Consider the following 142272-nt stretch of genomic DNA (forward strand, 5'->3'; position numbering starts at 1 on the left):
CTTTTACTCAATGGTTTGTATTCATGCTTAAATAGTCCCATCTTTGGCCATTTGGAGACATTTCAACTTGATTCTTCAGTCTTGGACATAAGCTTATTAAGTGATTTTAGGAAAAGGACAAAGAGACCAGTTTCTTGAACTCCAGTTTATTCACCAGCAGTATGCTGACTGTTCTGATGGGAAAGTCTCACCAGAAAATATTTTCAAGTATAAGTTTCTTCTCTGTGTTTGTATAGTTATAAATTATACTCAAGTCCTATGATTCAGTCCTCGATGTACCTAATAAAACTCCACCAAATTGAAATGTTACATGATATCAACATGAAACAACAATGTTTTCAAAATGGCAGGCTTTTAGGAGGTCACTGAATATAGCTCTCTCAGCCAACACCGAGAGCAGAGGGAAGAAATTCGGCCATGGCCTGGAGCCCTGCCTCTGCCTGCCCAGTGAGAAGCCAGGCGAGGTGAAAAGAGATGAGGTTGCTGCTCTCCAGCACTGGAGCTTGGATCTCAAGGCCTAGTTTCCAGCCAAGAGTTTGGCATGCACACAGCTGAGATTTCTAAAGTGTTCTGGCCCCCAACCAGGTCCTTAAAACACCCAGCCATCTGGCAAGCAGACCGAAGTTGGGAGCCGATTCAGGTGTGAGGAGGAAAGCTGGCTGCAGAGACAAGAAAATCATGTGTCTTCTCTCAGAGAAGGAAACATTTGCAACTAGAAAAGTTCAACTCCCTAAGAAGGGATTCTGTTCAGTTAGAAAAGAACTGAAACTGGGTGCTGGTGGCTCATGCCCGTAACCCAACCTTTTCAGGAGGCTGAGATGTGACAGTTGTGGTTTAAAGCCAACCTTGACAGAAAAATCCATCTGGATCCTCAGATCTCAGGCTCGGGAGCAGTCGGGATCATTGGTGTGCATCACCAGTACCCTGCTAAGTATCTATCATTTGTTCTCCAAAACAACCCAAACTCATATATTTTGAAATGATGGTCACAATTCTCTCTCTCTCTCTCTCTCTCTCTCTCTCTCTCTCTCTCTCTCTCTCTCTCTCTCTCTCGTTTTAAAGTAAATGTAAATGCAAAAAAAAAAAACCCCATTGTTCTAAATTTGTAAACTGAAACATGTAAACTTTGTTTATTTTCCTTTTGGGTGACAGCAACCTTTTTTTTTTTTTTTTGCCAGTCCTGGGCCTTGGACTCAGGGCCTGAGCACTGTCCCTGGCTTCTTTTTGCTCAAGACTAGCACTCTGCCACTTGAGCCACAGTGCCACTTCTGGCCATTTTCTGTATATGTGGTGCTGGGGAATCGAACCCAGGGCTTCAAGTATACGAGGCAAGCGCTCTTGCCACTAGGCCATATCCCCAGCCCACAGCAACCTTAAAAGCTGGAGGAACTGTAGTAAGATAATCTTTATGATAAAGTAGCAAATTCTAAATAGCTCACCATTACCTAAAATTCTGAATACCTGACATATCCAGTCCTGTGGCAACTGTAAGAATGAATGAATGAATGGACATTTGAAGGAAGCTATGTGGGTTGTTGCAAAAAATGTAAAGTCTGTATTTTGATGGGGTAGACTTTGCTCTTGCTTGGCTTGCATGTTTACTTAGTACTCTACCACTTGAGCCTAGCTTTTTGCTGCTTACTTTGGAGATGGGAACGCAAGGACTTTTCTACCATAGTGAGCTAGATCTGCAATTCTCCAGATCTCAACTTCCTGAGCAGTTAGGATTACAGGTAATGAGCCACCAGAACCCAGCTCCCATTCGTTCTTAAATCAAATCTCCCATCAAATCTCAGATTTAAAGATGTCTACATTTTACGCTCTCTCAATATGCTCTACTCCTGCCATAACTTGATTCACAACCAGGAATCAATAATGGTTTATGTAAATTTAAATAGACATCTGGGCCAGACATGGTGATGCCTATCTGTAGTCCCAGCACTCAGGAGGAGTTTGAAGCAGGATGAGCAAGGCCAGTTTGAGCTACACAGTGAGTTCCAAGCCAATCAGGTTACATAATGAGTGGGAGAATACTATCCCCAGTTTCTAATGGGGCTTTGTCCAAGGTTGCACAGTGGTGCTTTGCTCCATTAGTACAGTCTGAATGAATGCACTGCATCTGTCTGCTCCAGTCTGGCTGCTTCTAACCAAATTCCTATTTCCATGATGGCTGCAGCAAGAGAAGACTAAAATTTAGAGAATGGAGCATTGGCCCCAAGCATCCCTGCTCAGGACTGATATGCATGACTTCTGGGAACACTTCATGGGTCAAAGCAAGTCACGAGGTCACCTAACTCCAGAAGGATGATCCAGAGAGGGAAATACTGCAAATTCTGTCAGAGAATAGGAATTTCGATTCCACCCTCCTGTCTAGGAAGCAGATCTGAACATTAACATTGAGAGAGGGAGAAGCACTCATTATTCTGGTGACTTGAGTTTTTAATCTCCCACAACAAGCACTTTGCTGAAGCATATTTTTTGTCTGAAACTTTGATTGTCATGTTCCCTACTGGTTCCTGTGCATTCTTTCCTTGGCAGTTCTGATCCAAGGGATTTACCAGAAAGATCCCTGTGAAATGAGCTTTAGGCCAATAGCAGAACGTGCTTACGCACACGGGCTGTGCATCTGGTCATGGCCGCCACCAGAGCAAGCAGATTTCGTTCCTTTGTTCCACAAGAGTCACAACTGTACCGTGGCACTCTTCATTCGTCAGGAAAAACAGAAGCTCTTGGAGCTTTGTGGAATGGAACTTTTCCTCAGTGAGTGATCACACAGTAACTTTGCATCTGTTACCTATCACGCCTCTGTGTGTGTGTGTGTGTGTGTGTGTGTGTGTGTGCACGCACACATGCATGCATCAATACTGCAGCTTGAACTCAGGGCCTGTATGCTGTCCCTTAGCATTTTTGCTCAAGGCTAACACTCTGCCATTTGAGCCATACCTCCACTTCCAGCTTTTTTCTTGTGCCAGTCCTGGGGCTTGAACTCAAGGTCTGGATGCTGTTCCTGGGTTTCTTTTGCTCAAGGCTAGCAATCTACCACTTGAGCTACAGTTCCATTTCTGGCTTTTTTTTTTTTTTTGATAGTTTATTGAAGATAAGATTCTCACAAACTTTATTGCCCTGGCTGGCTTTGAACTGTTGGGTCTGCCCAGGAGAACAACCCTTTATCCCTTCCTCTTCCTGAACAATAGCACATGGCCTAACTGGTAATCCCCTGTCACTCACCTGACTGTGGGTCAGCCAAGGACCCCAGATTCTGAGGTCACTTCCTCATCTGCGGAGGTAGCTTCTGGAACCTCCCCGGTCACCCCTCCTTCAGATAGTGAGAGGTTTCTGAGGCTCTGAGATCACTTCTGCATCCACTGGGATCACACCTCCTCCCTGCCTTTCCCTACATAGTCCTTCTCAACCACAAGTTCCTCTCTTCCTCTCCTCTTCTTTTCTTCTCTCTCTGCATGCCGCCATCTTGTGCTGGCCAGTAGTTTGTTCTCCCTCCAATTAGCTCTTTTCTGCCCGAACCACATGATGGTCTCCTTTGGCAAACCTTACATGAACCACAATCCCCAGATGTCAGCCTCCTGAGTGGCTAGAATTACAGGTATGAGCCACTGTATCTGGCTAAGATAAGTTCTTTTTGACTTTTGATGTTTGCTCTCTCCTGTGGGGACAGCTTTTACATGTCCAAGCCTGCTTAAACAATGCTAAAATCCTCTGGTGCCATTTTCTCTTATAAAGTAACTCCACCAATGGCAGTAATTTAAAGTCTATTGATTCACTTGGTATCCTTGCAAAAGTGGTGTTTAATGACCCAATAAAAGCTAGTTAACTTTGCTTTGGACTTGTATCCACTCCTAGCTTATCTGATTCTTATTTATCCATTAAACATTACCAACAATAAAAATGAAATGAAAGCAGGGTGTTTTGATTTCTCACAGACCTAAAAGTCTTATTTTCTTCTCAGAAATCCTAAAAACAAACAACAAAAAGAACCAGGATGCTACCTTATTGAGAAAGACCCTATTCACCTTGACCATGAGTCAAAACAAGAAAGGAAAAATCCTCAGATTGAGAATTTATTTGCCAACAAATTCTACAGGAGTCTAGCATTCAGGTTGTTCAAAACTAAAAGCAGAAAAGAGAGCAATGATTTTACAATGGATTCTCAGCCACTTGGGAGGCTGGTACTCTTTTGGCTGTTAATATTTTATTTTTTTAGAATATTATTTTCTTCTAAATGGATCTTGTATGCTCCACTAAACAACATTAGTCTTTGTGCTAAACATTTATATTACTCGAACACTTTAGTTAGGTTTTTTAAACTTTTAGATTATAAATGCAAGTCACACATGCCAGCGAAAGAAAGAAGCCAGGCGTGAGTGGCTCACGCTGTAACCCTAGCTACCCAGGAGGCTGAGATCTGAGGATTGAGGTTCGAAGCCAGCCCAGGCAGGAAAGTCTGTGAAACTCTTATCTCCAATTTACTGTCCAAAATCCAAAGTGGAGCTGTGGCTCAAGTGGTAGGGCACTAGCCTTGCACAGAAAAAGGTAAGGGACAGTGCCCATGGCCTGAGTTTAAGCCCATAACCACGCACATGTGCACATGAGCATGCACACGTGCACATACACACCAGAAAAGAAAATCCAGCAATATAACACCACAGAAAGTTCATAGAAATATTCCTAATTCCTTTCATTATAACACAAATGATTTGTATTGCTCTTTTTTTTTTTTTTTAAGATGGTGGCTTTGCTATGTTGTCAGGCTAGCCTAGGACTCTTGGGTTCAAGTGATCTTCCTCCCATCTCAGCCTCTGAGAACTCTGGTACTACAGAAAGGACCACTATATCTGGCTCTGATCACTTTTTAAGTATTCTTAGTTTTTTGTTTGTTTGTTTTGGATGCATATTATTCAGTCAGACAGTTAGTCAACAAACATTTTTTTTTTTTGTCAGTCATGGGGCTTGAATCCAGGGCCTGGGCGCTGTCACTAAGCTTTTTGCTCAAGGCTAGCATTCTACCACTTTGAGCCACAGTGCCACTTCTGGTTTTCTGGCAACTAATTGGACGTGAGTCTCATGGACTTTCCTGCCCAGGTTGGCTTAGAACCATAATCCTCAGATCTCAGCCTCGTGAGTAGCTAGGATTACTTAGAGGCCTGAGCCACCAGCACCCAGAAACAAATATTTATTGAGTGCCTACTCTGTACCAAAGTTTTAGAAGTACAGCCATGAGAAACAGGACCTTATACAAATAAAGATATAATTACGAGTGCAGATGTAATTACGTTGGTGATAAGTGATATGAAGGAAAATGAAATAATCTGCTAAAATAGAGAATGATAGAGTTCTGGACTTAAAATAAGAGTGCTGGCCAAATAGAATGCCTAATGCCTATAATCCTAGCTACTTGGAAGACAGAGATCTGCAGGATCATTGTTCAAGACCACCTGGAGCAAACAGTTTGTGAGACTTCGTATCTACAGCACAGTAGTTAGCACCTGTCACCCAAGCTATGTGGAAAGCTTACATAGGAGGATGACAGTTCAGGCCCTAGCTCAGATAGAACTATGAGACACTATTAGGCAAACAATGAAAGCAAAAGAGGGCTGGAGGCCTTTGTTTTCTCTCTTAATGATGGTTAGTCTGAGTGGAGATGGAATCCAACAATGTGATTTCAATTTGCATTTCCTTCATGGCTAAGGACGTTAACTATTCATGTATTTATACTTCTTTTTTGAGAACTCTGTTTTGTTTTGTTTTTTGCCAGTCCTGGGGCTTGAACTCGGGGCTTGAGCACTGTCCCTGGCTTTTTGCTCAAGGCTAGCACTCTGCCACTTGAGCCACAGCGCCACTTCCGGCTTTTTTCTATATATATGGTGCTGAGGAATCGACCCAGGATCTCATGTATACGAGGCGAGCACTTTACCACTAGGCCACATTCTCAGCCCTTCGTTTAATTCATTTCCTCATTTATTAATTGGATGGTTTTTCTTTCGGTGCTTAACTTTTTTGAGCTCTTAATATTGTCTGGATTTCAACCCTTTAATGAATTGCTTGCAAAGATCTTTTCTCATTCTGGAGGCTGTGTTTTCATTCTAGTAATTGTTTCCTTTGCTGTACAGATGTTTTTCAATGGGATGCAATCTCCTTTGGCAATTCCTGTTATTTCCTGAGCAATTGTAGTTCTATTCAGAAAATTACTGCCCATGCCTATACCTTCAAGGGTCTTCTCTACGTTTTTCTATAGTTGTTTCAGAGTTTCAGATCTTACATTCAAGTATTTGATTCATTTTGAGCTGGTTTTTGGAGAGGATGAGAGATAGGCATCTACTTTCTGTCTTCTAATGTGGACATTCAGTTTCCCAGAAGCATTTACTTGTCTTTTCTCTAACCAATGTTTCTATCTTCTTTGCTAAAAATCAGTTGGCTGGATATATGTGGGCTTCTTTCTGGGCCCTCCATTCCATTGGTCACCCCCAGTTCTTTTCCAAGTAGATTTTGTTTACCATACTCCTCAAATCCCTGAGCCAGACCCCTGTTCAGTTTTCAGTCTCTGTGCTATGCTTAGTGGCACCTGGGCTAGGGAGGACACTGCTCTGTCTAGGTTTTTACAAATGTCTTACTCAAGTTCAAACCTCCAGCTTGTGAATCAATTGTGTCTCCTTTGTGACCTGGTAAGCAAATATTAGGCTTTGGGGTGAAAGGGAGGTCTGTAATGTGAAACAACTTCTTGTTGTCTTTTTTCTCCCATTGCTGTAAATAGCTTTTAATGGTCAAATCCCAGATTTGTACTTTTTTTCCCTAATTACTAAAAACCATTCTTTCACCTGGTTTTATTTTAACATTTGGAAAGAGAATAAATGTTGTCCCTTTAAAAAAATCATATGATCTTTGTTTTTGTTTGTGAGCTATTTACTGTGTTCGTTGATCTTCAGTATATATGTGTTAAGCCCATTTGATCTAAAGTGTTTAATTCTGAAATTTCTTCGTTGGTTTTTTTATTTGTTTGTATAACCTATTAGTGTGAGTGGGGTATTGAAGTTTCCTACTAGTACTGTGTTGAGATCTAGCTGTGCTTTTATGTCTAGAGTATATTCATAAATTTGAGTGTGCCAATATTTTGTGCATATATATTTATAACTTTTATGTCCGCTAGATGGATGGTTTTCTTTATCAGTATGAAATGGCCTTCTTTGTCTCTTTTAACTAATTCACGGTTGAAATCTGTCTTATCAAATATGAGTATAGCTATTCCTACCCGTTTTCAGGTTCCATTTGCTTGGAATCTATTTTCCATCCTTTTACCTTAAGTTTGTGTTTGTCTTTGCCAGTGAGCTGTATTTCTTGTGGGCAACAAATGCTGAGGTCTTGTTTATAATTCCCAGATAGATATCTTCTGCATAGATTTAATACTTTGCAAATCACTCCTGAGGTTACGTGAAGCCATGATCCTACCTTGAGATATAAAATGCTCAGTTCCTACATTGCTACATGATTCTCCTCTGCTTAATTTTCACCACAGCAAGATATTCCATTACATGCACCTGCCCTAACTAGTGAATTACTTTCTGGCATTTCAGGGACTGTCTTGGACATTCACTCTCCTTCATTCCTCACTTCACTGTGCTGCTGCCATTTTTTGTGAGGATTACAAATTCAAATACTATGTGAATTTAATATTGCCATATCTCTCCAAAGTTGTTTGTTATATGTAATATGACAACATCAACATGTGGTCCACTAGACTAAATATATTTTTAAAATATATTAAACTTTAATGCAAACATATACAAAAATAGGTAATATGATCCTATTCATCATGTGCCTTTAGTAATTATCAACCCATAGATAGTCTTGTGCCTTTGTCCTATGCTCATTTCCATCACATTGTTTGGAATCAAATACCAAATAATGTATCATTTTCTAGTACATAGATTAAGTACATGTTGTTTTTTTATATATATATATAAAGAGCAAGTTAATGTCTACCTTTAAAAGGAGACCATGTCTGTCAGAAACATTGTTCGCATTTGTTCTGAAGTGTGATCTGGAACATCAAGAAGTTGGTTAATAAATACCTGAAACTATGATCGAGTTAACAGGGCAAAGCCAGGCAGCTGGTCATTCCTGCCTGGCAACTCTGGCCACCCAAGTTACACTGGGTATCTCCACTGTCATTTCTCCTCAGATTCAGTGGCACCTGGACTTGTGTTAATTCTGCCCCCATATGGCTATCAGAGCCATGGCTCCTCTCCATTTCCCTTGCTGGGATCCTAAGGTCTTCTGTCTGGTCCTGCCTGCAATAGCTCCTCGCTGGTTTCTTGCTCTCTTGCTAAGATTCCTATATATTTCCACAGTGTGCTTTACAGTCAACATCCTGAAGCATGGTTTCATGCAGATCAGGCGGGCATCTCCTCAAGTTCTCTGGCTTCCCCTGCTCTCCCAGATGGATTTGCATTTTTCTTGGCCAACCATGTTTCTCTTGAGCGCTTCCCTGTGCCCAGAGAGACCTTCCCTTGTGGGATATTCCTCCTGGGCCCACTCCTGATTAATCCTCCCTCACATCCGAATCTCCACTTATCCTTTAAGGTAAATTATATGCTTCCCTTAGAAGTTTTCCAAAGGCTACCACAGCTAAGGTTTTCATTCTCACTGAGGAAAGTTGCTCTAACCCTCTCTGTGTCCCCGAAATTGAACTTCTCATTTCTGTTATAACTACGTCTTTCTTGTCTTATCTCCATCCGTGAACATAGGACTGGATTCTCTTGGTTCTCTGAACTATACTCATGGCATCAGCATGGAGTGATGGTTTTTGTGTTTTTACTTTTGTTTTGTGCCAATGCTGGGGCTTGAACTCAGAGCCTGAGTACTGCCCCTGAGCTTCTTTTGCTCAAGGCTAGCACTTTACTTCTTAAGTCACAGATCCACTTCCAGCTCTTTTGGTAGCCTATTGGAGATAAGAGTCCCATGGACTTCTCTCCCCAGGCTGGCTTCAAATCTCAATCCTCAGATCTCAGCCTTCTGAGAGGCTAGGCTGATGGGTGTGAACCACCAGCTCCAGGCTTGGAGTGATGTTTCATGGCATTATTGGTTGTAAATGACAGAAACCAACTCTGACAGGTTTGTAGTAGAAAAGGGAAAAACACGAAAAGACTCTTCTGAGCTCACAGAATCACCCAGAGAACCAAGCTTTGTTCACAGCTAAGGCTACCAGGAAGTGGCCTGGAATTGCTCCCTGGAGCTGTTTCCCTGGGGTCACTATAGAGCACTGGCCCCTCCACAGCCCACTGTACAGCACAGGTTCATCATTTACCATGCAGTGTGACATAAGATGTCCTCTGCAGAAGACTAACAGCAAACACTGAACACACTGTCTGTTGAGAAGATGCCCAGGGGGTCAAAGTAGTCACCATATGTATTCAGAGCAAGTGTTATAGAAAAAAGGCTTATCATAGCCGGGTGCCAGTGTCTCATGCCTATAATCCCAGCTACTGAAGAGGCTCAGATCTGAGGAGCAAGTTTGGAAGCCAACTCCAGAGACAAGAGTCAGGGAGGAAATACTTCCGTTCTTTAAATGACTAGATCGGGGCACAGACGTGGGAAATGAGCCGTGGATGTTCTGGGCCCATGCTTGAATTTAGGTCTGACTGCTGCCTAGGCCTGTCGATCAAATCAAAGCCACAGTGTGTGGGACCCTCCTGTGGTGGGCTGAGGAGAGATTTCTGAATCTCACACTTGATAGAATAATGTTGGTGACCCTGGAAAAATGATGTATTTGAACACTTGAATGTGGCACCCAGAAGACAGAGGGTTAATTAGTGAGTTTGGTAAAGAAGTTGAGCTAGTCAATACAAACTGCTCTTCCCATCCCTTTTACTATAAAGAAATGAATGACAGAATGGTGGCTTGCGGAATAAACAAGAAAAAGGGGAGGGGTGGGCTGTGGCTGCAACTGCGCAAGATTATGACCTAGAAATTACAAATAAACTTTCATAAAATGAGAGGGAGAAAGAAGTTAGATGTGATGCAGAGAAAAACATACATTTACACACTTTATGGGGCTATGGAGCCAACTGTTCTGAGTGCAAATTTTGGCTCTGTTTCTAACCATATTTAGTCTTGCTAAGTTTCCAAATCTACGAAATAGGTTGTGACTCCTAGGCATTCACTCGTCCTTGCTGACAGGTGAGAGTTTTTCCTATCTTCTACCTTACTCAAAACTAGGGATGCCAGATAAAATACATGTGACACAGGACATACTAAAACATTATCCATGTTTATCTGGAATTGGAGTTAATTGCTCATCTTATCTTTGTTTTCCCTAAATCTCCATGTCCTACTACCCCAAATAAAATGCCTGGTTTCCAATGTGCCATGATTACAATGGCTAGAGTGAAGGGGAAAATGGGTGGGTGGTGCTGCCCCCTGCCGGTGGAATGTGGCAACATCCACCATCCCAACAGGTGGAACCAGCAGTGCAAGTCGTGAGACACTGTGGATAGGTAGAGTTTTATCATTTTACTATTTGTTTAGACTAAACTTGTTACTATTTCAATCTAATATCTTTTTCACTGATGCCTATGTATTTCTTCCTGACTACACTTTAATTAGCAGACTTAGTAAAACGTCACTGCACATCCAGAACTTATAATTTCCTATTGGATTCCTCCCTTTCATTCTTTTTCTTCCTTCCTTCCTTCTTTTGCCCCTTCCTTCCATTCTTTCCTTCCTTCCTTCTTCTTTCTTTTCTTCTTTTGTGTGCCAGTACTGTGGCTTGAACTTGGGGCGTGCTCTGCCACTTGAGCTCCAGCTCCACTTCTGGCCTTCTGGTGCTTACTTACAGGTAAGAGTCTCTTAGACTTTTCTGTTTGGGTTGCCTTTGAACTGTGATTCTCAGATATTAGTCTCCTGAGTAGCTAGGATGTTAAGTATGATCTACCAGCACCTAGCTAATCTTTGTAGACAGAATAGTACAATGAACCCCTAAATCCCCATTAACTGCTTCTCTGATACCATTTGAAACTTGATCCCCTTCTCCCCACATTAGTTGGAAGCAATCCCCATGTATCTTTGCATACACCTTTTAGTAAAAAGAATAATCTTTTATTATTACAAGCAGCTATAAATCAACAGATAATTGTGTGTGTGTGTGTGTGTGTGTGTGTGTGTGTGTGTGTGTGTGTGTTTGGCATTGAACTCCTCACACTTTGGCTTCAACATCCATTCAGGCTCATACCCCTGATTCGTTGATTTACAGAATTATCATTTTTTATTTCCCTTTCCAGGCTTCCCTTTTCCTGGTTTCTTTGCTGCTGCGCCTTTTTTGTCTTTTGGAGAGGCCTTTCCTTTCTTTCGCAGTTTTAGTAGTTCTTCGAATCTCCCTATGCCTCTGAACACCATGACCCCACGCCACCATGCCTGAATCTGAAAACAAGATCAACACAAGCTTATCATCCTCTCAGATCACCATGACTAGGGTTTACATATGGCCTGGCCTTTCTGAACCATCAGGCTGAAGTTTGGTTCTGGATGTAATGGAGTTGAGAAGAAGCGGGACCTTTAAGAGGAGCTTGGGTCACAAGAGCCACACTTTCGAGAATGGGTTGGTTTTCTCCCAGAGTGAGTTCTGGTTCTCAGTGGGGCTGGGTTTATTATCACAAGGGACAGTCATTCTAAACAAAGCTGTCTCTGCTATTTAATCTCTCTTTTGTACATGCGCCCAACATTCTCAACAGATGCCATTGCTGTATTCTTTGACTTCCCAACCTCCAAGAACAGAAGTCAAAGTCAATTCTTATTCTTCTGATTCACTCAACCTCAGGTCTTCTGTGATGGGAACCAAAAATGGACAAAGATAATGATAATCTGGAGGCTGAGAAACCTCTCTGTTCAGGTCTGTGGTCTTATGGGATGTGGAGAATGGGATATGACACCACTTCCAAGCTTTATTTGATTTTCTTCTTCTTTTCTTTCTTTTTCTTTTTCTTTTCTTTTCTGTCAGTGTGGGGCTTGAACTCTGGGCCTGGGCGCTGTCCCTGAGCTCTTCCAATCAAGACTAGCCCTCTACCACTTGAGCCAGAGCGTCCCTTCTGGTTTTCAAGTGGTTAATTAGAGGTAAGAGTCTCATAGACTTTCCTGCCTGGGTTGGCTTTGAACTGAGATCCTCAGATCTCAGCCTCCCGAGTAGCTAGTATTACAGGCTTGAGCCAATGGAGCCTGGCATCTTTATTGACTTTCTATCTTTCTCAGTCAGCCAGTCACTCATTCAAGCAAAAAGGAAAAACAACAACAAAACCAAGACTTTTAATCCTCTGTGAGCCAGATACTGTCGTAGACATTTGGAAAATAGCAATGGAATGCTCACATCCCTGACTTTGGTGTTGGGCACTGGCTTGCAGCTTTAAGAGGCGGTCCTAGCCAGCGGCCTCTTCTCCAGCCCTGGGGCCACGTGGCTGCTAGCCCCGCCTGCCTTCTCTGGTCCGGAACCGGAAAGGCGGTGAAGGCGGCTCTAACCAGCCCTGCCTCCCACCTCAGACCCCGTGTGTGCCAAGATAGTGGTGGGCGATCAACCCAACGGTCCTGTGGGCCGTGACGTCCGCCCTTAGAGGAAGTCCCATGACGTCACCCTTGATGGACAGCCTAACCAGCCTATCACAGTGCCTAGCTAGCCGCTCCAAATCCCTCTCCTTCCTGCCGTCATTACTGCTTTATAAACGCAACCCCAGAATAAATCCTCGGATGTTGCTTCGACTTCTCCCCTGAATCGTCTGCATGTCCTGTGTCCTGCCTTAAACATAAGGGGGGCTCAGGGTGGGCGGTTTCGCGACTCTACCTCTTCTCGGCTCTACCCCCTGGGATACGCTCAGCGCTTCTCCTGCCGGCGGGAGAAGCGCCCGGAGCCGAGTGTCCCCGACACTGTGGAATGCACAACCAGTGGGAAGAGAAAAGACAATGAACGACAAATACGTAAGTGTGGCCTAGAGGATGGTGACAGAGCCGTGAAGAAGGGCAGTGTGTAGAGAGGGCATGAGGGACATGGAGGGCATGCCTCCTGCTTTCCCTACAGCATGGATGCTCAGGTCATCTTGAAGCCACTTCCCACATGTTCCTTAGCTCCTCTCCTGTCCACCAACACAGGAACAGCTCTGCCATTTGCACAAGCTCCAGTGGCTCCCTGTTTCTTCCAGAATAAAAACTTTGAATAAAACTTAAAAAAAAAAAAAAAAGAAATAAAAGCCAGGCACTGGTGCCTCACGCTTGTAATCCTAGCTACTCAGGAGGCTGAGATCTGAGGATCATGGTTCGAAGCCAGCCAGGGCAGGAAACTTGGATAGACTCTTCTCTCCAATAAACTACTCAGAAAAGCCAGAAGTGGCGCTGTGGCTAAGTGGTAAAGTGCTACCCTTGAGCAAAAAGAAGCTCAGAGGCAGAACCTAGGCTCAGAGTTCAAGCCCCAGGACTGGAAAAACAGACAAACAAGCAAATAACAGCAACAACAACAACAAAAACAGTATAAAAGCCATACTATGGCTCCATGTGGCTCTGTGATTCTCCTATTACCCTGACCTCCTGGATCTCTTTTTATTTTAGTCCAGGGGCTTTAACTCAGGGCCTGTGTGCTTTCCCTGAGCTTTTTTGTTCAGGGAAAGTCTAGTGCTTTACCACTTGGGCCACAGCTCTGTTTCCTGTTTTTGTTGGTTCATTGGAGATAAGAATTTCATGGACTCTCCTGCCCGGGCTGGCTTCCAGCTTCAATCCTCTGATCTCAGCCTCCTGAGGAGCTAGAATCAGCCACCCTGTGTGCCACCCATGCCCTCTTGGATCTCTTAATCCCTCTCTACCTTGCTCACACTGCTCCAGCTCTGTGAGCCTCCCACTTCCTAGGGAAGCACTTTACCACATGAGCTATGCCCTCTGCCCTTTTGTGGGCTTCTTTTCTGATTTTTTTTTAAAGCGCATAAAAATAATAACATAGGGCCACAATGTAAGACTATTTAGCCTTGGAGATAAAATAAAAAGTGAATGAGATTTTCATGTCAAGAAGAACATGCATGGGCTGGGAATATGGCCTAGTGGCAAGAGTGCTTGCCTCCTACACATGAAGCTCTGGGTTCGATTCCCCAGCACCACATATATGGAAAATGGCCAGAAGGGGCGCTGTGGCTCAGGTGGCAGAGTGCTAGCCTTGAGCGGGAAGGTGCTCAGGCCCTGAGTCCAAGGCCCAGGACTGGCCAAAAAAAAAAAAAAAAGAAGAAGAAGAACATGCATCAGCTGATTGCTGTGACTCATGCCTATAATCCTAGCTACTCAGGAAGCTGAGATCTGAAGATCCTGATTTGAAGCCAGCTCAGGCAGGAAAGTCTGTCAGACTCTTGTCTCCAATTAACCACAGAAACAGTTGAAAGTGGATCTGGCTAAAGTGGTAAAGCACCAGTGTTGAGTGAAGAAAAGAAAAGAGAAACGGCTAAGGGATAACACTCAGACACTGAGCTCATGCTCCAGGACTGGCACACAACCAAAGGGCATGTGTACATGTGTATAAACACAGTCCCAAAGATCATTTGGTGGGTACAAGGACCTTTCCCAAAGCGACTGGGGATGCATTCACAAGGATCTGTGCTTTTACCTTGATTGCCATTATCTTCCTGGCTTTCTTCTCCTTCAGGTACTTCCAGATGCTCTCAATGCCTCCAGCGCACACATCCTGTGGGGGGTCTTCCATGGGGTTCTCCGTCAGGGTCAGAACCTTAAGATTTACCAGGTTGTCAAAATCTTCTGGAATCTGTGTGAGCAAGTTGTCCTCCAGCAGCAGCTCTCTCAAATCTGGACAGAGTTTTATTTTAAATGGTGAATTTAGCTTAGGAACAAACATTATCAGTGAAATTTCCCTCTGTATAACTAACTAATGTAAGCAGATAAATAGGTGCATGGATCGGTGGACAGATGTGCAGATAAAGAATGATTTAGGGACTGGGCATTGTGGTACATTCCTATAATCCCAGCTACTTGGGAGGGAAAGGCAGGGGTCCTATGTCAAGGACATCCTAGCCAAATTACTGTGAGACAATACCTCAAACAAAACAAAATAAAACAAAAAAACTAAAAGCTAACTAAAAGCAAAGAACTGGGAGCATGGCTCAAGTGGTAGAGTGTTTTGCCTAACAAGATGACTTCAGTTCCCAGTACTACCCCCTCCCCCCAAAAGAGCCAACATCCAGTAGCTCATGCCTGTAAACCTAGCCACTTAAGAGGCTGAGAGAATAAGGTGTGGTGTCTGAGGCCAGTGCAGACAGAACAGTTCGTGAGACCCTTTCTTAATGCATAACTAGATGCAGTGGCATGCATGTGTTATCCCAAGCTACAAGGAAGGCTGGGATCAGGAGGATTGTGGTGCGAGGCCAGCCCAGGCAGAACACTCCTCAAGATTCTGCCTCAGTGGAGGGATGGAAGCTGGGTGCTAAGGCAAGTACCTCTGATCCCAGTCATGACAGGAAGTCTAAAATAGGCCTATGGAGGCTCAGGTGGTAAGCTTGAAAGCTGGGCAGGAAGTGAGACTCTGTTCTAAAAGTAATAAAGCAAAAATGGAGTAGAGACATGGCTCAGCTGCATCATGTCAGCCCAGCAAGCTCAAGACTGATTTCAAGGAAGGAAGGAGGAAGGGAGGGAGGGAGGGAAGAAGGGAGGGAGGGAGGGAAGAAGGGAGGGAGGGAGGGAAGTTGATTTAACCTATTGGAAAAGGTTTGTGTGGTTACATAGAAATCATATGTGATTTTCTAAGTCAGTCATGTAGCTCCAGAAGTCCCTTTGCTGATTTTTTTTTCTTTCCTTTTAGTCCAGTGACTTAGTAAGCCGGATGAAAATTTCCTTCTGAACTCCAATGCCAACTACTAGTGAACAGTATGCATGCAGCAATCCATTGCTGGGGATGGACATAATGCAAGTAGAGATATATGCTGAAATTCTTAGCGATTATGACTTAATTCTCTTTTTCATTTAAATTTCAGCAGACCTTTACAAGATTGGAGCGAGGCACCCAGCCTCCTTCCAGGGCTCAGCCTCTCCAAATCTTAGGACTGGTCTTTGGGAATTTATGGAAGCCATTCATTGAGGGAAATTCCACGAGGCTATAGATACACTGTTTCCTCACCTTGTGCTTGGCAAAGGCTATATGGGATCTGTTTGAGCAAATTGTGCCGGCAGTCAAGAACTTCTAGATGAGGCAATGACCCCAAGGATATGGGAAGGTACTCGAGGTAATTGTTCTCTATGTACAGCTCTTTAAGACTCTGAAACAAAACAAGTATAGCACAGTGAACCTTATCTTCACTCACAACTGGAATCAGAGTGATCATCCATCATCTGTTGAGATATAGGAAAAACATTTAAAAGGCCAACATCAAGCCTATCACCCTAGCCACTCAAGAGGCTGAGATCTAAGGATCATGGTTCAAAGTCAGTCCAGAAAATCTGTGAGACTTTTATCCCTAAGTAACCAGCAAAAAGCCAGAAATGGAGGTATGACTTACATGGTACAGTGCTCACCCTGAGTGAAAGAGCAAAGGGACAGCACCTAGGCCCTGAGTTCAAGCCATAGTACTGACATGAATGTATGCATATATGCACGCGCACAAACACACAGAGCTAACATCAAGAAATCTCCTTTTTAGTAAAACCATTTAGACTTTAGTTTCTTTTCGTGCATTGAAAAGAGAAAATGGGAACTTTTACTGGAACTTTATGGAGAAATAATTTAGGTAATTTTAGCATAACTATCATTTGTCCCTTTCATTATCTGAGTATCTCTAGTAATTAATACCAAATTACAACTGCTACAATGATCAAGTCAACATCAGCTAAGAGAATGTGACCATAACACGCAGACTAAGGAATTGAATGTATTCACCCAAACTATTTTTCAACTTTATTTTGCAAAAATTTAACATTTGTGTTTTACCCTGTGATTGTGGTATGACATGTTCAAGGAGCAAAATGACAAAAATGTTCTATGAACATAGAGGGAGGACTGGAGAATTCCAAGTGGAATTGCTAAGTCATGGTGGGCAGTATTACCTGTGTTGTCCCTGTCAGTACTCAGTTCCATGGTTGAGAATTATGTAGTATCTATCACCTACTTTATTAAGTTATTATTGATTATCAGTAGTAGTAACAGAAACATGAAAAAATGCAATTATTAAAGAATGCATAAATCAATTGGGCACGGTGGCTCATGCCTATAATCCCAGTTATTCAGGGTGCTGAGATCAGGAGGTTCCCAGCTTGAAGGCAGCCTGATCAAAAAGTTTAAGAGATTCTATCTCAATCAAGAAAAAGCTGGATACAATAGTATGTATCTCGACTGTTAAGAATGGGTGACGGAGAGACAGTAGAGACCAGGTCTGTGAAACCAAAAACTGCTTGTCAAATGGTATTTCCCACAGGATTGGAGCAGCGACCCAACAGTATGTAACTAAAACCAAACAACTTCTCAACATATCAAGGTCAAAAATTGACCTCTCAGTGGAAAACAATAGCCCAAAAGCTATGTATGTATGCTCATATAAGACTACTGTCGACATATTGTCTAATACTGACATTACATTTAAAGCCCTAGGCGAATTTTCTTGGGCTTGGCCACGTGGATACTGTATATGTTCTTGATACATTGTGTATTGTATATATGTCTACCTGACCTAGGGAAGGGAAAGAAAAACAGGGTGTAAGATATCACAAGAAATGTACACACTGACCTACTATATAACTGTACCCTTTTTGCACAACAACTTGTCAAAAAATTTGTGTTCAATAAATAAATTTAATTTAAAAAAACAATAGTATGTATCTGTCAACTCAGCTACATGGGAAGCATAAAGTTTTTTTCCAGACCAGCCTGGACTATAATTCATACTATGAATACATACATAATTCATACTATGAATTATAGTCCAGGCTTGCCTGGGAAAAGAAAAGACCCTATCCTAAAAAATAACCAAAGCACAAATAGCTGGGGGCATAGCTCAAGGAGTTAGAGCACATGTATAGCAAGCGATGGGCCCTGAGTTCAATCCTCAGTACTGTCAAGAGAAAAAAAATACACTGAGATACATGAAGACATGCTTGGCTGAGTGCCAGTGGCTCATGACCTTAATCCTAGCTACTTAGGAGGCTGAAATCTGAGGATCATGGTTCAAAACCAGCCCTGGTAGAAAAGTTTGTGAGATTTTTATCTCCAATTAATCAGCAAAAAGCTGGAAGTGGAAGTATGGCTCAAGTAGTAGAGTGCCAGGCTTTAACAAAAAAAGGCCCTGAGTCCAAGCCTCAATGAGAGAGAGAGAGAGAGAGAGAGAGAGAGAGAGAGAGAGAGAGAGAGAGAGAGAGAGAGAGAGAGAGAGGAGAGAGGCTAGTAAAGCTGCTGTGCATAAAGTTACTTTGTGGCTTGCCACAGTAACATGGACCCATCACCAACATAAACCTAGAGCAACAAGATTCCCTGTCACCATGCACGGAAGGAGTCACACTGGCTCTCAGCCGTGTCCGTCGTATGATACCTTAACTCAAACCAGTACCATTTCCAAGGGGCTACTTAAAATTGAAAATGAAATGGGAAGAGGCATGGCTCCATGTCCATAAAAAGAAAGATACCAAGCCAGACACAAGATGCTCAGGCCTCTCATCCTAGCTACTCAGGAGGCTGAGATCTGAAGATCACAATTCAAAACCAGAAATGGGGTTGTAGCTCAAGTGGTAGGGTGCTATAGCCTTAGCACAAAAACTCAGGGACGGTGCCCAAGGCCTGAGTTTAAGCCCCAGGATGAACACACACACACACACACACACACACACACACACACACACACACACACACACAGAGAGAGAGAGAGAGAGAGAGAGAAATATACCAAAACACAGGGAGTAAAGAAGTATGGCATGATCTCTCCATCTGTAATCCATAATAAGGTGTTCAGTGCTAGCACAAAGCCTCAACATGTTCAAATAACTGTGTGAAGTGGAAAACGAAGTGTGGACCATTCCACACCCAGCCTGCCCACCCCCCCCCCCACACCCTTCGGTTCTCTTAGTAGCAGCCAACTTCAGGGTGCATCTGTGCTGTTCATCACAGAGGCTTACCTGCAGTTTCCCAACTTGTTCTGGCAAATAGGTGAGCTTGTTTCCCTGGTCTTGTCCGATGTATAATTTCTCTAGAGACACCAAAGAAAACACTTCCTCTGGAAAGGCAACAAACTCATTTCCTGTGAGTCCAAGTACCTTCAGTTTTGAAAGCAGGCCCAACTCTGAAGGTAACTAGAAGCATTCCAAACAGAGAGAGTTCAGGTTGAGATCTCTTTCCACAATCAGGAAAGACATAGGTGGGCTGTGGGGTTTGACTGGATTGCTACAGCAGAAGTAGACCGCTGAGCAGTGCGCATGTCTGCATGTGTAATGTGCAGGTCTGCATTCTGGAGCGCCTCCAGTTTTTCATTGCCACTCTGATTTCATTGTTATGCACAATTTGTTCTTTTGCTTACCAGTACTAGGACTTGAACTCAGGGCCTCGTACTTTTTAGTTATTTTTTCTTCACTCGTGGCAGGTGCTTGACTACTTGAGTCACACCTCTACTTTTTTTCCTATTTATTTGGAGATAAAAGTCTCATGGATTTGTCTGCCCCGGCTGGCTCCAAGCTGTGACTCTTAAACCTCAGCCTCTTTAGTAGCTGGGATTACAGATATGAACCACCAGCACCCAGCTCTTGGTTTCTTTGTACCAGTACTGAGGCTTGAACTCAGGGCCTGGACCCTGTCCCTTAGCTTTTTCAGCCAGGGCTGGCGCTCTACCACTAAAGCCACTGCTTCATGATTCTCAACAATGCAGCAGGGACCCATCTCATCTTGGGGCTCTGACCACGTGGGGGCGCGCTACCCTGGCAACTGTAGCTGTTTTTGTAGTTCAGGTTGTCTTAAATGGAACGTAATAGGACTAAGATGCAGGGGTCAGACAACCCTCTGGTTACTGAAGGCCGGTCTGGAGGTGTTCTCTGTTGGGAATCCAGCCCCTAAGCCTGCTGGGAACCCGGGTTACTGAAGGCCTGTCTGGAGGTGGTGTCTGTTGGGAATCCAGCCCCTAAGCCTGCTGAGAACCCTGGCTCTATTCTTTGCAGGCTGTGCAGATTTGAAAACATTTCATGGTGAGCTTATTGTCTGCCATTATTCTCATTGAGGACCGAAGTCTTTGAAAGGATTGACCTACAAAGCTCACACAAAACACTTACCTGTGACTGGCACATAACTGTTCTACATAAATGTTAGCTACTAGTTGTGATTGCTATTGGGACCTGGGGGAAAGAAAATAATATAAGTTGGGCACTGATGGCTCATGCCTGTAATCTCAGCTATACAGGTGACTGCGCTCTGAGAATTGCAGTTTAAAGCCAGCCCAGGCAGCCAAGTCCACGAAACTCTTCAGTTAACTGCCCCAAAGCCAGAGGTGGAGCTGTGGCTCAAGGGTAGAACATGGGCCTTGAGCTAAGGGCCAGTGCCCAGGGCCTGAGTACATGCCCAGGACCAGCATTGAGAAAGAGGGGGAGCGGGGGAGAAAGGAAGGGGAAGGGATGGCGAAGGCAGGGGAAAGTAAAGGAAGCAAAGAAAGACAGAAGCAGGGCACTGGTAGCTGAGATCTGAGGATTGGGGTTCGAAGCCAGCGCAGGCAGGAAAGTCCAATGGACTCTTATCTCCAGCTAAACACCCAGAAGAGCTGGAAGTGGAGCTGTGGCTCAAGCGGTAGAGCGCCACCCCTGAGTGTAAAAGCTCAGGGGCAGCCCCCAGGACCTGCACAACTAAGGCAGGCGTGGGAAGAGGCCAGAGGCCAGGGGAGAGGGCCGGTACCTGTAGCAGGTTGTTGTCGTCCAGCGCCAGGATCTCCAGGCTCCTGAGCGCGCAGAGCTGGGAGGGCAGGTGCTCCAGGTGGTTCTGGCTGAGGTCCAGGAGGCTCAGGCTCACCAGCCTGCGGATGGAGCGGCGCAGCGAGCGCAGCCCCGAGCTGCGCAGGTAGAGCAGGTGCAGCGCGGGCCACTTGCAGACCTGGCGGGGCAACTTCTCCAGCCGGTTCCCACTCAAGCCCACCTCGGTCATCTCCACGAGCTCCTCCAGGTTGTGCGGGAGGGAGTGGAGGAGGTTGTAGGACAGATCGAGCACGGCCATGCGGCCGCACAGGTGCAGCGACTCGGGCAGGCTGGACAGGTGGTTGTGGGCCAGGTAGAGCTTGTGCAGGTGCTTGAGGGTCCCCACCTCCTCCGGGAGCGCCGTGAGCTGGTTCTCGTCCAGGTCGATGACCTCCAGGTTGCGGAGCGCACAGAGCTCGGGAGGGAAGACCTTGAACTGGTTCTGCTTCAGGTAGATCTCCTTCAGCTTGGTCTGGTTCACGATTTCCTTGGGCAGAGATTCCAGGTGGTTGCTGGACAGCCCGAAGAGCTCGAGGTGATGGAGGGCTTTGCACAGGGGGACGGGGATGTCCCTGAGGCCGGTGTGGTAGAGGCGCAGCTCGCGCAGGGTGCGCAGGTAGGACAGGACCCCCAGGGAGGACAGCAGCAGCGGGTTGGAGCTCAGGTCCAGGCCCTCCAGGCTGCTGAGCTTCCCCAGCTCGGGACACAGGCTCCTCACCTGGTTGTTGTTCAGGTAGAGGACCCGGACATTCTTCAGATGCTGGATGTCTGCGGGGATCTCTTCGATCTGGTTCTCTTCCAAATGGATCTCTTCCAGTTCTCTCAGCGTCAGGATCTCCCAGGGAAAGCGAGTCAAGCTCTGCCGGGAGGCATCGATGAAGAAGGTCCTGTCTGTGATCTGCAGGGGGTCACTCCCGCTCCTGGTGGGGACTCTCGGGGAAAGCCCTTCCGGTGTTACCCTGTCCTTGGACATGATTTGGAGGGAAAGTTGAAATGTTCAAAATCTGAAATGCCGTGGAAACTAAAAGGAAGGAAACATTTAAATCCTCCTGCCACCAGTGTGTTCCTTTAAAAAGAAAGAAAAGATTTAAAAATAGAATGGATTCAATTATTGACATTAATTCTGCAACATAAAACTTACGCTTCAGGAGGGTCCTCTCTCTCCTGTTAAGTCTCCCCACGTGTGTATATGAGCGAGAGAAAGATCGGCTACTTTCAGTTTTTTTAATGGCCTATTTTGTATGGGCACGGGTGGCTCACGCCACCAGTAATCCTAGCTACTCAGGGGGCTGAGATCTGAGGATTGTGGTTCAAAGCCAGCCCAGGCAGAAAAGTCTATGAGACTTTTTTTTTTTAAATACTGTTGTGGTACCTGGCACCATTTAAAAAAAAATTAGCTTCCCAATCATCATCTGGAAAGAAAACATTCTTGAGTAACATCATTAAAAACAGCTCTGATAAAGCACAGTCACTACTACGTATCATAAAGCAGGTACAAGGTATTTTATATTCATAGAGACTCTTACTCCAATTAAGCACCAAAAAAAGCTGGAAGTGGAGCTGTGACTCAAGTGGTAGAGCACTAACTTGAACAAAAAGTTAAGAGACGGGCTGGGAATATAGCCTAGTGGCAAGAGTGCTTGCCTCCTACACATGAAGCTCTCGGTTCGATTCCCCAGCACCACATATATGGAAAACGGCCAGAAGGGGCACTGTGGCTCAGGTGGCAGAGTGCTAGCCTTGAGCGGGAAGAAGCCAGGGACAGTGCTCAGGCTCTGAGTCTAAGGCCCAGGACTGGCCAAAAAAAAAAAGTTAAGAGACTGTGCCTCTTGAGTAGCTAGAATTACAGGTGTGAGACACCAGTGCCTGGCTTGAGTTTCCTTTTTTATTATCTTTAAGTAAAGGGTTTCAAAAGGGTTTCAGTATGACAAAATCAGTTTATGACTATAGTGTTACCCTGAAAGGATCTTTCAAACATCAACCTTCCTGTCTGTAGGGGAAATGTGCTCATGGAAATTAGCTTTATATGTGGGTGGGACAGTGTCTTTTGATCATTCTGTTTTAATATAACAAGCTAAAGTTCCAGGTAGGCTCTATTCTTGTTCTGTTATATTGCAGGAGATCACTGCTGTAGGTGATGTCTCTTTTGTTAAGGAAGCTCCTTTTTAGACACTCCCTAAAACTAGCCTGGTTCTTGTTACCTTGGCTCAGTGTCATCCCCCAACCCCAGGGACAACCTCAATTCTCTCTCTCTCTCTCTCTCTCTCTCTCTCTCTCTCTCTCTCTCTCTCTCTCTCTCTCCCCTCTCTCTTTTTCTCTTGGTAGAGTGCCAGCCATGAGAGAAAAAAGCCAAGTGAGAGTGTACAGTCTGAGTTCAAATCCAGGTAGGCACACACAAAGAAAAGAAAGAACTGGGATGCTAGGGGAGAGGTATACATAATTATTAATCAGTCTCAATTTACAACTGTGTCCTCATGGTCTTTGAGATAGATGGCAACAATAGGTGAAACAGTGGGATTGGTCAGGTGGGGCCTTTATTACAGCCAGTCATTGCTACTGGCAGGTGGTCATTTCCTGGATTCCAAGATGGTGAGAAGCCACTACAGGAGCCAATGGCTCAGGGCCAGGGCAAAGGATCCCTTTCAGGTTCCTTTGGAGGCTGGTATGTCAAGCTTTTATTCTGCTCTCAGCTAATTTGTGGGCCCAAGGAAAGGTGCCTTGGGCCCACAAAAGGTCCTCAAGACAAAAGCTTTTAAGTATCTGTTGCAGTTTTGTTTTTCACTTCTGAACTGTGTTTATAAATGACAATTGGCAGTTTGACATGCGCAATGGGGATATGTGAAAAGAACTTAAAATGCCTCACCACGAGGTGGCCCAGAGCCATGTGCTCTTTTGCACTGTCTACTTTTTTGCAAGCCACAAGTTAAACTTTAGACCTAGCCTCCTACCTTCACATACTTGTAAAACACCTAGGAAACCTGAGACATGAAATCCTCAAAGAAGAAAGTTTGGTGAGACCGGATCTTCAAGATTGTGTGTGTGTGTGTGTGTGTGTGTGTGTATGAGAGAGAGAGAGAAAGAGAGAGAGAGAGAGAGAGAGAGAGAGAGAGAGAGAGAGAGAGAGAGAGAGAGAGCCCTCTTATACTTGGTTCCAAGTGGAAAGGTTAAAATGGGCTGTTTTGACCCGAGCTGTCTTTTGCCTGTTACCATGTCATTAGAATCTATTTCGTGTGTGTGTGTGTGCCCATTCCACACCCTGGACTTGCTCACTCACGGCTGGCACTCTACCACTCGAGCCATGCCTCCAGCTACTGCTGGTTGGAGATGGAGAGTCTTTCAGGCACTTCTGTGTAGCTTGGCTTGCAAACCCTACCCTCCAGATCTCAGCCTCTTGAGCAGCTAGACGTACAGGCGTGGGCCTCTGGTTCCGGGCCTTTTAAAGTTGTTTTTTGTTTGTCTGTTTGTTTTTAAGAAAAGGATCAAGTTGGTTTGAGCCACACAAGTTCTCCATTAGTATAACATAAATTGCTTTACTTTGAGAATATTTTGGAGGACGTATTTGTGTTGGACCCCATGGATCTACTAGCCCCGATCGCTGCTGCCCACTTTCCGTAGTTGGTGCACTCTGCAGCAAGCACCGAGCAGGTCACCCCCTCCAGGACGCCCTCCCCGACGCCCTGTCCCTCGCAGACGCTTTAAGCTTCCGTGGTCCCCGGCCAGCTGGGTCCCCGAAGGCTGGGCGCGCTTTGGAGGGGGCGAGGGCCGGGCCGAGGGTCGTTTCTGTGGTCCGAGCTCCACCCCGGCCCGCTCCACCCCTCGGGACTTCGCCCTCGGCGGTCCCTGGACCGGGCGGCGCGGGAGGCCACCTAGGCCCAGCGCGGCTCGCCGCACCGACCTCGGGATCCACGAGGACGCCGCCGGGGATGGGGCGGCAGGCTGCTCTTCCCCGCCCTGCCTTCCCCCTCCCCACGCCGCCGCCCCACCCTCCCCAAGCCCCGCTCCTCCCTCCTGAAGCCCTTCCCATCTGGCGGCTTAGCCAGTGCGCGCGCCGGGCCCCGCCTCCGCCCCGCCCTACCTGCGGCCTGCCCACGGCTCCGGCGGCGCACGCGCGGTCGTCATGGCAGCACCGTCTTTTCCCCGCCCCGCTTTGAGCGGAGGGCGCCGTGGGCGGCGCACGCGCGGTCGTCACGGCAGCAGCGCGGCCCCGCCCCCGCCTCCTCCAGCCTCCTCCAGGTTTGTGGGCGGTGCACCGGCGGTCTCCATGGCAGCGCCGTATTCCCCTCCCCCTGTTGAACGTAGGGCGCGTCGAGCTGCGCGAATGCGGTCGCTATGGCAGCGCCGTGGCGGCCGCTGCAGCCGTCGGGAGGAGCGACGCCACCAGCATGCCGAGGAGCGGGAAGAAGAAGGAGGGCAAGTCCCGGTCTCCCACCCGCACCCAGGCCTTCGCCCACGCCTCGGCCTTGACAGGCCAGCCCGGTAAGGAGGAGGGCGCCTCCTGGCTCCGAGGACACCCGTGGGGGCGCCGGGGGCGCTCTGCCCGGCCCGGGCCTTGGGGAGGGAGAATTTGGGGGCGCCTCCTCCAAACGGGAAGCCCGGTGGGGTTCGCCTTGCGTGGGGTCGACGGTGGGAGTGCCTGCCGCGTTGACCTCAGGGTCTGGGGGAAGATGGGGCTGATCTCAGAACCTGGGCTCTATTAGACCCTTAGTTGTAAATTTATTTTCATCTTGTTTTGCAGATCTGTTTAGCACACTCTTGAATCCCAGTACTTCAGAGAAGTCACATGCACAAAGAGACATACACAAAAGTTAGAGAACAGAGATGGTAGCCCATGCCTCTTAGAAAAATAACACCGTGACTTTCTACCCCAGAAAACCCGGGCCCTGTAGGAAATGTTTGCAAACAGGACTGTTAAGGAGACATGCAAGTATAACAGAGAAAGGACATCTCAACTCCTGCTTTGTGTCTCATTTTTAAGAACTGACAAGGGAAAAGTAAGCTTTAGGAAGAGGAAATGGAAGTTGGTGCAGTGCTTTAATGAGCCACAGCCCTCAGTTGTTTAAAAAAGATGCCTGGGGTAGTGTACAGGGTACCAAAGAAGTCTATAGAACCAGGGCATTTTTTTTTCCAGATCCTTCTGGACTTAGATTGTTGGATAAAATTTGGTTTATTTGGAGCTAGTTTGAGAACGCTTGAGTCATTGTAACCCATTGTGGCACAGTGGGTTTCAATTTGGAGTCAGTTTTATTTGCATATGACCCCTTTAAAAAATGACCAGCTGAGAGCTGGTGACTCATACCTGTAATGCTAGCTATTCGGGAGGCTGAGGATTGTGGTTCAAAGCCAGCCAGGGGCAGAAAAGTCCCTGTGAAACTCGTTATCTCCAGTAAACTACTCAAAAAAGCTGGAAGTGGCACTGTGGCACAAGTGCTAGAGCACTGTCCTTGAGGCACAAAGAGGCCCAGGGACAGTGCCCAGGCCCCCAGTTCAAGCCCTAGGACCAGCAAAAAAAAAAAAAAAAAAAAAAAGTTCGATGATCTACACAAAACATTTTTAGTTTATTTCACAATTAATGATCTGCACATCATTTTCCTTAGCCAATCAGGCTTTGCCCATAATAGAGGTTACTTTTTCTTTGGTGTCATTGAGTGGAGCCAGGGTTAGCCCACCCTTTGTGGGTATAGCCCTTATTTTCAAAGTGGCATTTTTATTCTCCCATTTTAATTCTCTCTCCTTCTGCCCTTATCTGTCTCTTCTTTTCCTCACCATCTTCACCCCCCCCACATGTCTTTGATAGCAGTGTAGTCATTGAAATCAAACTTCTTCAATAATTGGCATATTATGATAGATGCACTTATTTTCCAATGCTTCAGGATCTGCATCTGGTCTCAAGGAAGAGTACTTTCGTCTGTGTGTGGAAAGGTTTCAGGAGGTTAACCCTTTCATAGAGCACATACTCCAGGAAGTGGATGAAGAAAGGAAGAAGGGGTAAGGAAGGCAAATATTTGATGACTGTGAAAATCCTGACAAGTCAGTGACTTTAGAGACATGAAAGTGGGTTGGTAATAAACTTTGTGTGTGTGTGTGTACTGGTAACTGGGGTTTAAACTCAGGCCTTCCTTAGCTTTTTCCATTCAAGGTTGGCACTCTACCACTTGAGCTACTCTCCATTTTTAGCTTTTTGCAGGTTCATTCGTGATAAAGAGTCTCATAGGCTTTTCTACCAGGGTTGGTTGGGTTTTTTTTTGTTTTTATTTTTACGGTCGTGCAGCTTGAACTCTTGGCCTGGGTGCTGTCCCTTAGCTCTTCAGCTCCACAGTGCCAGTTCTGGGTTTTTGTTGGTTAACTGGAGATACGAGTTTCACAGACTTTACTGCCCAGGCTGGTTTTGAACCATGATCCTCAGATCTCAGTTTCCTGAGTAGCTAGAATAATAGAAATGAGACACCAGTGCCTAGCTTGGACATCTCCATCGTTAGATGGACTTAGAGGTGGTGGAGGAAGAGCCTTAAAGCAGGCACCCTCAAGTCTTCATTCAATGCCTGGGAGCTGTGTGAACTTAGCCAGATCATCAGTTCCAACGTTTCTATGTATAGAATGGGGATTCTTTGTGCGCGTCTATGAGAGATTAAATTGTACAGACTGTTAAAGTCAAATGTCCAGTAGTTTTTATCTGGTGTAAATATATGATGTACTTGTATGTCTGCTCCATACTTGGTTCCAGTAAACATTATTTATTCATGAAGAAAATAATACTTACCTCACTGGATTTCTTTGAATTTTAACATCTTTGTTTTTGTTTATTTGCTGTATTTTAATAATATAAAGAATGGAAAGAGGAATCACATTAAACATTGCTGGTAACAATCGCTTAGTCCAAGTACAGAGAATAACTGGTGAAGATTTTTGTGTCCTTTCCAAAATTCTGAGGAATCATTCGTGTATTAGTGGTATGTGTGATTAAGAATCACTACTCTCCCCCTCCTGCCTCCCCCCTGCTTTCTGTTACCTTGCTTCCATTCTGCAAGGAACATCACTCTGCCTCGTGTCCTCTAGGTGTGGATGCTAGATATAACTGCCTCGGTGATACCGGTGCGTACTATGTTGCAAAACTGCTGCAGGTAAGATTTTCCTACATCATATTCTTATTTCCATGTACAGGAAACACACACACACTCTATGCTAAGTGTTGAGGGTCCAGAACTCTGGGCTATATTTCTAACACTTGGAGTACAGGGAGCCCCGCTTGGGGTTGGTCTCGGCAGAGCTGGCACTTAGAACCACTCAGTCATCTTCTTCAGATTTGTACGCTATGATGACACATATAAAGCATGACCACACTTAGAACTTGCTCAAACTGAGGACAGTGTTTACCTTTCACTTGCATTGCAGTTGCATTGTGTAAATGAGATGTTCTTTTTCCTTCAGGTCAGTTGCCTTTGCTGGAATTGAGTTTTCCTGAGTTATAAAGATTATCTTTGGATGTCATTGTCAACACCCAAATACATAAAACACGTGTAATTTATGGATTTCCATAAATACCTATGTAATAGCTTCTTTCTGCTCCTCATTACAGAAACAGCCATCTCTCGTTTACTTAAACCTTATGTTTAATGATATCCAATCTGATGGTGGAGAATTGATTGCTAAAGCCCTACAAGTAAGCATGTATATGCCTCTAACAGTTTCTTTTGGAATTTTAGTTTCTTGTTGGTTGCTTTTTTGTTTTTTCATTTTTTGTTGGTACCAGGGCTTGAACTCAGAGCCTGGGTGCTGTTTGTTGGCTCTTTCCTCTCAGGGCTGGTGCTCTACCACTTGAGCCACAGCTCCACTTCCAGTTTTTTGATAGTTAATTGTAGATAAGGGTCTCGTGGACTTTCCCATGAGGGCTGGCTTTAAACCACGGTCTTTAGAGCTCAGCCTCCCAGGTAACCGGTGCGTGTGCCAGCCACCAAGGGGGGACATCAGTTTAACAAAACGTGAAGTTTTTTTTTTTTTTTCTGCAGTACTTTCAGTTGTTTTCTGTTGTTCTGTATGTATCTTTCTGCCCACCCTATGCTATCTTTTTTTTTTTTTTCAAGTAAAAAGATGGACTTATTGGGGAAGTAAAAAGGATACTGACCGGCCAGGGTCACGGCCCATAGCCTGGGGAAGGGAGAGGAGAAAGATAAGGGGGGATGGAAGGTAGAGAGAAAAAGAGAGAGAGAGAAAGAGAGGGAGGAGAGAGAAAAGGGATAGGAATGGGAATGGGAATGCTTGCTTAGTGGCAACAGCACAAGATACTGTCAAAGATGATAAAGAAATGTTTTTGAACTCGCTGTAAGCAATGGTCACATGACACTGTAAAAAATGCTATTGAGTGGCTGGGAATATGGCCTAGAGGCAAGAGTGCTTGCCTCGTATACACATGAAGCCCTGGGGTTTGATTCCTCAGCACCTCATATATAGAAAACGGTCAGAAATGGCGCTGTGGCTCAAGTGGTAGAGTGCTTGAGCAAAGAGAAGCCAGGGACAGTGCTCAGGCCCTGAGTCCAAGCCCCAGGACTGGCAAAAAAATAAAAATGCTATTGAACTGTTATACTTTAAAAGGGTTAATTATATGTTACATGAATTTCATCTTAATTTTTTAGAAAATAGACTTACAGAGTTTCCAATGGAAGGAAAGTTAATTCATGTTTGCTCTCGTCACTGGTTGTTGCTTGGGTGACTATTTCTTGGTCATTATTTATGGATTTTAAAAAATCTACAATGAGAAATTCAGTGGGCCTTTTTTTTTTTTTTTTTTTTTGCCAGTCCTGTGGCTTAGACTCAGGGCCTGAGCACTCTCTCTGGCTTCTTTTTTGCTCAAGGATAGCACTCTCATACTTGAGTCACAGCGTCACTTCCGGCTTTTTCTATATATGTGGTGCTGAGGAATCGAACCCAGGGCTTCAGGTATACGAGGCAAGCACTTTACCACTAGGCCATATTCCCAGCACGAGAAATTCAGTGTTACTTTCAAGGAATATATCCTGTTCTGCCTCCAATGAAAAAATACAAATCTGCACATAGTAATGTTATCTTCTAACTCATTCAGTGTAGAAAATTCTATAGATTAAGATGTAAATTGCTGGGCACCGATGGCTCAGCACACTGAGATCTGAGGATCACAGATCGAAGCCAGACCTGGCAGAAAACTCTGTGAGACTCGTATCTCCAAAAAAAAACTACTCAGATAAAGCCAGAAGTAGTGCTGTGGCTCAAGTGGTAGAGCACTATCCTTGAACAAAAGAAACTCAGGGACATCACCCAGGCCCAGAGTTCTTCAAGCCTTAGGACAGGCCAAAAAAAAGAAAAGAAAATATTTTGTTTTGATTCCTTTTCAGAAAAATAAAACTCTGAAATATCTGCGAATGACTGGAAACAAGATTGAGAATAAAGGTGGAATGTTTTTTGCTACAATGCTTCAAATTAACTCATCCTTAGAGAAATTAGACCTGGGTGACTGTGATCTTGTGAGTAAATTTATTATGAGAAAATCACCCAGACATTGGGTTATCCAACCCCCTTCCCCCCACCAGGAAATCAGCATAGAGAACCAACTGTTCAAGAAACCATCAGCATAGAGAACTAACTGTTCAAGAGACTGCCTAAGGGCTGGAGTTGGAGTCCTGGCCTAAATGTTAGAGAACTCTCTGCTAACTGTGAGGCCCTGAGTTCAAGTCCCAGTACCACCCACAGATAAAGAGACAGAGCAAACACACACACACACACACACACACACACGTTTTATTAATGGTTAATCTTGTCCCAAATGTCAGAAAGTGTGTATTTTTTTCATTTCACATAATAGTATAGACTGTTAACAAAATCAGATTATGGTAAATACCATACAAAAATATGCAGCATGTTATTTCTAATGTATCCATAGTTCATCTCAACCTTTATGGGGTGTTTTTTTTTTTTTTTTTAAGAAAAAAGGTTAAAACTAAAATGATACTAAAATGTAGCTCTGAGCCTACATTTGGTCAGATGAGAAATATATTTACATGTCTTGAAAGAGATACATTAACATTGAGATGTTTTAAGAACTGAAAAGTTACACACAAAGCAGAAAGTAGAACTGTGGTTCAAGTGGTAGATTGTTGACCCTGAGCAAAAAAGCTCAGGGATAGCACCCACGCCCTGAGTTCAATTCCCAGGACTGACACACAATCACACACACACACACTGAAAGGCCCGCGTGTTAGCAGTGAGTGGAGAATATGTTGAGGTAGAAGCAGTGAGTCTCCTTGAGACCATATCCAGCAAGGTTGTATGGTTGTATGGGGCATGAACCACAGGGAGATTCATACCTGAGAAGAGTCCTGTGGAATATGAATCACAGCAAGGCTTTGAGCTGTGACATGATCTGATTGGTGCGTTTAAAAGATCCTTCCAGTTTCTCAGTGGGGATTGGAGGGTGGCGAGGAGAAGCCATCTGACCCCTAAGACAGTCACTGCAGTCATCTAGGTGAGAGATAACTCGGGTTTGGGCAGGAAGTAACAAATTTGAGACATCTTTTGGAGGCAGGATGTATAAGACTTAGGAATAACTGCAGAGGGTAAGAGGCTAAGGAAGGATGAGTAAGAAGCCATTTTCTTGCATAACAGCTGAGTGTGTTTCATGCACACGTGACATGATTGGGTCTTGTAGTTGGAGGGAGGGGAAGGCCTGTGAGAGCTTGAGAGGGGGGATTAGCCACCCTTTCTCACCACACACTTAACATACTTTATGGGTCTAAGAGAATGTTTGCACACAAAGATATGTGTGATGAAGTACCCGAGGCCTTGCTGAGTTCCACGTACACACGTGTGTGTGTGTGCATGTGTATATCTTGAGGTCTGCATCATACAGGAAGAACCTTGAAGAAAGCACCTAGGGAATGATCATGGGAAAGGTGAACATGGATGCTGTAGGTTTCAGGACAGGGAGAGACGAAGGAACAGAATGTCATTTGTGAATATAACCAAAGGGCAAGAAACAGCTGGACATATTACAACCATTTTATCAGAAGTTTGGGTAATTATCTGGAGCTGTTTATACAATGTGGCTCGGTGGTAGAGTGCTTGCCTAACATGCATGAAGCCTTGGGTTCAATTCCTCAGTACCACACATTAACAGAAAAGCCAGAAGTGGTGCTGTGGCTCAAGTGGTAGAGTGCTAGTCTTGAGCAAAAGAAGCTCAGGGACAGTGCCCAGGCCCTGAGTTCAAGCCCTAGGACTGGTGCGCACGCACACACACAAGATTATATATTATCTGTTTCCCTAATGAATTTACTTGTTTTTAGGGAATGCAAAGCGTGATCGCATTTGCTACAGTCCTAATTCAAAACCAAACAATTAAAGGAATAAATCTAAACCGACCTATAATGTCCAGTGAACAGGTATGTATTCTGAGTGACAGCAGTCACTATATAATGTAACTGAAACTAAGGTCTTACAGAAGTCTGATGCATTTAGAAATTTCCTTGTATCTTGTACACTACTAATTGGAAATTAAAACTTTTATTCAAATGAAAATTATACGAACTCTTCCTCAGATTTTCGTATTTTGAGTCAGGTTTTTTTCTGTATACCCCCGGTTGGCCTCAGGCTCATGGTCCTCCTACCTCAGCCTCTTTAGTGCTGGAATTACAGGTGTGTACTACAATGTCTTGCTTGTTAATTTTTTTGTTTTGATTTTCTTAATTAAAAAAAATTTTTTTTGCCAGTCCTGGGGCTTGAACTCGGGGCCTGAGCACTGTCCCTGGCTACTTTTTGCTCAAGGCTAGCACTCTGCCACTTGAGCCACAGCACCACTTCTGGCTTTTTCTATATATACGGTGCTGAGGAATCGAACCCAGGGCTTCGTGTATACGAGACAAGCACTTTACCACTGGGCCATATTCCCAGCCCCTTGCTTGTTAATTTTGATAAGACTTTGATCACCAGACATGCACTCATACGTTGCTTATTTAAGCAAGAAGCACATATCTTTTCTCATGAAACTCAAATTCTGAATGAGTAAACATGTCAAAAGTTAAAAGTACTCATGCTTAATGTTTTAGAGGTCATGCTGTAAGATTCCCATGTCTGTTGTCTTCCTGTTCTGTTCATGTGAGCGGTGTCATCATTGAACTCATAAGTGAGCACAGCAAAATGTGTGTGAACAGCATTGGGAGGTCTGAATGTGATTCCATGGAAGTGCTGGCTGGAGACAAAGATCATGAGAAATACGGTTGATTCTTGCAAGGCTTTTGTTCAACATCCTATTGGGTTGCATCTGTCCACTGTAAACACTTAAGAAATAAACTCATTCTATTTCTGGTCTAACGATAATTTACTACAAGGAAAAGTAAAAAATGCCCAGAGTGCTTTCTATAATTAAGTGAACATTAAAAGTTCAATGTTCAAATGAACTTTGAACTTGTTTTTAAAGTTTAGAGTACTTTAAATCATTTTAAATGAATGGCCTCCTTGTTCTCCCTTAGTATAACAGAATTAACCATACTTTAAAAAATTATTTTTCAAGCCAGGTGTTGGTGGCCCATGCTTGTTATCCTGGCTACTCAGGAGGCTGAGGTCTGAGGACTACAGTTCAAAGCCAGCCCCAGCAGGAAAGTCTGTAAGACTTTTATCTCCAGTTAACGGTCAGAAAACTGGAAGTTGCACAAAAGCTCAGGCTCGAGTTCAAGCCCCATGACTGACAAAACCAGACTACACCAAAAATTTTTTTTTCATATTCAGAAGTGCTTTGTATTCTTTCCCTATATAGGTATCTTCCTTTGAATTACCTTTGTGCTTCTACTAAGTTTTTAGAGTTTTAAACCATATGTTTGTAAAGATAACCTTAATTTGCCCAAGAAAATCACCTGAATCCTCAAATAGAAACATACTTAATAAACCCTCAAGATGCTGAGCTCCAGTGGTTTCATAAACAAACAGATCTTTAAAAGATACCAGCAAAATGCCTGGCCCAAAGTAAGCACTTGGTGAATTTCTTCATTCATGGTTTATTTCACTCAGTAAATACCTGAGTGGAACCCCAGATTAGACAACACTCTAGATGCTGGAGATAGTTATGCAAGTGGCCAGCGGTGGTCTGAAGGACTGCAGTGGCTGGGGCGCAGTCAGCTGGTGTACGAGTGAGTCAGGGCTCACGGCACCGTGGGAGCCAAAGGAAGGACCCTGAAGTCAGAGCCCTGAGGCAGGAGGCAGCAAGGAGGGGTCTCAAGTTGAAGACATGACACACTTGAAGGCTTAACAACAACAAAAATCTGGATTATCTTCCTGCAGGAACAAACGTTTAAATATATGAAATCACATTAGAAGCACAATCTATCCCTCTTGGAAATACTATTAACCTCCAATCTGAGAGCATTAAAACCCCAGTGCTAGTACAGGTCTAGGCCTGGTGTTTCTAGTGGCCAGGTAGGCTCCAACCTGCTTGCTAGTCTCCAAGGCAGCCATGCGGTCCCCACATTAAAACCTACTGCATGCAAGGCTTTAGTACTCATCACTGTCGGGTCACTGGGTAGCACGATCAGAGGCTATAAGATGTTGGCTCTCACCTGCGATTTCTTGTTGACACTCTCTGAGGTGCCTGAAACAGTGTCAATGCTAGGTGCCACTCTGGGTAAATTAAGCCACAAATTCAGTAAGGTGGCTTTCTTTTTCAAGCTTAGCCTAAAAATGCAGCCATGGCACACAAGTGTACCCGTCCTCTGTGCCAAGCCAGAGGCACAGTGATAGTGCACCCTCTAGTGGTCAGTTTGTGTTTTTAGATGCCAGACGCCCAGCTACTAAGTCATTTCATTTTACAAGTGTCTGCTACATATTAGTAAAAAGGTAAACGATAATTTTGGGGGCTTGGCATGGTGGATAATCGTAGCACCTGGGAGACTAAGGCAGGAGGATTCAAAGTTCAAGGTCATCCTAGACTACATAGCAAGATCTCTTTAGCAAAAAAGAAAAAGTTAATCTAAATACCAGCATGTATTTGGGATAGACATGTAATGCTTCAAAACTATAACTTAGGGGCTGGGAGTATGGCCTAGTGGCAAGAGTGCTTGCCTCCTACACAGGAATCTCTCAGTTCGATTCCCCAGCACCACATATATGGAAAACGGCCTGAGGGGGCGCTGTGGCTCAGGTGGCAGAGTGCTAGCCTTGAGCAAGAAGAGGCCAGGGACAGTGCTCAGGCTCTGAGTCCAGGGCCCAGGACTGGCCAAAACAAACAAACAAAACTATAACTTAGAACCACGATTATATACTTCTAGGAAGAGTCTACAGTCCATGTAGGACACATGTTGAAAGAAAACAACTGCCTTATTGAGCTGCACATGTGTAAGCACGGAATGAAAAATGACGGCATACAGCAGTTGTGCGAGGCCTTGTACCTGAACAGCAGCCTCCGCTACCTTGATGTCAGCTGGTAAGTGATCATTTTGCACACTAGGAATTTGGGAATTAGGTTGTGACAATAATTTACGTAAATGTCAGAGTACATAGGATGCTTTTGTTAGACACTATTTTCATGATAATGAAACCACTGCTGCCAACCTTTTATCCTAAGCTTGCATATTAATTCAGTGTATACTATATTATAGCTCTTAAAGGGTGATTGAACAGTTAATTTAGTTATGCCAGCAAGAATGAAGGCTGTATTTTATGGTGAATTTTCATCAGCTCTCTTGGAAGTTGAAGTTACTAAAATTGAAAGTACTATTACAGGTTTTCAAGCATCTTATTGCTGCTATAAACAAAAGGACAGTACTCTTTTACAATATTACCAAATATTTTCCTTCTCCAGCAATAAGATAACTCGTGACGGAATGGTATATCTGGCTGCTGTACTGAAAAGCAATACTACCCTGGAAGTAATCGATCTTTCTTTTAACAGAATAGAAAGTGCAGGAGCAAATTATCTCAGCGAAACTCTTACTTCACACAACAGGAGTCTTAAAGCGTTAGTATGCTTTTATATTTAATCAAGATCTTACACTTTTAGAATATCTACCACAATCTCTTTTAATTACGAAATGTGAAAATCTATTTTCTAAACCATATTAAGTTATGCAAAATACTTGTTTTTTTCAAGTGTAAAACCTAGAATTAAAACTTAAAGTTAGGCCAGTGGCTTATGCCTATAACCATAGCTACTTAGGAGGTTGAGAGCTGGAGGATCTTGGGTTCAAATCCAGATCTGGCAGAAAAGTTCAAAGGACTCCAATTTTAAACTAACCAGCAAAAAGCATGGGTGAAGTGGCTCAAATAGTAGAACACTGGCTGAGCTCAAGCCCATTTCTGCCCAAAACAAAAACAAACAAAAATAGACTAATTTTACTTGTTAAAATTCATGAAAATTTTCTTATTGTTTATATTATTTATCCAGTATTCTAGCAGAAAAGCCATAAGCATTCAACATGACAAAGACACTGTAATTACCCAAACATTTACAAAGCAACTTAAAATAAAAAGACTGTCTACTTTCAAAATGTAGGTGGCTCTCCTACATACATGAAGCATTTAGGGAGAAAAAAAGTTTCTTGGGTTTTAGAATTATATGGTCAATATTCAGCTCTCCTAGATACATGCAGCAGTTAATGAGAAAACTAAATTTCTTGGGCTTTAGAATTTATGTAGTCAATATTTTGATCATCACGTTAAAATGTTTAGAATAATGCTAAGAATTATGTAAGAAAGGGATGGCATAAATGTTGCTGTTGACTTGTGTGTTCTTTGTGAACTTGATTTCCAGCGTTATTACTTTTGGTTTTCCTATAGACTGTCAGTAGTCAGCAACCAGATAGATGGAAAAGGACTTATTGCACTTTCAAACTCAATGAAAATAAATCCCATATTAAGTAATATTTACATCTGGGGAAACAAATTTGATGAGGCTACATGTTTGGTAAGTTTTCTTCAATAAAAGCTTTTCCTTGGATGCCTTTATTGCTTCAGACATTTACAAGGGACCTTAGACATTGTGACATTATAGGGAAGTACTACAGTTGTTGGTTTTTTGTTGGTTTTTTTTTTTTTTTTTTTGCCAGTCCTGGGCCTTGGACTTGGCCTGAGCACTGTCCCTGGCTTCTTTTTGCTCAAGGCTAGCACTCTGCCAACTTGAGCCACAGCGCCAGTTCTGGCCTTTTCTATATATGTGGTGCTAAGGACTCGAACCTAGGGCTTCATGTATATGTGGCAAGCACCCTTGCCACTAGGCCATATTCCCAGCCCACTACAGTTTTTTTTTAAAACATAAATCCTAAAAATCAGCTACAAAAAAAAGTTTTATGGTTGAAATAGTAAAATATTATATACTGGCATTAAAGATCACTGAGTTACAGAGTTCCAGTTCCTCTAAGGTAAACCCTAAAAAACACCACCACCAACAACAGCAGCAACAACAACAAAAACGGCTGGGAATGTGGCTTGGTGGTAGAGTGCTTGCCTAGCATACATGAAGCCCTGGGTTTGATTCCTCAACACCACATACACAGAAAAGCCAGAAGTGGCGCTGTGGCTCAAGTGGTAGAGTGCTAGCCTTGAGCAAAAAGAAGCCAGGGACAGTGCCTAGACCCTGAGTTCAAGTTCCAGGACTGGCAACCCCCCCCCACCCCCACCACCACCACCATAAAACAAGCCAGACACTGGTGGCTCACACCTGTAATCCTAGCTACTCAGGAGTCTGAGATGTGAGGACTGTGGTTCAATGCCAGCCCGGGCAGGAAAGGCCATGAGACTTATCTCCAGTTAACCACAAGAAAACCAGAAGGGGCAGTGTGGCTCAAAGTGGTAGTGTGCTAGCTTTGAGAAGAAGGGCTCAGGGACAATGCCCAGGCTGTGAGTTCAAGCCCCATGACTAACAAGCAAGAAAAAAAAAAAAAAAACCCCAAAAACTACTGATTGGTGTAGCAAAATCTCCAACTGTTTCCTCAGAATTATGTGAAGACAGGAACTAGAAACATATAGTACAAACTGTTAAAAACATTTGGTATGTTGCTCACATAAATCCTGAGAGTCACTGATAGTACAAAACAAATAAAAGCATAGTAACAGTCTTCATTCAGAAAGAATAAAGAAAAAAATATACGTTAAAATACTAATAATTTGTCAAAGGACTTACCAGAATCTCACTGAGAGTAGGATAATAAAGCACATACGACTGTCTAGGAAACACAATTTTAGAACATCCATATGCTTTAGTCATTGTATATTCTAGAAACTAAATAAACTTGAAACTAGTGCTAATTACAAGCTAAACAGCCAACTAAAATTTTAAATCTTTCAGTGTTTCAATTTCTGCCTTGTTTTATAGAATGGCAACCTGAACATGACAGTGCTATGCTTGTTCACCATTCTCAGACAGACACCAAGGCTCTGACAGATACACACATTCTAAAGTGAAGAATAACTAATAGGTCAACATCTACTGCTGTGAGATTTTCTTAACCTAAATTTGTAGATTCGTTTCAAGGGGTTCACAAACTCCATACAACCCTATGTCCAAACATGGGGCTCTGGTGTGTGTGTGTGTGAGTGAGTCCTACTTATTCATCAGCTGTTATTTTGAGACAGGGTCTCATTGTGTGTGTGTGTGTGTGTGTGTGTGTGTGTGTGTGTGTGTGTGTGTGTGTGTGTGTGTGTGTCCGTGTGTGTGTCCTACTTATTCATCAGCTGTTATTTTGAGACAGGGTCTCATTTTATTTTGCCCAGGCTGGCCTCTTGCCTCAGCCTCTGCATTTCTGGGATGGCAGCATACGCAGCCAAGACAGGTTCTATGGTATTTTGAGAGCATAGGAACAGTCCTGCTCTTTTGTCCACGACCACCTGTCTTAAGAGCACTTGTGGGACTTTAGACTTTTGATCATCAGACTTATGATGCATAAAGTTGATGGCACAAAGAATGAACTCTAGGAGCCACCAAATGACAAAACATGCCTTATACACAGAAACTTGAAGTTGTGCAGCTGGACACTGGTTGCTCAAGCCTATAATCCTAGCTACTCAGGAAGCTGAGATCTGAGGATTACAGTTTGAAGCCATGAGACTCTTGTCTCCCATTAACCTTAAAAAGAAGAAAAAAGAAAAGCTGGCAGTGGAGCTGTCACCCTAGGGCCCTAGCCTTGAGAACAAAACAAAACAAAAAGTGGCTGGGACATCACTCAGGCCTTGAGTTGAAGCCCCAGAACCAGCACCAAAACAAGCAACAACCAAAACAGCACAGCTAAGTGGAATGTTTGCATTTGTTTAAGCATATACATTAAAAATTGTATTCTTAATCATAGTTTTTTCCTAAAACAACTAGGCATTTTCAGAGTTAATTGAGGCGGGCCGTCTGAATGCAGACAACACAGATGTGGAGCCATTCACGGTGGATGGGCATGTGTACCTGGCAGAAGTGTCCAATGGCCTGAAGAAGCATTATTACTGGACGCCAACTTACGGAGATGCTCCTGGCCCTTCAACTAATGCAGGTTTTGCTCTTGTTCCAGTGGGTGAACATCTATGAAAAATAAACTCTCAAACAGTTTTCATGCATTAGCATTTTATATTTTTCCACAAATACAATTTACTTTTATCAAAAGTGTAAAACTTTGTTTAGATGTCTATCTTCAAATGCTGTAACTTTAAACAATTTTCACAAGGTAAATACTAAAATTTTAACCTCAAAGAAACCAAGGAACATAGTAATTTTTTAATACTGAAAATATAGTGACATAGCATACAAGGCCTCTACAGATGTCCTAATGGAAGGTTGTTATGAAGTGGTAGAGAGGTTTCAGATAGCACATTTCCAGCGAATTTTAGGGGAGTTCAAGTTTAGAAGGTGAAAATTCATTGAATATAACCCATTTAGGTGTAACAGGTGTAACAATTGCACAAAAAGAGGCTAATAAAACCCTCTTCTCATAGACAGCTGTTACCTGGCTCCTAATATTAGAGTAGCTTTGCTTGGTTTTGGACTTTATATAATCAAATAACCTTTTCTTGTGCCTGGCTCCTTTTTATGGCATTAGTGTTATTAATGTAGCAGTCAGTAGTACTCCATCCTGTTCTGAGTAGGAGTCTAGGATTCTGGAAGAAGATGCCTTTCAGGCTTACAGATGCCCTAATCCTTAGCAGTGCAGGGCACTGAATTACTGTAGGCTGTGAGTGGAACCCACACTTCTCATATTCCTGCAAGGGGAGATTCAGAAGACAGCTGAAGGGGAAGTGACTATGCTTCCTGGAGCCTGTAGTGGGATGGCACATGGTAAATCTGCAGTCTGATTTACACTGGGCTGCTGGAGACACAGGCGCAGGTGCTAGAGCCTTAGAGAACAAGGGTGAGGTCAGCTAAGCCAAGAACTACTTGGCTCTGCCAGGCTGGGAAAGACCTGATCACACACCTAAAAAGCCACTATATTTGACAACAGAGAATGGGAGATTCGAAGACCCAATCTATCCTGATGTCATGATGTCAGACACCATTTTAGAGACAAAAGATAGAAATAACTATTTCCCTAAAAGATTAAGCATTACCTAAAGATATCAATTGTATGTTCTTTGTATTTGTTTAACTGGCTACAACTAGAAATTAAATTTTCTAGCTTACCAGAGTAAAACTTCAAAATACACCTTCCTCTATTTTGTGAGGGTGATGGAGGATGAATTACTACATACAACTTACACACACACACACACACACACACACACACACACACACACACACACGTATGAAAATAGAATTGAAACTGACTAAAGAAAAAACATTTCCACTAGGGATAGTGGCTCACACTAGTAACCCTAGCCACTCAGGAGGTGGAGATGAGGAGTAATGGGTTTCAAGAAACTATCTAAACCAATAAAAACAGCATGGTAGTTTACATTGGTTATCAGAGCTACTTGGGAAGCATAAATAGGATTGCAGTCCAACTGAGCCCAGGCTTAAATGCAAGACTATTTGAAAAATAAATTAGAATGATGAAAAGGTAGTCACTGATCAAGATGCATGTGTACACAAATGGGCATGTTAAATTGAAACCCCTTTGAGCAGCTATTCAGACATAATAAAACTGAAGCAAAAGGGCTGAGGTGTGATCCAAGTGGTGGAATGTCTGCCTAGCAAAAGTTGTAGGTTGATTCAATCCCCAGTACTGCCAGAAAGAAAAAAGCTCCATTTCTTCTGTACATATAAATTACATTGTATAAATACATAACATTCTTCCAGTGTCTTCAAAACAATCATACTTTAAGAAGCCCCCCTGCCCTCCTTAAGCAGGTGCTGGGGCTCACACCTATCTATAATCCTACTCAGGAGGCATTGGCTGTGTAATCCTTGCTCTTCAATAGTAACCTACAGTTGAGTGCCGAGGGCTCACGCCTGTAATCCTAGCTACCCAGGAGGCTGAGATCTGAGGATTGTGGTTCGAAGTCAGGCCTGGCTGGAAAGTTCATGAGGTTCTTTTCTCCAATTAACCACCTAAAAACCAAAAAAGTGGGGCTATGGTTTGAAGTGCTAGAATGCTAGTCTTGAGTAGAAAAGCTCAGGGACAGCATCCAGGCCCTGAGTTCAAGCCCCAGGACCAAAAAAGTCTTTAATCTGTGGTTTACATTGAAATCGTCAACAGAGCTTCTCCAGCATGTACATACCCTGGAGACTGGTTCAGGAAGTTTGGTGGAAGATGGGTCTGGACATTTATTTCTTAAAACTAGAATCTGATAAGTAGCAAGATGCTAGAATTATTAGTTTATTCTTAAAAATTACTACATGTTCTGGGCACTAGTGGCTCATGCCTGTGTAATCCTAGCTACTCAGGAGCCTGGGATATGAGGATTAGGGTTCAAAGCCAGGCTGGGCAGCAAAGTCCAAAAGATTCTTATCTCCCATTAACTACCAAAAAAGGCCTGTCCCTGGACATATTGCTCAGGGACGGGACAGGCACACACAGATCTCTTTTGTGATTATAGGCATGTGCCATCACTCCTATGTAGCAGTATTAAAATGGTTTTTTTTTTTTGACTGAAGATGCCTGGATTAAGATGTAACTTTCCATTTTGATACGTGTGTGTGTGTGTGTGTGTGTGTGTGTGTGTGTGTGTGTGTGTGTGTGGGCCTTGGTCTCAGGGCCTGGGCATGTTCTTAAGCCTTTGTGCTCAAAGCTAACACTCTGTACCACTTGAGCCACAGTGCCAGCTTTTTTTGGGTAGCTTATTGGAGATAAGAGTTTGCTGGGGACATTTCTGCCCTGGCCAGCTTCAAACCACAATCTTGGGATCTCAGACTCCTGAGTAGCTAGGATTACAGGTGTGGCTCATTTTGACAGACTTGAAAAAAAAAAAGTTTAGTCTATTAGTTTTAATTTCTTTACATTCCAATAGAAACCTTTGGAATTTAAGCCAGGGTAAATTAGCTGAACATTTAAAAAACTTTATTTAAACCCAGTATCTTAACTAAATACACATGCATAGCTTTCTTAGCTATGCAATTTTGTTAAGTCTGTATTACACCAAAGTAGTAGTATTTCAAACTCTCTTCAACTATACTGGAGGCAACTTATTGCGAAAGCACTGTGTATGTTGGCTGGGGTGGCTCACGTGGCAGAGCACCAGCTGTGAGCAGGAAAATACTGTGTGCTGAGAAATGGTGAAAGATCTGTCCAGTCTACAAAATTAATGTTTGTTTCATCTAACTGGCTTCTATGACTTGGATCCCAAATTATCATCAAAGAAATTATCATCATTATCATTATCATTAAATTATCATTAAAGAAATACACCAATAAACACATTAAGTTTATTATAGATGTAGTTTAAAACTCAAAAATAAATAAGCCACAACTAACGCATTGTATAAATGTCACCATGATGTCTGATCAGCATTATGAAAACTGTGTGAAACAAAGTAATCAATGACTAAAGATGAAGCAGTGAAATAAATTAGTATGTGGGAAGAGTAGGGGTAAATATCAGGATACTGTTAAATTTTCTGTGTTCACTTGGAAGGAAAAGGACCATTGTGAAACTATGACAACTAAAAGTTGTGATTTAGTTACAAAATTTAAAAACCCAAAGCTTATAAAAAAAAACTCAGGTATAAAATATTTAATAATTCACAATGTTAAAAATTAGGCTAGTTTCTTAACTCCTTTTTCTTTTTTGTTTCCCAGGTCCCCAGCATGCTGGACAAGTTTTCTGACTATGCAACATAATGTATTAAATTTAGGAGACAAGTGATTTCTAGTATGCATTTTGTATTTAGAAAACTTCTCTTAGAATTTAGTATTTATTTTTAAAAGTGCATAATAGATATGATAGGCTTATCAAAATTTTTCAAAACTTGGTATACATTCCTCATTTCCAATAATCTACAAACCTAATAAAATATAAACTGAATCAAATTTTGAAACTGTCTTTGGACTAGATAAAAACACCAAGTATCTATTTTAAAAATATAGTCTCAAATAACTAAAATAAAAAATACTGACCCAACTGACCACTGTTTTTCTCCAGAATACCTAATTCTAAATAAGCAAAACTTTATTTATACAGTTTTCTAGTTTCAAGGGAAGCATTTCTTTTAGTTTCATTTAGAAAAGTTACTTCTAAATGAATATACTGGTAAGAGAAATAGCAGTATTCTTTTCAGTACCTAAATTTCCACTGAAGTATGTTAAATTTTGTCCCCAGAGTTTATGAACTGGCCTATGGGACTCACAGGCAGCAACACAGATGGAGAAAAAAAAAATCCCATAGAATCATACATAGAGTCTACTTCAGCAACTGAAGAGCAATTCTAAAATGCAAAGCAAAAACCCAGTTAAGGCAGCTTTAAAGGAGAATAAAAGTTATTCACCCGAAATAGTGCTACCACAGTGTAATTCATTCCTTAAAAAACTGTATGTCTAGCCTTAAGAGCCAAAAATCAAAACCAGCACTGCAGTTATGATGCAGCCTCAGCTGTTGTTACTTCAGTGAATGAAAAAATAATTATCATAACTCAAATGAACAACATTTAATATGAATAGGAATATATTTTTTATCAGAGATGTTTATATATACTACCAGACATGTGTTAGCAATTCCCAGTTGCTCTCAAAGTCAATACAACTGTTGTAGAAAAATCAACTGTGGCTCTGAATACCCATTCACAGCGGACCTCAGCAATGTATCTGATGTAGGAGACTGATTATCAGAGACAGGAAGAAGCATGTGCTGGTCCTCAGTCCCAAGTGGAAGAGCCAATGGTAGAGTCATATCAAAAGGCTTCACATCTATCGTTTCTGACATAGGACTTTTTTGTATGGAATCTTGTTCACTCAAAGTATGATCCTCAACACTGGAATCTAAACTTTTATCTGCACCTGCAATGGAAGGGGAAAAATGTTATACTATCTTTAAAAATAAAGTATCTAAACAGACTAATCTACTGACAGGTCTCTGAAATTACATTCCAACGTCCACACCTTAGTGTAAGCTGTTCCTTTTACTGATATGCCTAGGGTAGTCTGAGTCTCAAGGACAGATTCAAGCACCACGTCTATCATAAAAATTAGGTCAATTATTCCAAACCAGAGTGAGCTTTTTCTTATGTACTTTAGCACATTCTTGTCAAGTTTCATATTCTGCTCTGTGGTACCATTGCTATTAAATACTAAATTCCTCAACTGGAATATAAATATTTTCCTAAGTTCTTCAAAGTACTCAACAGATCAAATGAATACTATTTGTTCATTGGAGATATACATACATACATATCTATATATACATACATATACACATATTTATTTTTGTGCCAGTCCTGAGGCTTGACCTCAGGGTCTGGGCACTGTCCTTGAGCTCTTTTTGCTCAAGGCTAGCACTCTACCACTTGAGCCACAGCGCCACTTCTGGCTTTTCTTGTGTATGTATGTGGTACTGAGGAATCAAACCTACGGCTTCATGCATGCTAGGCAAGCACTCTACCACTAGGCCAAACTCCTGGCCTTCACTGGATATTTTAATAAATAGCTATCAGTATTCTGTGAGTTCAAGTTCAGAGAAGTATGGAACTTTTCATCTATCGTCAAGGGTGAGAAATTCTGTACTGGAAGAAATTATCAAAACAACTGAAGATGAACTTTTTTTTGCCAGTCCCAAGGCCTGAGCTCAAGGCCGGGCACTGTCTTTGAGCTTCTTTTGCTCAAGGCCAGTGCTTTACCTCTTGAGCCACAGCACCACTTCTGGCTTTTCCTATTTGTGTGGTACTGAGGAATTGAACCCCAAGCTTCATGCATGCCAGGCAAGCACTCTACCACTAAGCCACATTCTCAGCCCAAAAGATGAACTTTTTTTTATGACCAGTTCCGGGGCTTGAACTCAGGGCCTGAGCACTGTCCCTGGCTTCTCTTTGCTCAAAGCTAGCACTCTGCCACTTGAGCCACAGCGCCATTTCTGGCTTTTTTCTATATATGTGGTGCTGAGGAATCGAACCTAGGGCTTCATGTATATGAGGCAAGCACTCTTGCCACGAGGCCAGCCCAAAAGATGAACATTTATCTTCAGTTTCCATTAGCTTTATTTGTTTCTGTCACTCCAAAGTGTTGACATGATTTCACTATACTTATTACATTGTATACATGCATAGAAATGTTCCAGTGAAATCCTCCCTTTTATACCAATACATGCTAATAAAAACAAAAGCAGAAAAGGAAAAAATAAACCACACATTTGCTTTCATAAAATCCTAATTCTCAAAGCCGGGCATCAATGTTTCACATGTGTAATCCTGGCTACTCAGGAGGCTGAGCTTTGAGGATTATGGTTCAAAGCTAGCATGGGTAGGAAAGTCTATGAGATATTTTTCTCCAACTAACTATCAAAAAGTTGGAATTGGTGCTGTGGCTTCAAGTGGTAGAGTGCTAGCCTTGAGTGCAAAAGCTCGGGGACAGTACCCAGGCCCTGAATTCAAGCCCCAGGACTCACAAGTGTGTGTGTGTGTGTGTGTGTGTGTGTGTGTGTGTGTATTTGTAATTCTCAGTTTTCATCCCAGATTACTCTTAGTTCAACTAGTCAAGAATATGTAGTCAAAGTAAAACCTGTAAGGACGAGGATGCATAGTTCAACCCTCCTGCCTCTGCTTACTGAGGAATGAGATTACCTGTGTGCACCACTACATTTGTTACAAGTGATATTTTAGATTTTTTTGGCCAGTCCTGGGGCTTGAACTCAGGGCCTGGGCACTGTCCCTGAGCTTCTTTTGCTCAAGGCTAGCGCTCTACCACTTGAGCCACAGAGCTACTTCAAGCTTTTTCTGTGTTATGTGATGCCGAGGAATCGAGCCCAGGGCTTCATGAGGCATGCCAGGCAAGCACTCTACCACTAAGCCACACTCTTAGCCCCACAGCGATGTTTTAAAAGAAGGGCTTATTTAAATCAGAAACTGAAAGAAATCGAGAAAAGCCAAGAAATCAAGAGAGAACTTTAGTGCAAATTATGAAGTCACATATTTGTGCATGTCCAGTTTGAAAACAAGATACATGCCAGGTGCTGGTGGCTCACACCTATAATCCTAGCTACTCAGTAGGTTGAAATCTGAGGATCATGGTTCAAAGCCAGCCCAGGCAGGAAAGTCCATGAGACACTTATCTCCAATTAACTAACAGGAAACTGGAACTGGCACTGTGGCTCAAAGTGGTAGAGCGCTAGCCTTGAGCAAAAGAGCTCAGTGACAGTGCTCAGGCCCTGAGTTCAAGCACCACAACTGACAAAAAATAAAACAGACACAGAATGTAATTTGCTAGAATTTTACACTTCAACTTACGGTTCACATGGCATGAATATGATAGCAGTATACTTAAAAAATACATAAAAATTTACCAGAATGGACCTTTGTTTTATGTTTCTTTAAATTTTTAATATCTGTGTAAGAATTGCCACACAACTCGCAGATGAATGGTCTTTCTCCTGAAAAACAAGTTAAAAAGTTTAAAACTTAATTTTAAAAACTGTTGGCCAAGGCAAAAAAAATCAGTGTTTATGAACATAAAGCAAAAGTTATATTATTTAAATTTGGTTTCAAACTCACATTTTCATTACTTGGTTATTAATAAACACAGTGGAATGAGAAGACCTGTTTACATAGGTGCATGTTCCTCTATAGAAAGCATATCCCAATTTCAGGGAAAATGTTCATTTTCATGTTTTGAAATTTACAAACTATAAAATAACCTACTCTTATTTCTATCAGATACGTACTGGGTATCAAATATATGCCAGACCCTGGCTAGGAACTAGAAAAAATACTAAGTTTAGCTTCTGCTTTTATATAGCTTACAAATGAGAAAATCCTTAAAAAATGACGTTACAATATAAAAATTTTTTGAATTATGAACTGCTCTGGCTAGGGATATAGTTAAAGTAATAAAGCATTTGCCTAAAATGCATGAGGCTCTGGTTTTGACCTCCCAGCACTGGAAAAAAAAACAACTGCTGAAGAACCAAGGAACATGTAAATAAGAAGGTTAATAAGGAAAGTTGATGTTGGGCCAGGTGCTGACAGCTCACACCTGTCATCCTAGCTACTCAGGAGGCTGAGATCTGAGGACCATGTTTAAAGCCAGCCTGGGCAGGAAAGTCAATGAGACTCTTATCTCCAATTAGCCACCAGAAAACCAGAAGTGGCATTGTGGCTCAAAGTGGCAGAACACTAGCCTTGAGTGGAAAAGCTCAGGGACAGCGCCTAGGCCCCGAGTTCAAGCCCCACAACAAACAAGGAACAACAACAAAAAGAAAAGTTGATGTCATCTTACTATTATATCTTCCTTTCCATTTCATTCTTTTCCCTCTGTAGCACTAGGATTTGAACTCATGGTTTCATGAATTTTATCATCTGAGCCATGCCCTCAACTTTTCTGCTTTAACTTTTCGATAAGGTCTTGCATTTTTGCCTGGGGCCAGCCTATCACTGCAATCATTCTGCATAGGCTTCCCTTGAAGCTGGGACCACAAGAATGAGTTGTCATATCCAGCTTGTTGATTGAGAAGGAGTCTTGCTAACCTTTTGGCCAGTTAGACCTTAAACCTTATCATCCTGATCTCTCCCAACCAAGTAACTGGCATTATAGGCAAGAGTCCTGATACCCAACTATTCCTTTTCATTTCTTGATATAGTTCTAGTTTGACCTAAATTGTTTAAAAAAATTGTTTATTTTTTTAAGAAAATCTACACAATTCTTGACCAAATGTAACTTGCACTCAAAATAAAAAAACACAACAAAATAAGGAAATAAAAAGTTGATATCACACATTAAAATACTATTATATATAAATTATGACTAGATACCATATAGTCCATTATGGTTTCAAAGCCAAGGTTTACATAAAAGAAAATGAAGAGAGAACAAAAAATAATACGTTCTCCCTAAACACAGACCTGTATGGGATCGAAAGTGTTTGTTGAGCTCTCCTGAGGAAATAAAACTTTTCCCACAAATACCACATATGTATGGTTTTTCACCTAGATGGAAAATAAAAGATAGCCAAGTGGTGTACTATACCGATATAATATCATACAGATAATCTAAAGTAAGCTATTTAAATATATATTTAAATTGAAAACTCTACTGTATTTTATAGGTAGTCTCAAGTGATCCACCTTAAATGAATGAGTATACTATTTATAACTGGAAACTTCTCATAAACTAAATTCCTGAAAAAGTCTCTTCTAAGTAGAGGTAAACTGGGCAATGAGTTTTTATATGACTAAGACCACATTAAATTCATCAACCCATTATTTCAAATCTTAAAAAAATATTATTATTGTAAAGGTGATATACAGAGGAATTGCAGTTACATAGTCAGGTTATGAATATATTTCTTTTTGGACAATGTCACCCCTTTTCTCACTCTCTCCCAGTTGTTCCCTCCTATCCCCACCCACAATCTTTCAAATCCTGCTCTCTGCTGTATTATTAAAGGAGAAAATGATCATTTAAGGAAGATTATTAATTGTAAAAGCCTACTCTACCAGAAAAGAAAAAAGAACATTCTTTGACCATTATAGTTTGCTTCAAATCTCACCATTACATCTAAGTTACAAACCTTTGGAAGTCTGTGTAGGAAAAGTCATAATAAATTACAAAGTCATCATCTACCCTTTAACTTCACTCTACTATTATATCCAAGGAAATAAATTGTCAAGAGGCTAAGGTTTTTTAAAGTCCTAAATCAAGTCTTAATTGCAATTTATACAGTAGCAAAATTATCTCACTAATTTTAATGTATACAAGTTACTCAATAAGATTTTTTTACCTACCTTGTATTCTAGAAAACAAGTCAGTTTTTACATCTAATATTTATGTGAAAACCATAGACAGCTTTAAAATGTACAAACATATTTAGATCTACCTTTTGTCAAGATCCAGTTCGTTTTTTATTTACAACTTTCCTTGCTTCAATCAGCTTCTCCATGGTAAACTCTTACCTGTGTGTTTTCGAGAATGAGTGATAAGAGAACTAGAGACAGCAAATGCCTTCCCACAGGTGTCACAAACATAAGGTTTTTCTCCAGTATGCCTGCGGACATGATAGGTCAGTGTGCTGGCTTGGGCAAATCTCTGTCCACATCTGTCACAAACATATGGCTTCTCTCCACTATGTTTCCTATCAGTAAACACACACACAAGGTCACAGTCTGGTAAGCAAAACAATTTGGAGGTTAATCTACAGAAAGCATTGTTCATAGCATTTTATTAAACCACATCTTTTTAGGTTAAAATAAGATGAATAGTTGTTTCTATTAAAACACTGCTCAAAATAAATGTTTTATAGCCGGGCGCTGGTGGCTCACACCCGTAATCCTAGCTAATCAGGAGGCTGAGACCTAAGGATTGAGGTTCAAAGCCAGGTTGGGCACGAAAGTCTCTGAGACTCTTCTCTCCAATAAGCAACCAGAAAACCAGAAGTGGCTCTGTGGCTCAAGTGGTAGAGCACTAGACTTGAGCTGAAGAGCTCAGGGACAGAGCCCAGGCCTAGAGTTCAAGCCCCACGACCAACCAAAATAAATTAAGTGCGTAAGTAATGTTTCATTATCAAACCATTAGTTCTAGTGGGGACGAGTCCTGTAATCCTAAGAGGCCAAGATCTGAGGATTGCCAGCCCAAGTAGGGAAGTCTGTGAGATTCTTATTTACCATTAAAAAGCCAGAAATAGAGCTGTGGCTCAAGTGACAGAGCAGACTTGAGAGAAAAAGCTAAGGGACAGTGCTTGAGTTCAAGCCCCAGTACTGGTACCAAAAAATTCTGAGATCAGTTAAAGTTTTGCCACCATCTTTGAGCACCTGATACTGCAGTTGCTGTTGTTAGTCTATTCACTCTCATGTGTCAAAAACTCCTTCCTCAAACTTCTAGCACTTTCTCTCAGGTGACATTCTGCTTCCTATTTCTCTTAGAAAGTTTGAAGTAATTGGTAACTACCACCTGCTCCCACTGGCAGCAGACTTTCACATAGTTTCGCAAGCATGTGGGGTTGTGGGGTTATAAAGAGTCACCCAGACATCAAGGTAAGGCCAATAGGGCAGGCAGTATTGGAGTTCCAGACAGTAGATGTGAAGTTATAGATTTGATGTCTGTCCTGCTGGGTTTCCATCATTGGTCCAGTCCTACCTTGATATTCTCCTATTCCTCTCATTCCATTTTAAATGAAAATGCTTAGCTTAGCCCGTGCCACTGTACCATTGAAGCACGTAAATTATTTATTTTTACATGTATTCACAATTAGTGCGTGTTCAGTTTTAGAAGAGACTTTGGACTTGGATTTTTTGAGTAGTACTGAAACTGTTCAGATGGGGGTGGTGGTGGGGGTGGGGATGGGCTTTGCATTTTGCATTGTAAGATGAACATGACCTTTGAGGCCAGAGACATTGTAGTTTGTATCTGAAATGTCTCACCCCACAGGCTCAGGTGGAGGACAAAGTCTCACAGAGATGAGGCTTTGGGGAAGTGATTGGAGCCAAAGATAGATCTCTTTAATGGGTTAATCCTCCGAATGCCTACCTGGATGAATATGACTAAGGAACCCAGAGCTCTGCCTGGGATGCCCAGCATTCTCTTCTCAAAGCAAGTAAGTTTACATTTTTCCACAGTAAGCCTGTGATGGGTGAGATCCATCCAATTCCTGAGGTGCCCTCAGGAGATCTTTCCCTATTGTCCCTATAGAAAGTACTTCTTCCTTTTCTTTAATGTGTGTGTGTGTGTGTGTGTGTGTGTGTGTGTGTGTGTGTGTGTGTGTGACTATGGTTTGAATGCATGACCTTGCATTTGCTAGGAAGGTGCTTTACCTCTGAATCACACACTCATCTATGGATGGGTTCAAAATCAGATGGGCTATTAGGAAGTGGGATCTAGTTGAATGGATGAAGTCTTTGAGGCTGTTCCCTGGGAGGCTGTCCTGTTGTGGGCCTTTTTTCCCTCTCTACCTCTCTCTACGGCTGCCATAATGCGAGCAGCTCTGCTCTACTAGGCCCTCGCTGCCATGACGCTCTGCCTCACAAGAGGTCCAGAAACAGCAAAGCCAACTGACCAACTGACTGACACCTGTGAAGGTGTGAGCCAACATAAATGTTTCTTACTTCCAGTTTATTTGCTCAGGTAATTAGACATAGTGACAGACAGCTGAGCCATGAGGACATAAAGGACATGTTGATCATTGCACTGCTAAAATCATACTCTTCAACTTAAAACTGCTCTACCCACAAACCTCCACCTCAGGAGACAGTAATTCTGTGTTTTCAAATTCTTCAGGCCCTAAACCTTGAAATCACTTTTGATTCTTTCAATGTACTTACTGACAAGCAATCTGTCAGTAAATTCAGTTAGTTCTACCTCTCCAATGTATCCAGAATCTGTCTATTACTTACCATCTAGGTCGGAACCATCAGGCCACTCTCACTTGGGTTCTATCCATTGATTTCTAACTGGTCACCCTGCTTCCACCCTTACAATTCAAAAGTATTTTACTAATATAGCAGTCAGAATGATTGGCTTAAAATGCAAACGAGATCATATCACTTATTTCTCCATCTCAACAGGAAAAGGTTCACAACTGCCAACCAAAAAAACCTTGTACCACGCAAGCACCGTATCACCATTCTCACTTATTTTCTAGTTTTCCCTGTTTCTTACTTATTCCCCTCCAACTGCAATGGCTTGCAGTTCCCTAAATGTGCTAGTTATTCAGCATGGTAGAGCTACAATTAGAACTCTATTATCCTGAATTCAGATACAGTAACAAGTTCATAAGACTATGATAATTAACAAACTTAAAGGTCAGATGGCTCATTTTTGTTTACCTTGCATGAATCTTGAGATTGCTAGAAGTTGCAAACTGCAAATTGCAAACATCACATTGATAGGGCTTTTCTTCCCCATGGTGCATACGACTGTGGAAGACAAGCTGGCATTTCTGAGCAAATCCTTTATCACACAACTCACATTTATATGGCCGCTCACCTAAACAAACAAGAAAAATTCTGTTTTAATTGCTAAAGGCAAATAGGTTTTCAAAAGTGGTCATCAATAGTACCAGTTTGGATATTCAGAAAATGCTAACTGCTAAGAACAATAGCAACCAAGATCTCTTTCCAGACTATTTGAAAATATTAATAGATTAAAGAGAAGTTGTTTCTCAACTCATAATAGTAAAAGGTGACCAACAAGAGAAAAATGTATTGCATCTAAAAACACATAGCTCTTATGTATACCAATGGGTGTTCAAACTTTGTCACCAAAAAAGGACACGCAAAATAAAACTACAGAAGCTGAGAAAAGAAGTTATGCGTAATTCAGAAACCAACAGTCTAGGAAGCATATAAAGAAATGTTAGGGGGCTGAGGATATGGCCTAGTGGCAAGAGTGCCTGCTTCATATACATGAGGCCCTGGGTTCGATTCCCCAGCACCACATATACAGAAAATGGCCAGAAGTGGCGCTGTGGTTCAAGTGGCAGAGTGCTAGCCTTGAGCAAAAAGAAGCCAGGGACAGTGCTCAGGCCCTGAGTCCAAGCCCCAGGACTGGCCAAAAAAAAAAAAAAAAAGAAATGTTAGTACTACCAAAAATCATCCTGAGTTGTAGTTATATTTATCTTACAACTGCAATGTGTTAAATACTTAGAAAGCTTAAGCATATTTTGGGAGAAAATATAAGCTATAAAGAAGCAATGCAGGGGCTGGGAATATGGCCTAGTGGCAAGAGTGCTTGCCTCCTACACATGAAGCTCTCGGTTCGATTCCCCAGCACCACATATATGGAAAACCTGTGGCTCAGGTGGCAGAGTGCTAGCCTTGAGCAGGAAGAAGCCAGGGAAGGTGCTCAGGCCCTGAGTCCAAGGCCCAGGACTGGCCAAAAAAAAAAAAAAAAAAAGAAGCAATGCATTGGGATTTGCATGTCAATTAACAATACTGTAGCCATTAATATTTGGTTTGTAATCACAAAGTTTCAAGTGTCTAATACTGAAATATTTTTATGAATAAAAGAATGGCAAACGTTGGTCATAAGTAGTCAACGTTGTATGCTACCAAACTCTCTATTAAAAACAACAACAGGGGGCTGGGAATATGGCCTAGTGGCAAGAGTGCTTGCCTAGTACACATGAAGCCCAAGGTTCAATTCCCCAGGACCACATATACAGAAAATAGCCAGAAGTGGTGCTGTGGCTCAAGTAGCAGAATGTTAGCCTTGAGCAAAAAGAAGCCAGGGACAGTGCTCAGGCCCTGAGTTAAAGCCCCAAGACTGGCAAAAAAAAAGAAAGAAAGAAAGTAAAAACAACAACAGTAGTTTAAAGCTTGGCACAGGTGGCTCAAACCTGTCATATTAGCTACTTAGCAAACTGAGATCTGAGGATCACAGTTTGAAGCCAGACTTGGGCAGGAAAGTCCATGAGACTCTTATTTCCAATTAACCACCTCCAGAAGTAGAGCTATGGCTCAAAGTCATAGAACATAAGTCTACAGCAAAAACCTCAATGCCCAGGCCCTGAGTTCAGGCCCCATGACAAACAAAAAAATAAAAACAAGCATTATAGGCTGGGGTTATACCTCAGTGGTAGAGTGCAATATCATATTTCAAGTCCTAGGTTAAGTCCCCAGAACAAAACAATGAAACTATTCTAGTCAGAGTATAAAATAATCACATTTTCCCCACAAGCCAGTCTTACCTGTATGAGTTCTTACATGCGTTTTCAGCTGGTTACACTGTGTAAATGCTTTTCCACACAAGTGGCAGACATAAGGCTTCACTCCTTTGTGTATTCTCATGTGCCTTCTCAAGCTGCTGGCTTCTGAGAATATTTTCCCACATGTGTTACACATTGGCTTGGCCTTGGAGTACCTCTGGTCCAGCTCTTCTCCAGAGTTCTCCACCTCATAAGGACTCCTGACACTGGCTATGTTAGACAGAGAATGTTCTTTCAGAGCACAATTTGGCTGTGATTTTCCACGTTTCCGTTTCACTGTAGGAGTCTGCACAGCATCTTGCGCAGGTGAAGTATTTTCCACAACTGAGGTCAATTCGAGTTCTGAATGATCATTTCTTTGGGCAACTTGTTCAACTACAGATGTGGACAATTTATTTGCATCTAAGGATTGAGCAGATGTGTTCTCTAAAATGTCACCAGAATATTGCAGTGTTTTATTCTGCCCTGTTTTCTGAGAATTGAAAGCCTTTTTCTTCTTTTTAGTTTGTGATGACTTCTTTGCTAAAGCCCCTTGTTTAGGATTTGCTTGACCTAAATCTTCAGACACTTCTGATTTCTCCCGATTGTTATAATCTCGAAGAGTAAGAAGACAAGACTGTTGGTTCAATTCAATGTTTCCAGTAATACTGGACATCTCTGTAGAAGAGGGACTAGCAATAAAAGCAAAATCTTCCATCTTTATTTTACATTTAGTGACCACCTCTTCCACTTTGAGATAGTCAGCAGCCTGATGAATTTCTTTCACATTCCAACTGTAAGGAAACAAGGCTAAATGACAATATTCTGATCAAAGAAAAACTGCTTTTGATAACAGAGTTGAAAATATAATTCCATCTATTTTAGAGACCTAATGAAGCAGGATAAACAAGTTGTAACTTAAAACAACAAAGGTACAAAAACTTAATTCTGTCAGAATTAAAGTTGAGACAAAGATCCCCAATTTTACAGAACCTAAAAATATGAAAAATGTCAATCCGTAGCAGTAATTACCTATTTCAGAAAAATATGTTACATTTTCTGGCTGTTTTAAAAAGAAACTGAACACAAAAATAGTTGTTAACAACTCACTGTTTCCTCTCATTTTCCTGAGGCCTCTTCAGACAGCAACCAATTTTTCTAGATAGGCAACAGGAAGAGTCTAATGAAAATTCTTTCCTAGCATTTCCCTTTCTACCCTGGGAGGGAGGTTTGAACTGTGCTTCTCAGACTATACTATGCATGTGAACCATTTCAAATCCAGTGAGTGTGTGACAGGGATGGAGATTCTGTCTTTGAACGCATGCTCTACTGAGGCCTGTGCCCTGGGGCTGTGGATCATGGTTAGGGACAGGAGGTTTTAGAATGTGTGAAACTTTCTCCCCCTTTCTATCATTTCTTGGTGATATTCAACCTAAATTGGCTGCAAAGTTTGCCCTTTTAGAGAATACAGAAAGACAATCCATGTTGTTCAAAAATTTGGGGAACAGGCATGACTGACTCACTTCTGTTATCCTGGGGATCACTGTTACCAGAGTTTGAGCTTATGTTGGGAAATAATGAGACCCTATCTCAACAAGTAAACTAAGTATGGTGGTTTATCCCAGCTACACAAGGAGTATAAACAGGAGGATCATGGTCCAGAATGACTCTAGAAAAAAGTTCCAGACCCTTTCTGAAGAATAACCAAAGTAAAAGTGCCAAGGAGTGACTCAAAGGGTGCAGTGCCTGCCTAGCAGGCTTGAGGTTCTGAGTTTAAACACCAGTATCACTACAAACAAAAATGAAAAAAAAAACTGTACAAATAAATGGATATGTGAAACTAAAACCCCCTTCTATACCTATATGATTTTTTTTTTTTTTTTTTTTGCCAGTCGTGGAGCTTGAACTCCGGGCCTGGCTTCTTTTTGCTCAAGGCTAGCACTCTACCACCTGAGCCATAGTACCACTTCTGGCCTTTCCTATTTATGTGGTACTGAGGAATTGAACCCAGGGCTTCATGTATATGAGACAAGCACTCTACCACTAGACCATATTCCCAGCCCCCATATGATTTAAGTTAAAATTTGTGATGAAATTTTTAAAAATAGCTGGCTAGCATCATGAACCTATAAGATTTTGAAAAGCGGGGCTGGGGATATGGCCTAGTGGCAAGAGTGCTTGCCTCCCATACATGAAGCCCTAGGTTCGATTCCCCAGCACCACGTATACAGAAAATGGCCAGAAGTGGCGCTGTGGCTCAAGTGGCAGAGTGCTAGCCTTGAGCAAAAAGAAGCCAGGGACAGTGCTCAGGCCTTGAGTCCAAGGCCCAGGACTGGCCAAAAAAAAAGATTTTGAAAAGCATCCTGAAGTATCTACAATTTTCTACCCATGTTGACTTCTTTCCTCCAGTGCCGTGTATATGGTTCCTTATTTAACCTAGTATGATAGCTTTTAAGAAACTCTTCATTACAACCATTTTCCAGCTCATTATAGATCAAGTAGATTCACAGGCTAATTGATTAACCAATAACCAGCTTACAAAGTTTTATTTTCTTGTGAAAACCTATCCAAAGTCCTTAACCAAATCACACATTAACTTTTAGTATATAATGTATCTTAGTAATTCTCCTAAATAAGAAATATTACTTAAAACATTATTTTTATTGGCCTTTGACTATCATTTTTAAAATAAACCATGAATCTCAATCTTCATAGTAAATTTAATTCTGTATTTGCAAAAAAATTGCACAAATGCCCCCAATACATATTAAAAACAATCTTATTTACCTTATACAAATTTTTTCTTACATGCATACAGCATTTTCTAAAAACATTTTATCCTTATGCATATGTTGATTTTGTTACATTAGGTTATTTTAAAACACAGTAAATGAGACACATCCAGAGTAAACATCAAATTTATGCTTTTACTTAACTAAAACAGATCTGTTAGCTTCAAATTATATCTGTACTTTGTGTTCTATTAAATAAGCCACCAGACAGATAACAAGATTAGGTAGCCTTAACCCAGTGCTGAGGGCTCACACCTATAACCAATCCTACTCAGGAGGCTGAGATCTGAGGACCCCAGATTGAAGCCAGCCCAGGCATGAAAGTCCATGAGACTCTTATCTCCAATTAACCACCAGAAAACTAGAAGAAGTAGTACTGTGGCTCAAATTGGTAGAGTACTAGCTTTAAGCAAAAGAGCTCAGGAACAGTGCCCAGGCCCTGAGTTCAAGCCCCACAACCGACCAAAAAAAGAAAAAAGATTAGGTAGTTTTTAAGACCACCAAGACCAACCAAGCATTAAATCATACTGATTGTTCAATTCTGAAAGAGTAATAACATAACTATTTACACACACACTATAATCTCAATAACAGTTAAGAGAACGAATCAGCATTTCTTTACTTCAATAGTTGATCTGTTTTCATCTTTTGAAGGTCATTTCATTACTCATTGCAAAGTATATGCTAAACTCCATAATGGATTAGTTCCAGTAATATAAAGAACATGCCTGTGAAATCTATTATAACCCTCATTTTACATGCCAGTGAACTTAGTGGGGGCTGTAGCTCAGTGATAGAGCACTTGACTAGCAGGCACTGAGCTGCATCCCTAGTACCATATAAATACACACAAAACTCAAGGTTCTAGAAAAATTTAACCTTCAAGATCACAAAGTTTTGACCTTGAGCCAATTTACTATTTTATTATTCTGCTTGTTTTGTTAATTACTAGATTAGTCTGCTAATTTGGTAGAAGCCTTCTAACTCTCCCGGGTATACCTGACAACTAACTACTCAGCTCGCCAGGAAAAAAATGCACCAAAAAAAGTTTGAACAAGATACCAGGCTCTCCTTCACATTGGTTCTTCGTATGACAGTGCAAAGAAAGATGCTCTGTTGTGGACTGAATCAGTAAGAAAGAGAAACCATCAAATTCAAAGTCAACCAAAATTCACTGGTCTGAGACTATTTTCTATTACAGAGGCACCTGCATAATGAACTATTTAGCATATTTGAAGTACTTATGAGTTCAATCTATCACAGTGCTTTGTTTCTTTAATCACCTTACACAGACTGACTCACTTAAAGATATCATTGTATCAAAATTTTAATGTAATTCCAAAACATTTCTTTTCTTTCTTTCTTTTTTTTTTTTTTTGGCCAGTCCTGGGGCATGAACTCAGGGCCTGAGCACTGTCCCTGGCTTCTTTTTGCTCAAGGCTAGCACTCTACCACTTGAGCCACAGCACCACTTCCAGCTTTTCCTGTATATGCAGTGCTGAGGAATTGAACCTAGGGCTTCATGCATGCTAGGCAAGCACTCTACCAGTGAACCACATTCCCAGCCCTTCCTTTTTTACAGGTACCGAGAATCAAAAACTCAGGGCCTTTCATGAAATGTGCTACTACTTGAGCCATGCCCAGAGCCAAACATTTCCTTTTATAAGGCCTGAGAATTATCCTGATTGTAGCTTTGTAAAGAAGTGCATTCTCATAATCAGCCACAATACAAAAGGGGAGGAACTGGCTTAATGTGTACATGCATATATTTATAGAGATCTACTGTAAAACCATGACTATACAACAAAATGTTAATTGTGGCTATCCGCGAGTAGGACATCAAGATTTTTTTTTTAATCCTTTCACTTTTTCTCTAAGAAATACCCAAGAAGAGACTAAACAAAGGAAACTACTGTTACTTTCAAGTTGAGGTTTCATGTACATCCTTATTTAATCTTTACAATAACACCAAGGTAATTATTACCATCTGGGTTTTTGTGGGTTTTGTTTTATTGTGTGTGCAGTTACTGGGGCTTGAATTCAGGGCCTGGGCACTGTGCTTTAGCTTTCTCAGTCAAAGCTGACACTTTTCCACTTGAGCCACAGCCCTATTTTTGAGCCCTATTTTGAGGGTTGTTTCTTTTTTGTCCCCTGCTCAGGTTGCCTTCAAATCCCAATACCCAAATCTTAGGCTCTTGAATAACTAGGATTATAGGTGTGATCCATCCATTTCTAGTTTCTCTTTTTGTTTGTTTTCTTTTTAACAAATTGTGAAACTGAGGCCTAAGGAGGCTTAAAGAAACAGTGAGTAGCAGGCAAGATTTAATTCTAGGCCCACTTCCCTAAGAGATGGAGGAAAGAGAGGCATAAATGGTTCCATTTCTCTTTAATCATCTATCTTTACATTTTCTCTTGCAAGCAGGAATGTGTTACCATTAATCTAGCTATATGATTCATTATGTAGGGAAGATACAGTATGGCATTATCAAGCTCTTTAGAACTGACTTGTTAAGGTGTTAACAGCGACAAACGTGAAGAAGCAAAATAGGATCCCTGAGTTAACAAGCATTAGGTAACAGTGGTTATCAATGGGTGGCAGAATTTCCCTTTTATTTTTTCTACTTTTCTCTATTAGCTAGGTAAACAAACACTGTCATTTATTTTGAAATGAAGTTACTCTTCAGATCAAAATCAGGAAGAGTCCTGCAAACAGCTGTTTATGGCTAGCAATGCAAGCAACCTTTTAGGAGCCTAAAGGGTCTTCCTTCTTTCACCATCTTCATTCTAACCACTTTACAAGTAGGAAATGGGGCTACTGGTGTGGCTCAAGTGGTAAAATGATTGCCTAATAAGCCTGAGTTCACACTCCAGCATTAATACAGCCAGGAAGGGGGGGGGTAGAGAGAGGGAAAGGAAAGAGAGAGACAGAGAGCAAGAGAGCGCGTGCGAGAGTGTTAGAGAGTGTACTGGAGGAATACAACAATCAAAACATAATGGCAAACTGGAATTTTCTCAAAACTGTTATCAAAGGCTCTGATTTAGCAAATAAATATGTCAGAATTCTTACCATGTACAATGTTTACATCTCTTCATTCCAAATCAGTGATAGTTGTTTATTAAAACAATGTGTAAGTATTTGAAGACTGGGTGCAGAGACTGAATTAAAAAAAATACAATTCTACTCTTGCTCTAAGGACTATAGACTAACTTCTATGATTGAACAAAAAAAAAGCATACTGTACCTGTCAAGATTTAAAGTTCCTGTGTATATAAACTCCAATAGTTTCTGAAATCCATCAGCCTTCACCTGACTTTGATCAAGAAAAACATTGTTCTCAGAAGTGCTTCTGTAGATTGCACCAAAATACTCACTAAAGGAGGCAAGGACATTCCTGTGTGCTTTAAACTGGAATTCTCCAATCACCACAGTACAGTCACAAAGAAAACCAGCTTCCCGCTGCTTGTTTAGTCTCTCTAGAAGATGCTCACAGTGGTGGGAGTACTGCATTTTGATATTAGAATGAAAGTTTACTCTTGACCTAAAAGACATAAAGAAACAGCACATCAGAAGTTTTCATCAAATATTCATCTAAGCAATTGGGGCATAGGAGGTGGTAGGCAGCAAAGGAACAAAAAAATTACATGAAGAATAGTTAGCTCTCATTCTGTCCTCTCTGAAAATCTTCATCAAATACACATGGTTTAAAAAATGCAAGTGCCTCTCCTCTCTGTTTCACCATGGACACTAATACCATCCTTAGGACACATCAATAAATGATGGTGAATAAAAACAATTCTGTGACATGCAAAAAGGGTGGAATTTACAACATTTTTATTGTTATTATAAAGGTGACATGCAAAAGAGTTACTGTTACATAAATCAGGTAACGAGTACATTTCTTTTTGGACAATGTCACCCTTTCCCTCCCTCTTCCCAGTTTTTCCCTTCTATTCCCCACCCACAAATTGCAGTTCATTTGCAGAAGTGTCTAGTGAGTACTACTGCTGCATTTGTTCACCCTTCTTTGTCCCTCCATTACCCTCCTAAAGACCGATAAACTAACAAGACAAACAGAAAACAAAAACAGCAACGAAGAAAAAAAAAGCCTTGTTCAATTCCTGAAGTTCATTTCAATAAATATCATTTTATATGACTTAGATGCACATAAGAGCATTAAGGATGGACATTTTTTTCTGTTTTGTTTTGCCAGTCTTGGGGCTTGGATTCAAAGCCTGAGCACTGTCCCTGGCTTCTTTTTGCTCAAGGCTAGCACTCTACCACTTGAGCCACAGCACCACTTTTGGCTTTTTCTGTTTATGTGGTGCTAAGGACTCGAACCCAGGGCTATGTACATGCTAGGCAAGCACTCTACCACTAAGCCACATTCCCAGCCTCAGGGTGGACATTTTTAAGGTGAACCCTCAAACTTTCAAGATCAGTAGGCAATGTACATAATGGAAGATGGGGTAGGGAACAACAAACCAGTAAAAAGATGCCTCCTTGGGACAGATAGGGGTGAGAACACAGTATTAATTTTTTTAAATTACTCTCAAATCACCAATAAAACAGTTTCTGCAAAGCACAGGTGATTGCGGGGAAGAGCAAATGTGGGTGCTGGGCCTGGGTTGCCAAAGGTTCTGTGATGTGCCTGGTGGAGGCCATAACTTCCTCCGGAGCAGTTGCCTGGAGGCAGCACGCTCGCCCTCAATACAGGGCCAGAGGTCACACCCCCTTCTCCCTAGTCCCCAGCCCAGAGGAGGCCACCGTCCTCCCTAATCATCTGCCCAGAGTAGACTTCACCCCATCCCGGTTACCAGCTCAGAACGGGCCAAACCACCTCCCTTGTCACCAAGTCAGAGGAAACCACACTCCTCCTTCACCACCTAGGTCACACCCCCAACCCTAATCACCCGCCCTAAGGAGGCCAAACCTGATCCCTTCATCTTAGCTGAAAAAAAGACGATACACACTCCCTGTCACCTGCCCAGAGGCCATACCCCCTCCCTTGTCACCTGCCCGGAGGCCACACACCCCCTACCCAGGCTCTCCACGCGAGGCTGCCAACAGAGGGCGACCACCGAAGCCAGGCCCTCCCGGCTGCTTCCAGCGGCCCTGCCCTCCTCCCAGCTCGCCTCCCGCGAATTCTCACGGCAGAGGTTGTGGCCAGGGGCCATCGCCGGGACTACCTCACCCCAGCTCTCCGCTGGCACCGCGACCTGCCGTCGAACTCCAAGAAGCCGGCGCTCGGACGGCCCGGGATCTGGAGAAGGCAAAAACGGGGGCCAGGGGTGATGTGAGCACTCACCGGTAGCCGCCCAGAGGAACCAGTTCTTTCACTCTCTCTCCGCCATCTTGGCAGGACGTCACCGCGACACGCTCCGCCTCTCCCTTCTGCCTCCCGGCGACGTCACGTCCGGTTCCGGTTTCATGGCGGCTTAGGCGACTCCGGCGCCCTCGGAGGCCCAGGCTACCATCACAGCCGCGCGTCTCCAGCATGCCACAGTCCCGTCGGAACGGCGGGCGTCAGAAGTGCAAGAAGTCAGGGCTCGTTGGCCGCACCGCGCCCATCTCCCTCATGCTGAGCGCTCCGGTCCGCCCGAATTCTCCGGTCCGGCCGCCCCGCCGGCTTCTTCGGAAGCCGCGCTGGGCGGGTGCATGCTGGGACTTGTAGTTCCTGGTCTTGTCCTGTCTTCCTCCCCAGCTCTAGGCCCCTCCCCCTGGAAGCTGCTGCTTTGTGCACTCTGGCTTTCGGCCATGGGGATTGTAGCAGCTGAGACCGATCGCCTCTTCCCCGTTTTCGTACCCCAAAGCTCATAGGACTCTCTGGGTTTTGTGTGCGCCAGCCAACCGTACCTCACCTTCCAGGATGCCCTTACCTGGTGATAGAAGTCTCAGACGCACGGAAGCGAAGCGGAGCCGTGGGGCAGACTGCACATGCGCAGCGCGAGAGGAAGGTGGGCTCCCACACCGGAAAAGGTTTCCTGCCCCTGATCACTTAATTCGATTACCTGCTTCCACTGTAGGCTTCGTGCGGGGAGGGTAAGTCAGCATACACAAAGTTGTTAGGAACAATGTCTTGTTGGTAGGTTCAGGTAGCTTTCTCCTTAGTGGTGGTGGACATTGCAAATCTCAGAAAACCACCATTTGAGCTTTTTTTTTTTTTCTTCTTTTTTTCAAAAGTTAGGTGTGCTTGGCGCCGGAGGCGCGCGCCAGCCGTCCTAGCTACTCGGGAGGCTGAGATCTGAGTGAGGATCGCGGCCCCAGAGCCAGCAAGTTTTTAAGTGTCTGGGAATGTGGAGAGGGAAAGCGAATGACGGAGGACAAAGAATATACAAGTACATGATGTCTGTATGAGAAGAGCCGAAGAAATCTCACACTGAGTGACAGAATAACAGCCTCTGTTAGGGAGTACCAGCGGGAGTGGAAGGGCTCAAAATTGAGGGTCAGTGTGGTTAAAGTACTTTGAGTATGTGAAAGTAAAACAATGAAACTTGTTGAAGTTATTCCGAGAAGGGGTGTGTGTGTGGAGGGAGAATAGTTACGGGGGTGTTGGAAGAGTTTCAGAAGGGCACATTGCACGTATGGAAATGTCACAATTGAAACCTCCCGTTGTATAATAAAACTTAAGAAAAATGTGTCTTCACCTTAAGGAATTTACTCATGCCTTCACTCTGATGAATAGTCTCAACCTGAATTAGTCCTTTGTCTTAAGATTTTTCCCTACCAGAATGTTTTTTTTTGCTGTCAATAAATCAATTTCTGTACGAGTCATATTTGTAAATAAAAGCACACCCGTTGCGTTGTTAAGAAAACATAAAGCTGGTTCTCATTATTTCTTCGTTATAAAATCGCCTTGCTTTCCCTCCCTCCCCCATGATATATTCAGAAATATTTGTGAATTTAACATACAAAGAATACAACTTTGCATCTGATGTTCAGGGGGAAAAATTAATAACTTGGGGGAAATTAAGTGGCCCAGTACATTACTCTAGTTGCGAGCCTAATTCATTTTTTTTTTTAACACGCGGCATTTCTGATTGGCAATTCTATGAAGTACACATCTGGTTAACCTACAGACTAAAGGTTGACATTTCTCATATTGTCAAGGTCATGCTTGAAAATGAACGGAGTACCCAATAGTCAACCTTACAGGCAGAAGGAAAACAGAGCTGTTTCCGCCCGGTTTCGAACCGGGGACCTTTCGCGTGTTAGGCGAACGTGATAACCACTACACTACGGAAACTGAGCTGTCCCTGCCTGGTCTAGAACTCCTTGATATAGGAATGACGCCCTTGTACTTTCCACGAAAGGCGAACTATTATCCATGTGATCTTTACTAATGGAGTGGTAGTGATGCAGAACCAAAAAGAGAAAATTATTTAAACGGTGTATCAAACTACTTCAAAAGCTTGAATTTGCCTACAGCGCTTGCAGGCGCCCAATACCAAATGCCCAAGCTCTTATTCAGCCGGGAAGAAGAAGAAGAAGGAGGAGAAGGGGAAAAAGAAAAAATAAAAATCCAAGGGCTCAGCCTCTGGTGGAAGGACGCGAGAATTACTTCTCAATCTCCTCTCGGAACGCCCACATGCCTGCTTCCAAACGCCTCAGAGGTGAGCGAATCGTATTCTGAAGAGGAGCACTTTGACAATGCACTGTTTTACCCCCCTGGATCTAAACTTCCCATGAACATTACTTTTCCTGTAAAGAAGCAGACACATCCTTATGCGCAAAAAAAAAAAAAAAAAAAAAGTGAAGATCAGCTCCCGAGGACAAAGGAAAAATCAAATCCTAAGCGACTAACATCTCGTTTTAATTGAATATATTTACAGAACATATATATATATATATATATATTCACCTATTTTCTTTAAGTACATAGATCTGTCTCAAGGAAGAAATGGAAAGCACTGCCCTAGGGGCACACAGACGCGGCAGAGGCCTTGGAACTCCTTCGCAGCTCTCCCACTCGGAGCGGAGCCTTTCAGAAGGCGGGGGGCGGGGGGCGGGGGCCTGCCGTCCCCTTCCTTCCCGCGCGCCTCCGGGTTTCCCGCGGGGCCCCGAGCTCCCACCTGTTGCGAGGTGTTGGGGGGGGGGGAGGGGGACGTGCTCGGGAAGGGTTCGACGCGCGTGCCCGTTAGCTTTTCCGGGTACTGGGGTGCAGGGGGCGGGGGTGGCGCAGCCCCACGCACCGTAACCGCGGGGCACACGTGCAGAAGCCCACGGCAACTGTCTGGGGACCCCCGCCCCCATCCTCACTCCCCCCCCCTACCGCAGCCCCACCCCCCGGGGTCCCCGCCAGCCGGGCCCCGCCCGCTCCTTTGTGACGCGGCGTTCCGAGCTTTAGGGCCCCGCACAGCCCGGAGGAGGCGCGGCCGGGCGAGCGTGCGCGGCGGGGAGGCAGCGGCATGAGCTGCTACCAGCTCCCGGTGGTGATCGACAACGGCTCGGGGATGATCAAGGCGGGCCTGGCGGGGACGCGGGAGCCCCAGTTCCTGTACCCGAACATAGTCGGCCGCACCAAGGGCCCGAAGGGGGTGGAGGGGGCCCCGGAGCTGTGCGTGGGCGACCAGGCTCAGGAACGGCGGGGCGCGCTGTCCATCAGGTGCCCCCTCCGCGCCGGCGGGGGCGGGGGCGGGGGGCGACCGTGGGATCCCGGGACCCAGAGCCCGGGGGCGGGGGGGGGGGCGGGGGGCCGGACCGCGGGGCCCCGGGACCTAGAGCCCGGGGGCGGGGGCGGGATCGGCGGGACGCACGGTCCAGCAGCTGTCTCGTCCGCGCCGGCGGGGTGAGGGGCGGGGCCCTAGGACCTAGGGATATAGGGACGCCAGATCCTAGGGTTGGGGGGCGGGGGCGGGACTCGGGCACTGAGCGACCTTGGGACCTGGGGACGGGTCGGGGAGAGCGCGATGACCAGACAAGGTCAGGATGTGTGGCCGAGAAGCCTCAGCCAGTTCCCCTTAATTGAAAACTGCGCCCCAGGCCACCGATCGCCTCGGGTACCCAACGTAGATAAGGCTGAACTGTGGAGGTTCACTTAGGAATGCTTTTTCAGTCTTGAGTTTCCTCTTCAGTTATTTGACATTACAACCACAAATAGCAGCTCGCGGGGGGGGGGGGGGTGGACGGGGGGACGGGGGGGGGGGGGGACGGGGCTCAAGCCCTAGCTACTCAGGAGGCTGAGATTTGAGGATCCCGGTTCCAAGCCAGCCCCTAGCATAAAAGTCCATGCGACACTGATCTCCAGTTAACCAAGAAAAATCTGGAATTGGAGCTGTGGCTCAAATGGTAGAACACCAACCTTGCGTGAAAAGCTAAAAGACAGTGTGCCCCAGGCCCCGAGTGCAAGCCCCCGTTACCTCCACACAAAAATGAAATAGTGTACAATGTGGGATCCCCCAAATGTTGTAAAGGGGAGAAAAAGTGGGAAGGACTGATTATAGAGAAAGGTAGCCGTGCTCGTGTTTGCTGCATTATTGCTCATAAAGGGACTGTTGGAAACTGGTTTCACTAGGATTTGAAGACAGTAGAAACTGGAACACTTACTGCCCCTATTTCTCTCCATCCAGCTACCCAGTGGAGCGCGGACTCATTACTTCCTGGGGGGACATGGAGGTCATGTGGAAGCACGTCTTTGACTACAGCCTCAAGTTAAAGCCTGGTGATGGCCCAGTCTTGATGACTGAGCCTGCACTAAACCCACTAGCCAATAGGCAACGGATCTGTGAAGTGTTTTTTGAGCATCTGGGTGTTCCTGCCTTCTATATATCCATCCAAGCTGTGCTGGCTCTCTTTGCTTCTGGCTTCACTAGTGGCTTGGTGCTGAATTCGGGGGCTGGGGTTACCCAGTCTGTGCCTGTCTTTGAGGGTTACTGTCTACCTCATGGTGTCCAGCAGCTAAATCTAGCAGGTGCTGATTTCACCAACTATCTCATGATGTTATTGAAGAACCACGGCATCATGCTGCTGAATGCTTCAGACAGAAAGATCGTTGCCAACATTAAGGAGACCTGTTGTTATGTGGCTTTGAACTACGAGGAGGAAGTGGCCAAGCAATCGAATGTTTTGGAGAAAGAGTACACACTACCGGATGGGAAGGTCCTCAAGCTCAAGGATGAGCTCTTTCGGTGTCCCGAAGTCCTCTTTTCCCCATGTCTCATGAACCTTGATGTTCCTGGCATCGACAAAATGTGCTTCAGCAGCATAATGAAATGTGATACGGATCTGAGGCATTCCTTCTTCTCCAATATTATCCTTGCTGGAGGATCCACCTGTTTCCCTGGTTTAGAAAAGCGGCTGGTTAAGGATATAGCAAAGGTGGCACCGGCTAATACTTCGGTGCAGGTTACGGCGCCCCCGGAAAGGCAGCTCTCAGTGTGGATGGGAGGTTCCATTCTTGCATCCCTCTCCGCCTTCCAGGACATGTGGATCACCGCTGAAGAATTCAATGAAGTTGGACCCAATATAGTACACCAAAGATGCTTCTGAAATACAGATAAAATGCTTCAAAGAAAAATGTTTGGAGTATTTGTGGCAACACTTTGGATAGTATGGGTTTCTGGAAGAACGGAAATTATTTCTGTTATTATTATGATGTATATATACTTTTAATTTTTGGTGCCAGTCCTGGGGCTTGAACTCAGGGTTTTGGGCACTATCTCTGGGCTTTATGTGCTCAAGGATAGTGTTCTACGACTTGTGCCACAGCACCATTTTCAGCTTTTTTGTGGTTGATTAGAGATGAGTCTTACCAGCTTTCCTGCTGAGGTTGGCTTTGAACCACAATTCTCAGATCTCACCCTCCTGAACAGCTGGGATTATAGGCATAAGCCACCGACACTTAGCTCTGTTACATTTTATAATGGGAGAAATAATAATGATGATATTAATACTGGACCAACAGTGATTATTTGTTGAATTAAAACTAAGTTAAGCTGGGTGCTAGTGGTTCATGTCTGAAATCCTAGCTACTCAGATGGCTGAGATATGAGATTGAGGGTCAAAGCCACCCTGGCAGGAAAGTCTGTGAGATTCTTGTCTCCAATTTACCACCAGAAAACCAGAAGTGGTGCTGTGGCTTAAGCAGCAGAGCACTAGCCTTGAACTGAAGAGCTCAGGGACAGCACAAAGGCCCGCAAGCCCCACAACTGACCAGAAAACAAAAACAAGTTAAATGCTATCGGAAACCCTACTCTTGACCTTGGAAAGCTTAAATTTCACTAGGAAAGAGAGCATTTTGTGATACAATAGTTTCTGTGCTAAATGAGTGAAAAGATTTAAGGCTGAGGCGGTTTCTAAGAAGGTTGCTGTTGTAAGGAAAGACTTCATCAGAAGTGTATCATAAAGGATGAGGTGACCCTAGAATAGGTGGGGGAAATAAAGAGGGCAGAATATCCGCATAAGCACAATGGAATGATCAAGGGCTTGGGGATACGCATGAATAAAACATATTGAAGGGATTTGTGTGTATGGGGGGAGCGCATGCGTGCATGTGTGCTAATGCTCGAGCTTGAACTCAGGGCCTGGTGACTGTCCCTAAGCTTTTTTGGTCAAGGCTAGCACAGATCCATTTCTGGCTTTTGGTTGGTTAATTGGAGATGAGCTGCCTGGGCTGGCTTTGACCATTTGATCCTTAGATCTCAGCCTCCTGTGTAGCTAAGATTACAGGTGTGAGTAGCTGGTGCCTACCTAGGGATTTATTTGGGGTGGGGGTTAACTTTTAGTGGTAGTAGGATTTGAACTTTGGCCTTAATCTTGCTAGGCAAGGCACTCTACATTCTGAGCTTCAAGGCATGTTTAATAGACTGCTTCATAATTTGTCAAGGTGATGTACAGAGGGGGTTACAATTACATATGTAAGGTAGTGAGTACATTTCTTGTCAAACTTGTTAGCTCCTCCTTCATTTTTCTCCCTTATCCCCTCCCTCCACTCAGACTGTTTCCTATTAAAGAGCTCAGGGTATGGGGCATGGCTCAAGTGGTAGAGTTTTCCTGCATAGGAAACCTAAGGCACTGAGTAGTTCAATCTCTGGTACTTCATAAATACATATACATCTATATGTATATATGTGGATAGATGGACAGATTTGGAGGGAGTGCCTGAGAGAGAACAGAGGAAGAGCTGAAAGCAGGAAGGTAAATTAAGACCAAAGTGTGAAAGGTTTAAGTGTTAGATGTTCTATAGGTGCGTGTGTGGGACAACTATAGATTTAAAAGCAAAAGACAGCTAAGCACCAGTGGCTCATGCCTATAACCCAAGCTACTCAGGAGGCTGGGATCTGAGGAATGCAGGTGGAAACCAGCCCAGGTAGGAAAGTTTGTGAGATTTTCATCTCCAATTAACCACCAAAAAGCTGGAAGTGGAGCTTAAAGAGGAGGCTGGGGGTTGAGAGAGATAACTGTATCTAAACTAAACTTCAGCATCGCAGAGACATACACAAGTTTTATTCCCATTTTAAAACTTAGATTGAGATTTAAAGAGGTAAAGAGATTTAAGTTTAAAGGGATTCCAAAAACAGCTTTCTTGGCTATTCATGTACACAATCCTTAATACTGGTCTCTTCATCTTTATTCTTCTCCCAAGGACCATAGGATCCCAAGGATCCTTTTCAGATGAATCTGGGGAAAGAGAAAGAAGTGATAGGTTGGAGGTGGCTCAGTTGGTAGAGCCCCAGCCAATGAATGAAAAGTGTCAGTGAGTTTGAGAATAGCAACAAATCTGCAGAGTTAACCCAATTGACCAGGAGTAAAGCTGTTCAAGATCAGCTGATGTTTCCATGTGAAACTGCACTATTAATGCACCATTAATGGTGAACTATTCCTGCTTTTATCAAGATGCAGATTAAAACAAAGTCATAATTGAAAAGCCCTTTCTTGGGCTGAGAGTATGGCTCAAATGGCATAGGACCTTCCCTACAAGGCCCTGAGTTCAAATTTCTACTACCACCTAAAAAAAAAAGTACCCTTTCCAAATGAAAGGGAGATTTAGTTCTTTTTTTGTTGTTGTTGTTGCTGCTAGTCTTGGGACTTGAACTCTGGACCTGTATGCTGCCCCTGAGTTTCTTTGCAAGTGGCCACAGTTCTACATTCAGCTTTTTCTGCATAGTTTATTGGAGACGAGTCTCATGGACTTTCCTGCCCAGGCTGGCTTTAAACTGTGATCCTCAGATCTCAGCCTCCTGAGTAGTTTCAATCACAGGTGTGAGTTACCAGTGCCTGGATAGATTCAGTTCTTATTATTAAAATTTTACATAAAATTTATAGTTTACATTATTTACCATTTATATTACGTTACATTCATTTACATTATTATTTATATAAAATTGATCCCCCAAATACAGAAAACATTCAGACAGAAGACAGAAACTTCAGAAGAATTCTGAGTGACTCTAACATTTTTTGGCATGTCCAGCATCCATGAGCTGGCTGTCAGAGTGGCGGAAAGACCATGGGTCCCTGAAAACATTTCAGGGGTGCCTGCCCTGTGGGGATTTCTGTCCCCTGGCAGCCAAGCCACCAAGGCCATTCTCTAGTGACTTTAAGTAACCAAGATGTCCTAAAAGGAGCAAAAATTAAGCAGACAAAACAAGAAGCAGACAACACCAAAGGACAGATCCACAGATACTTCAGACACTTAACACTCATGGCCTCTCAGGGAAGTCCCAAGTGGTTTCTCAAGGAAGTCTCAGGAGGCTTGGGCAACGTCTTGTCCCTGCCTCAGACTTGGGAAGTATTAGTGCGTCTAGCCCTCCACTGAGTCTCCTAGATGCAGGCCTGCCCAGACCAGATGGCTTCACAAAGAAGCCCCAGGAAGCACGGGAAGTGTCTTCTCTGAGCCTTAGACTCACCCCTGGATGTTTTGCAAATGACTCCTATCCATGTTAGTCCTTGGGAAACAGAACTCGAGGGAAGCTCTCCTCTGAGGGTCAAGACACTCACCTACGAGGGGGTTTCCCAGGGGCCAAGGCCCAATCTGTCCAGATGGAAAATCTTACTGGTCACAGCCTTGTGCTCAGGCTCTAGGCTCTGCTTGCCACTATTGAGGGTGGAGACTCTTCAACCAGATTCTTGTAGGCAACAATCACAGGGCAGCTGAAGGTATCCAAGTAAGTGTCTGGGGCCTGGCTGACCTCCTAGGGGCTGTCCACCTAGATTTTCTTGGCCCCCTTGGGCAAAACAACCTTCACTGTCTACTTGTTCATCAAACAGTGTTCAGCTGCTCAGCCCCCACCACAGACTTCAGCTCCAGCTCCACCTGTGCGTCAAGCTTCTGCATTTCACTCACCCTGTCACACAGGTCAGAGCCCTCACTCAGGCTTCAGCCTGGCCTCCAAATAATAGCCTAAGGTTGAGAAAATCCACTGAGGCACAGTTAGAAGGGACAAAGGAGTTTTATTAGTTGGTCTTCGACTGCCTTGCTGCAGGCTACCCTGGAGCTAGGAGCACCTGCAGCCTCCAATGGGTGAGTTTTTCTCCCTCTTCACAGGCTTCTCTGCATGCCTCTTGGCTTTCCTCAGGCCTCTGCTCTCCACACGCCTCTGGGCTAGCTGCTCTCTGCAGGCCTCTTCTCCACAGGCCTCTTGACACTTCGCAGGCCTCTGTTCTTCACAGGCTGCAGGCCTCTCAGCTCTCCACAGATCTCTCAGCTCTCCCCAGGCCCGGACTCTGCAGGCCCGGTCCTGGGCCTCTCCTGTCCTTAGGCCCAGGCTCTCAGCAGGCCTGGGCCCTGCTCAGCTCCACCTGGCACCTCTTCCCGCCTTCCTTCCTCTGTGTCTCTCTCCTTCTCTTCGAAACCAGTCCCCCTCTCATGTTGCTCCCTGTCCTCCAGCGAGAGGGCGGGTGGTGACCTCAGCACAGGGTGGATCCCCCTTTCTCACCGGCCCCCTCAGTGGGGGTGGAGGGTGGCATGGTGGCAGCGTGGGGTGGGACTTCCCACTTCTCAGGTTATCCCAGAAGGAGGGAATGAAGTTTAAAGACATGCCCTCTTTTCTGGCCCATCCTCACAACTCCCCCCTCCCCCAGTCTGCCCTCTTTCAGGAAAGGGAATGAGCCCACTGGGCTCAAGAACCTACGGGCTACTTCGGCCCATTCACACCCCCCAAAAGTAATGTCTTAGTGTCTTCTGTAGGGTGACTTTGCAGGGCAGTGGCCAAGAAAGACCAGTAAGTCCTAACCCGGTGATTGAAAGGTCAAAGAGTCTGTAGATTAGTAAATCGTACATCTATAGCATCTCAGCTGATTAAAGTAGGTTGCTTAGAGTTCTATAATGTGATCATTAAGAAATGTGAAAAATTTAATGTGGTGCTGGTGGCTCACACCCGTAATCCTACCTCCTCAGGAGGCTGAGATCTGAGGATCGTGGTTCAAAGCCAGCTGGGCCAGGAAAGTCTGTGAGATTCTTATCTCCAATTAACCACCAGAAAACTGGAAGTGGCGCTGTGGCTCAAAGTGGTGGAGCGCTAGCCTTGAGCTGAAGCACTCAAGGACTGCGCCCAGACTTGGAGTTCAAACCTCACGACTGACTGAGAAAAGAAGAAGAAGAAGAAAAGAAAAACGAAAATGTGAAAAAAAAATGCTGGACACTGGTGGCTCATTAGGTCATGCCTATAATCCCAGCTACCCAGGAGTCTGAGATATAATATGATAGTCACAGTCTAGGCAGGAAGGTCCATGAGACTCCAGTCAACCCCCAAAAGGCCTGAAGTGGAGCTGTAGCTCAGGTGGTAGAGCACCAGCTTTGAGGGAAAAAAGCTAAAGCCCTGAGTTGATGCCCCAGAATTCACACACACACACACACACACACACACACACACACACGAGAAAAGAAGGAAAAAAAGAAACCACTTTGAAGTCCAGATTTCCGGGTTTTCTCATTTCTTTAAGGAGAAACAGTTTCTACTCATCGAGGTTTTGTTGGAAAGAACAGCAGAAATGTAAAGAATATAAAGTTCTAGCAGTTATTTTCGTCAGTACGGTCTCTTCATTCTTGAGGAAGTAATTTAAACCTTTTCACTCAAGATCCCTTCTGAAGACTGCTGAAGTTCCTTGGCTCCAGACATTTACGTTTGGTTACTGCTCCATCTAGTGGTACTAAAGCTCCAGACTTACAAACTGCAGTGACATGAGTTCTTGAGGAAGGATGGCTTTTGTCAGGTTGTATCTCTGTATGTATGTATTTTTGCTGGTCCTGGTCCTTGAACTCTAGGACTGCGTGCTGTCCCTAAACAACTTTTCCACAAGATTAGCACTCTACCACGTGAGCCACAGCAGCACTTCTGGCTTTTTTTGGTGATTAATTGTGGATAAAAGTTACATGGACTTTCTGGCCCAGGCTAGCTTAGAACTCTGATCATCAGATCAGATCTAATCATCCTGACTAGGATTACAGACGTGAGCCAGTGGTGGCTGGCTATGTTTATATTAGCATATATTAGCTTTACAAGGACAATTTCATGCAACATATCCATATATATATATATATATATTATGTAGTCCTGATAGAACTCACCCCACTCCCTTTAAACAATTTAAACAGGTTTTACAGTTCCTTCCTTCCTTCCTTCCTTCCTTCCTTCCTTCCTTCCTTCCTTCCTTTCCTCCTTCCCTTCCTCCCTCCCTCCCTCTCTCTCTTTCTCTCTTACTTTCTCCCTCCCTCCCTCCCTCCCTCCCTCCCCTTCCTTCCTTCTTTCCTTCCTTCCTTCCTTCCTTCCTTCCTTCCTTCCTTCCTTCCTTCCTTCCTTCCTTCCTTCCTTCCTTCCTTCCTTCCTTCCTTCCTTCCTTCCTTCCTTCCTTCCTTCCTTCCTTCCTTCCTTTCTTTCTTCGCCTGTCCCAGGCTTAAATTCAGGGTCTTGGTGCTGTCCTTTAGCTGTTTCCCTTATGGCTGATGTTCTACCAATTGGAAATAAGAGTCACATGGACTTTCCTATCCAGATTGGTTTGGAACCATGATCCTCAGATTACAGACTCCTGAGTTGCAAGGATTACAAGCATGAGCCACTGGTGCTTGGCCACTGTTCTATTTTCATGGCGCAAATCAACTATCACCATATTCATCCTCACTAATTTTCTTCCTTAGCTCTTCTCTCACCTATAGCTCCTAAACAAAGCTTATTTTACTTTCCCGTTACTCATATTTACTCATTTAAAAGAGTAGTGGTTTAATAAATGTATGATTTTATTTTTGAGAATGTCTTACTCTATCTAGTCCAGGCTAGCCTAGAACTCTCAATCTTGTTGCCTCACTTCAGAGTGCTAGTTTACAGGCATTCACCTGCAATAAGTTTAAAATTAATCCACGGTTATTATCTAGTTCTTACATTTGATATCCTACCTTTTAATATCTATTAAAACTGCCAAGAGAAGCTGAGTCCGGTGGCTAAAGCCTGTATCCTAGCTACTCAGGAAGCCTGAGATCTGAGGAACATGGTTTGAAGCCAGCTGGAGCAGGAGAATCTGTGAGAGACTACTCTCCAGATGTGGCACTGTGGTTAGAGCACTAACTATGAGTGAAAAAAGCCCAGGGACAGCACCTAAACCCCAAATTCAACAAAACAAAACAACTCTGCAAAAGGAATAGTTTTAAAAACAATTATTACATGATTTAAAACTCATTCTGAAGGTAAGGTAGAAGGAAAGGAGCATAGTTAGAGGAAGTTTGAAAATAATGATATTAGTCCCCATTTATTTTCATTTACCTATGCTGAATCTCAAATAATAAACGAGAATATGACACATTACAATCTTTTTTAAATTAAATTTTATCGTGAAGGTGATGTATAGAGTGGTTACAGTTACATACCTAAGGCAGTGAGTACATTACTTGTCAAACTTGTTATCCACTCCCTCATTTTCTCCCACTTTCCATCCCCATAATCCCCTCTTTGTTGTGTAGTTAATTTCCAACATATTGTCTTGTGAACATCACTGTTGTATTGGTTTGCCCTTTATCCTTTGGTTCACCATTTTGATGTTCTCCTTCCCTTCCCTAATTCAGATAAACGTATATACAATACACAGGGTACCAAAATCAAATACAGTGACAATGGGATAAACCATAGGAAAGAAAAATGAAAGAAAAAAATACTTTCACATAGTACATTAAAAATAACAACAATGAAAAACCTCTTGTTTCTATATCTTGACGTTCATTTTACTTAGCATCATCTTATATGATCATATGTACATAGCTATTGAACTATTGTGATCCTATGCTAGGACTATCCTAGACATACCAATTATTACCAGTGAGGGAAACCATGGAATCTATATCTCTTTGGGTCTGGTTCACTTCACTTAATATGATTTTTTCCAAGTCTTTCCATTTCCTTATGAATGGGTGATTTCATTCTTTCTGATAGAAGCATAGAATTCCATTGTGTATATATACCACATTTTCTTGATCAATTCATCTACTGAGGGGCATCAAGGTTGGTTCCATATTTTAGTTATGGCAAATAATGCTGCAGTGAACATGGTTGTGCTAGGAGCTTTAGTATGGCTTGGTTTGTGTTCCTTTGGGTTGCTGGGTCATTGGGAAGCATTATGTTTAGTCTTTTGAGGAACCTCCACACTGCTTTCCAGAGTAGCTGAACAAGTTTACACTCTCACCAACAGTGTAGTAGCATTCCCTTTTGGCCACATCCTGGCCAGCATCTCTTGTTATTAGTTATCTTGATAATGGCCATTCTAACTGGGGGTGAGGTAAAATCTCAATGTTGTTTTGATTTGCATTTCTTTTATGGCCAGAGATGTTGAGCATTTGTTTATGTGTCTATTGGCCATTCTTATTTCCTCTTCAGAGAAGTCTCTAAGTCTTTAGCTGAGGCAGTTGTTTCTTTGAGGATTTGTTTTGGGGGGATTTAATTTTGGAATTCTAAGTATATTTTAGATATGAGGCCCTTGTCTGTTGTATGGCCAGTGAAGATTTTCTCCCAATCTGTGGGCTTTCTATTTATCTTGCCAGCTATGTCCTTTGCCATGCAGAAGCTCTGTAGTTTGATGCAGTCCTATTTGTCCAACCTGCCTTTGATTTGTTGTGTTTCTGGGTCTTTATTAAGAAAGTTCTGAACTGAGCCAAGGAGCCCTAGTGTCTCTCCTAGTCCTTCCTGTAATGTTTTCAGGGTATCTGCTTTGATCTTGAATTCTTTGATCCATTTGGAATTGATTCTGGTGTATATATTAAGGACCTAATTTCAGTTTTCTATAGGTGTTTAACCAGTTTTGCCAGCACCATTTGTTGAAGAGGTTGTCTTTCTTCTATCCTATTTTTTTTGGCTCTATTATCAAATATTAGGTGGCCATAGGTCTGTGGGTTCATTTCTGGGTCTTCAGTTATATTCCATTGGTCCTCAGGCCTGTTCTTGTGCCAGTGGCAAGCTTTATTATTATTACTATAGGTTTGTGATAGAATTTGAAGTTTGGTATTGATATTCCTCCAGCACTATTCTTCCTGTTAAGGATTATTTTTACTATTCAGAGTCTTTTATTGTTCCATATGAATTTTTGTATTACTTCCTCTATTTCATTAAAGAATGATGTTAGTATATTGATGGGTATTGCATTGAATTTGTAGCTAGCCTTTGGCAGTACTGCCATTTCCATGATGTTAATCCTCCCAATCTAGGAGCATGGGAGATTTTTCCACTTCCTTAGTTGTGCTTCAATTTCCTTTTTCAGGTTTTTAAAGTTTTCATCATAGAGGTCTTTCACTTCTTTGGTTAACTTTATTCTTAAATTTTTTGAGGCTATTACAAAAGGAGTTGCTTTCTGATTTCAGCCTCACTCTTCTCATTGTTGGTATACAGAAAAGCCATTGATTTTTTTTCCAGTCCTGGGGCTTGAACTCAGGGCCTGGGCACTGTCCTTGATCTCTTTTTGCTCAAGGTTAGCACTCTACCACTTGAGCCACAGTGCCACTTCCAGCTTTTTCTAAATATGTGGTACAGGGAATTGAACCCAGGGCTTTGTACATTCTAGGCAAGCACTCTACCACTAGGCCAAACTCCTGGCCAAGCCATTAACTTTTGAGGTTTTTTTTTATACCCTGCTACTTTGCCAAATTTTCAGATCAGTTTGTGTAACTTGGGAGTGTAGTCTATGGGGTTCTTTAAATACAGGATTATGTCATCTGCAAAGAGAGAGAGTTTTACTTCATCTTTCCCTGTTTGGATTCCTTTTATTTTTGTATCTAGCCTCATTGCTCTAGCAAGTAATTCTAATACAATATTGAAGAGGAGTGGAGAGAGTGGACATCCTTGTCTCATTCCTGATTTTAGAGGAAATGGCTTTAACTTTTCACCATTAAGTATAATGCTAGCTATAGGTTTGTCATACACAGCCTTTATTATATTGAGGGATGTTCCATGGATTCCTAGTTTCTCCAGAGCTTTCATCATAAATGACTGTTGGATCTTGCCAAATGCTTTTTCTGCATCTAGGAAGATGATCACGTGGTTCTTGACCTTGCGCCTACTGATGTGATTTGCATCTCTGGAATGAATCCTATTTGATCATAGTGTATAATTTTTTTTTGATGAGTTGTTGAAGTCAATTGGCCAGAAGTTTGTTGAGAAGTTTTGCATAAAAGTTTGAATTTCCCTTCAATGCGTTACAGTCCTGGGGTCTTTGTGAACCTCCTCACATACTAGTTTGGAGGGTGGTCTGTTTTCCATGTCATGCAGGAGGGAGGTGGATGTTTTCTGTAGCTTGGAGTTGCTTCCAGGGAGCTTGAGTGTGGGTGGGGTTGTGGCCTCCCTGGAATCAGTGGCTTTTCCCAGAAGGGCTAGCTCCTGAGACACTCTTGGCCCAGCCCAGAGCTGCTCTCTGCTTTTGCAGCCTATGCAGTTTTTTTTTTTTGTTTGTTTGTTTTTGTTTTTTAACTCCTGGCTAAACTGCAGTTCTGCAGAGAGGCAGGGCTGGCTCTGGCTGTGTTTACCTGAGGCAGAAAGCTGTCCTGCTCTGGGAGGAGTTCAACCCACCTGGGTGGGGCCCCCTTCCCCTGGGCAGAGCTGACTTTCACTGCTCAGGTTCCTTTGCTCTGTTGAAAAATGGCACTGCTGTCACTGCTTCTCAGGCCCAAGTTATCTGCTAGCTGCTCTGGCATAGTCTGTGCCAGTGTCAAAGATGGTGATGTTCTCAGGTGCTAAATGCTGTTCTGTGAGCAGGAGGGAGAATGCCTTTGGTGGGGTACTCATGCTTTCCCTTGGTTTTTCAAGCCGGCCAGGATCTTCCTCTGTCTGTAGCCAGCAGGATGTTGGTTTCTGCTCTTAGTCATCTGATGCACACTGGAATTGAGCTGGAAGCTGCTTACACTCTGGGTTTTGCCTGCTGTGGTGGCCACCACTGCCGCTACTGTCAGCGGGTACTCAAAGTTCTCTTCTTAAGCAGGCTATCTAAATATTTCCTCTCTGGTCAAAATCTCTGTACTATTGTGGCTCACTTGGTGTGACTCTAGCTGTGGGCTTTTTGCTGGAACACTAAAACTGGGTTCTTGGCAAGACCTCAGCCCCAGCTGTACCTCTGCCATCTTCCTCCGATTTTCCCAACATGTTACACTCTTGAAAGAAGCTTTAGATTTAAGAGTAATGAGAAATGTGGGCTTTGTTTTATCTTTCTCTTAACTTTCATTGCATCTAAGTTAGAAAAAACCCATACTTAATCCCTAATTTCCTGGCAGAGACATGCCATGGTAAGGCAGTACTTAAGTCCACTTCAACTGCCTTCTGCCATCTTCATTACAGAGATTGGCCTTGGGTTTAAAAAGGAGAATTGATATACTTAAAAACAGCTTTCCAACCTGGGTACAATAACTATAATCGTAGCCTGAAGTGGTACTGTGCCTTGAGTGGCAGAGTACTAGCCTCGAGCAAAATAGGCTCAGGGACAGTGCCCAGGCACTGAGTTCAAGCTACAGGATCCCAGCTTTCTGATTGGTGGGTCTCCTTTCCTACAAAATTACACAACCAAAGATTTAGTGCCCTGTCCTTATTTCCTCATTCTTTTATTGTTCCTACTTCCCTGTCCTTTTGTAGCATCTCTGCCCCCATTTCCTTGTTTGGCAAGTTTTGGCTTATCAGCTTATCCTCCATCTGCACATTGTATAGACCACAATTCCCTGACTGCTTACTTTTCTTTCTTGTAGCCTTCCCACTGAATAAAGTACTTATTTTCTAAGGTTCTAGGTTGACTTTCTTTTGACTTTGAGAATGACAGTGACATTCAGTTTAGCCATGCTGGTTCTACAACTCAAGAAAATACTAGACTGGTTTGGAGACACATGCCTATAATCCTAGCACTGGGGAAAATGAGGCAGGAAGTTTATAAGTTTAAGTTCAGCACTTGCTTCTTACTTTCCCTGCAAAATAAAATCCATATTAGCTTAAGTCTAGACTTGTGAGATGATACAGGTATACTGTGTGTACACACACACACACACACACACACACACCTATACAAAACATAGAAGAGCAATGGTTTTTCCTGCTATCCTCCAGCCTCAGTCTGCTGAGTGGTGATGGGATTACCTTTGTGTTCAGTGATATAAAGAACGTTTGTTGGTCGTGGGGCTTGAACTCAGGGCCTGGGCACTGTCCCTGAGCTATTTTACTCAAGGCCAGCACTCTACCACTTCTGGTTTTCTGGTGGTTAATAGGAAGTAAGGGTCTGATGGACTTTCCTGCCAGGGCTAGCTTGGAACTGCACTCTTCATATCTTAACCTCCTAACTAGCTAGGATTACAGGCATGAACTACTGGCACCCAGCAGCATTGGGGGGGGGGGCGCAGAGCCTTAGCATTCTCAATAGGCTTTCTTGCTCACAGTTGGTGCACTACCACTTGAACAATACCTCCAGTGTGGTACTTTGTTAGGCAATGGAGTCTAATAGACTTTTTACCCTGGCTGGCTTCAAACATTGGTAATTCCAGGTCTCAGCTTCCTGAGTAGCTAGAATTATTGGCATGAGCCAACACCTGTACCCAGTTTAAAGCAGTACTTTGTGTTAGAAATAAAGACATCAAAAGTATCCAAGGCTTAGATCAAAGTTTACAAATTTGATTGACTCCCTAGGAGAGAAAAGAAGGAATCATAACTACAAAAAGAGTTTATATACAGAGATTGTCCCTTTAGAATGGGCAGCCACCTTGTGGGAATGGAAACCTAAGATTGCCAATATTGCAAGGAGAGATAAAAATCTGGTTTGTTTGTTTATTTTGGACTGAGAAAAGACCCCATGACTTCCAAGCTACAACTCTCAGGCCTAAAAACTTCCTTTTTATTCATGCTGAGTGCTAATGGCTCATGCCTGTAATTCTAGCTACACTGGAGGCTGAGATCTGAGAGTTGTGGTTTGAAGCCAGACTACGCAGGAAAACCTATGAGACATCTGTCTTCAATTAGCCACCAAAAAAGCTAGAAGTCGAATTGTGGCTTAAGTGATAGAGTGCTAGACTTGAGCACAAAAGTTCAGGGGCAGTACCCAGGTGCTGAGTTCAAGCCCCAGGCCTGGCTCTCTCTCTCTCTCTTTTCTCCTTTTTTTTCTATTTTTCTAGTTGCAAACAACCTATTTCAACTATATTTTTCTCTTTGTTAGCTCATCCTCAATCCCCCATACTTGTTTAAAAATGTTTAGAGATAATTTAAAAGAACATTTAAATATTACGAGTACAATATTATGAGGCTACATTTTGTTCTGGATTCCTGGGAATTAGCTTCCAAACTCTGGGATTTCTGGAGTGGTAGTACTATGATTCCTATTCATGATGCACCTCTTGGACTTGGACTAATGGCTTTCGCTAATGAGTAGTTTGGGATGGGGCTTGGTCATAAAGTTGAGCTGTGTTTAGAGAACTGGAATGGAGGAGTGGATAGAGGCTTAGTCACATGGCCAATAATTCAATTGATCATGCCAATAGGGAACCCCTAATAAAACTATGGACATACTGAATCTTGGATGAACTTCCCTGGATGGCAATGTCTGTGTATTGTTGCATGATAATGTACTGGTGAGAGGTAAGGAGAGGAATAGTGGGAACAGCCTTGGAGGCCCTCCCTGGCCACACCTATATATTGTTCCCTTTGACTAGTTCAGATTTGAATGTTTTTGTTATACTAAAACTCTAATTATAGTCACAGCATTTACCTGAGTCCTATAAATAAATAAATAATTCAAATTATTTATTTATTTATTTATTGTCATGAGGCTTGAACTCTGGGCCTGGGCACTGTCCCTGAGCACTTCAGCTCAAGGCTAGTGCTCTACCACATAAAGCCACAGGACCACTTCCGGTTTTCTGATGGTTAATGGGAGATAAGAATCTCATGGACTTTCCTACCCTGGCTGGCTTTGAACTGTGATCTTCAGATCTCAGCCTCCTGAGCAGTTAGGATTACAGGCGTGAACCACCAGTGCCCAGCGGTCCTATAGGACTATAGTTTATAAATTACTACAGTGAACTTTCAAACCTAAGGAATGGGAACCAATAGAGTGAGGGCCCTTTAAGTTGTCACGGGTGTCTGAAGTAACAATCATCTTGTGAAATATTTTTCGTATAACCGATAAAAGTTGAGCCTAGTTCAGGTTGTTAGTACCTAAAAATCATTTCAGTGAATAAAAAAATCTCTGTGTGTGTGTGTGTGTGTGTGTGTGTGTGTGTGTGTGTGTGTGTGTGTGTGTTCCAGTCCTAGGGCTTCAACTCAGGAGGAACGAGGTGCTGTCTCTGAGCTTTTTTGCTCAGAGCTAACACTCTACCCTGGAGCCACACTTAGGACTTTTTGGTAGTTAATTAGCAAAAGAATTTCATGGATTTTCCTGATCAGGGTGACTTCCAACAGTGATCTTCATATCTTAGCCTTCTAGGTAGCTAGGATTTCAGGCACAAACCACTGGCACCCAGCAATCAACAAACCCTTTGAGACAAAATTTGACCCTGTACAGTAAGTAGGTTAAACTTTTTTTATTTGCCAGTCCTGGGGCTTGAACTCAAGGCCTGGGCACTGTCCCTGAGCTTCTTTTGCTCAACGCTAGCACTCTACCACTTGACCCACAAAACCATTACTGCCTTTTCTGTTTATGTGGTACTGACAAATTGAACCCAGTGCTTCATGCATGCTAGACAAGCACTCTGCCACTAAGCCACATTCCCAGCCCCGTAGGTTAACTTTTTATGTATTTGCTGGTCCTGGAGGTTGAACTCAGGGCTGGGGTGCTGTCCCTTAATGTTTTTGCTCAAGGCTGGAGCTCTACCAATTGGCCTACAGCTCCACTTCCAGCTTTTTGCTGGTTAATTGGAGATAAGCATTTCATAGACTTTACTAACTAGACTGGCTTTGAACCTTGATCCTCAGATCTCAGCCTTTGAATAGCTAGGATTACAGACAGTAGGCACATTTCCAGACATGCATTCAAATGTAGTTCAATCAAACTCATTCCCTCTGACATTCTCCCTTACCTCTGTCCTTGCTTCTAAAATAATTTCAAAGGCTTCATTGTTTTATTTCCATATTGCAAATAAGCAACTACCATACCCATTCTCATTCACCTCCTCTGATCACTCTTCTCACAGCGATACTCCACTGATACTCCCCAACAGAGCCTGTTGTTTTTATCTCCCGTCCTTCATTTTTGTAGTGTGTTCTAGTTTCACTAAGGGGTTTCACCCTGACATTTCAGATATGTGTGTATGGTTAGCCAAAGGAGACCATTATGTGGCTCAGGCAGGAAAGTGTTTACTTGGGAGACCAAATTGCCCATCTGTACAAGAGAGAAGAGAACAAAAAGAGGGAGGGGACTGTAGGCGAGAGGGGTTATATAGGGAAAGGAGGGAGGTGTGGCCACTGCTGATGCAGAAGTGATCTCAGAACCTGGGGAGTCTCTCACTGTCCAAAGGCATGAAAGGGTGATTCAGGAAGTAACCTCAACAGATCAGAAAGTGACCTTAGAGTCTGGGGTCCTTTGCTGACTCACAGTCAGGTGATTGACAGGTAATTACTGGTTTCAGGAAGATGGTTTCTGGTAAGGCTGCATGCTCTCTTTCTAGAAGAGGAGGAGGGATTGGGGGAGAGTATTCTCCAGGGAAGATCTACCAATGCATATATTAATTTTACTCAGGGAAATGGTTTCCTCTTTCTCCATCTCAAACCCACAATCAGTGGCTTTCAATGAGGTTCTTTATGCCAGCTTTATTTTGAAGTGACTCATGCTATCTTTTTCCCTCTCCCCTCTCTTCCTAGTTAGAATTGGTACAGATTTTTCTGCAGTTACTCCTGGTGAGTAGAGACCACACCATCTTTTGGCTCAGCAGCTGGCAGTGACCACTGGGGTTACAGCCCTGTGGAAAGCAATGCCTGCCTAGTGTTGCGTGATGAAGCTCAGCAGCAGACAGTGCCTGTGGTGTTGCAGCTCCACCGCAAGCATTGCAGCTCCGCTGCCTGCATTGAGTCAGCCTCCTTGGGCTCATATCATCGCTATTTGAGAAAGTCCACAACAATGGAGGATGAGTGTAAAGAACTTCATTTGGGTGAGAAGTACAGTATTCTATCCTCTTTGTCAGGTAGCTGTCTCTGTGTCTCTGTCTCCATCTCTGAAGTGCTCTCTGTGTCTGTGTGACTAGAGTTTCTTATACCTTGGGTTGTGCTCTGACTGTGTTTTGGAAGGTAATACTTTATTGGTCAGGTCCTAATCAGGTTCCTTCTCAAATCCTCTCCCCAGGGTCACAAGGAAGTTATCAAAGCTAGAAGGAACCTGGTGGTGACTCACATCTGTAGTCCTAGCTACTCAGGAGGCTGAGGTCTGAGGATCGAGGTTCAAAGCCCAGGCAGAAAAGTTCATGAGACTCTTAGCTCCAATTACCCACCAGAAATCCAGAAGTGGCTCTGTGGCTCAAAGTGGTAGAGTGCTAGCCTACCACTAGGACAGCGCCCAGGCCATGAGTTCAAGCATCATGACACACACATACAAAACAAAAACAACAAACATACAAAAAACTCAAACCAACCAAAAAACCCAGAAGGATCAAGGAAGGGACAGAGACAAAATGGTCTGAAACAATGTCTCTTGGATTTACTTTCAGTCCGTTATATACCAAGATGCTGTTCTAGGGGCCTACATCCTAGCTAATTTTCTCTTCAAAATCATGAACTCTGTGCGTGCGTGCGTGCGTGCGTGCGTGTGTGTGTGTGTGTGTGTGTGTGTGTGATACGGTACTGGGCTTGAACTCAGGGTCTGGGTGCTGTCCCTTAGCTTGCTTGCTCAAGGCTCTACTACTTGTGGCTCTACCATATCTCCTCTTCTGGGTTTTTAGTGATTAATTGGAGGTAAGAGTTTCATGGACTTTTCTGCCTGGGCTGACCTTGAACTTTGATCCTCAAATCTCAGTAGCTAGGACTACAGGAGTGAGCCTAGCGGATTTTAGGAAGTGGTTTTGATTTGTGTTGAGCACATAGATATGTGGAAAGGGGGAGGTGATAATGATTTGTGAGCTCTTATGTGACACTAATTATGGGCATCGATGTTGTTCTAGATGCTCTCTATAAAACGCAGGATACTGTGTTTTATTTTGGGGGTTGTAGCTATTACTTTCATGACACTTATGGGTGTTGTATGGCTGTCTAGATTAGACGGATTAAAAGGTATAATTATAAAAAGCAATTTAAAGAAATTCAGTAAAATGTGGAAATGAAGAAATATACATGCTGGATTTTTTGTGTGCTTAATTTTTGAATAAGGGCCTGGTAGCAATATGATAAAAATTCTGTTTAGACAGTTGTATGCACCAAGCAATTTCTTTTTAAATGCAAGTAGCTGGCTAATGTGAACCAGATGACTTATTTTCAACTTAGAATAAAAACTGAAAGTCACAGTTGAACTGTAATGGCACTAAAGAGTTCAACTTGACCTCAGATGCCAGATGATAATCATCTTTAAGTGTACAAACAAGGAAGCATAGCTATCAAAGAATGAGAAATACATTTGCTTGGAGACCATTTATTGCTTTAACAAGAGGTGAAAGCTTGCCAAAAATGTATGAACACCTAACCCAGGGCTATTGTTAGGCTTAACAGATTCAAAGAGAGGGAAGGAGACGATATAAAAGAATCTTTGAGGTTGTGGGTATTTATCATCATACCTAATAATCTTTTCTAGAACCCCTGTCCACAGAAGACAAAGAAATTGATTTATTTTCATGGCATCTTCTGAGACAAGGCAACCACTATTATCTTCTTTTTACAAATGTAACCCTGGGAGGTAAAATCACTTGAGGAAGTTCAGTAACCTGCCCAGGAATTAAACCCACAAGTTTAAGAGTTCAACGCCTATTTTAGCTTATAGAAAACTAAGAAATGAAAGAAATAAAGACTCTCATCCTTTTTCATTCTTTTTCTAAGTTAAAGAATAAGTAATGGGGGCTGGGGATATAGCCTAGTGGCAAGAGTGCCTGCCTCGGATACATGAGGCCCTAGGTTCAATTCCCCAGCACCATATATACAGAAAACGGCCAGAAGCAGCGCTGTGGCTCAAGTGGCAGAGTGCTAGCCTTGAGCGGGAAGAAGCCAGGGACAGTGCTCAGGCCCTGAGTCCAAGGCCCAGGACTGGCCAAAAAAAAAAAAAAAAAAAGAATAAGTAATGGGGCTAGTAAGGTGGCTTAGTGGTACAGTGCTTGCCTAGCTGGCATGAAGCTGTGAGTTCGATTCTTCAGTACCACATAAAAAACAGAAAAAGCTGGAAGTGGCGCTGTGGCTCAAGTGGTAGAGTGCTATCCTTGAGCAAAAGAAGCTCAGACAGTGCCCTGGCCCTGAGTTCAAGCCCCAGGACAGCACACACACACACACACACACACACACACACACACACGGATAAAGAATGGCCAATTAGTTCTTTTGTCTATTTGGGTGAAAAAAAATGATTTTTTTTTGTTTTTGTTTTTGCCAGTTGTGTGGCTTGAACTCAGGGCCCAGGCTGCTTTTGCTCAAGGCTAGAGCTATACCACTTGGAGCCACAGCACCACATCTTTCTGTTTATGTGGTAATGAGGAATTGAACCCATGCCTCATGCATGCTAGTCAAGTACTCTACCACTAAGCCACATTCCCAGCTCAATTGGTTAATAATAACAAAAAAAAAAAAGCCAGCTTTTTTGTTGTTGTGTTGGTCTGGAGATCAAATCCAACTTCAATAACTATAGTTTCATTACATACTGGAATTAATCAAGTATTTGCAAAGTTGTGATGTTTGTTTAACAAACACTGCAACATGTATTGTTCATGTTGCTGAAAATTCAAGTGACATATTCTTTATTTTTAAACGTGTCTCTGGAGGGAAATATCATATAAACAGGTGATATAGAACAATTCTATGTTATTTAAATTTAGCTAAATCCTTTGTCTTAAATATATTTTGTCCTGATCTATTTTTATAAAAGTTTTACATTTTTTATTGTTATTATAAAGGTGTTGTACAAAGGAGTTACTTACATAAGCCAGGTGCATTTCTTTTTGGTCAGTGTCACTCTTTCCCTCATTCTCTCCCATTTTTTCCTTTCCCTTCCTGCCCACCAGTTGTATAGCCCCTCCCCGCCCACCCAGCACCACTTCTGGTTTTCTTGTAGTTAATTGGAGATAAAAGTCTCATGGACTTTCCTGCCCAGGCTGGCTTTGAACCATGATCCTCAGATCTCAGCCTCCTGAGTAGCTAGAACTATAGGCGTGAACCATCTACACCCAGGTGTATAACCTATTTAATATTTCAGTCTTTCTGAGTCCTTCTGTGACTGACCTAATGGACACATTATTTCTTTTATCTTCTTCTTTCCCCATTCTCTTTTCCACCCTGATTTCATTGCCAATACTTTTTTTTTTTTTTTCTAATTGGCCAGTCCTGGGCCTGGGCCTTGGACTCAGGGCCTGAGCACTGTCCCTGGCTTCTTCCCGCTCAAGGCTAGCACTCTGCCACTTGAGCCACAGCGCCGCTTCTGGCCGTTTTCTGTATATGTGGTGCTGGGGAATCGAACCTAGGGCCTCGTGTATCCGAGGCAGGCACTCTTGCCACTAGGCTATATCCCCAGCCCGCCAATACTTTTTGGTTTTGTCATATTGAGTTTATTTCTTAGATTGTGATTTTTAAGTCACCAGGATCCGGGCTCAGGGCTACCAATGCAGAAATCATTGAGATAATAAAGATGACTCTACTATATCAGGAAAGAAAGAAAGATTTGAGGGAGGGAAAGACACACACACACACACACACACACACACACACACACACACCCCTGTTAGGAGGGATGTTGGGTGGGGGAGGATGTTCACACTGACTATATTTAATGGTTCTGCTGGTTTTCTTATGGTTCTAAGTCACAGATGTCAGAGTCAAGGGCCATCAATGCAGAGGCTGAATAAGGGCCTGAATATGGAGTTGAACTCAGGGCCTGGACACTGTCCAGGAGCTTTCGTGCTCAAGGCTAGTGCGCTATCATTTTGAGCCACAGCTCCATTTCCAGCTTTCTGGTAATGGAGGTAAGAGTCTCAGGGATGTTCCTGCCCCAGGTGGCTTTGAACTTCAATTCTCCGATTTCAGCCTCCTGGAATTGCTAGGATTACAGGCATGAGCCATTAGCACCTGGCTATGACTGCTGTCTTGTATTGTGGCACAGACCTAGAAGAAAATGTTGTCTGCAACTCAGGAGGACTTAGAGACTTCTGAGACCCACTGAGGACTCTGAGACCCACTCTTGTCCCACTTGGTTCTCCTCTTCCTCAGGTACAGTGATGGCTGCCATTGCCCTTTATACAGACAGGATGAGTCTCCTTTGTACAGACAGGATGAGTAACTTTCAGATGTTGCCTTTGCATATAAATGTCCTCATGTGAAATGTTTTGTAATTATACCAAATACCACAGACATGGCTTGTGATTACTTATAATATTAACTAGCAAAGCACAGGGGCTGTAGTTCAGAAAAGCAGAACCAATCTTGACAGCCCTATGTTATTTAAGGACATGAGACTCCCAAATTAGGAAGCTGGGACCACAGCGTATGCCTAGTATGCTTGGAATGTTTATCCTTAGAGACAAAAGACTTTTCTCTTTTTTGTGTATGTGTCTATTGTGTAGCTTTTCGGTAAGGAGATACAGGATGGAAACGCAGTATTCTCCTGCCCTTTGCCCTCTCTAGTTTCCTCCCCCCCCCCCCCCCGCCCCCATGCTAGCTCTTGGTTGTTTATTACAAAGACATTCACGTGAATGATGTTATTCCTGGTGTGAGAACGTTCTCTAGTACAATTTTTGTCTGAAAGTTAATTTTAAAAGTGACTGTAAAAAGTTAATTAAATGAATGCCACTTGATGGCTGTTGAGCATGTGAGGTCAATAACAGAATAAATCTTCCTTTGGTATTTATTGTAACAGTATGACTGTAGACTGATAGCTCTTCTGAACTTTTGCTTCCATATAAGTGGCCTTCTCTCCCTATCAGACAGATGCTCTTCCCTAACCTCAAAGATTGTTTTCACCTATACATTTATGTATTTTCTTCGATAGTATATGATAAGGCATCAAAACAGGATCATACAGAAAACAGGAATCAAAAGAATATTGAGGGAAAGGTTACAGTTCACCTTCTCTCTAATTTCCTCCACTTCTAAAAAGTATATGCACTTTTAAAAAGTATATACATCTTTTTATTATCCTTAAGTAGTCGTACAAAGGAGTTGCCATTCCACAAAGCATTTCGTAAGTGCAAGACATCTCCTTTTTTTTTTTTTTTGCCAGTCCTGGGCCTTGGACTCAGGGCCTGAGCACTGTCCCTGGCTTCTTCCCGCTCAAGACTAGCACTCTGCCACTTGAGCCACAGCGCCGCTTCTGGCCATTTTCTGTATATGTGGTGCTGGGGAATCGAACCTAGGGCCTCGTGTATCCGAGGCAGGCACTCTTGCCACTAGGCTATATCCCCAGCCCAGCAAGACATCTCTTAATAGCACTCCATTAAACATCCTTCCTCCACTTTTCTTAATTTTAGAAGATATGCAACGAATTATTGCATTCTCCCCACTTCTTCTCTTCATTCTACTTATTAATTTTTACAGTTTCTCCACACTAACTTCAAAGTTAGTCTTTACATAGTGATCATTGGTCTCTGCTTCAGAGATTCAGATGTTGATTTTTTTTTTCTGTCATTGGGCGTGAACTCAGGGCCTGGGTGCTGTCCCTGAGGTATTTTTGCTTAAGACTAACACTTTACCACTTTGAGCCACAGCTCCACTTCTAGTTTTCTGGTGATTAATTGGAGATAAGAGTCTCACAGAATTTCCTGCCTGGGCTGGCTGCGAACTTCAGTCTTCAGAGTTCAGCCTTCTAGATTTATAAGATTATAAGCATGAGCCACCAGAGCCTGGCTAGATGCTGATTTTTAATTAATTAATTTTGCACGACTGGAGTTTGATTCAGGGCCTTGTGCTTGCAAGGCAAGTGTTCTACCACTTAAGCCACCCCCATGGCCCAGTTGCTGATTTGAAATAGGGCTCAAAGACTCAGTTTCAGTATTTTCAATTTTACACTATTGATATCAGTATTTTGCATGAGTATTCTGTAGGGTGTTTATTCATGTATACAATAACTATTCATCCAATATCTGCTATGTGTCAGCAATATGCTAAATGCTGACATGGGTGACTAAAATTCTGGATCCCCAAAGTTTGGCCATAGAGATAGATAGTGACAAATGAGTAAATATATATGGTGATTACAGAGTGGCAGGGACAATGAACAGGTTGTAGGTCAGAGTGCAATGAGGGGAAGACTGAGGTAATAGATGGAGGAGGGAAAAAGTGGGCTTATATTATAGATAAATGTAGAGATTTTATGGACTGGGTAGGAGAGAATAGGGAGATGGAATAAATTAGCGATGATTCTCATATTTCTGGCTAGAGCAAATGCGATAAACATAGATACAATAGGAGGAACAGGTTTGTAGGATAATGGTAGAGTCTGTGTTTTCATGTTGAGTAAATATGGGACATCCAAGTGGACATACAAAGCTGCCATAAGTCCGATTTGTATACAGGGTAGGCTGTTCATTCCTGTCATTACATTACTGTGCCTTTTCATTCTCCAAAATCTTGGGTTTGAGGTAGAGCATGGTGGCTCATGCCCATAGTTTCAGCTATTTGAGAGGTGGGGATCAAAAGGATTGTGGTTCATGGTCAGCCCAAGAAAAAATTTGTGAGAACTCCATCTAATCTAGTTGCTGTGTATGGTGACACATAGCTGTCCTATCCCAGCTATGTGGAAAGCATAAATAGGAGAATCTTTTTCCAAGCCTCTCCAGAGATAAGCATGAGACTCTGCGCCAGAAAAACTAAAGTTGGGATCATGACTCAATGGCTGAAGTGGTAGAGCACTTGCATATCAAGTGAGTCCCTGCAATCAACCCTTAATACCATCAATTCTTTTTTTTATTGGTTTGGGCAATACATTCCACGGTCATTCTACCTATTGGTAACTGGACTTTGATGGACGAGGGAGGCAAGAAGGCAAAATACAACAGATGGAGAAGTGAGTTGTAAGAATCTCTCTCTGAAATACTCCCTCTCCCAATCCATTGTCTTTCTGCCAGAGAGCAGGCAATATTAGACTCTCCTTCCCCTCTGACTCTTATCTGAGTAGTCTCGGAATCCCATTCATTTTCCACGTGGGGAACATCTCCATTGCCTCACTGTCCTCCCTATCCTCTCTACTCCTACTCTGGGTGCCTTAATCCCTCAGCTGAACCATGTGCAATGTCTCTCTCATGGCCTCTTCTCCCCCACCTATCTTCCACAGGGCGAGGCCTCTTCCAGCTCAGTTGGTGGATCCCCCACACCTGTGGTTTCTAGTCCATACTTTGGAGGAACAAACAACAGTAAACTTCAGTGTTAGTTATAGACAGCTTAATGAATCCAGTAAAATAAACCATAGTAGTTGGACACAGAATTATTGATAAAGAACATGCGATAGCAAAATTCTACTGTTTAAAAGCATTAACTTTCCTGTTTACACATAGGCACTTAAATGCACAGTGGCTTTCATATCTGGCTTGACACATCACAAAAGTGAATGGTCCCTTTCCCCTCTCTTTACAGATGTTCATGGTTTACACCATCCCCGTAACACATTTTGCATCTGCCTGTCCCTACTATGAGATCCTTACACAGGATTTGGCGTGATGCATGGCTGCTGACAGAGCTGAATAATAGTCTTTAAAGGGGAAGATAGTTCTTCTATGTGAAAAATTAACTGGATTTAGGCTACCAGATGGTTTTTTCCAGGTCAATATCATGCACTAGAATAGAGACAGGCCATTTTTCACATTGATTGAGCTGAAGTCTCAGAACTCCACCTACCATTATGAGAAGGAGAGTTTGGCTATGGAAAGATTTTCTGACTCTAATGCTTTTTTGTGTGTGTTTGTGCTGGTCCTGGGACTTGAACTCAGGGCTCGAGTCCTGTACCTAGCTCAAGGCTAGTGCTCAACCACTTCAGCCACAGCTCTACTTCCAGATTTTTGGTGATTAGGTGGAGATAAGACTGTCACAAACTGAAGTCAGCCTGGGCTGACTTTGAACCATAATTCTCAAATCTCAGCATCCTGAGTAGTTAGGATTACAGGTTTAAGCCACCAGAATTTGGCAGAAATGCATTACTTTGGTGGTAGCTTTTTGCCCTAATTTAGCTTACTCTATCTGAGATTTAGTATGAACAATTAGAGGCCTAAGAAAAGCAAAGTGGGAACTATATTTTTAAAAAAGAAAATTTTCTTACAAGCGAATTTAAAATCTTTATCTAGTGACTTTCTGAGAAAATAAAGGAAATAAATTGACAAATGTCAAGTGTTGGAATGAAGGTAATTAAACATATTACTTACCCCTCTCCTTTCTTTTCCTTCCTTGTAGTAGCTAATAGGAACGTGATTTGCTTTCAACTTTTAATCAAAAGTACGAATAGTTATGCATAGCACTTTTTTATGTGGGAGAAACTCTCCTGTATCCTATTCTCATTCTTTTTAGTTTTCACTTATCTTATGAATACTGAATAGCTGTGTGTGTGTGTGTGTGTGTGTGTGTGTGTGTGTGTGTGTGATGAAACTGACTAATTTCACTTTGTCATCCTCCCCCATTTTAATCTATCCAAACCCCAGCAAGGCTGAAGGCTTTTTGTCTTGACCATTTTACTGCTTCTCAACAGTAGATGGCAATGTCTGTTCAGCTGTAGCCAAACCTCCCATGAAATGAATAACCGTAGACTAAGCGCTTTTCCTTTCACCTAACCCAATAAAATCCATCTATTGAAACTTGTACATTGAAGACAGAAAGAGTTTATGCAGCAGTACGATCTTTTAAAAATTTGTTTCAAGAGGAACAAAAGTGGGTGATTTCATGACAATCAATTGCCAGTACTGTAGGATATGTTTCAGGGGTGGAGGGGACCTCCAGAGAGGGCTGCTGGGTGCCCGTGGACCCTGGAACCCAGGGGAAGGGGTGGGGCAAGATCAGGTCATCTTAAATCAACTGGTTTAGTTATTTCTCTTATATTTTATGCTTAGAAATGATTACCTATCCATATAAGTGTTTTTCCTATTGGTTTTTAAAATCCCCAAATTTTGCTTAGACGTTTTAAAACCTTGCCAGGTTTATGTTTAAGATACACAATAAAGCCAAAGAAATAAACCAACGCCAACTTTGTATCCAAGGCCCACATTTATTCTTCTTTCTTAAAGACTGAGATTTGAGAGATTCTCCTTTGGATTCTGTCAGCCATATCAGAGACATCCTATAAAATGGGTTTCTAGCATTAGTGTGAAGTAATAACTCCACAGCTTCAAAAACCTCAAATCACAGCTGAGAGTTAAAAAAAAAAGCCAATCTACAAGTTAAACTGGTTTACTGTTGTATAACAATAAACAAGGTGTGTGTGTGTGTGTGTGTGTGTGTGTGTGTGTGTGTGTGTGATTTGTGGGACTTGAACTCAGGGCCTGGGCACTGTGCCTGAGTCTCTTTGTGCTCAAGGCTAGTGCTCTACCATTTGAGCCACAGCACAACTTCTAGTTTTTGAGTGGTTATAATGGGAAGTAAGAGTCTCCTGGGAACTTTTCTGTCTGTGCTGGTTTTCAACCACAGTCCTCAGATCTCAGCTTCCTGAGTAGCTAGGATTACAGGTGTGAGCCACCAGTGACTGACAAAAGTTTTTTTAAATTTTATTTTATTTTTGGTTTTGTTTTTTAACTGTATTATTACTATTACTATTATTATTATTTTGTTCTGGTAGTGGGGATAGAGTCCAAGATGTTATACTTGCTAGGCAAGTGCTTTGCCACTGAGCTACATCCTAGCCCCCTTAAGCTTTTTTGCTCAAGGCTGATGCCTTACTACTTGAGCTACTGCTAGACTTCTGGCTTTTTGGTGGTTAATTGGAGATAAGAATCCATTGGACTTTTCTACCTGGGCTGGCTTCAAACCTCCATCCTCAGATCTCAGCCTCCTGAGTAGCAGCTAGAATTAACAGGTAGGAGCCACTAGTGTCCAGCTTCCCCTACTTTTTGGGGGGGCAGCTTCCACAATGAGTGTTAATCTTCATTAACACCTATTATTAATATGCAATAGAAATATTTGTTATTAGGTGGATTATTTATTAGCTATAAATGCCAGCTTTGTATTTAGGTGTGTGTGTGTGTGTGTGTGTCCACACTCTGCCTTTTCTGCTTTGGTTTCTACCATTTGAGCCACACTTCCATTTGTGGCTTTTTGTAGGTTAATTGGGTTGAGTAGTCAGATTTATCTTCCCCTCAATTGTCTTTGAATTGTGATTCTCAGATCTCAGCCTCCTGAGTAGCTAGGATTATAGGTGTGAATCACTGGCACCTGTCAGTATTTATGAGTCATTTATTTTGTATTTTTCTTTGAGATAGGGTTTCACTATTTGGTCCAGACTTGTCTCAAATTTGTGACCCTCTTATATCTGTGTCCCTCCCCCCGCAAAGTGCCAATATGACAAGGGTGAACCATACACAATTCGGTTCTGTATTTAAAGTAATTTGCTGATATTCCATTGAAAACAGCTGTCTTCAGGTAGCACTGCTGGGAAGGACAGGCATCTACAATCATCAGCAAGCAGCACATCATGTGTAAGATACAAAGAAAAAGACAGGTGGGGGCTATGGCTCAACTGGTAAAACATCTGCCTACGAAGCTTGAAGCCTGACTTCAAACGCCCATATGGATATTAAAAAAACAGAAAGGGCTATAGGAAATCAGGCCTCTGGCAGCGTCCCACTATTGGGTGGTGTCAAATAGGTAGGCATCATTCTGGTCAGGACTTCAAAGGTTTTTATGGCACACATTGATCATTGGGATAATTTTCATTAAAATAATGGCTTCCTTATTTTTATAATTGATATTTAGTTTCTCATGATCAATGCATTTGACTTTTTGGATTCTGTTTTTAAAGGATTGTTAGATTTACAATATGTTTACAACATGTTCCCCCCCCAAAAAAAATTTACTTTAAGTAGCTAGATCTTAAACATAAATGTGAGGATTCAAAGGGACTACAATAGAATCTATTGCTAGGTTACTCTTTATTGGCAGCTGTTGATTCCAGTAGAAAATTCCTCGGGATTATGAAGATTTACATTAATACTTAAATTTCGATTAGAGAACAGGTCCCATGGAAGTCTGCCTGTCCGTCTCTCTTATTATTTAAGACGGCTACCGCCTGTGTGGTTACTGAACATAGGTACTGCATAAATACAGTAACCACATTCCATAGAATTTTGATGGGTTTATGGGCAAATGAAGGGAATTATTTTGGCTATTTCTTGGTGGATGTTTTCCATAGAGAGAAGCTGTGTTTCTCTCATCATTTCCCGTGAGGTGATGGGTTTCTCAGTGTCAGCTTACCTATTTTTAGGATCACTGGACATCTGGCCAGTTTTACTATTCATAACAGTTCTTTCTTCAGGCAAAGAACCAAATTTCATCAGTTCTTTCATCATATTTATATGCCTGTAAATGAATGCATTACCGGATCTCCTACACTTAGCAGAGCTACAGTACATACGTATATCTATGTATTTTTCATTCTAGGAAACAGCTTAAATTTCTTCACAACACAGGGAATTCTCATTTACCTTGCTTCACAAAAGCCTTTTGCTTTCCTTCTAGTTTTATGGCCCTGACTCTATAGGAAGGTAAGTGTACACCTAAGTTAGGCCTCATGATTGCTCAGCCCTCCCCAAGGCCTAAAAGGTTCCATTTAATACTATGTATCTGTAGACAGCTTTGAACAAACTGTGTGAACCGGCTAATTTCTCTTCTATTCCCTCTACTCTTATCTCAAATTCTCCAAGGTAGAACTTGGCTTTTAGCTACATGTTTCCAAGAAGGGGTTCAATTAATAACTGAGAAGAACTGGGTGCTTGTGGCTTAAGTTTGTAATCCTAGCTACTCAGGAGTCTGAAATTTGAGGATTACAGTTTGAAACCAGCCTGAGCAGGAAAGTGTGTAGGACTCTTTTCTCCAATTAACTACCGAAAAGCTGGAAGTGGCGCTATGGCTCAAATGGCAGGGTGCCATTTTTTGAGCTGAAAAGCAATAGATAGCACTCAGGCCCTAATTTCAAGCCCCAGTCCTGGCACACACACACACACACACACACACACACACACACACACACACACACAAACACACACACACCTAAAATTTCAGATTTATGTATACATAAAGTTTCAGAATTTTAAAGAGAAAGGGGGTGAGGGAGTGAGTTTGACCTGGGTACATGGTATGTATGTATGGAAATGTCGCAATACATCTCCCCTTATACAATTAAAAAATCCAGTTTTTAAAATTGTATTTATAATATCACAGATTGAAACTTTTCTTTCTAGCCACATATTATAGATAATCTGGTATCTGATCACTCACTCACAAAACATACACATATTTAAATGTTGATGGATAATGTTTAAAATGTTCACTTCTAATCTGTGCTGGTTTTACTCAAGCTGTGAATGCCCCTCTCGATCCTACCTGCTGTGAAGGTTTCAGCATTTGATACCTGTTGTGAACTATCCTTCCCGAGTTTTCTCCTCGAACCCTGAACTTGTGTGTTTCCCTTCTGTCAGTGCTAGACTTGTAAATGCTGCTTTTAGCATTTTCTTAGCTGTTAGCAAACTAGAAGGGACTGGAAGCCAACAGCACATGTCTGTAATCCTAGCTACTCAGGAGGCTGAGATCTGAGGATCTGCTTTCTTTCTTTTTTTTTCTTGTTTTGCTATGAAGCAAACATTTGTCTAATGTGCTGTGCTAAATGTTGATAATTCATAGATTAATCTCATTCTACAAATATCTACATGTTCACCTGAGATTAGCTTGAAGAATACCCTGAAATCTCATAGGAATTCTGGACTAATAATTCCTGTAGTGAAGTGTGTGTCTGACTAGAAGAATCTTTTTCATTCTCCCACTGATTTCTGTATTTTCTACGTATTTAGTGTTTTATTTTGTTTTGTTTTCACGTATGCATGTTTACATGAATGTAAAAAGAGACATTTATTTTGGTTTCTGTACCCTCTGTCTTGCATATAAGTTTATCTGATTTGGGGAGGAGAAAGGAAAGCACAGACATGCTGGAACAAAGAGCTTGTGCTCTACCTCTTAAACCACAGCTCCACGTCTGGCCCTTTGGTAATTAATTGGATGTAAGAATCTTATAGACTTTCCTGCCGAGGCTAGCTTTGAATCATGGTCCTCAGATCTCACCTTCTGAGTAGCTAGGATTGCAGGTGTGAGCCACGGATACCTGGCTAGAAAAAAAGTAATTTAAAAATAATCATTAAGAAAAACGTTCACTTAAAATTTGAATTAACTTTGTTTTCTAGGTAATATATTAATATTGCTCAGAAAATTCAAAATTATAAAAAATCACATGGTGAAAAACTTTACTTTTATTTGTGCTCTTTCCTGTGTTTCTTGTTAATCCATCTCTTTTCTCCAAATACCCATTGTTATAAATATTCTCATATACTCTCTGAAATCCATATTTGCCATGTCTTATATGTAAATTCTAGCATATTTAATTTTTTTCTTTACTTGTCTTTCTTTAATTAATCATGGGATTTTTCTGCTACCAGATGACAGGGTTCCTGTTTCCCTGCAAATTTACTTTTTTTGTGTGTGTGTGTGCCAATCCTGGCTGCTTGAAGTGAGGGCCAGGGTGCTTTCCCTGAGATTCTTTTGCTCAAAGCTAGCACTCTACCACTTGAGCCACAGTTCCACTTCTGACATTTTGATAGTTCATTGGAGATAAGAGTCTCACAGAGGGCTGGAATGTGGCTTAGTGGTAGAGTGCTTGCCTAGCATGCATGAAGCCCTGGGTTTGAGTCCTCAGCACCACATAAAGAGAAAAAAAAGCCAGAGGTGGCACTGTGGCTCAAGTGGTAGAGTGCTAGCCTTGAGCAAAAGGAAGCCAGGGACAGTGCTCATTCCTTGAGTCCCAAGCCCCAGGACTAGCAAAAGAAAAAGAGTCTTACAGACTTTCCTGCTAGGGTTGGCTTCAAACCATGATCCTCAGTTCTCAGCCTCCAGAGTAGCTAGGATTACAGGCCTGAGCCACCAATGCCTGGCACCCCAGGAACTTTTAGCAAGGATTTATTTCAGTTCATCAGGATAACACGAGGAGAAATAAAGGAAGAAAGGAGAACAAAAACAACCCACCAAACCAAACATTTTCTGCTGTCAGCATAGGAAATAGGAGTAAAGAATCAAAACAGCAGCTTTTTATTACCAAGGTCTGTAAGCTGGAGGAATATGTGTGGTCATGTTATCTAGTAAGTCTTAATCATGAGACAATGCTTCTGAATGGTCAAGAGGGGGCTAATTATTCTTCTAAACCACTTGTTGTCTAGGTTTACCCAAACATTGGGGTACTTACCTGAGTTTCAGGACTTGCCTTTGCCAGCCATGTCCCCCAATTTTCTACACATTCAAGGAGCTTTGCAACTTAACATCTTGAGGGAGAAGACATTTGTAGATAGACTCTCTATGTCCCTCTGTTTTTGTAACAAACTTTTTTTTGTGTTTTTTTTTCTTATTTATTGTCAAAGTGATGTACAGAGAGGTTACAGATTCATACGTTAGGCCTTGGGTACATTTCTTGTACTGTTTAGGGGAGGTAAAAAACAATACATTTTTTTCTTATTTATTGTCAAAGTGATGTACAGAGAGGTTACAGTTTCATATGTTCGGCATTGGATACATTTCCTGTACTGTTTGTGTAACAAACTTTTAAAAGAGGCAAAAGGAGGGGAGCATGCTGCTTGTTTGTTTTTTTCAGTTTACTTCCTGGTTTTAATTTCAGAGTGTGGTCCTTTTAATATTTATTAGTTTCAGTGTTTCCTTATCTATTTCCCATTTCCCATATCAATATATGAAGATTTTCCTTCCTTCCTCCCATCTATCCTTCCTTCTTTCCTTCCTTCCCTCCTCCCTTCTTTCCTAATTTCCTTTCTTTTCCATCTTCCTTTTTTTTTTGTAGTCTGGAGCCACTATGGACTGAGACCATGCAAACACTGTACCCAGTCATTATTGAGATGGAGTCTCATGATTTTTTTGCCTAGTGTTATCTTCAAACTATGGTCTTCAGATATGTCTCCTAAATAGATAGAATTACAGACTGAAGCTGCTGTGCCTAGATTTTTAATAATCAAATCATACTTTCTGGTTTATTTTAGATACCAGTGCTAAAAATCTTTTGTTTTTTATTTTAAAAATTCACTTATGTAGGCTGGACACCAGTGGCTCCCACCTATCATCCTAGCTTCTCAAGAGACTGAGATCTGAGACTGGAGGATTGTAACCAACTTGGACAGAAAAATTCACTAGACTCTTAAACTCCAGTTAACCAACAAAAAGCCAGAACTGGAGATATAGCTCAAGTAGTAGAGCCCCAGCCTTGAGGAAAGAAAAGTAAGCAAGAACGTGAACCTTTGAGTTCAATTCTAGTACAAGATATCTACAAATGTAACGAATATGTTGAACACATAATAAATAAATACATATTATGAACATATAATATACTATACACATATTGTATGTGTGTGTGTGTATGTTCTGCTGAGGGTCTATAATAGAATTCTCTATGGTTCCTTGGGCCTGGCTCTTTGTCTCTTACATTGCCTGTGTTTTCTGCAAGTGACAATCAGGTGACAGGATGTGACATTCCTGTGTTAGAGCATGGTAGCTGGTTTAGTGATTTATCTGATGGTGAATTTTCTCTAGGGGAGCAGGGTTGATGATGTCTCTCTAATTCAGCTACCTCTGCTTCACTGAACACAGCTAAACCAGCCTAGAAAGCAAATCGGAGACACTGTGGTGAAGCCACAGGCAGAAAGACAGAGCTCTGGAGTATTCTTGACCAAATAAAGGCCTGACAAGGAAGAATATGTGTTGACAGCATTTCTTAGGACATGCTTCAAGGACCACATTAAAAACATTTCCGCAGGGCACAGGCTTCAATCAGCAGAAGATGTTCTTGTGTCCCAAGTACCGTAGGGTGGAGTTTTCCAATGACCCCGGCACAGAAGCCAACCCAGGGCTGCTAGAGTAATTAAACAGATTTCATTAAGTGTCAGCAAGGGCTCATGGCAAGATACAGACCAACTTTTATGCATTATTACATTCAGATCCTTTTAAAAACATTCAGCCTAACCTACTTGAGTGGATATTGAAATAAGGAAACATTGATTAAAGAGGAGGATGTGTTTTTCTGTCTGAGATGACAATGTTTTAAGAAATCCTCCTGTTTCATTTTATAAAATACATAAATAGATCGATTCTCCCCAAGGGTATTTTTTACACAGATGCATATATTCTTTTGCTGATTTGGAATTCATATTCACCTAACATTAAATTCCCACAAAAATTTAAATCATTCTTCATAGATATATCTTGTTTCATAAGAACAATAGCTTTCTAGACACTGGTATCTCATGGGTCTCATCTGAGGATCTCAGTTCAAAGCTAGCCCAGGCAGGAAAGTCCGTGAGACTCTTATCTCTAATTAACCACCAGAAAACCAGTAGTGGCACTATGGTTCAAAGTGGTAGAACTCTAGCTTCGAGCAAAAGAGCTCAGGGATAGCACCCAGGCCCCAAATTCAAGACCCATGACCGAGAGGAAGGACGGAAGGAAGGAAGGAAGGAAGGAAGGAAGGAAGGAAGGAAGGAAGGAAGGAAGGAAGGAAGGAAGGAAGGGAAAGAAAGAAAGGAAGGAAGAAAGAAAGGAAGGAAGGAAGAAAGAAAGAAAGAAAGAAAGGAAGGAAGGAAGGAAGGAAGGAAGGAAGAAAGAAAGAAAGAAAGAAAGAAAGAAAGAAAGAAAGAAAGAAAGAAAGAAAGAAAGAAAGGACGAACAAGAGCTTGGGTGTACTTCAGGGTGAAACACTTGGCTGGCAAGAGAATCTTGGATTCAACCCTAAATACACACACACACACACACACACACACACACACATACATACATACCTATTAGTAGTTCAAGATAAAATTAATAACTGAAGATGATTTATTTAACAAATTTCTGTATCCATGATGAAAATTCTCAACAAGTAAGAGAGAGAAGGGAACTCCCTGAACTTATTAAAGCAGCTACACAAACAGTCTGCTGGTAATATCCTACCTCATGGTGCAATTATTTTGTCCTTTGACTGGAAGAAGACAGGATGTCCACGCTGACCACGCCCACACAGCACCATCCTGAAAGTCTTAGTCAAAGCAATAAGGCAAACAAAGGAAATTAGGACACAGATAGGCAAGGAAGAAGTGAAATTGACAGATAATTGTCTCCAGAGGAAAAAATGGCATGTACAAAAGCTCTCAGGGCTAACAAGAAAGTTTAGCAAGTTCACAGAATATTAAAATACATTTGAAAACCAACTGTGTTTTATGTACTAGTAGTTAAAAGAAAGTACTGTTTATTATGGAAAATATTTGTAGGGTATTTATTTATATTCAATGAAAACTGGAAGCGTCCTGAATAACTGGTACAAATTATGGACTCCCATCTAATGTAATACTACACAGTAAAAAATATTTATTTTTACATATAACAACATGTATGAATATAGAGTGCATTATTCTGGGTGAAAGAAGCCAGATGTGGGCTGCTACAGCACAGTGCATCAAGCTGGGTTATTTATTTGTCTTTATAGTAGTGTTTAGGATTAAACCTAGGGCCTCATGCATACTAGCTATCTACCATTGAGCTGTATATCCAGTCCCTAAGTAGGTAATTTATAAACAATACAAATTTATTGCTTATAAGTTCTTGAGACTGGGAGTTCCAAGATCAAGCGCCAGCAGATTGGTAAAGGCTTGTTTGTTTCTCACAGATGTTGCCTTGTGTGCATATTTACAGGAAGGAAAGAGAACTATCTCAGTCCTTTCTTTTTTTCTTTTTATTTTTTTGTAGTATCGTGGTTTGACCTCAGGACCTCAAACTTGTTCAGTTTACTAATTCAACTTGCTTACTCAGCTTGCTTGATCCGCTAGCTCTCTACCACTTGAGCCATGTCTCTAGACTAGTTTTTCCTCCCTTTTCAATGATTATCTTTAAATAATTGTACAACAAGTTTCAATTTAAGATGTCTATTCACGTGAATGATGCATCTTGATCAGTGTCACCTCTTTCCTTCTCCTCCACTCTCCATCTGTCTCATCCTCATTCAGCTCCTCCACTTTGCTAGCTCCACTTTGACATACGTACAGTGATGAGAAAATTCACCCATCATTCCTCTCTCTATTTGTCCCTCTCTTTAACCTCCATTTCTCTCAGTAAAGATGTGTCAGCTTCCTGGTATTCATTTTGCCAAATCATCTGTTAATTGTTCAAAGGATGAAAACATATCCCTACATATATCATACCTTGATGATGCATATATGCATATGGCTCTGTATGTGTTTTCATAGATGTTTATATTTTGGGTCTAATTTTTACATATGAGACAAAACATGCACCTTTTGTCTCTCTCTCTTCTGAGCCTGATTTATTTAACTTGATGATTTTTACTGGCCCATCTAGATCCCTGCAAATGACATATTATTTTTATTGGATACTTAGTATTTATTAAAACTAAGTAATTATTATACTTAAAATTTGGAGCAAAGGCTGTGGGGTGTGGTTCAGTAGTGGGATGTGTGTTTAGTCTGTGCAAGCCCCTGGTTCAATCTCCAGCACCAGAGATAACCAGAAAATTCTATGGGATGAATAGTTCCTATAGAAGTAAGAACTTACTGTGGTGGCTTGACTTTTGTCACTTTTGTCTATGGACTGGGAGGTGAGAAATGAGCTCAGAGCAGTGAATAGAGGGATGAAGACAGAGTTGTCTTGTCCCCTAGAAATATGAGGGATGGGTGGAACTGGGGTGCATGGGCTTAGATGTGGGGGATGAGGCAGCAGTGGTAAGAAGGGCCTGTAGATTGGGGTGATAAATGAGCAGCGTGAGTTTTGGCAGATTTTCCAGAGTGAACACATCCAATGTTCCAAAGGGGTCGAAATGACAGCCAAGGTCTAACTCAGGCACTGTGAGAGACACCTACCCATGTCACCCACCAGGGAGAGCCAATGAAGGGGATTATACTTGCAAGGAATGTAGTGTGTGTGTGTGTGTGTGTGTGTGTGTGTGTGTGCACATGTGCACGCATATGCACGAGTGTGTTCAGCTGAAGCTCATTTGCATGGCTGAAACATTTGCTTCTCCCATGCCTGAAGAGGGCAGGGCAGTGGGATTAGCTACCAGGAAAGGAAGGCTCTCTCTGTGCTTCCCCTCACAGGGCCCGGCGTTAATGTGCTGCCAGGTCACTAGCAGTCTGTAATCATGTTTTTGTCCACTGTGGTGAGCTCCCCAGGGAGACAGGGGGGGAATTCCGGAGACAGTGGTGCTGCCCAGCTGTGTGTGTCCAGAGGTCAGTGCACTGCTCTGCTTGGGGTCAGAGAAGTAGGGAGAAGAATCGGCTGGACATGGAGTGTCAGCAGGAGAGCGTTTGCCAAGATCAAAATGTTCCCCCATTGCTGTGAGCAGATGAGATCTTGGAACCTGGAATCGTACAGTCGCAGCTCCAGCAGGGCCTCTGGCAACCACCCCAGTGTCTTCAGCTACAGACACCACCTCTGTGAATGCCAAGAAAAGCAAACACAGCCCCACATCTCCTGTTGCACCAACTGGAAAGAAGCCCATAGCAGCAGAGGAGCTGAGCCCTGAGGACAATCTTCCCGGAGCTCTTAATTTTCCACCATCCTTTCTCCATCGGAACCAAACAAACAAACAACACACTGGTAATAAAATTTGCAGGTGTGGCTAGTTTCTATTCTGGGATTTTTCTTTTGATCAAATTCCCTATGGAATGCTAGGGACAAAATGGTGGCTAAAGCCCAGATAATTCAGTAGGTCCCAGACATTTTTGACTAACTAGGAGGGGAGGGAGCTGTGGAAAACCAAAGCTTTCGTTCCATCAAGTGGGAACTGATTCCTTTAAATGGCCCACACTGGTGTCACTCACATAACCCTCTAGACAGCCCTTGGGAAGGGATTCTAAGTTCCTCTTTTTGTTTTGTTTTGCCAGTCCTGGGGCTTGAACTCAGGATCTGAGCACTGTCCCTGGCTTCTTTTTGCTCAAGGCTAGCACTCTGCCACTTGATCCACAGTGCCATTTCTGGCTTCTTCGATATATGTGGTGCTGAGGAGTCGAACCCAGGGCTTCATGTATACGAGGCGATCACTCTACCAGTAGGTCATATTCCCAGCCCTCTACGTTCCTCTTCTAGGGACATGGGCGGGGCTGGGGGGTGGAAATAGTTTTGCAAAACTTAGGGATAAGGCTATAAAGTGATCCCTTGAAATCCTGACTGTCACCAAACATCCGTGGCTCCTGCCTGTGATCCTAGCTACTTAGGAGACTGAGATATGACTATCTCAGTTTAAAGCCAGCCTGGGCAGGAAAGTCTGTGAGACTCTTATTTCCAATTAATCACCACAAAAATGCTGGTGTTGAGCACAAAAGCTCAGAGATAGCACCAAGGCCTGGAGTTCAAGCCTCAGGAAAACACACACACACACACACACACACACACACACACACACACACACACACAGAGACTCTCTCTCTCTCTCTCTCTCTCTCCACTCCGGACTGTCCAAGATTGGTGAAAAGAAAGGAAATCCATTTAGGAGAAAAACTTTTCTCAGCTTTAGGATTACAGAAATAGAATTAATAATATCAAGAATGACAATGGGGGCTGGGGATATAGCCTAGTGGCAAGAGTGCCTGCCTCGGTTACACGAGGCCCTAGGTTCGATTCCCCAGCACCACATATACAGAAAACGGCCAGAAGCGGCGCTGTGGCTCAAGTGGCAGAGTGCTAGCCTTGAGCGGGAAGAAGCCAGGGACAGTGCTCAGGCCCTGAGTCCAAGGCCCAGGACTGGCCAAAAAAAAAAAAAAAAAAAAAAAAAAAAAAAAAAAAGAATGACAATGGCTTCCAGCAGAGGAGAATTTACCGAAGAAAAATGGAAGTTGTTGGTGGCATACAGGTGTGTGGGATGTCTGGAAGTACAGGAGATTTCATTTCCAGAATACAATGAGCTGGTGCCTCTGCTCCTCAGACATTCACAAAGCTTTAGCATTTGGATTAAACCAAGTTTAGTTCTATTTCCAAACTGCTGCCAGGTTTCTAGATTAAGATCAATCAACCAATACTGGCCATATATAAGGTGTCCGGCACTGGGCTTCCTTGGGCTTATTTCTAAACATAGTCCTCTGCCATGAGCTCTGGATGCCCTTTCTGACCCCAATTGTTCTCCTCTTTGAAGTCATCTGTAATAGCCTATCCTACTGTCCTACCTGAAGTACTTGATAAATATACAGAAATATACAGAGAATATTCCAAAAGGCAATCTGCCCCTCATCTTTAACAATTATAGTTTTGTGACATCACTTTAATGTTCTCCTTTATTTCAAAGAAAATCCCACACAATGTATCCTTTTCACCCTTGAGCCTAATTTCTACTTTGTTACCTCTGTTCAAACACCATACTTCTCTGTTTGTTAAAAAAAATTATTGTAAGCCAGGTACTGGTGGCTCATGCCTATAATCCTAGCTACTCCGGAGGCTGAGACCTGAAGGATTGTGGTACAGAAACCAGCCTGGGCAGAAAAGTCTGTAAGACTTCATCTCCAGTTAACCAGCAAAAATTCTGGGCTGGAGGCATGGCTCAAGGGATAGGGCACTAGCAATGAGACAGAACATCCAAACCGTAGTAATTTCCCTCCCCCCCCAAAAAAATTGTGAAATAATACATAAAACCAGGAGTAGTTGAATGGCTGAAGCAATAGAGCATCTGCTTAGCTAGTGAAAGGCCCAACATTCAAACAAGTGTATGTCAAAAATAAGGAAAAAAACAAAAGAAGCATTCCAAGTAGATAGTTATGTTTAATACAAGACAAACAAAAAACAAAAATGTCACCTATGAACCGACTTTCAGGTTAAAAAATAGAAGATTTGCTGAGCTCTGATGGCTCTTCTCTATAATCTTAGCTACTCAGGAGGCCGAGATCTGAGGACTGCAGTTCAAAGCCAGCCTGATGAAGAAAGTTCATGATACTTTTCTCTCCAATTAAGCACCAAAAAATAAAACAAACAGAAAAGCTGGAAGTGGAGCTGTGTCTCAAGTGGTAGAATACTAACCTTGAGCAAAGAAAGCTCTTGGGCAGGGCTGGGAACGTGGCTCAGTGGTAGAGTACTTGCCTAGCATGCATGAAGCCCTGGGTTCAATTCCTCAGTACCACATACACAGAAAAATAAAAAAGAAGTGGCCTTGTGGCTCAAGTGATAGAGTGCTAGCTTTGAGCAAAAGAAGCTCAGGGACAGTGCCCAGGCTCTGAGTTCAAGCTGCAGGACTGGCAGAAGAAAGGAAGGAAGGGAGGGAGGGAGGGAGGGAGGGAGGGAGGGAGGGAGGAAGGAAGGAAGGAAGGAAGGAAGAAAGGAAGCAAGGAAGGAAGGAAAAAAAGAAAGAAGGAAAAGAAAGAAAGCTCATGGACAGCACGGGGCCCTGAGTTCAAGACCCAGGACCAAACCCCTAAAAGAAAGATAGAGGGAACATTTAGCCCTTAAAAAAAAAAAAGGCAGAGTTTGATTTGAAATTCTTACCATGACATTAAACTAGCAAGAATATTTGACTTTCTCCACCCAGGTCACCTGTTGGAAACTGTAGAAGTGAGGACAGGAGGACCCTCAGCCTTCAGCCCTGAGACACTGGACTCTGTCCCACCAGGATAGCTCTGAATAATTAACCCGCCCTTGGTTCCCGGCATCATCCTTTCAATATGTCAATATCCTGGTGAGGGCATCTGATTGGCCAAGGCTAGGCCACATCACTCACTGTGGCTTGGCTACTAATGAGCTGAGAAGGGGCATCTGCTACCCACTGATTTCTCTCAAGGGAGGAAGGGGCTCTGTCTTTAGTCTTATTTTTCTCAAATATATGAGTTGAATACAAAAACAACGTGAAAAAAAGTTCACTATACCAAGTCCCGGTTTCCAGCTCAGTCTTCCGAGCTCTAGTTGTTTGTCTAACACCCTACTTTTTAGTCTGCACATTTGTCTCACATTCAGTATATCTGACTCTGAATTTATCACTATTTTCTAGATCTCCTTTTTCTTTAGTACTTTACATGGTGATGGTGCTATTATCCACTGTCGCTCACACTGGAAGTCTGAAAGCCATCCCAGAATTCTTTATGATCTTTCATATTTAGTTTTATCTTTTGAACATATCTTCAGCCCATCTCTTTCACTTTCAAATCTACCTTAAAATTCAGGTCTCCTCATAATTCCCTCATGGTAGTCTGATTTTAGTTTGGATTCCCCTGAAAAAGCAGATTAAAAAATGAAAAAAAAATGTTTGAATGTGATTAGGCACCAGTGGTTCATGCCTGTAATCCTAACTACTCAAGAGGCTGAGATCTGAGGATCAAGGTTTGAAGTCAGCCTGGGCAGGAAAGTCTGTGAGATTCTTATCTCTAATTCACCATCAAAAATCTGGAAGTAGAGTTTGGCTCAAGTTGTAGAGGGCTAATTGAGAGCAAAATAGCTCAGGGACCTGAGTTCAGGACCTGCCCAGGTCCTGAGTTCAAGCTTGAGGACCAGCACAAAAGAGAGACAGAGAGAGGGCACACAGAGAGGACAGAGAGTGAGAGAAATGGACAGAGAGAGACATAGAAAGAAAAGATTTGTATGCAAGGAATTTATTTGGAAAGCAAAGAACACAAAGATAGTATAGTCAACAAAGATCCCCCCAATAAGACAGGAAAGGAAAGAAACCAGAAGTTGTGTCATCTAACTGTTCACCATGAGGGGTTACTGGAGCATACGGGACACTTCAGGTTACAAACCAGCCTCTTTGTTGGTTGAGGAATCCCTGAGCCTCTAGTTCTTCGACACTTCAAGCTTGCAAGAAGAAATTGTTCACATGATGAGATGCAGATGCTGGCCTTTGAGGACCGGTGGTGTAACTGTGGAGGTAAGGAAAATGACAGCATGAGACACAGGTCTCTTAGTTCCCTTCCTGGAACCCAGTGTACCTTTCTCACTGCTGGGGTATTCTACTTCTGTGCTAGAAAGATATTTCTAAAATTGACATCTAATCATGTTATGGCCCTGTTGAAATTTCTCATCAGACTCTTATGAAGAATAGTTCTCTATATGTGAGCCAAATAGTTTGGCGATGCTTTATAAGGTCTTTCGTGCTTGTGTATCTCTGTTCATGCCAGCTCATTCTTCTTCCTAGTTCTCCTTTTCCTCCTCTTCCTCCTCCTCCTTCCCTTCCTCCTCCTCCCCCCCTTCTTTCTGGGCTTGAACTCAGGGCCTTGTGTTCTTGCTTTGCTTTTTCATCTAAGGCTGGTGCTATACCACACCTCTATTTCCAGATTTTTTGCTGGTTAATCAGAGCTGGGAATCAGATTTTTCTGCCCAGGTTGGCTTTTAACTGGGATCCTCAGATCATGGCCTCCTGAATACCTAGCATTATAGGAGTAAGCTACCAGTGCCTGGCTCCTGTTCCTCTACTGATTCTGTTTAAGCTATGGCTTTGCTAAAATATAAGGTTCTGCATGGGCCATCATAATTCAGTGGTGAGAAAGAGAGAGAGCAAGCATGAGTATGAGAGAGAGACCTATGTATGCATTATTTGTAAGACCTTATCCTGTAAATATGTCTCACTACTAATAGAATTAGATGATTGAAATCCAATGCGATCAAACATTTGGAGCTTACAAATAACTCCTTAGTTTAAATTTGTAACTGCTTGCCAAGCAACTTCCTGGTTATAATTTTATTTAAATATTAACTACTTAGAGGGAATGTACAGGTGCAGTGCTTTGAATGTTTGTGATCTTTCACAACTTCATATGTTGAAACCTAAATCCTAAAGTGATGGCAATGAAAGGATGGGTGTATGGGACGTGCTGATGAATGGGGTCTGGAAACCTGGTTTCCCTCCTTCCACAGGTAGGCATGGCAAGAGGGCTCCATCCACGAAGCAGAGAGCAGCTCGCAACGCCAAATCTACTGGTGCTCTTCTTGTGGACTTCTCAGCCTCCTAAATTATGAGCAGTATCTTTGTTGTTTATAAATCAGCCAGACTAAGGCATTTCGTTATAAGAATGGACTAAGATACCATCTAGCTCATGCCAAAAGGAGTGTTCTTTTGTGTGTCACAGACATATTCCTTTTTTTTTTCTTGTGCCAGTATTGGGGTTTGGAACGCAGGGCCTCATGCTTTCCCTCGGCTTTTCCACTCACATGCCTCTACTCTTGCATTTTGCTGGCTTATTGGAAATAAAAATCTCTTGTACTTTTCTGTCTGTGCTGGCTTCCAATTAGATCTTCAGATCTCAGCCTTCTGAACAGCTAGGATTACAGACATGAGCTACTGGTGCCTGGCTTCATATTTCTTAATTAAATGAATAGAGGACATTTGGATTCATCTCAGCCTCTTGCAGGCTTGCCTGTCATGAAGAATCCCCCAAATCTGATGGCATTTGTGCGCTGTGAAGAGTGTATTTTCTTGAATCTGTAAAGTTAAGGAAAATGACTTCGACTTTGGTGATATCAACAGGTAATGTCCACCTTTCACCTCTTACTTTCCTTTATCGTATGTGGAACTAAGCCATGAACAACTCATTTAGTTCCTCCTTTTAACCTACAGCGTTTGGAGACTTCTGACTAGGTAGTAGTCACTGTGGAAAGAATTCATCTTTGGTCAATATGAAAAGTGGGTGACTCTCATGGACTGACTCTGTAGACTTATCTAGAAAAGTCACCCTGGTCAAGACAATGAAATCTTCTATTCAAGGATTCTACTCCCCCCCCCCAATCCCACCCACTACCCACCCAGAGAAGTCTTCTGTAAGACAGAATATTGTGGAGGAAGATTAGCCTCCTATGATTAAATAATTCTATAAGAAGAGTTATCTAATTAATATAAAAGTTTAAGTACTTTAAAAAATTTCCCCCAAAAGGAAAGTAGCTGAATAATTAGAATATGTGGTTTTAATGTCACCTATTAACAGTTTAGATTTAGTTACCAGTTACTATTAACCTTGTGCTTTTAATCATATTAAATAAGCCCACAACTAAACATACTTTAGGAAATAATTCTAGACAGATTAGATGTGTAACAGAAAACACTGGTGTCAACATTAGTGATTTGCAACAATGTGATGTTCCATATTTTGGCTTCCCAAACAAGAAGTTGATCTTCAATTTAACTTACGGAGTGTAGCCAGCTTTTAGAAGAGATGAAATTAGCATATAAGACCATCACATTCTTCCTTTCCCTTTTCCTCAGGCGGATGGCAGATAATGACAATGTCCTGCACAGTGACAGCCACACGGTGGACAAGCTTGGGTCCCTGAATTACCATGTGGAAGCGAGCCAATGCACTGGCCCCAGTTCCCCACCAGGGCTGTTTCAGGAGTTGAAGATTCTGCTGTTGGAACCATTTATGTTTTGGACTGTTTGTCATGTCAATTACTCTGTTAGGAGAAATGCAATATTTGTGAAGTTGGCGAAATCAGAGACACGACAAGTAACCAGGAATTTGTGACAGAACAGGAAAACAAAGAATGGAGAGTTCCAGAATGTTTTTTTTTTTTTTTTGGCCAGTCCTGGGCCTTGGACTCAGGGCCTGAACACTGTCCCTGGCTTCCTTTTGCTCAAGGCTAGCACTCTGCCACTTGAGCCACAGCGCCACTTCTGGCCGTTTTCTGTATATGTGGTGCTGGGGAATCGAACCCAGGGCCTTATGTATACGAGGCAAGCTCTCTTGCCACTAGGCCACATCCCCAGCCCCCAGAATGTTTTTTTGAAAAACAGTTTTATTGTTATTTTAAAGATGGTGGACAAGCTGGGCACTGGTGGCTCACGCCTGTAATCCCAGCTATGGTGTGAGAGGTTGAGATCTGTGGATCCTGGTTTGAAGCCAGCCTAGGCAGGAAAATCTCTGAGACTCTTATCCTTAACCAACTGCTCAGAAAAAGCTGGAATTGGCTCTGTGGCTCAAGTGGTAGAGCGCTAGCTTTGAGCACAAAGAAGCTCAGGGACAGTACCCAGGCCCTGAGTTCAAGCCTTAGGACTATCAATTTTTTTTTTCCAAAAAAAGGTGATCTCATAAGGCAGTTAATGAGTATATTACTTTTTGGACAACATTACCCCTTCCTTTGCTCTCCCAGTTTTTCCCTCCTGTCCCTACCCACAAGTTTCCAGAATGTTTTAAAGTGAGAGTTTGACTTAAACGAATTAAGGTTCTGGCAAAGCCAAAGTGTACATGTATCCTTCCTAACTACAATGGTATATGATACTGCATTACCTGTATTGTAGTAACACGGTATAGAGACTTGAGCACCCTACATAGGAGATTGCCATTGAATGTGATAAAGCTCTATTTTTTTTTTTTTAATGAAGTACATAGACATCAGAGGTCCGGTTTGTGTGAGTTCTAGCTAGCTGAAGCCCTAGGTGGCAGAAGACAGGAAGCGGTGTTAGTTAAGTGGAGATCTCTTAGGATATAAGAATTTGTGTCACCACAGACTGAGGCGAGAGGCAGGGGGGCGATGAAGCTGGCAGGGCTGCGTCCACCTTGTCCTCACCACTGGCGTTGCTGTTGGGGATGGTCCTGAGGTAGAAAGCCATGGCTCTCCTGATCACTGCTGCTAGCTGGCCCCGGAGTGGGGCATTGCTGGCTGCTGCCTAGAAATCCCTGCTGGTGCTCAGGAGTCTTGGGCTCCGAGTGGAAGGCGAACAGAAGCCAGAAGCATGATTTCCCATAAGCCATTGAGCCACTCTCCAAGACAAGGAGACCTACAATTTTCTTTTGCAACAAGTGAGACTTAAAAGCTATTTGAAAGTGGGGGGATGGGGGGAGTAAGAAAAAAACTTGTTTAAAGTGTGTAAATGCAGGGTGGTGATGTGTGTGGGAGTCTCACATTCAGGAAGCAGGGGCAGTTGGTTGATTGGATATAGGAACTTCAGGAATTTTCCTGTCTGGGCTGGCTTCGAACCTTGATCCTCAAATCTCAGGCTCCCGAGTGGTGGTACAGTAGTGAACTACCAATGTCCAGCAATATTTTGTTTTCTTAATTCAGTACTTGAAATTGAATTCTGAGTCTTGTGCTTGTTATGCAAGCTTTCTACCTAACGAGCTACTCCTTCAGCTATTTTATTTCCATTTTGTTTTTGAGATAGGGTCTCATTACTTTGGCCTGGGCTGGCTTCAAACTCCAGATTCTTCTGTGTTGGTCTCCTGAGTAGCTGGGTTTGCAGCCATGTCCCTCTTTGCTGAGTAAGTCTTTTTTTTTTTTTTTTTTTTGCCAGTCCTAGGCTTTGGACTCAGGGCCTGAGCACTGTCCCTGGCTTCTCTTTGCTCAAGGCTAGCACCCTGCCACTTGAGCCACAGCGCCACTTCTGGCCATTTTCTATATATGTGGTACTGGGGAATCGAACCCAGGGCTTCATGTATACGAGTCAAGCACTCTTGCCTCTAGGCCATATTCCCAGTCCCTGCTGAGTAAGTCTTAAGCTTTATTTATTTAAAATGGAATGGCTATTTTAAAATGTCAGTATGTAAACCCATATTGTATTGAGCAATTCAGATATTTAAATACAAATTTGACCTTGAAGATTTATTTGTACTGTTTGGAGTAGACAAATGTTTCATGTTAATTAAAATGGACTTAGGGACAGCTTATTGGCTTCATGTAGGCTCAAAAATTTAGTTGCTAATCTTCATTATGGATAAAGGATCCAGTCATTGTTTATCTGAAGTTGTTGCTAACTTAGTGCGTCTTTTCAATATTTTAAAGGAAAATAATTTACCTAAGAGAAAAAAAGGAAGTATTAAGGAAATGAAGGAAGGTATGACAGAGAGACAACTAGTGAAAAAAAGTGTTTGGAAAATTTCAAAATCAGAATACTCTGCATACTGAAATAATAAATACATTTGATCTATGATCTCTCTCTCTCTCTCTCTCTTTCTCTCTCTCTCTCTCTCTTTCTCTCATGTAGCGCTGTTCCTGGGCTTGAATTCAGGGACTGCTGTCCCTGAGCTTTTTTGCTCAAGGCTAGAGTTCTACTACATGAGCCACAACCCCACTTCTGGCATTTTGTGTTTAACCAGAGATATGAGTCTCACAGACTTTTCCTGACTAGTCTGGCTTTGAACTATGATCTTCAGATCTCAGCCTCCTGAGCCCCTGGCCCCCAATTAGCTTTTGAAAGTAGAAGTGATGTTATTATTCAGAAGGAGACAAAAGCAATCGTATCCTTTCTGTTGGAAACAGTAATCATTTCTTGGTGTGTGTGTGTGTGTGTGTGTGTGTGTGTGTGTGTGTGTCTGTGTGTGTGTGTACACACTGGGGTTTGAACTCAGAACTTTGTATTTGCCAGACAGAAGCTATATCACTGTCATGTTTCCAGCCCTTATTTCTTAAATTAACAAAAAGAGGGCTTTTACAGAAGCTAAGTTCTGTTTTTGTATTGAAACAGGGAACGTAAAATACATGATCCAAAAATTCATAGAATTTAGTCAAGGAGACTGGATATTACAACTAAACTGAAATAGTGATGGCACTCACTAAAGTTTAAATCTCTCCACTGTGCCATGTAGGCACTGTCTTTAACGATGAAAAGTTAGGGCTGGGAATGTGGCTTAGTGGTAGAGAGCTTGCCTAGCATGCATAAGGCCTTGGGTTCAATTCCTTGGTACCACCTAAACAAAATAGTACATAAATAAATAATAACAGGAATCCAAAGACAATTTAAAGAAAATAAAAGTAGCCTTCTTATCAAAAGTGAGGAATTAGAATTCATCTCACCCAAAGGCTCGTTCTTATTTCACTGATCTCTGGAGGTTTTCTTTAAGAGTTCTTTTATCTACTTTGGGAATGTCGGCTAAAATGACTTCATTTGTTGAACAAGTTCCATGAAGATAAGAAAAACTGAATAGTGTAATAAAAAGTGATGAGTCGGAGGGTGGCGACAGGGGCTGAGTTCAGAAGGAGCTGGCCAAAAGAAGGCTAGGGGAAAACAAGCAGAAGTAAAGAATTGGAGATTTTTCTGGTGTAGAAAGTGAAGTGGGCATATAGAGGTAATTTGCATCTGAAACAATGGAGACAGTGATGGGGGTCTGAGGCTATGTAGGGTGGGAGCAAAGCCAAGTTACATACACTCAAAGAATGCGAATATATTCTAAGAAGAATGGCAGATTTGCAAAGTGATCTGATTGCATGTTGTAAGAAAATGTTAAAAAAAAATTTAGACTTTTTTGTCAGTTGTGGGGCTTGAACTCTGGACCTGGGCACGGTCCCTGAGCTCTTCAGCTCAAGGTTATTGCTCTACTACTTGAGCCACCAGACTACTTCCAAAGTTTTAGATACTTTTGTTTGTGAAAAGCATGTCCTAGGTTGTCATAGAGAAAGTATGTGTGATATGGCAAGAGACTTCATGTTCACCTGAATCAATGATGGTAACTGGACCAAGGTGATGGGAAATGGAGAGAGATGAGTGCATTCAGGATATGTTTAAGAAAGACATCCTACAAAACATGTTGATGGATTATACAAAGACTATGACAGAATAAGAAGAATCAGCCAGGTACCAGTAGCTCATGCCTATAATTCTAGCTACTTAGGAGGCTGAGATCTGAGGATCGTGATTTGAAACCAGCTTGGGCAGTAAAATTATTAAGAGTCTAATCTCCCATAAACTACCAAAAAGCCAGAAGTAGGGGCTTGGCTTGTATACATGAAGCCCTGGGTTTGTTTCCTCAGAACCACATACGTAGGAAAAAGCTGGTAGTGGTGCTGTGGCTCAAGTGGTAGAATACTAGAATATTAGCCTTGAGAAAAAAGAAGCCAGGGACAGTGCTCAGACCCTGAGTTCAAGCCCGAGAACTGGCAAAAAAAAAAAAAGCCAGAAATGGAGCTGTGGCTCAAGTGGTAGAGCACTAGCCTTGAGCACAAATGTGGAGGGACAGCGCCCAAGGCCCTGAGTTCAAGTTCCAGAACTGGCACAAAAAAAAAGGAGAGAAAGAAAGGGAAGAATCAAAGTTTGAACAGCCACCTAATAAGTTAGAAAGACTTGGGAGGGACCAGATTATTTTGTGGGGCTAGAAGAAGGAGATTATTTATAGACATGTGAACTATTAGATTCCTTCTAGATATCCAAGAAAACTTTGGAAGATAAGATTGGCTGAAATAACAGTGTTTTCACTGTCACCTTGAGGAAATAGGAGACGTGACTAAGGAAGCCAATTCTGAAAGGAAGTTTTCATGTGAAAGAAGCTGAACAGACACAGCATGGCGGCTAAAATGCATGTGACATTAAGGAAGGTTTGCTTTGTTTGGAGAGGGGACATTGCATAGAAGATGGGAGGAAGAGACTGAAGCTTATTTATTTCCGTGAAGGGAGAGATAACACCCTACAAGACACAGGAGGAAAGATCCAGAATTGAGTGGAAGGCTGGATTATGAAAGGATTGGGGATTCTACCTGTAACAAAGGAGGTAGGGGAAAAAAGTGTGGATATGTGTACCTGTGTTGTGGTATGTGTATGTGTGTGTGTGTGTGTGTGTGTGTGTGTGTGTGTGTGTGTGTACTTTCGTAGGTTTGGAGCTAGGAAGAAGATGAGGAATCCCCTCTGATTTCTGTAAGTTCTAGAATGATGAGATCAGGTCACCAGCCAATAGTGGTAGGCAGGGCAGGGCAGGCCAGAGTAAGGCAGGGCAGGGAAGGACAGGGCAGTTTTTTGGGGGGGAAATTGACTGTGCATGTGAGAGACTGAGGATCTGAAGACACAATCCAATATTGCACCATCTTATGTGTAAACCCAAGAGCCATGATTTTGAATTTAGAATGAAAGTCTTCATCATGATTGGTCATGTGTTTTCCCCTAGGAATGCTTGGGAAGCCTGACTCTTGTGTGGAGGCGTTGTGGTAATGAATCAACAATGATTGGTAACTTTGTTAGAGTGTCATAGTGAGCCTGTGTTCAGGATTATAATTAGGAATCATAGGAAGAGCGACATTAGGACACAGGGAATAATGAATGGGGAGAAACAATAGGGCTAAGGAGCCAAAGATCTTTAGGAAGACATGGTGCTGAAAGAGTGCTTGATTAAGTGACTAGAAATCTACTGGGCAGCTGTTAAAATGCAAGCATGCTTGCACATCAGCTCCAAGCTTCTGACTTGACTGGTTTGGGATGGGAGCCTCTGATTTAAGGAGCGTCACATGAGATTGCAGGTGCCTCTCTGGTGAAGAGCGTTGTGTAACAGGAAGGCATTGAATCTGTGCATGAGGTTGAGTAGCTAGGGTTACAGGTATGAGCTACAGCACCCGGCTTACCTCCTAATGCTTTCCAATCTGTAAAGAAGAGTGCCAGTGAATAATAGGGAATGTGTGCTATGGGTAACTTCAGTGAATCGTCTACAGGAGGAGGTTGGATCAGTGTCTGGTGGTGAGCTAGGAGGTGTGGTGCTAGCAGGCAAGTGCTCTCTTCTGTTCCCAGTGCTTCTTCATCATGGTGGAACAAAGGACACTCTTTTGTGTACATAGCCAAAAGTGTGAAGAGGACCCAATGCAGAGTTACCCTTTGTATACATTTCCTATTATTCACTTCAACCCATCTTTACAGATTGAAAAGCATGAATAGGTAGGCTAAGTGCTGTGGCTTATGCCTGTAGTCCCAGCTTGTCAAAAGACCAAGATCAGGAGGATTATGGTTTGAGACTAACTTGTGCAAAGATTTAGCAAAACCTCATCTCAACTAATAAAAAGCTAGGTGTGGTCAGACACAGTGGCTCCAGCCTGCAATTCTCACTACTCAAGAGACAAATAATGAGGGATGGTGCTTGGAGGCCAGCCAGGGCCAAAAGATTCCACCCCAAAGCAATGGCTGGGTCTGGCGTCATGGGCCTGCGAGCTCGCTACTGGGGAAGCACAGTGCTAGGCACAGAGCCTGTCATCCCCAGCCGCACGGCAAGCATGAATAGGAGGACTGCAGTGCGGGGGCCAAACCAAAAGGAAAACTATAGTCAAAAGTCTCAAGAGAAAAAAAAGGAGTAGGCGCATGATTCAAGTGACAGAGGGCCTTCCTGGCAAGTGGAAGGCCCCAAGTTCAAATTCTACTACTGCCAACAAACAAGCAGACAAACACACACATGATGAGGCCTCACTTGAAGATTTACTAAGATAACAGATCATTTTCTGCATGCCAATCCATAAAAATATTGTGTCAGAACAAACACCTGTGAATAACAAAGCATGTTTGTGGTTTCCAGGAGTCATTCCCAGTATTACTGTCATACCCAGTATTTTTTTGCTCAGGAATGGACAGAGTCACCCCAGTGGTCAGAAGGACATATATAGGGGACATTTGTACTCTGGTTTCCTCTAATTAGAAAGATGACCCCCAGCTTATAAAGTTAAACACCAAGTCTCTCATTCACCTGCATAACCACAGAGGAATCAAGTGGCAGAAAACAGATGTAAACTGTAACAGCAACCCAGGGGAAAAAAAATGCTATGTAATGGCCAGCCATAGATGTGCTAAAATGTATGGGCATCCAGTGAGATTAAAAGTGACTAAAAGGGCTGGGGATATGGCCTAGTGGCAGAGTGCTAGCCTTGAGCAAAAAGAAGCCAGGGACAGTGCTCAGGCCCTGAGTCCAAGTCCCAAGACTGGCAAAAAAAAAAAAAAGTGACTAAAAGATGGCCAAGCCAGACGCCAGTGGCTCATGGCTGTAAATCCTAGCTACTCAGGAGGCTGAGATTTGTGGGCAGGAAAGGCCATGAGACTCTTATCTCCACTTCTCAGAAAAGGCTGGAAGTGGCACTGACGCTCAAGTGGTAGAGTGCTAGACTTGAGCAAAAGAAGCTCAGGGACAGTGTCCAGGCCCCAAGTTCAAGCCCCAGGAACAACAATAAACAAAACAAACAAATTAATAAAAAGAACTAAAGATTGCCAGAACTTTCTCTAGCTGGGATTCATTACATACTGTGTTACTATGTGAACAGTAAGGAGAGCAACTCCTCAGAGTAAAAATAAGCATAGATATTTTAAAGGCAAATTAAAAGACCTTACCATTGGTTTGAATCTAATATAGAACTTATCCAAAAGAGGTGAAAAATGAGCTGGTAGGGGCTCATGCCTGTAACCCTAGCTACTCAGAAGGCTGAGATCTGAGGATCGCTATTCAAAGCCATCCTGGGCAGAAAAGTATGTGAGATTCTTATCTTCAATAAACTACCAAAACAAAGAAACAAAAAATGGAAGTGGCTCTGTGGCTCAAGTGGTAGAATGCTAACCTTGAGCAAAAAGAAGTGTGGGGACAGTGCCCAGGCCCTGAGTTCAAGCCTAAGTCTGGTACAAAAAAAAAATGTGTGAGGGAGGTAGAAAATGATTGAATAATGTCCAAAAGAGTATGTTTGAATGTAACTACAGTAAATATATTCACTGGAACAATAATCCTGACTGTTAACATAAGTACATTTTCATTGTTACAAACATTTGGTTTAATTTAATCCCTAGAATATATTACTGCCAAAGAAAATCTCATTGACAAGAGCTAATGCACGAGCTACTCTTAAAGCTATCCCCTTTTAACTGCTGACTTACTGGTAGTCGTCGCCACAGAATGGACTCTTTTTATTACCACTGTCATCAATCTCAGCGAAGTTCAAGGGTATCTGCTTGTAGTCACTCTGGTTTATTTCTCTGCTGGTCACAATGCACATGTGTGAACAAGAGAGCAGAGCTTTGGGGATGCCACATTTCCATCAGATGACAAAGTGACTATGATTAGATCCAGGGAACAGTTTGGCTGGGCTTCTAATATATATATAATATTTTATATAATATATATACATTCCTACCAATGCCCACAGATAACATAAATATAGTGAATTCTCTTTCAAATGCTTTTTCCTGAAGCTCTTTTTGGAAGTGCTGAAGTTCCCCAATAGTTTCCTCTGACTCCTTAGGGGCTCTGTTGCTTCAGGTTTGCAAGAAGAACCACAATGGAAACATCATCTTTGAAAGCATGCGTGAACACCTACAAACCTAGCATTTCCATGCAATAATGTCCTCTAATGGGAAGGCTTTTGGAGAAAGAAGGGATTCAGAAAACATAGGTGGAGCCTCCAGTTGTAACATTATGTAACCCTCAGCTCAGTCATTTCCTTTCTTGGTCTTGGGTTCCTAACTAGTGGCACAAGAGAGATCTAGTCTGCTCAGATCTAGTCTGTTTTGCACTCAGGGTCTGCCACAACTCTTGAGGAAAGGAACAAATGAAAGACCCTATCAAAGAAGATAATTTGTGCTAGGCAATGAAGCTTTCTTTGGAGATGGATGTCTGCTATCAATTTTTTTGAACTATTTGATTAGAAATACTCTCTAAGAATTTTGCCCTGAAATTCAATTAAGAATAGATGTTCTGAATTCCCAACAGTGGTTTTGAAACTTTTGGATTCTGCATCAAGATCAGTAAAAATATTTTTGTCATGCTCTTCCAAAGTAGAGATTTATACACTACATGTGTTTTGTTAGAAAATAGATTATATATTTCTTATAAAATATTTCTGTCAAAATGGAAACCTCAAAACTAATTATGAAACTTTGAAGGTACTTTTACCTTAAATATTAAGCAGTTGCAACCTTATCAATATACTTTTATTACCTAATATTATTAATATTAGCACTAAAACTTTTAGTTAAGCAAATGCTATTTAAATATATTGTATCTGACGGGTTGTCCATTGTTCGTAAGATTACAGTGTAGAGTTATTAATTTTCCTCCTTTCCTTTCCTTCTTTATACTCTCTGTTTCTCTCTCTGCCTGTCTCTGTCTCTCTCCCCATCTCTCTCCCTCTCCCTCTCCCCCTCCCTCTCCCCTCCTCCTCCCCCCCACCCCCCTCTTGCCTTGAACTTGAGATTCTCCTATCTCAGATTCCAGAGTACTGGGATTACGGACATGTGCTACCACACCTGACCGTAATAATTAACTTTCTCCTACCACAGTAGGAGATTTTAAATATTAACAATGCTTTCTGTCACAATCTGTAAACAAAAATTAAATGAACAGTCTATAGTTCTAGGACATCTGACTAATAAGTCACAAGATATTAAAAGATAATTCAAGGCTGGCACTGGTAGCCATGCCTGTAATCCTAGCACTCAGGAGGCTGAGACTTGAGAATCATGGTTTGAAGCCAGGAAAGTCCATGAAACTCTTAACTCTAATTAACTATCAGAAAGCTAAAAGTGGAGCTGTGGCTCAAGTGGTAGAGTGGTAGACTTAAGTGAAAAAGCTGAGGGACAGGATCCAGGCAGGAAAGTTCACGTGACTCTTCTCTCCAATTAGCCTCCCTTAAAAAAAGAAAAAAGCTGGAAGTGGAGTTCAAGTGGAGTGCCGGTCTTGTGCAAAAAAGCTGAGGGAGAGTGCCCAAGCTCTGAGTTCAAGCCGTAGTATTGGCGTGTGCGCACATGTGCGTGCACACACACAGCCTTACTAAAAGATATTAGGTAGTTTGCAGATCACCAGGAAGACCAGAAGACCAGGCTGGGATGTTTCACGTAGTAACTAGAAGAAATGCCCTCCTTCCCACAGGACTGAGCCTGCAAAGCACCGCCATTTGCTCTGCTTTGCTTCAACTCAGGCCTGGATGCAAGGTTTGTACTCTACCACTTGAGTCACAGCTCCACTTCCAGCCTTTTGCTGGTTGTCAATAAGAGGCTCATGGATTTTCCTGCCTTGCTTGGCAGCCTCCTGGAGTAGCTAGGATTACAGGCATGAGCCACCGGTACCTGGTCCATGCTGGGTTTTACCCTGCTGTGCTTCTTAACACAGAATTCTGGGATCAGCTACTAGAAACTCCAGCATGGCTGTCCTCTCCCCCCTCTGCCCCCCCCCAGCTTCTGATGTGTTGGCTTATGGTCTTGGGGTGACCCAGTTGCTCTCTAGTGAGCATGGTGTGGTGTTGTTCAGGCCAACCTCCTGTCCAAAGGTGTATCGGTGTCAATTTGGTGAGACTCCTTGCAATGGAGAGGATTCACGACAGCCATCCTGTTTGCTAATGGCTTTTGATCAGGAGCAGGGCCAAATGGACCTGGATGGCTGGGAGTCAAAATAGAGTCATGCCCCTCCAAGAAAGAGCCAGAACCCCAAGTCCTCAAGTCCAAGAAAGGAAAGCTGGCTGGCAGCTGTGACTGGAATCTGTCTCCGAGTGTCCTAAGCGGTGGGTTGATGGGTAAAGGCTGCAGTGAGTGGCAGGGCGGCTGGAAGTCAGGTGGGCCCAGGTCAGAGTGAAGAGGGGGGGTGGAGAAGACAAGGTGTAGTTCCAGGTAAAGTGGAGCCCTTGAGCTGGAGGATGGGGTAAAGCTTGGGACAGGGCTGAAGGTCTGAAGACACATTGGACCCACAGCTGTGAGCCAAAGGCTCAATGCATCCAGAACCTAAACTTCATTGCACACTTTTGGCTCAGAAAAGAGAAGGCACCAGCCGTCACCAGCCCTTATCATTGGAGGAAAGGAATGGCCAATCTGGCTGCCAGTCAAAACGCTGGAGATCCCAGAGTTGACCAGGCCATGGTTGATCCTGTTAGTCCCCCCCCCCTCCCTTTCATTCCTGAGGCACAGAAAACGACTCCAACACAGAGTGCAGAGCAAGAATGGTTTTGGTTGTGGCCTTACGCTGCTTTGCTACTATGGGACTTCCTAAACAAATTAAAACTGATAATGGTCCGGGATATGTTGGGCGAGCTTTTTAAATGTTTTGCAAATCTTACCAAATTGTTCACTCTACAGGAATCCCCTATAATCCTCATGGTCAAGGAATTGTTGAACGAGCCAACGGTTTGTTAAAACACCAAATTTCTAAATTAAAAGGGGGGGAATTAGACCCCTTCTCTCCTGTTAATATACTTTCTCATGCTTTATTCGTACTAAATTTTTAAAATTTGGATTGCAATGGCCACTTTGCAGCACAGCGGTTCTGGGAAAAGAGAGAACAAAGAGCTTTTGCCCAAGTTAAGTGGAAAGATCCTTTAACAAGTGCTTGGCACGGGCCCGATCCGGTACTGACATGGGGTCGAGGACATGTCTGTGTTTTTTCACAGGATGAAAATGATGCCCGCTGAAGAATTTAGCTGCTAGCTCGGCTCCCAACAGTTGTGCTCAGTGTGTTGCTGGTCTCTGCTTAAGAACAGCTGGAAGCTCACCTGCAAGGACGCAAACACCTGGAGGTGAGTCCACCAGCAGGGGCCCTTATCCAGTGAACCATTTGCCTGCTGGGCTCAAAGGCTGGGTTCAACTGGGGCTGTCAGAGAACCTGGGTTCCCCTGGGCTCTGAGAAGCACTAGAGAGGGGACACAAAGCAGACAAATGTTCCAGGAATACTAAGTGGAAAGTGCAGGAACTTTTGTGGGTGTCCTGATTCTGGGGCTTGAACTCAGGGCCTGAGTGCTGTTCCCAAGCTTTTTGCTCAAGGCTAGTATTCTACCACTTGAGCTACAGCTCTGCTTCTGGATCTTTCTGGTGGTTAATTGGAGATAAGAGTCTCATGGACTTTTCTGGCTCATCTGGCTTTGAACTGCGATCCTCAGATCTCAGCCTCCTGAGTAGCTAGGACTACGGGCGTGAGCCACTGGCACCCAGCTGCATATTTTATTTTACCTGTAGCTCCCATGAAAAAAGTGAAGGCAGACGGATGGTTAAAAGCATGATGACAGACTAGAGGAAGCCACAGTTAACCTGGTGGATGTGTTAAGTTGTCAAAGAGGAAGCACATGAGGATAGAAATTGGTCCAACATGAATTTGGCTATTATCTGGCTATACCTTAATCAGAATTAACCATGGCATGTTGCTTTGTTGTGGGTTAAAACCACAACAGAAAGCTCATCCAGCTCCACCTGCTACTGGTTAGATCACCTTGAAAATTCACTTAACTTTTAGGACTGTTAGTTCAATGAGGAAAAACATGTCACTGAGCTATTTATAAAACTAAAGTGATACATGCAAAATGCCAGAATAGTGCTGGATACAGGTAAGCACTTAATCGACAGTTATTTTTTGTAGGTATTCTCATCATGGAAAGCATTAGGAAGAAGACTGAATCCAAGATGGCATTTGAAGGCTGAATGTGATTTTGATTGCCAGAGAAAGTAGGTATGGAAGAAGAATTTCAGACTGACCAAAAAACACGTGAAAGGCTATTTTTGTCTCTACTTGTAAGTGACATTAGCTTCTTCTGCCTTTGTTTTGGAATCCAGAGGGTTTTTATTTTAAGTCAAAGGATTAAAAACACACACACACATAAAGAAAAGAAACAGAGATTCACTAATAACACTCCACCACAGGTATTCTCAAGTCTAGACTTTTCACAATTTTTATAGACTAAATAATCTTCAATCCTTCCTTTCATAAATCACTGAAGCACCCTGCTGAAGAATATAAGTGTTCTTGAATAGAGGATGGTAAAGTCCCCTGGAGTAAAGCCCAAGAGAGAGCTGAAATCCTTGCAAACTTATGGTGTGGAAGAAGAACAGGGCTCACATTTCAAACCCCTTGCAGAATTGGACATAAAACTCTGGTCTAAAGGGAATTGGGAGACTGAACTGGTAAAATGTGGTCTGAGCTATACCATCAGTGAAAGGCTGATATAAACATTATCATCCCCCCCCAAAAAAAAACAGAACTAGGACAACTTCAGTCTCATTGAGTCTCTGGGTCAAAGGCAAGAGTATATTCCTGGACAATTCTCCCCAATAGGCCAGCACTGTTCCTGCTGGCCATCGTTACTACATTTGTTCCAGAGTATAGGAAAACTCAGGCTGATAAAATAATGAACACAAAACTGACCATTACACTGCAGCATCTGACAAAAAGAAATATACATGTATTCTGGGAGGATATATCTCCAAATAAGTTTAAATATGATTGCCACAAAGAATTTTACTGAAACTAAACCCAGAAAATTTAATTCTGAAATACAGAAAAGCCAGGCATGGTGGCCCACACCTGTAATCCTAGCTACTTAGGAGGCTGAGACCTGAGGATCACAGTTTGAAGGCAGCTTGGGAAAGAAAACCCATGAGACTCTTATCTCCAGTTAAGAACCAAAAGTAGAGGTGTGACTGAACTTGTAGAATGCTAGCCTTGAGCATAAATGCTCCGAGACAGCACCTTGGTTCAAGTCTCAGGGCCTAAGCACTGTCCTTGGCTTCTTTTTACTCAAGGCAAGCACTCTACCTCTTGAGCCATAGCACCACTTCTGGATCTTTCTGTTTATGTGGTGCTGAGGAATCAAACCCAGGGCTTCATGCATGCTAGGCAAGCACTCTACCACTAAGCCACATTCCCAACCCCTTGAAATAAAATTTTAACTGGCAGGTAAAATAGCTTATTAGGCATAATTAAAGAGAGATTTAGAGAACCTGAATATAGACTGATAGAATTATTCGGTATTAAGTACAAAGGGATCATAAAGTGAATTTATGAAAAAGAGGCTAAAATATGGAAAACAAAACCAGACAAGCCAACATATAGATCTAATCATAGAACAAGGAAAGTGAGTTGAAAGTCTGGGAGACAATGTTAAAAAGTAATGGCTAAGCTTTTTCTTGAGGTGGATTTAAAAAGTCTCACATTTAGAAAGTACCACAACAACTGAGCAAGATGTTGATTAGCACTGAGGACAAGAACACAAAAAGCCCCTTAAGGAGTTTGTAGTCTAAGAAGAGAGATAATCAGAGGTATGGGAAAACCCAACATGGCTCAGGCACTGGTGGCTCATGCCCATAATTCTAGCTATTCAGCTAGCTATTCTAGCTATTCAGGAGGCTGAGATCTGAAGATCAAGGTTTGATATCATTTTTGTGAAGGGAAGCCCTGAGATTCTTATCTCCAGTTAACCACTTCAAAGGCTGAAAGTGGAGCTGTAGCTCAAGTAGTATAGCACTACCTTCAAGCAAGCATGCATGCGCATGCGCACACACATGCTCACAGGCTGAGTTCAAGTCCCAGGACTGGGGAAAAAACCAAAACAACCCTCCTCAAACAACAGCAACAACAACAAAAAACCCAGCATGGGAGGCAAAGCTGTGAAAGGAGATTGGTGATGGGGTGAGATTGCTTCCAGTGGAAAGAATTGTATCAAAAGTTATTGAGACGGGAAATGTTTGTCTTGAATCTCAGAAGATGGGAAGATGAGTATGTGAAGAGACGAATTCAACACAATATTACCTGCTTCCATTTCCTAAGGCATATTTATGATGTTATTTATTTTTTAATTAATTGTCAAAGTGATGTACAGAAGGGTTACAGTCTCATACATAAGGCAGTAAGTACATTTCTTATCCAACTTGTTACCTCCTCCTTCATTACCCCCGCGCCTGTCCCCCTTCCCATTTCCCTCCCCCCATGAGTTGTACAGTTGGTTTACAGTATATAGTTTTGTAAGTGTTGCTGTTGCATTGGTTTGTCTTTTATCCCTTGTCTCTCCATTTTGATATTCCCCTTTCCTTCCCTAGTTCCAATACACATATATACAATAAATATCCAGGGTACTAAAGTCAGTTACAGTGACATCAGGGGTAAAACCACAGGGAAGAAAGACAGAAGAAAAAGGCATGTTTTCACATGGTATGTTGAAAACAACAACGATAAACTACATGTTTCAATAACTTGGAGTTCATTTTGCTTAGCATCATCTTATCTGTTCATATGTACATAGTTATTGAGCTATTGTGATCTTCTAGGATTATCCTAGATGTGTACTAATTATTCCTGATGAGGGAAACCAGAGTCCATGTTTCTTTGGGTCTGGCTCACTTCACTTAGTATGATTTTTTTTCAAGTCCTTCCATTTCCTTACCAACGGAGCAATGCCATTCTTTCTGATAGAGGCATAGGATTTCATTGTGTATATACACCACATGTTCTTGATCCATTCATCTACCGAGGGGCATCTGGGTTGGCTCCATATTTTAGCAATGACAAATTGTGCTGTGATGAACATAGTCACACTGGTGGGATCCTTCACTTACCTTCCAGACAAAGCCCTCAGATTGGGCCCCTCATTCAAAGCCTTCCTCAGTATGTGCTCATCCCGTTTATCCCAGTCCATGTTCCATAAAAGACTAGGAAGGACTCTTCAAGCTTTGGGGTACTCCTCATGTGTCTCCATTCTTTTTGCTGTTACACTCTGAATGCAAGAGAACAATTCATCTCTAGTATTTTGCCTCTTGATTTCTCTTTGATTGCGTGGCACCACATCCAATGCTCTGTCTTTTAAAAAAAAAATCTATATTTATTTATTTATTTTTGTTGGTAGTGGGGCTCGAACTCTGGGCCGGGGCACTGTCCCTGTGCTCTTCAGCTCAAGGCTAGCACCTTGAGTACTTCCAGTTTTCTGGTGCTTAATTGGAGATAAGAATCTCAAGGGCTTTCCTGCCTGGGCTGGCTTTGAACTGCAGTCCTCAAAGCTCAGCCTCCTAAGTAGCTAGGATTATAGGCCTGACCCACCAGCTCCTGGCTGTTTTGGTTTTTTTTTTCTAAGTTATCTTTAAGTAATCATACAAAGGGTTTCAATGCAACATATCAGTTCATGAGTACAATGCATCTTAATTAATGTCACCTCTTCCATGAGCCCCTCATTTGCTTTAACCCTACACATCCTCTCCTATAGTTCAGAACACTATTTTAAAAAAGTGTTTATAGAGCCTATTTGGAAAATTTACTATTAAACCTAGTATACAATCATATTATCCTATTTCCTGAAACATTTGGAGTTCCAATTTTATCAGTGGCCAGCCTTCTATACATCCACTGTAACCCACACTGCAAATAATTCATCAGTTCCTTTAGTTCCTTCTGGGTACAATTGATTCTCTATAGACATTGTTTCTTTTCTAATCCCAGAACTGTGTTGTGCTTCCTTGTCTTCACCTTTGAAAAGATTGCGAAACATTTGCTATGGACGTGCATCATTATTTAAGAGAGAGAGAGAGAGCGAGAGAGAGAGCACACAAGCGAGAGAGCATTGCCTCAATAGTTGTGTTTCTGGGAAAAGTAAGTATAAATCAAAATTTTGGAAGTCAAATCATAATTTAAATGTCCCAGAGGGACTCATTATTTAATAAAATAGCACAGAGCGAATAATTGTATTGTGATGTGGCTTTTCATAAACCAGGACACACCTGTACCACATGCTGGCGTGGTCAGAGGACTTCCATGCACAGAGGGGTTTGAAGGTTGCCAGGCTCTGCCTTGGCCCCAGGTCAAAGGAATGAAGGCCAGGGATCTTGTTACAGGCAGTCTCATTTATAAGCAGTCTCGCACTGCTCCTATAGTCGGTGCTTTAAAAAGATGTGGAGCTGGTAGCTCACGCCTATAATCCTAGCTACTTAGGAGGCTGAGATCTGAGTTTTGTGGTTCGAAGCCAGCCAGGACAGGAAAGTCTGTGAGACTCTTACCTCCAATTAACCACCAGAAAACTGGTAGTGGCACTGTGACTCAAGTGGTAGAGCTCTAGCCTTGAGCAGAAAGAGCTCAGGGACAGTGCCCAGGCCCAGAGTTCAAGCCCCATGACTGACAAAAAAATAAAATTAAAAAAATTAAAAAGACGTGGAAAATTTACTGTACTTGTAAGCTTTAAGGTGCCTTTAGCAAATGAACATGCTTTGATTAGCTGTAGATATGCACGTGTCAACCAGTTACTTGAGTGGAGAATGATCATGTACTGTACGCATCAGTTTCACAAATCTTTTATTTACCAGCAGGAACCTAGCCTTTCAAAAGTTGCATGCACTGAAAGGCAGGGCAATCAGCAGGTGCATGAAAAGTGAAAAGAAAAGGCACCCCACAAAAATGTAGGAAGAAAAAATAGGGCAAAGAGGAAAGGAAAGAGCGCTTACCCCATGAGAAGCCCATGTTCTGTGTGAGCTGTCTGTGGCTTCCTCTCCTCAGGGAGAGTTAGGCACAGGGTGACCTAGGAGCATTAGGTGGCTGAGCAGTCCACCCCTCTGCAGATCTCTGCAGCTTTTGTGTGTGGTCCCCGCTGGTGGCTCACACCTGTAATCCTAGCTACTCAGGAGCCTGAGGTCTGATGATGGAAATCCAAAGCCAGTCCAGTCAGGAAAGTCTGGGAGACTTTTATCTCCAAGTAACCTGTAAAACGCTGGCAGTGGAGCAGTGGCTCACATGGTAGAGCTAAAAGCCAGTGCTTGGGGCTGGGAATATGGCCTAGTGGTAAAGTGTTCATCTCGTATACATGAAGCCCTGGGTTCGATTCCTCAGTATCACATATATATATAGAAAAAGCCAGAAGTGGTGCTGTGGCTCAAGTCGCCGAGTGCTAGCCTTGAGCAAAAAGAAGCCAGGGACAGTGCTCAGGCCCTGAGTCCAAGCCCCAGGACTGGCAACAAAAACAAAAATAAAGGCCAGTGGTAGTTGTGCATTCTCTCTCTCTCTCTCTCTCTCTCTCTCCTCACACACACACACACACACACACACACACAAATATATATAGGAAACCCCCATCCCTCCCCAAAGCTCTATCCTTTATGTCAAATTACAAAATCTTGGAGCTTGGCCCTCTAAATAGTTTCACTTATTAAATTTCTGCTATACTAGATACTTTGCATACATTTGCCCAAATCTCTGAGGTTAAGTAGCTGATAGAAGGTAGGTAGTATTGGGATTCGAACCCTCGGTGGTTTGATTCTTAAGGTCTTAGAATCCTAGCTTGCTATCCCATTGGGTAGCAAGAAATCAGAATGCTGCCATCTTTCCTTCCAATGGCAATGGTGACTCCCAAAGCCTTTTTTTTTTTTTTTAAACATATTCATTCCATTTAGGAAGGAATGACGGTTTCCACCAGGTCAATGAAAAGGACCAATGCTAAATTTAAGGCATGATCTTGCTGTGGTTGGCCAGGTGTCCATCACACGCGTCCAGCAGCAGCAGCAGGTGGCCTCTAAGACAGGTGGTCGATGGGTTTGGGTCAGAGACTCTATTGTGGGACAGGACTGCAGCTTTTATTTACGTATTCATTTGTGTGCTAGCACTGGGGCTTCAACTAAGGGCCTGGAGCTCTCGCTTGGCTCTTTCGCTCAAGGAGGGTGCTCTACCAGCTGAGCCAGACCTCCATTGCCGAGGGGAACATTTTACACCAACAGAGGCATCCGCGCAAGCACTCCACAAAGCAGAAAGCAAGATTTGAAGTGAGGTTGGATTGGAGGCGGCGTGGGGGCGAGGGTGGGCGGCGCTGGGGAGGTCAGCCCCAGCACCCGTGAATTGGGTGGAAATGCCCGCTTGGGTTTAGTTCGTTTGTCCGGGACTTTTGCATTTCTAATAAAGCCCAGCGGGGAGGCCCAGGAAACGCGGAGGCCTCGGGTCTCGCCGCAGCCGTCCGGGATCCGAACCCGCGTCCCCACAAGGACCCCCCGAGGGGCGCACAGGCACGTTTAAACCTGACCGTGGTTCAGGGCGAGGGGTAAAGCGGCCCGGGCACCGCTCACCGTCAGCCCGGTTTCCTTCCGATCTCCTTTTCCTCCAGGGCAGAGTCTGAGCCCCACGAAGCTGCACCTCCGGATCCTAAACCAGCCGAGGCCCGGGAGTGGCTGGGCCGCGGCCCCGCGCCCGTCTCCCCCACCCCACCCCGCGCTGGCGTCCCCGCCCCGCGCCCCGGCGGCAGCGGCTACCGCGCACAGCGGGGGCCCGGCGCGCCAGCGGCGGCCGAGGGGCTGCGGCGGCCGGGGAGGCCAGGCGGGGGCGCCGCAGGCCAGGCGGTGCGGGGCCCGGAGAGGCCGGCGGGCGGCCGGCGCCGCCCGGCGGGCGCGGGGAGCGGGAACCGCGCGTCCTGGGCCAACCGCGAGGCCTCGGCGCGGCGCCCGTTCCCGCACCCGGGGTGCTGCGGCCTGCTCGCTACGCGAGAGGGAGCGAGCGTCGCCCCAACCCGCCTCCCTGGACCCCCTCGCGAGCGGGCGTCCCCTGACCCTCGCGGGCTGGTGGTGATCAGCCGAGCTGCGCGGCCGGGAACGGAGGCTGGCGATCCTTGAGCTGGGAGGGGCCTCGGAGGTTTAGATTATAAACCGAGTATTTGATACCAGCACCCCACCATCCTCCTCATCGCCCTCGCCACCGTAGCCCGGCGGCCCGGCCAGTCCCCGCCCCCATCCTGTACAATCTTTCCTAGAATCGGGGGTGTTGCGGGTGTGTCGAGAGCTGGGCCGTGCCACCGAACGATGCGCTAAGGCATCCGGGCCCGAAAATGCAATTGACAAGGAAACGGGCGAGGTTTACGAGGTGGAGAAGCGAACGGGGCGGAAAAGACGCGCGCACGCCGCCGAGCCCCCAGCCTGGAGCGGGGTGCGCCCGGGCGGGAGGCGCGGGGATTTCGCCCGAAGAGGAGAGCGCGGGGAACCGGGGATGGGAGGGGGGGGTCCTCAGCAGCGGGGCACTCCCGGGCCAACCGGGCCGCCCCAGCGGGGCCGGGGTCGAGGGGTGTCCCCGATGTCTGTTTCCCGCCCATCCTCAGCTTCTTCCCAGGCAAAGCGCGGGTGGTAGTTTCGAGTTAACACCTTGGCCGGCGGGGCCCCCGCGCACGTGTACGGGGGTGTGCGTTTCTCCCAGCGTGTCCACCCCAGATCGGTAGCCCCGACCTCCATTCCCGCCCCCGTGTTGGGGGTGTGTGGCGGTGCGTCGGGGTTGTTTCAACTTTGGTGAGTGTGTGTGTTGAGTGTGCGCGCGTGTCTCCACCCTCCCGCGGCGCGCCCCCCCCCCTTACCCTCCGCCCGCCCGCCCGCACCCCGCCCGCCCGTGCGGGGCGAAGTCGTCCTATAGAGCCATGATAAATATCCCTGTTGATCACTTGATTGATTACCTCCCTGAAAGGTCACGCGGGCGCGCAGTAATTTCCTTTTGCCTAAGGCTCCCTTTTCACTTTTACTCCCGCACGACAGCTCGGAGTGCACGGAATCTTTATATTTTTTTTATTTTAACCCCTAAATGCAACCCCTCCCGAAAACAATGCAGACAAGAAAAATCGAATAAAATCAACTCGAGACCTCTCCACCGCCCCCCCAGCCTCCCTCCCCAGCTTGTTCCTTTCTTTCCCGCCCGCTCCCCGCCCTCCCCCGCCTCTGCAGCCGGGTCTCCCCGATCCGAATGCATTCTGGACACTCTTTAATAGAGGCGCGTCCTGCAAGTAAACTCGGGCGTCCCTGGGTCTGCATTTCATGTCTCTGACTCTCTCCCTTTCTCTCCTGTGGACTGAAAATTCGGATTTAAACCACGAGACAAGCTATTAATTTAGCTAGGCTACCCAGGGTCCTGAACTCAATTAATTTCTAATAATTATAGCCCAAGGGGGCAAGATAGATCTCCGGGCCTCTTTCTTTTATTGCTGCGCCACGCCACGGAGGTCAGCGTATCACAATAAAGTGTATATTTTGAAAAGCGATCTCCAGAACAGTGAGTTATTGCAATGAATGGAAATTGTTTCCATTTTGGCTAATTGAGCCCCTGGCCGAAAGCTGGAGCTCTGAGACTAAATAGAGAGGACTGTTTCATTTCAACATGAAGAAACCCCTGCTCTGGGCACCCGGCGAGAGTTTAATTTCTTAACAGCCAACCTGAAACCCAGCGTTGGGTAAACAGTATTAATAATTGCATTACAATGATTAAATTAATCTTGCTGGTAGCCAGGTTGCGATTCAATAGCACGACCTAAAGTTCACTGCGCAAAGATAATAGGCCAAGAAATCCCACCACAAACAATTCCAACTCCTCCAAAGACGCCGGTGGGGCTCCACGAGAATGCGGGATTGACACGCAGTGTGGAGGAAATCGGGTCTTTGCGGTCAGACTTGGTGAGGAGGGGGTCCCTGCACGGTCTTTCCCCTTCAAGGATCGAGCTTCGCACCCCCCAAATCTGTCCCCCCCCCTCCCCGCTTCCGCTTCCAAGAACAAAAGCCAAACCCACGACAAACACAAGCAAACCCACACGGCAAGGACACTCATGGATTTCCCCCCACCCCCCACGAGGCAAACCCCTCGGGGACGGCCACTTCCGTGGGGAGAAACGCAAGAGAGCGTTAGAGCCCCCCGCGAAAACGAATTCTAGAGCCAGAAGGCCAGGCGAGGGGGTGCTGGCCCGCAGCGAAGGCGGCCCGGACAACTTGTTGGAGGCCTTTAGAAATAACCGTGTGCAGGGACAGCTTTAGACGTCCCCGGGGAGGGAGGGGGGGGTGCCGCCCGGGGAGGAAAAGTCACCTGCTCCGGTCTCACCGCTGGGACCTGGGACAGGTGGCCGGGATGGGGTCGAGGCCGGGGGAAGCCCGGGGCAGCTGCGCCCGGCCCACCACGTGGGCTGCCCGCGGGGCGTCCGTCCTCCCACGTTCAACACTGGAGCTGGCGCCTCAGCTCTGCAACCCTTTCACTGAGGGCAGGAAACAAGTGGCAGAGAAAGAGGAAAAGAACGGGAGAAACGGGGAGAAGAAACTCAGCTTTGAAGTTTGAAGAACAAAAAAAAAACAACAACCCCAACTCGATGGGATTGTGAATACGTTTTTCTTTCCAGCACACCTTGCTTGGCCTGCGGACGCGGCAGACTTTGTATTTATTATCTCAGTTAGAGGAAATCTCCTTCACTCCTCCTCGAAGCTCTCCTGAAAAGACCAGAATCGAGAAGAGTGCAGGTGTCCCATCTATTCCCCTCCATCCCCACCCCACTGTCCTCGAATGGAAGCTTGAAAGACAGGGCCCTTCCCATTTGGGGGTTCATGCGCTGATCTGATTGACTTCTGTCTTCCCACTTCCTTCCCAGAACCTCCCTCCATCTTCAGTCCAGCACATGCTTTATAATTTCCTCCGTAAAAACAAGCCCACCCTCACCCGTAGGTCTTGCATGTAATCCCAGGCTTTAGTAACACCATCCCTTCTAGAAAATTCCTCTAGACTCTTCTTTATTTCCTCTCTCTGAAGAAACCCAGATGCACACAGATCTCTCCCTCCCACACCAGAGATGAGGTGAGCACAAGTTGGCAGAGAAGCAGAGCTCAGCTCCATCCACTCTGTCATCTTTTGGGAGCCCTTAGGTGAAGGAGAAATAAAATGTCCCAGACACAACACCCTTTGGTCCCTGCGGGTCAAATCCTGGGGGACTTCTTCTCACTTCCTAAGAAGGACAAGACCTGCTAGGTTCTGCTAGGCAGTTCTCCCCAGAGAGGGCTTTTGCTTCAACCAGAAGCAGCTGCGTGAACTTCCCTGCTCGCCCGGCTTGTTTTCCTAGACATTTTGTCTCCTTTCCAAAGACTCTGGAAGCCTCCCTTCTCCCTTTCTTCTGAGGACATTGGCTGAGCAGAGGAAGTCACTCCTGTATGTCACACAAGAGCAAATGGCAGATTCACAGGGGAGGATTATCTCCTTTGTACGCATATGGGACTCACACGCAGACTATGGAAGTGGCTGGCCAGGTGGCCCCCATGAGCTATGCGAGCACAGACTTGTGAGCACCGGGCGGCAGGAGCCAGCATTCTAGTAAAAACCCAGGTGCCTCTCCCATCAGTTGGGATGACAAGCGTTCCTGGTGCCCATATGTGCGGGCACCAGAGCCTTCCCTTTGGGAAGTTGTTTCACTTGTGTTCAGTGTAATTTCCTCCTTTGCCTTCCCTTTTCCTTCCTCACATTTCAAGGTTACACAGCCCAAGGTCTCTCTGGGGACCTGTAGCTGGCCTCCCCAGGGGCCCGTATCTTCCAGTGAAATGCTCCCGAATTACACAGCTCTGAGGGAAAGAGAAATGGCAGGCATCCTTGGTCAGGGTGATTCCAAACTCCGATCCTCACCGGCGTGGAAGCTTTTGGGGGTTAATCTTGCTATTGCCTCTCACCCCACCCCACCCCCAAGTCCTGGCTTTGACAACAGATACCAACAGGTGCAACTAGGGATTTGCAGTGATCTGGCTTCTCTTCTCTTGTCTCTGCCAAAGCCCAGGATTCCCAGACCTGCTTTCCTTTCCCCTTTCCTTCGAGCATCAAGGATGTTTGCTTGCAGCCCTGAGTGAAAAGATTGTAGTTTTCTTTTATGGTGTCTGGCAGGATTTGCAACAGATATTAATGGAGACATAAATAGCACATGGAAGGTATTGAACAAAACTGTTTAATGCAAGGAGGTTGTACCAAGAGAAAAATCTATACGGAGTTCAGATTGATTCATACCTTGAATACACCAAGCCCCCTGGGACGTCCTCATTTCTGCATGCCCACCTCACTGGTGAATTTTGTAATTAAAACATTCGTCAACAAGGCATTTCTTTTCTTCTCTTCCTCCTCCTCCTCCATGTCCTTTTCTCCTTCTTCTCCTCCTCCTCCTCTTCTACTTCCTCCCCCTCTTCCTCCTTTCTTCTTTTCTGTGCTTGGATTTCCCCCTCTTCCTTCTCCTTGTGACCCCAGAGGTTGGAGGTCTAAGCGAGTGAATAAAAATGGCAGGCCAGCTGAGCCAGGAGGTGACTGGCTGGAGCAGAGGGGAGGCAGGAAGGTGACCGCCGACCTAAGAGAAGACCAGAGGTCTGGGATGTCAAATGCTCAGCCGCCAGCCCGACCTGGCCTTGGAGTGATTGTTCTCTCTTGATGGGAACAGGCTATGAGAAGGTTTTCAAGGACACCAGCAAGTGTTTGGTATTGCCCCTAAAATGAAGGACTATTTATTCCGCTTCCAACTGTGGAGCGGAAGCCGCAATACTTTCAGTAGAAGTAGCCGCCGCAGCAAGCAGATTTCTCAAGTTCAAGAGGATTCTTCTCACTTTCTCCTGCATCGTTCTCCCAGAGTCCAGCTCTCCTAGTTTTTTTTTTTTTAAAGTAGGGAAGAAAGATTTATTTTGAAGTTTATTTTCTCCCTTCACTTCTAGTTTTTCCCCATAGATGGTGTAGAAAATATCTCACAATGTATACTGAGAAAACACTAATAGTGCTTATAATACAGGCTTAGTGGTGATTCAGCACAGACTCAATCCTCTGCCCAAGCCTTTTCTTCTTTTTATTTTTTTATTTTTTTTTTTTGGGCGAGGTGTCTGCTCCCCCCCAGCTCCCTCCAGCTCCCCGCGCTGGTTCCCCGCCCCCCGCCGCCCTCCCCGTGGCTCCCTTTCTCCGCCTCCTCGGCGATTGCCATCTGACAAGATCTCCAAATCAAAGTGATAAATCGCTCCAAACTTTTTTTGGCGGCGCTGAGATGTTGGAGGGGCGTCTAGCGCGCATGTGCGAAGGTGTCCAAACTGACAATGCTGGGGAGATAGCGAGTGTGGACTGAGAGAAAGGGAGAGAGGGAGGGAGGGAGAGAGAGTGAAAGAGGGAAAGACAGAGTGAGTGTGTGAAAGTGTGTGTAAGAAAGAGGGGAGAGAGAGAGAGAGAGAGAGAGAGAGAGGAGAGAGAGAGAGAGAGAGAGAGAGAGAGAGAGAGAGAGAGAGAGGGAGGAGGGAGCGAGAGGGAGAGCAAAAGAAGGAAAAGATCCAAGAAAAAAAAAACCCCAACCACACACGAGCGGCTGCAGGACTGGGCACAGCATGAGATCCAAAGGCAGGGCAAGGAAACTGGCCACAAGTAGGTGCAATATCCCTTTTCTATTGGCTTTCCCCCTCTCTGCCATCTTGCATATCTGTCTCCAGCGCTCGGGGAGGGAGCGCGGGCGGCCGGTCGCGCGGGGCCCGGGGCGGAGGGCTGGCGCGACGCGGCCCCAGCAACCTGCCGGTTCCAGCCTCGGCGCCCGGGCGCCCGCGCCCTCGCTGGCGGTTTGGGCGCCGGAGGAGCCCGGGCCGCCCTCAGCCCCGCACTCCGACCAGCTGTGGCAAATCCCGGGGTGGGGGTGGGGGTGGGGGCGGCCGAATCGGGGTGGGAGGAGGAGAGCGCGCGAGCGAGCGGGGGGGGGGGAGCGCCCCCTCCCCTCTTCCCCCCCCCCCACCCCGCCTCAGGCGGGGGAGAGGCGCCTCTGGCCAACCAGCGGGTCCCGGGTACGGGAGGAGGGGGAGCGGGTGGGGGAGGCGGGCCGGGGCCGGGAGCCTGGCCGAGCCTCGGTTTGTTTCTGGGGGTCCGGGATGGGTGGCGGGCTCGGTGGGCCCCGCCGTGGCGGCGGCCGGCGGAGTTGGGAAAAGTTGCGAGGCGGCGCTGGAAGTTGCCTGGGCCGACGGGCGGGCGGGCGCGCGGGCTGCGGCGAGCCGGGGCCGCGGTAGTGGGCGCTGTGCGCCGGCCGTGCTCGGCAGCGTGTGTGGCGCGGCGGGAGGACGGGGGAGGGGGCGGGGAGACAAAGGGGGGCTGCGATCGCGGGCCGGGGGGCACCAGCCGAGCCCGGCTACCGGCTTTTCCGAGCCGCCGGCAGGTGGGGGGGAGAAGAGGCCGCGCCGGCGCGTGCGGGGCGCGGGAGTGGCGGGCGCGCGGCCAGCGGGGCGTCGGGAGGCCGGGAGAGCGCGGTCCGACTCGGAAGCCGGGGATCCCGGGGACCCAGGGCTGGCGAGGCGCCGAGGGACCCCCAGGGGGCGGGCTGAGCCTCCCGCTCTCCTGGGGTGCAGCTCGGGTCCAGGGCCAGTCATCCTCCCCGGCGCCCCCTGCCTGCCCGGCGCGGAGCTGACCCGGGTCACGCGGGACCCTCCGCCCCCACTTGCAGCAAAAGTGTTGGGTGTCGGGTGCGGACGGTGTCGGGCACAGCCGACGCTCGGCTCCCGCCGGCTGGGGCGTTCAAACGCTCCGTTCCCGTCCGAGGGGAGCGGGGCGCCGGGGCGCTCGCGGGCAGCGCCAGCCCGCGGGCCGGAGCGGCCGGCCCAGACCGCAGGCCGCCGGCCGGCGCAAACCTCAACTCCAGTCGAGCTGCGGGAGGGCCGAGGAGCGGGACGGGGTGGTGGCCGTGTCGCTTTTCCGTAGTCGAAAGCCCCCAGCCTCCCCTTCCGGTCCCCGGCACCCGAGTCCCCGGGACGGTAGGTGGTTCTCCGCGCCCGCGGCCCGGGGCGTCCTGGCGAAGGCGCGCGGGTTCCCCGCCCTGGAGCCGCGGTCCAGCCGGGCCAGAGGCGGTCTTCCCGGGCGCCTTTCCACGGCTTCGTCCACGCCGCATCTAAAGCACCCCCACACGCCCAAATGATTTTGTTTATTTATTATTTTCCTCTTGGATTGTAGCGAGAAGCCTAAATATAGACCTCGCTGGGTCATCGGTCGCTGCGTTTCTCCTCCTCCTCCTCCTCCTTTTCTTCTTCTTCTTCTTCTTCTTCTTCTTCTTCTTCTTCTTCTTCTTCTTCTTCTTCTTCTTCTTCTTCTTCTTCTTCTTCTTCTCTCTTCTCCTCCTCCTCCTCCTCCTCCTCCTCCTCCTCCTCCTCCTCCTCCTCCTCCTCCTCCTCCTCCTCCTCCTCCTCCTCCTCCTCCCTCCTTCCTTCCCTCCTTCCCTCCTTCCTTCCTTCCCTCCTTCCTTCATTGTCTTCTCTCATGTTGTTCAATCTCATTGTGCTTGCGGAACGTCCAGGTGTGCCGGTGGAATTGTTTTTCATATCTCTATGTATATAGAACGTGAACCTGATGTCTTTATTTTCATTGGAGAGAATAAATGCGAATGTGCAATCTGCTTGGAGGGTGGAGGGCTTCAGTTGGGTAGAAAGGTGTGTGTATGCGCATGTGTGTATATGTGGGAGTGGATGTGTGTGCGCGCTCGCGTGTGTGTGTGTGCGTGTGTGTGTGTGTGTGTGTGTGTGTGTGTGTGTTGGCCCCGCTTCTCCTTGCCCGCCGTCCACCGAAGTGAAAGCAGAACACTACACCCTTCGGATGGTCTTAGGAAGTTTTCTTTTTATCGAAGCTATTTACTGGGACGGCCCAGCCGGGTCCGGGTGGTGGTAAGCTGGGCCGGCTCGGCCCGCCGCTGGGCCCCAGTCCAGCCTGGTTCGGGCCCCGGGCTGCCGGTGGTGGAGCCGGCGAGGCGCGCTGGCCGGGCCCGGGGCGCGCGCGAGGATGCCCGGCCGCCGGGGCTCCCGACTGGGGAGCAAACTTTTCCCGTGGGGTCTCAGGCCCCCAACGTGCGGGGCTCCCCCGCCTCAGAGCCAAGCATTTTTGTGCAATTTTCCAGTTAGAGGAAAACCAATAAAGGAAATCATATTCAAACGATGGATTTTTTTTTAAAAAAAATATTGAAAGCGCTATTTCCTTTCGTAAGCAGCGCGTGGCGGACCTGGCTGGTGACCTTCGCGGTACAATTATCCAGCGGGCAGCTCGCCGGGGTCTACACGGCTGGATTTCTTTTCTTTTTCTGGCTTGAAGAAAAAAAATAAAAAGGCAGGATATCGAGCCTATTAAAAAAGCATTCCCCCAGCCCCTCAACACGTAAGCCAATCTACCTTTATCACGACCAAACTAAACATCGCAGTGGACTCGGTTCTGGACGTAGCTGCTTGCTTCGTTGCTGGTTATTCGTTTTGTCTTTTGTCATTATCCTGAGTGGGGCACGGCCCTGGCCACAGGGCCCAACTCCTGAAAATAGCGCCTGAAGTCACGCGGAGAGAGTGAACCAACAACCCACTGTCCGCCTTGCAAGGCTGATGTTTGTATACAATAGTTGACGCGGATAAATTCGTTGTTAGGCTTATGGGACGTTTTAAAAGAAAATTAATGAAAAAAAAGTGAAGGGAAAAGCAAGGGAATTGACATATGTATTATCCAAAGCCCCTAAGTTGGATTTCCATCTGAAAAAAGAAAAAGAAAACTAAACTCCAAGCCGACGCTGACAGTGCCCGAGAGGCATCCTAGCCATTTTCTTAGGGGGCCAGCGGGGGCCCCCCGGGAAGTGCCAAGGTGCCACCGTGGAAACGGATGGGGCTGGAGCAGGTGGGAGACCCCACCCGGGCGAGGAACCCCTACCCTAACTTCTGAAAAATGAGCAGCCAGCAGGGCTCCGGTGACAGCGAGGAGAGTAGCACGGAGTCACCCCCTTAGCTACCTACCCGTTGACCCCAAAGTCTCATAAAGAGGAGAGAGCCTTGTGTTTTGAGCAAGACTGTGGCGAGGAGGGGGTGCTTGTCACACCGACACGCCATCTGCGTGTGGAAACAGGCTGTCAAGTAGGAAGGGAAGGTGTCCACTCTCTGCTCGGACTTAAAAGCTTCAACTCCTCACCCTAGCAGCCCAGGACTTCACGAGAACAGGGGCAACTGTGCCCAGGTTCAGGCACTGACTGCCCATCTAGCCTCATCTGGTCTTTCCTTCACCTTAAGAACCCCAGGTTAAAATAGCTTGGCTCAACACACACACATTTGTGTATTCCAGGCTGCTTGGAGGAGGGAAAACGTTCTCCCCACGGAGGCTTTTTTTTTCGTGTGCCACGACTTGACCATAACCCCAGCTTAGGACTGTCTTGTTAGGCTTGGCACTTTCCATGGTCTCCTGGCGGAACCATTTCGGTGTGTGTTGAAGTCCCCCCCCCCCCCCCCAATCAGGTCTGTGTTTAGGGGAAGGTTAATTGCGCTTTTCATTCTCTTCTCACCCCCAGCGCGGTGGGAGGAGACGGATTACTGGCTAGTAAGGCTGGAAAGCAAGGCTTCGGGTCCAGGTTTCGGTCCTAAGGGACTGAGGAGCCTCAGGTCTCAGAGTATGTGTGTGTAAGTGTCTATGAGTGTGTTTTGAGCACAGAGCAGCTCCCAGTCTTTCTCAGCACAGGCCTCTCTCAGCGCCCCAGGCCCGGCCTCACCCAGCGACAGACATTCAACATGTAGATAACACTTATCCCACAGAAATTGAACACGTCACCCCAGAAATTGTTTACTTACTTTTTTTTTTCCTTTGAAGAGGAAAGCAACCAACGACCTGTAGGCAGGTCCTTTCCAGAGCATCTCAGTATTTGGGAGTTTATTTTATTTTACTTTTGCAAATTGGGGCCAGCTTATCGGAAGCTGCAAGTCGTGCTTTAGCGCTGGAAGGCCACAGTTGGGGATCCTTGGCTCTCCACCCCCCCCCCAAAGCCCTGATTAGCTGTCTCCCAGGAGCCTCCTCTGCCCTCTCTCCTGGCATCTCCCTCCTCCCTGACTCGCCTGGGAGCGACCTTGAGGCGACAGACTTGACCAGTCTGTCTGTGGCCATGGGTTCTTCTCCATTCCCAAAGCACCGCGCCTGGGCGCCTGGGCAGAGAGGTGAGAGCATGCAGAGAACCCTGCTCCCTGGAGTCTGGGGGCCATATCTTCCCCCTCATTCCAAAGCTGCACACGGCAGAGAAAGGGGTCCCCAGGGGACAGTTGGGGGGTGAGTGGGGAGGTCCCAGTGAAGAGGGAGACAGTGCTCCCCAAGTGCTCCACCCCCTCTCGGGGACGGCAGCATTTTCAGCCCTGGCTTGACTGTTCCCTTCCCACCCATCCTTCCAGGGGCTGCAGGCCTGTCGCTTCCATCACAGCCGGGTTTGTACTGACTGTGTAAACACTCGTGTGCTCTCTCTCTTTCTCTCACACACATTCATTCTCCCTTTGGCAGGCCCCTTTGGAAGGCTCCAAGGTGTGTGTGTGTGGGGGGCGGGGTGACCCTCCAGCTCTGAGCTCTGGCTGTGCCACCCACTTTTTTTCCCCCTCTGGAGTAGTGGTTAACCCTTTCTCCACTCCCCCCCCCCACCTCCCAAAAAAGGCTTTGTAGGCATTTCTAAAATAGTTGGGGGAAGGGGGTTGTCTGCTTTTCTTTCTCTTGGGCTGGCTCAGGATGAATCATTAGTTCCCTCCATCCATCCCCACTCCATTAGCCGTATTTCTCTTTCTAAAATTAGAGTGTGTCCCCCTCTCCCCACTGTTCTGGCCCAGTGAGTTTACCAGGGAATTCTTAAGGAACTTGACTGGGCCTTGAGGACAAGTGTTAGGAAGAGGATAAAAGGGGACGGAGCAAATCTAACACCAACTAAGAGAGAAGGAGCAAGAAGAGATAGAACTTCTCTTTCCAGAGCCTTCCCCCCCCTGCTAAATGAAAAAATGTATATAATTTTTGTTAATTCCCTTTGCTCCCTTGCCATAGAAGAAACTTCAGAGGTGTTTCCACACAGGAAAGAAAACTGTTTACAAAACTCTTTCAAAGTGTGACATATTGCTTTAACTCAGAACTAAAAAGCTAAACACACTTTACCCTCCTTTGAAGTGCCCGGGCGGGGCAGCTCATTTGAGTGCAGTTCAGATATTGTTAAGGGCATAGCTAATGACTTCTACCTATTTAACTCAAGTAGGAGGAGAGAAAGGACTGAATTCCTTGGCCACTGGGTCCCTCTGGAGATTGGACTCTGGCTCTTGGCCAGTTCTGTACAATGTCAACATTGAATATTTGAATTCCCAGACTCTATTTAACAAGTTTCTAAATAAATAAACTCATTGTGTGTCTGTGTTTAAAATTATTTCACCTCTTTCATAAAAGCTTATTACATTGGTCTTACAAGTTGGCTTTTAAAAAACAACAACAAACAAACAAACAGAGCTTAAGGTATTTTAATAGCCAGATCTCCACAAGTATGAATGCATTGCCAAACTATTCTCTCCTGTGGAAGTGGGTAGATCTCCTTTGAGAGTGTAAATATATTTATATAGTATTGGTATAATAAAAAAAAAAAGCAAGCTAAAGCTGGGTGCCAGTGGCTCTAATCTGGCATCCTAGCTACTCAGGAGGCTGAGATCTTAGGATTGAGGTTCAAAGCTGGCCCAGACATATAAATCTGTGAGATTCATCTCTGATTAACCAGGAAAAAGCTGTAAGGGTGTGGCTGAAGTGGCAGAGCTCTAGCCTCGATTAGAATGTCCAAGCAAGAGTGCAAGGCTCTGAATTCAAGCCCTAGCACTATATCCACCCACCCCCAAACTAAACTATGTTCAGAAAGTCAGTGAAATATTAATCAATCTAAAGAGAGACTTGACTGTGTACATTTAATACTTTTAGGTATTTGATAATTTTGTCTGGTCTTAAATAAGTGCCTGTACATAGACTTCCTTCATTTCTCCCTGGCAGGTAGGGAACTCTGCAGACGAGCCTTTCTTTCTGGGTAGTAGTTCCTCCCCTTCTCTGTAAGTTGGGTGGCTAATGTGTACAAATATGTTCTCATATTTCAATTTGGTCAAAAGACTACATGGCTCCCATGGTTTTACTAATTTTTTAGTATTTGGACACCCATACACCATTTTTATATAGATGGGAATGTAGCTGTTATAAGAAGTACATAATTTTTTTAAAAAAAGGCCATTTCTTGTTCTTTTACAAGTGTGCACTCCATCTGGAGTTATTAAGAAGGAAAGTGGAATTTGCTCTAATTTATGTGTTCAAAGTACATTACTAAAAAGAATGGGATTTGAAAGGGCACATAGCAAAACCCTTAACATTTAGCTGGTAATGTGGAGAGCTCAAAGCCAAGAAAAAAAAAACACACCACCACCCCTGCAAACCCTGAAATAGATTGCAATGACCTCAGCCATTTTCATTTTCAAAAATAATAGCCATGATTAAAAGGGGGGGAGTGTTTTACTTGGAGCTATAGTTTTTTGCATTATTGTAAAAGCTGTCTTGTGGTTAAAAAACTGCTTCATTATAGATTTTTTAAAAAGGAAGAGAATTTTTAATCAAATTCCTGACTCTTCAAAAGTGCTTATTCTTAAATTACTTTTTTTCTTATTTATTGTCAAAGTTTAAATTACTTTTTATTTTGATTTTAGTTATTATTCTTATTCAATAGCAGACAGACTTTTGGCTTGTAGATTCAGTCAAATCCACGACTCCTTACTTTTATAAAAACTTTAAGG

The 142272-nt window shown here is 43.9% G+C and overlaps 5 protein-coding genes and 1 non-coding gene across 19 annotated transcripts in view; 3 read left to right on the top strand and 3 right to left on the bottom strand.

The window, feature by feature from the left end:
* Positions 1-11220: 11220 nt before the first annotated feature.
* Lrriq4 (leucine rich repeats and IQ motif containing 4) lies at positions 11221-25032 on the bottom strand. The gene is made up of 6 exons (XM_048347153.1): positions 25013-25032; positions 20882-21958; positions 19129-19302; positions 16151-16289; positions 14630-14826; positions 11221-11427 (listed from the first exon to the last, which is right to left on the bottom strand). Exons 2-6 carry the CDS (start codon positions 21908-21910, stop codon positions 11266-11268), a joined length of 1701 nt encoding a protein of 566 aa, XP_048203110.1. The 5' UTR covers positions 21911-21958; positions 25013-25032; the 3' UTR covers positions 11221-11265.
* Positions 25033-26375: 1343 nt separating this feature from the next.
* On the top strand, positions 26376-39473 carry Lrrc34 (leucine rich repeat containing 34). Of its 2 annotated transcripts, XM_048347154.1 has the most exons (10): positions 26376-26922; positions 27763-27884; positions 27991-28055; positions 28511-28594; positions 30300-30428; positions 32244-32339; positions 35214-35368; positions 35747-35902; positions 36721-36847; positions 39245-39473. In XM_048347154.1, exons 1-10 carry the CDS (start codon positions 26783-26785, stop codon positions 39446-39448), a joined length of 1278 nt encoding a protein of 425 aa, XP_048203111.1. In that variant the 5' UTR covers positions 26376-26782; the 3' UTR covers positions 39449-39473. The 2 variants fall into 2 exon arrangements, with proteins under 2 accessions (XP_048203111.1, XP_048203112.1); XM_048347155.1 differs by lacking the exon at positions 27763-27884 and having other exon boundaries at positions 26875-26922.
* Positions 39474-42693: 3220 nt separating this feature from the next.
* Positions 42694-62635, bottom strand: Mynn (myoneurin). Of its 5 annotated transcripts, none has more exons than XM_048347150.1 (8): positions 62204-62635; positions 60140-60436; positions 54109-54899; positions 52247-52406; positions 49382-49473; positions 48332-48415; positions 46777-46863; positions 42694-44282 (listed from the first exon to the last, which is right to left on the bottom strand). In XM_048347150.1, exons 1-8 carry the CDS (start codon positions 62392-62394, stop codon positions 44020-44022), a joined length of 1965 nt encoding a protein of 654 aa, XP_048203107.1. In that variant the 5' UTR covers positions 62395-62635; the 3' UTR covers positions 42694-44019. The 5 variants fall into 5 exon arrangements, with proteins under 5 accessions (XP_048203107.1, XP_048203105.1, XP_048203109.1 ...); XM_048347148.1 differs by having other exon boundaries at positions 49382-49560; positions 62204-62634; XM_048347152.1 differs by having other exon boundaries at positions 49382-49560; positions 62090-62334.
* A 1433-nt stretch (positions 62636-64068) lies between these two features.
* Trnav-aac lies at positions 64069-64141 on the bottom strand. The gene has a single exon. It is a non-coding gene; the product is annotated as a tRNA-Val (tRNA).
* A 1060-nt stretch (positions 64142-65201) lies between these two features.
* Positions 65202-67411, top strand: Actrt3 (actin related protein T3). Its single transcript, XM_048346017.1, has 2 exons — positions 65202-65500; positions 66465-67411. Exons 1-2 carry the CDS (start codon positions 65304-65306, stop codon positions 67381-67383), a joined length of 1116 nt encoding a protein of 371 aa, XP_048201974.1. The 5' UTR covers positions 65202-65303; the 3' UTR covers positions 67384-67411.
* A 67509-nt stretch (positions 67412-134920) lies between these two features.
* The window catches only part of Mecom (MDS1 and EVI1 complex locus), a 568324-nt gene continuing 560972 nt past the window's right edge, over positions 134921-142272 (top strand). For 6 of the 9 annotated variants that reach the window (XM_048347157.1, XM_048347162.1, XM_048347160.1 and 3 more), the window contains exon 1: positions 134935-135106. In XM_048347157.1, coding sequence (XP_048203114.1) covers positions 135070-135106 — 37 coding nt within the window. In that variant the 5' untranslated portion in view covers positions 134935-135069. Of the gene's footprint in view, positions 135107-142272 lie in introns of all 9 variants that reach the window. The other 3 variants (XM_048347165.1, XM_048347166.1, XM_048347168.1) reach the window with 2 other exon arrangements.

Source organism: Perognathus longimembris, chromosome 5 (genome assembly GCF_023159225.1).
Source record: "Perognathus longimembris pacificus isolate PPM17 chromosome 5, ASM2315922v1, whole genome shotgun sequence".
NCBI classification, from domain to species: domain Eukaryota; kingdom Metazoa; phylum Chordata; class Mammalia; order Rodentia; family Heteromyidae; genus Perognathus; species Perognathus longimembris.

Bases quoted from the DNA above. Each gene is read 5' to 3' on its own strand.
- Actrt3 (XM_048346017.1), top strand. From the start codon at position 65,304: ATGAGCTGCTACCAGCTCCCGGTGGTGATCGACAACGGCTCGGGGATG. The intron at 65,501-66,464 runs GTGCCCCCTCCG...CTCTCCATCCAG, and splicing joins CGGGGCGCGCTGTCCATCAG to CTACCCAGTGGAGCGCGGAC.
- Lrrc34 (XM_048347154.1), top strand. From the start codon at position 26,783: ATGCACTTATTTTCCAATGCTTCAGGATCTGCATCTGGTCTCAAGGAA. The intron at 30,429-32,243 runs GTGAGTAAATTT...ACTTGTTTTTAG, and splicing joins ACCTGGGTGACTGTGATCTT to GGAATGCAAAGCGTGATCGC. The intron at 32,340-35,213 runs GTATGTATTCTG...ATATACTTCTAG, and splicing joins CTATAATGTCCAGTGAACAG to GAAGAGTCTACAGTCCATGT.
- Lrriq4 (XM_048347153.1), bottom strand. From the start codon at position 21,910: ATGTCCAAGGACAGGGTAACACCGGAAGGGCTTTCCCCGAGAGTCCCC. The intron at 19,303-20,881 runs GTACCGGCCCTC...GAATGCTTCTAG, and splicing joins ACGACAACAACCTGCTACAG to TTACCTTCAGAGTTGGGCCT. The intron at 16,290-19,128 runs GTAAGCCTCTGT...GTTTTGTTTCAG, and splicing joins AACAAGTTGGGAAACTGCAG to AGTCTTAAAGAGCTGTACAT.
- Mynn (XM_048347148.1), bottom strand. From the start codon at position 62,394: ATGCTGGAGACGCGCGGCTGTGATGGTAGCCTGGGCCTCCGAGGGCGC. The intron at 54,900-60,139 runs GTACAGTATGCT...GTTTCCTTACAG, and splicing joins GGAACTTTAAATCTTGACAG to TTGGAATGTGAAAGAAATTC. The intron at 52,407-54,108 runs GTAAGACTGGCT...TTGTTTGTTTAG, and splicing joins GCATGTAAGAACTCATACAG to GTGAGCGGCCATATAAATGT.